General features: G+C 33.2%; 1 protein-coding gene across 1 annotated transcript; it reads right to left on the bottom strand.

Annotated features, from left to right (window-relative positions):
- Window positions 1-24,251: 24,251 nt before the first annotated feature.
- On the bottom strand, window positions 24,252-131,543 carry CDH19 (cadherin 19). Its single transcript, XM_073006245.1, has 12 exons — window positions 131,400-131,543; window positions 98,976-99,281; window positions 95,391-95,685; window positions 78,127-78,246; window positions 74,798-74,962; window positions 67,371-67,555; window positions 66,619-66,872; window positions 57,622-57,743; window positions 52,434-52,555; window positions 34,202-34,319; window positions 31,635-31,886; window positions 24,252-27,822 (listed from the first exon to the last, which is right to left on the bottom strand). The coding sequence occupies exons 2-12, from the start codon at window positions 99,168-99,170 to the stop codon at window positions 27,332-27,334; spliced, it is 2,319 nt and encodes a 772-aa protein (XP_072862346.1). The 5' UTR covers window positions 99,171-99,281; window positions 131,400-131,543; the 3' UTR covers window positions 24,252-27,331.
- Window positions 131,544-144,179: the final 12,636 nt, after the last annotated feature.

Below are 144,179 nucleotides of genomic sequence, written 5' to 3'. Positions count from 1 at the left end.
TCTAAGCCAACTAGTGATAAAAAAGACAAATAACCACTGTATCTTCATGTGTCCTGCAAAGTGTCACTATGGGACTCTGAAAATGAAGTGACTTACATTTAATCCTGTTTCTAAATGTACCTCTTGATGCATTTTCTAGTTTCAGAAAAAGGGCATGCAGATAGAGACAGTGCTTTAAAATTATTTCAGAATATGCTTTCTTAGTTTAATTTTAAAGTCAAGTAGACTGATTTCATACTGGACTATGTTTCAAAATAAAATTGCCCATAAAGACACCATAGTCATATTCTGACAAATTCATGTTTTAGAAAAATTCCCATAATTCTTTAGTAAAGCATTAAACCCACTTCACTGTTAAATTATATAAGAAAAATGATCTACAGGCTTTTGCTTTAAAGAAATGACAGGGATGGCCACTACTTAAAGAAGATCTGTATCTTATGAGAAGTACTGTATATGATAATCACTCTACTGAAAGTGTCCATTCAAAGAAATGGTTGCACTGGGAGAAATTATGGGTGAAATGTGGAGTGATATGCTAAAAATCTAGGTTATTTCAAAGTCATGTAGTCTTCCTTTAACCAAGCCAAGTTAAAGCAGAGCAGACTGAAAAACCAGTAGTAATGAAGCATCTTCTTTAAGAAGCAAAAATACCAGAGAACCAAGGATAGAAATAGCATTGTTGATCAATTGATCTGTTGATTGATTGTCCATTGAGCTATGGGACTATACCTAATCAGAGGGTCAAGATAGCAGTTATCTAGATTTAAGGAACATAATACACTTACTAGTTATAATAATAATAAAAGTTTACATATTAAGTATCATCATTTATAATATACTTTAAGGTACATTTTCTAATTTGATCTTCAAAAACATCCCAGGTTTATTAAGCAGATGTTTTTAATGAATTCATAGAAAGATATTAAAATATGAATAAGCAGGTTATGAAAACCTAATTGGTTTTTCTCCTTTCTAACCTCCTCTTTCAGATAGATCTTCCTGTAATTGATTTTGCACATGAAAAATCTGAAGTAGGGGGTTTAAATTACCTGCCTGTAACTGATAGTTAGCACCAGAACCCGTCCTCCAGAGCATAATCAAGGCAAACTCTGTATCATACTGTTTAACTCTCAGGACATTGAAAATAAATCATTGTTTAAAAGACCAGAGCTTCAAACTATGTGTGTAGGTGTATTGTATTTCCAAATAATATCTCAGGGGTTAGAGAACTATGGCTGGTGGGCCAGTTACCTGATTTTATCAATAAGGATTTATTGGACCATAACCATGCCTATTAATTATGTATCATGTATGGTTCTGTTATACTACAAAGCAGGGTTTTATAATTTCCATAGAGACCACATACATAGCACGCCTTAAATATGTAATATCTGACTCTTTTTAAAAAAAAGTTTTGCTGCCCGGGAATTCACAAGGGCCACAAACAATTTCAAATTACAACACAGCATTAATGGAAGCCTATAAAAGTTAGGCCAAAAGAGTGTACATTATCCTAAGAATTATGCATGTTTTGTGTTGTCTCTTCATTATTAATAGTGTAATTATTTTAAATAAATTTATATATAACCATACTTATAATGGTCATTTTTAAGATCAGATTTAAATGTATTAGAGAAAACATATAACTTAGGAAGATGGCCATAGTGATTTAAATTTTAGAGTGTATATTATGATCAAAAAATTTGGGAGTCTTTGCTGAGCCACTCATTAATTCTAAGAAAATAAGAAAAAAAAAAAGCAATTTTTTAATGAAAAAATAATAAAAAGTTAAGAATTGTGTTGTTTTCTTAGTTAATTCAATAGAATCTAGGTTGTACTAGCACATGTATGTACATATATATGTGTGTATATGTTTTGTTTGGTTTTTGTTTTTGTTTTTGTTTGAGACAGCCTCGCTCTGTCACCCAGGCTGTGGAGCTCTGCCTCCCAGGTTCACTCCAGTCTCCTGCCTCAGTTTCCCAAGTAACTGGGACTACAGGCACCTGCCACGATATCCAGCTATTTTTTTTTTTTTTTTTTTTTTTTTTTTTTTTTTTTGTATTTTTAGTGGAGACAGGGTTTCACTCTGTTAGCCAGGACGGTCTCGATCTTCTGACCTCATGATCTGCCTGTCTTGGCCTCCTGAAGTGCTGGGATTACAGGTGTGAGCCACTGCACCCAGCCATATGTGTGTATATGTTAGTCCATTTCACACTATTGACAAAGACATACCCAAGTCTAGGCAATTTACAAAAGAAAGAGGTTTAATGGACTCACAATTCTATGTGGCTGGGGAGGCCTCACAATCATGGCAGAAGGTGAAAGACATGTCTCACATGGTGGCAGACAAGAGAATATAGAGTTTGTGCAGGAAAACTCCCCTTATAAAACCATCAGATCTCATGTGACTTATTCACTATCACAAGAACAGCACAGTAAAGACCCACCCCCATGAGTCAATTACCTCCCACGGGGTCCCTCCCACAACAATTGGGAGCTACAATTCAAGATGAGATTTGGGTGAGGACACAGCCAAACCATATCAATATAGCATTAAATGTTGTTTACACAAGTTAAAACATATCACATAGTTTAACTTTTTAAAAACTAATTGATTTTACAAGATTCTTCATTGTCTTATTATGCTGTGATTTTACTCTCTTGCCAGCCAACAAACTAGTCTGTCACAATCTTACAAACACTAGCAGAAGACACAAGATTCCAAGGTCAGAAACAACAGCCTTCATTACTCATCATAAAAGTAGTAACAACAGTGTCAGAATTTGTGCCTATTCCCCACCATAATTTCTCAGGGACATAATGCTCTAAATGACACCTACACATTCATGGGATTGCATTTCAGAAGAGGAAATCTGAATTTAGGAACTCAGTTTTAGTTTAGGAAATTTGAATCTTTTATATTAGACAGTAAGCATGACTATCTTTTCTGCCAATGGGAGATGCTATCTTACCTTGTAAGACTGCAAACTCAATCTTTGCTCTTGACTGAAACACAATCTCTGTCTTCCAAGAATATGCAATAACACATCTTTGAAAAGATAAGTCAGAACAGAAAAGAATCAATGCTTCTGCTACAAAGTATGCAGAGACATAAGTGAACCAAGGAGAATCATTTTCCTACATATGCCTTATTTAGCACACATAAGGAGGTTTTAAGTTTTTTGTTTGTTTATATTCATATGTCTATGATTGATTTATCAAATTTTATAACCAAATATTAACGCTTTTAAAACTTCCCAGGGCTACTTATTGATGCTTATTCTCATCGATGAATTTCTAATTATTTGCAAATACTGCACCATTTTATAAAAGGAACTTATATATCCCTCATGGATACTGAAAGACAACTGTATTAGCAAAACAAGGTACAGTAGGCACCCAAACAACATGAGTTTGAACTGTATGATTCCACTTACATGCACAGTTTTTGCAATAAATATAGTCTGCCTTTCATATCAGAGGATTCCACATCTGCAACCAAATGCAAATCACAAATATAATATTCAATGGATGAGAAACCCACCTACACAAAGAGCTGGATGTGGGACTTGAGTGGGCACAGATTTGGGTATGGGGAAGTCATGAAACCAATCCCCCACAGATGTCCAGGGATGACTGTATAATGGTATTATATTCCATTACTAGTCAGGAGTTTTTCCAACTATGGTAGGCTAGTTCAACCTTAGAAAATCAATAAATGTTTTCTACCACATGAACAAGTTAAAAAAGGAAAACCATTATATCAATTGTTGCTGAAGAAGTACTTTACAAAATCCAACCCCTATTCATGATAATAAAAAAAAAAAAAACAAACAGAAAAACTCTTAGCAAAACATAGAGGAAAAAAATTTGTTAGCTTGTTGGAGTATATCATAAAAGCTTTATAGCTAACAACATACGTAATGCTGAGAACCTGGACTTTTTTACACTAATTGGGGAAAGGCCAAGGTATTTCCTCTCACCATTCCCATTCGACATGATACTGGAATTCATAGCTACTGTGATTACACAAGAAAGTCAAATGAAAGGTGTACAGATTGGGAAAGAAGAAATAATGCATTTGTTTGTTTTTTGTTTGCTGATTACATAACTGCATATTTAGAAAATCATAGGCAGTTGAAAACAAACAAGGAAAAACCTGAAACAATTAAGAAAGTATAGCAAGGCTTCAGGATACAAGGTTAACATACCAAAGTCAATTGGTTTCTTATATATCAATAATAAACAATCAGAAATCAAAATGGAAATGCATTTGCATTTATACTAACAACCAAAAAATTGAAACCCATAATAAGAATCTTTAGAAAATAAAAAATCTATAGAAATCTATAAAATTCTGATAACATAAACCCAAGGAGAGCTAAATAAGTAAATAAGTAAACAGATATTTTTTGTTCATGGAATGGAAGACAACCTTGTTGTCAATTCTCTCAAATTTGATCTTTAGATTGAATACAATTTCAACACAAACCCAAGAAAACTGCTTGGTAGATACAGACAAACTACTCTAAATTTTCTATGGAAAGCAAAAGGTCTACAATAGCCCACACATACTGAAGAAAATGAATCTATGAAGGATTCCCACTACTAAGTTTCAAGTCTTGTTTTAAAGCTACGGTTATCAAGAAATCATGGTACTGTCATGGAAAAATGGAACAGAATTGCCAGCCCAGATGCAGACCCAAACAAATACAGTCAACTAATACTTGATTAAGTATCAAACTGAATTCAATAAAGAAATAGTATTCTTTTCAGCAAATGGTATTGAAACAATTTGGTGTATGCAAGCAAGAAAATAATAATATAAACCTAGACAGACATTACACCAGTCACAAAAAATACCACAAAATGAATGATACACCCAAATATAAAACCTAAAACTATAAAATTTTGAGGAAAAAAATTATATAAAAATCTATATGTTTTGGTTTTTTAATGATTTCTAGATGTGACGCCAAAACATGAGCTATGAAGTAAAAATAAATAAATAAAGGTTATCTCTTATTAAAATAAAATATTCCACCCTGTAAAATGCACTGCTAAGAGAATTAAAAGGAAACCACAAGCTAGGAAAAAATATTTGACAATTATATCTGATAAAGTTTTTCTATCCAAAATATACAAATAACTCTTAAAACTCCATAATATGAAAAACAACCCAATTAAATTATGAGGAAACATTCTGAATAGATATCTCACCTAGGAAGCTATACAGATGGCAAATAAGCATATTACAATAATGTCATATTATTCATTATTGGGAAACACAAACTGAATTAATAATGAGATATAACTACACACCTATTAGAATGGCTAAAATCCAAAAATTCTCAATACAAAGTGCTTATGAAGACATAGAGTAAGGGTAACTCTCATTCATTGTTGATATGAATTCAAAATGCTACCTCCTTTTTGTTTCTTCTCCACCCCCACTGTTTTACTTTAAAAAAAAAAAAGTTAAAAAAGAAACAAAATGGTATATCCACTTTGGAAGACTGTTTGGCATCTTCTTAGTAAGCTAAATATAGTTTTACTCTATGATCAAGCAATTTTGCTCCTAGGTATTTATCTGACTGATTTGAAAATGTGTGTTCACACAAAAATTCACACAGAAATGTTTATATCAGCTTTATTTATAATTGCCAAAAAGGGAAGCAACCAAAATGTCCTTCAGTGGTTCAATAGATCCACAAAATGTGGCACATTCATGTAGTGAATTAGCATTCAGCTGTAAAAGAAATGAGCATTCAAGCCATGAAAAGATGGAGGCAAATTAAGTGTACATTGCTAAGCTAAAGAAGCTAGACTACCGTTTTAGTCTGTTCTCAAGCTGCCCAAGACCGGGTAATGTATAAAGAAAAAGAGGTTTAGTGGGCTCACAGTTCCACATGACTGGGGAGGCATCACAATCATGGTAGAAGGCAATGGATGAGCAAAGTCATGTCTTACATGGCAGCAGGCAAGAGAACTTGTGCAGGAGGACTCCCATTTACAAAACTATCAGATCTCCACTTATTCACTATCATGAGAATGGTACGGGGAAAACCAACCCCACCATTCAATTAGCTCCACCTGGCCCTGCCCTTGACACATAATTTGGGTGAGGACACAGCCAAACCTTCTCAACTACAAAGCTACATATTGTCTGATTCAAATTATATAACATTCTAGAAAAGACAAAAGTATAGACAAAGTAAAATGATCAATGGCTTTCAAGTTTTTGGTGGAGGAGAAGGAAGGTTGAATAGGTAAAGCACAGGGAATGTTTCAGGAAAATAAAACTACTAAGTATGATACTGTAATTGAGTACACCTGACACTAGGCACTTGCCAAATATCATTGAATTTTATACCACAATATGAAATTTAATGTAGGTAAATAAAAATGTTTATTTTGATTGGCATAGTTTCAGAAAGAATGGTACCAACTCCTCCTTGTACCTCTGGTAGAATTTGGCTGTGAATCCGTCTGGTCCTGGACTTTTTTTGCTTGGAAGGCTATTAATTATTGCCTCAATTTCAGAGCCTGCTATTGATCTATTCAGGGATTCAACTTCTTCCTGGTTTAGTCTTGGGAGAGTGTAAGTGTCCAGGAAATTATCCATTTCTTCTAGGTTTTCTAGTTTATTTGCGTAGAGGTGTTTATAGTATTCTCTGATGGTAGTTTGTATTTCTGTGGGGTCGGTGGTGATATCCCCTTTATCATTTTTTATTGTGTCTATTTGATTCTTCTCTCTTCTCTTCTTTATTAGTCTTGCTAGTGGTCTATCAATTTTGTTGATCTTTTCAAAAAACCAACTCCTGGATTCATTGATTTTTTGGAGGGTTTTTTTGTGTCTCTATCTCCTTCAGTTCTGCTCTGATCTTAGTTATTTCTTGCCTTCTGCTAGCTTTTGAATGTGTTTGCTCTTGCTTCTCTAGTTCTTTTCATTGTGATGCCAAAATCTGGTTAAGCTGATAAGCAACTTCAGCAAAGTCTCAGGATACAAAATCAATGTGCAAAAATCACAAGCATTCTTATACACCAGTAACAGACAAACAAAGAGCAAAATCATGAATGAACTCCCATTCACAGTAGCTTCAAAGAGAATAAAATACCTAGGAATCCAACTTACAAGGGACGTAAAGGAACTCTTCAAGGACAACTACAAACCACTACTCAGTGAAATAAAAGAGGACACAAAAAAATGGAAGAACATAACATGCTCATGGATAGGAAGAATCAATATTGTGAAAATGGCCATACTGCCCAATGTAATTTATAGATTCAATGCCATCCCCATTAAGCTACCAATGACTTCCTTCACAGAGTTGGAAAAAACTGCTTTAAAGTTCATACGAAACCAAAAAAGACCCCGCATTTCCAAGACAATTCTAAGCCAAAAGAACAAAGCTGGAGGCATCACACTACCTGACTTCAAACTATACTACAAGGCTACAGTAACCAAAACAGCATGGTACTGGTGCCAAGACCGAGATATAGACCAATGGAACAGAACAGAGCCTTCAGAAATAATACCACACATTTACAGCCATTTGATCTTTGACAAACCTGACAAAAACAAGAAATGGGGAAAGGATTCCCTATTTAATAAATGGTGCTGGGAAAATTGGCTAGCCATAAGTAGAAAGCTGAAACTGGATCTTTTCCTTACTCCTTATATGAAAATTAATTCAAGATGGATTAGAGACTTAAATGTTAGACCTAACACCATAAAAACCCTAGAAGAAAACCTAGGTAATACCATTCAGGACATAGACATGGGCAAGGACTTCATATCTAAAACACCAAAAGCAACAGCAACAAAAGCCAAAATTGACAAATGGGATCTATTTAAACTAAAGAGCTTCTGCACAGCAAAAGAAACTACCATCAGAGTGAACAGGCAACCTAGAGAATAGGAGAAAATTTTTGCAATCTACTCATCTGACAAAGGGCTAATATCCAGAACCTACAAAGAGCTCAAACAAATTTACAAGAAAAAAACAACCCCATCAAAAAGTGGGCAAAGGATATGAACAGACATTTCTCAAAAGAAGACATTCATACAGCCAACAGACACATGAAAAAATGCTCATCATCACTGGCCATCAGAGAAATGCAAATCAAAACCACAATGAGATACCATCTCACACCAGTTAGAATGGTGATCATTAAAAAAATCAGAAAACAACAGGTGCTGGAGAGGATGTGGAGAAATAGGAACACTTCTACACTGTTGGTGGGACTGTAAACTAGTTCAACAATTGTGGAAAACAGTGTGGCGATTCCTCGAGGATCTAGAACTAGGAATACCATTCGACCCAGCCATCCCATTACTGGGGATATACCCAAAGGATTATAAGTCATGCTGCTATAAAGACACAGGCACATGTATGTTTTCTGCGGCACTATTCACAATAGCAAAGATTTGGAATCAACCCAGATGTCCATCAGTGACAGACTAGATTAAGAAAATGTGGCACATATACACCATGGAACACTATGCAGCCATAAAAAAGGATGAATTCGTGTCCTTTGTAGGGACATGGATTCAGCTGGAAACCATCATTCTCAGCAAACTATCTCAAGAACAGAAAACCAAATACTGCATGTTCTCACTCATAGGTGGGAATTGAACAATGAGATCACTTGGACATAGGAAGGGGAACGTCACACACCGGGTCCTATTGTGGGGAGGGGGGAGGGGGGACAGTTAGCATTAGGAGATATACCTAATGTAAATGACGAATTAATTGGTGCAGCATACCAACATGGCTCATGTATACGTATGTAACAAACCTGCATGTTGTGCACATGTACCCTAGAACTTAAAGTATAATTTTAAAAAAATTTATTTTTATAAAAAATGACAAAACAATGTTAACTTGTACAAATGAATGAAAAATATCACTGAGGGGGAAAGTTGCTGACCTAAGTAATTTTGGAAATGAGTGAATTCTGTAAAAATAAAGGTGAAGGAAACCATAAGCCCTGTTATCTAGGTGATAAAGTTTTGTCCAACAAGGGGACTGGTTAACAATCCTGATATGATAGATGGCAGATATTAGAAATCAGGTTTCTCACTGTTGGAGTGAAGCTTAAAGATAGCAAGTGTAGAAGGCTAGAATCATCCATGAGCTAGTGAACTGGAGTTAGAAATATCAATATTAATTCTGTACACTTAATGTTGACACACACACATCTTACACACAATCATGAGGGTATGACATTGAGACACAGGAGTTTCAATGGCCAAAGCTGGAACAATTTGAGCAGCAGAATAAACAACTTTTGGATTATAACCCCAAAATATAAAGTATATATTCATGAGTTCATACTGATATAAATAAATGATTGAATAACTAAAGAAATGGGGAAGACAGATCAATATCCCTTGCAAAAGAAATCTAAAAAAAATATGTGGGTACTCTGCTCTCAATGAGAGGAAGCACAATTCCCCACATCTTAAGTGGGGGCTGCACATAGTTACTTACTTCCAAAGACTAATATATGAAAAAGGAGAAAAAAGACTAATTTGAGAGTGGAGAAATATAACAACCTCTGTCTTAGCTAGGTAATCAAGGTCAACATTGGCAGTGAGAAACCATGTTGATAGTATGTAGTTTTGAAGTGATATGACGAAAATGGCACTTTACCTCTGTGTTCTTCCTCTCAAACACCTATTAGCATATCGTAATCTTTAGAAAATCATTAGTCAAATCCCAGTATTTCTACAAAATACTTTATCAGTACTATTCAAAACTGTCAAAGTCATAAAAAAATAAAGCCCTGAGAAACTGTCACAGCCAAGTGGATCCCAATGAGACTTAAACACAGAAAGTAACAGGGTGTCCCGGAACAGGAATGACATTAGATACAGATAAATTGAACAACAACAACAACAACAAAAGAATAAAAAAAAAAAAACCAGTTAAGATCTAAGGAAATTTGAATAAAGTATGGACTTTGATACTAAAGTATCAATAGTGGTTCATTAATTGTAATAAATGTACTATACTATTGTAAAATATTAACGTTAGGGAAACTGAATATATTGTATGTGGGTTTGGAAATTATGTACTATTAACAATTTTTCTGTAAATCTAAAATTGTTTTTTAAAATTAAACATAGTAACATTTTCTTGGGAGGTAAACATTTGTGGTTGGAGTTGTTTCATGTCAAATACTATACAACCTTCTCTGCAAAGTGAATGGCACCCATAGGGTGGTGTAGCGCAGTGTCCTCTATCCCTATCATGTAACCAAGTTTCCTGCCATTGGTTTTTGCATTTGCTTGGCCATCAACTTATAGCCCCATAAATGAGATTCACTACCTGTAGGTTTGGCCTACCTTTGAGGCAATACTCATTTACCTGCAAGCTGAACAAGGTTCTCACATCCATAGGAATTCCACCATGGAGTAGGTAAATATGCATGAGACACAGTATCATGTCTGCAAAGATCATGTCAATGACTGACTCCTAAGCTCCTTATTAAGCTTTTTCCCACCACACAGCTCTGCTGGTTCCCCCACTGGGATTGAGTAGCCATTGAGAAGATCGCTCCTCGATTTTCCTAACCCACTTTACATTTACCTCTAAAAACATTCCCACTGTGAAAAATGTTTTGATGCACACCCATCTTCTGAATATAGTTTTTTGTTATTGAAAATGTTTTGTGTTTTCTTGTTTGTTTTCTCAGCATCTACTGAAGTGCCTGGCATGTAAATGGTACTTAACAAATATGCACTAATTGGATGAATAAATGAAACTTGAATATGAGTACTGGCCTTATTTGAATTAGGAGGTTGGGATGAGAATCTGTCAGAGTGAAGTCTCCATCTTACGGTGTGATTTCTTCCCATTATGGTATACACATATGCACCTACAGAAATTTTCTCTAATTACTTCATAGAGTCGTGCTGAGGAAATGGAAAATACTGTTAAAATGTCTGTGTGTTTGTGTGATTATGTATTTGTGTGTTTGTCTTACAACTTCCTGTATTAGAACCAAATCATCCTAAAATATGAAACCATATAGGAATCATCCTAAAATATGAAACCATACAACGATCATCCTAAAATATGAAACCTTATAGGGATCATTCTAAAATATGAAACCATACAGGGATCATCCTAAAATATAAAACCATACAGGGATCATCCTAAAATATGAAACCATACAGGGATCATCCCAAAATATGAAACAATACAGGGATCATCCTAAAATATGAAACCATGCAGGGATCATCCTAAAATATGAAACCATGCAGGGATCATCCTAAAATATGAAACCATACAGGGATCATCCTAAAATATGAAACCATACAGGGATCATCCTAAAATATGAAACCATACAGGGATCATCCTAAAATATGAAACCATATAGGAATCTGTTAAAATGTCTGTGTGTTTGTGTATTCATGTATTTGTGTGTTTATCTCACAACTTCCTATATTAGGACCAAATCATCCTAAAATATGAAACCTATAGGAAGCAGGTCGATAACACATTTTATAGCAATTTCATGATATTAAAAAGGAATTTTGAAACTTGAGTAACAAAAAATTTTCTAAAGTTTGCATTTTCATCATATTACTTTTGGTAGTTGAGGGACACTTTGGAGACATACTGTTTTACAAAGTACTTTAATAGTCATTTAACTATATGAGACTTAACTTTTGAAAATATTAAGAAAGCCAACTATACACCATCATACTCCAGAGAATATCTACCTATTATTTGAGTATTCCAAGCCAATATCTCTTGATTATTTTATTATCAATGCAAAACAGTATAGGTGTGTTATCTAAAAGTTCATTATTATTCTGATCTTCTCAAATCTGGGGCAATGTCTTAAGGCAAAGGCTAATTGTCAAAGCCACATATCGGAACATTTCTACTTGAATTAAGGAGTTGCCTAGAGGAAGAGAAGCATATGGAATTGCTTTATAAAGGTGATGATGATGTTGAGATTCTTATGTCTCTCGGTGGGACTGTTGGCATGTTTAACATATTTAATACATTTAAGCATTTCACCTTAAGGAAAAGCAATTAGAAGTCATAATGGAATACTCGGATTTACTTAATGCTATGTAGAGTATAAAAATAAGTAGAAATGATTAAAGAATGGAAATTTGGGACTCCAATCTGCCTCAGGGATAAGTGTACATACCATAGAAAGCAGCATTTGGCTTTTCGAATACTGCAGCATGTGGCAAAACAAGAGCCAGCATGGAATGGACAGCTCTGCCCCCATAATGCTCTTTGAGCTCAAACCCCAAGGTTCCACAGGCTTTGTGCAACCGGTTTTATCAGGAAAAGAGAGCACATAATAGGTAGTACATGATTCACAATGGCAGACACTCTTCTGCAATCTGGAATACTCACTAAATAGGCTAACATGATTCACTCATAAAAGCCTAATTATGACTCCCAGTGCTAGTTATCACTACATGTTTTAATAAAACTGTCAATTATTTTGACCAATATTGCAAACAAATAACAAAAAATGAAAGCCATAAGAAATTTAGCATTTAAATTAATATGATATAAAATTCTGTATGGAATGATGCTACTTCTCTATACCTATTAAATCACATTCTCTTCATCTGAGCTGGTAACAGTAATGCTTGTCTCAGCACAAACTACAGAAAGGCCCATGTGTGTCCACCTAAGCAAAAACAGGTAGAGTGCCTCCCCTGCTGGGGAAAATCATGCAGGTGCCTTGTCTACTCTGCCTTTGCCAGACCAGGGTCAAGTTGCATTTCAGCAGTAGGGCGAAGACATTTTAATTACTTAGTATCACAGTAATGATACAATGCTGATAACTGTCGCCATGCTGTGATGTTTTCTCCAAAAATATTCCCAAGAAAGGATTTTACATTACTTGCTTTCCACCATAGACTAGAAAGCAGACACTTAGCCATATTTGTCCTTTGAAGATGTATCTAGCTATGCAGCTCCTGATGTGTTTTTTCTTGTTTTTGCTCTTTACATGTTTATTATTTCAGAGATTTGCATGGACCCTAAATTGAATCACAAGACATTTTAAAATATGGAATTTCAAGGGAAAAACACCAATTAAGTTGACTGGTATTGTCGTAAGTTAGCCACCTTAAAATCAATGCCATATTTGAAAATGTATGCTTGAAGGTCCAAAATAAAATGGGTTACAATTTAGATGTGCAAAAATAAAGAAGAGAGCTTCATTATTTCTTTTAGTTCAGCTATTTTTCTTAAATATCACCTCAGCAGTTTTCCAGTAACTCATGTCCTGTTGCAGCGATAGGAGGTCGCATTGTATTTATACTTCCCCTTGCAGTACTGTCTCCTGACTTCCTGGTCACGGGTTATGTGCTGGCCGGTATCTGAAGGTGAACCAGCTTCTCTTCAGTTCCCACTAACACTGAGAGTGTTCTAATGTTAGGGCATGAGTCCTGTTGAATATCTGGCCTGGTCACCTGCCAGCACACTGCATACTCTGTGAGGCCATTTGTATTAGTGTTCTCCAGAGAAATAGTGTGTGTGTGCGCGTGTGTGTGTGTGTGTGTGTGTGTGTGATGGGAGTTGGCTTATGTAATTATGGAAGTTAAGAAGTACCAAGATCTATCATGTACAAACTGAAAAACCAGGAAAGCCAGTGGAGTAATTCAGTTTGAGTTTGAAGGCCTGATACTGGGGCCAGGGGAGTAAGCACTGGAGTAAGTCCTGGTGTCTAAAGCCCTCAGAGCCAGAACCTCCAGTGTCTGAGGGCAAGAGCAGACAGACAACATCCCAGCTCAAGGAGAGAGAAAATTCCCATTTTCTCTATGTTTTTGTTCTAATCAGGCCCTCACCAGACTGGATGATGCCCTCTTACCTTGGTGAAGGTGCAACTTCTTTACTCAGTCTACTGATTCAAATGCTAATCTTTTCCAGACACAGCCAAAATGAAATAATGTTTTACCAGCTATCTGGAAATCCCTTAATCCAGACAAGGTTATAGAACATCAACCATCCCACCACTTATTCATGCAGCACTGCCATCTGCATTCCGGTTTTCTTGTGGAACATGAGGGAATGCATGGAAGACTTTCAAAGCATTTGGAAGCCAAAGAGAGAGTCAGGACCACAAGCTCAGGCCCTCTGTATGTTTTTCATGCAACATTGTCTTTCTTTGGATTTAGAAGCCCATTAAAGATTTGGTCATATGGGTGGCAGACCCCTCCCAGAGTTTCACATAGAAAGCAGAGGCATGGAACTCCTCTCCTTCACCTAGCATTTCCTAGAGTTTTATCTCAGAGGGAGTAAGGACAGTATGATATGATTCTTTATTCTTCTCCCTGTCTCTGTCCCTTGGAGTGCTAAACTTTCAATCTGTATGTTTGAAACACCTTTAAATATTAGTTCCTGAGTATGCTTTAACTATGATATACTAATAAATTAGACTTTACTCAGCCTTTATAGGTTACAGATTACATAGAAAATTTGAAATGCTTAACGACTCTTTTTAATTTTTTTATTATATTTTTATTTTATTTTTGTGGAGATGGGATTTTACCAAGTTGCCCAGGCTGGTCTCAAACTCCTGAGCTCAAGCAATCCTCCCATCTCCACCTCCCAAAGTGCTGGGATTACAGGCATGAGTCACCATATCTAGCTGCTTATCCAGTTTTACACAAAAATTTTAAGTCCGCCATTATCCAAAGGGCTCAAGAATTGTATTTTGGTAGGCCAATTGTTTATTTGCACTTTTATTACCATAGCTGAAATTTCCTTCAACTTTTCTTTTGTGTCAGTTGACTATTTCTCTGATCAACTAAGGTGATCATTACATACAGAGAATTATCCAAAAAATACATTTTTATATTCTGAAGAATAGAAATACACACACACACATTCTTGTTTCATCCATTATTTTGAAAATGTTAGTATGTGTACATGTGTGTGTTGTGTGCTTTTATGTGTGTGTATACATATATATAAAAAACTTTTGTTTATACATGTATATATACATAAAAGCATTTATGTGTATGTATACATATATGTATATATATTTTAAGTGTGTATACATGTATGCACATATATACACACATAAAAACACAGAACATGAATATATGTTATGTGTGTATATATGTGTGTGTTTACATATATATATACACCCATACACATAAATGCACACAAAAGAGTTTTACAAAATTCATGGAAACTGCATATTATAGAAAAACCATGTATGAATTTAAAATTTGTACACCAAAAGAAACTCACAGTAGCTTATTGTAACATGTCTAAACAGGATCCAGTTTGAGGCACTAGGAAGGATAGAAATCAGTTTGAAAAGAGCACCTATCAGAACAACATGAATTCTGTTTAAATTAAAGCAAGAACAAACATCAACATTATGGTGAAGCTTGGGTGGAAAAACAGTAAAATCATTGATGCTTTATGATATGGTTTGCCTATATCCCCGCCCACATCTCATCTTGAATTCCCACGTTTTGTGGGAGGACCTAGGTGGGAGGTAACTGAATCACAGGGGCAGGTCTTTTCTATGCAGTTATTGTGATAGTGAGTAAGCCTCATGAGATCTGATTGTTATTTTAAGTGTTCATTTTCCTGCACAAACTCTCTTCTTTTGTCTGCTGTCGTGTGAGATGTGACTTTCACCCTTTGCCATGATTGTGAGGCCTCCCAAGCCACGTGGAACTGGAAATTCAATAAACCTCTTTCTTTTGCCAATTGCCCAATCTTGGGTATGTCTTTATCAGCAGCATGAAAGTGGACTAGTGTACTTTATAAAAAGGTTGCGAGGACAGCGCCCCAAAGAAATCAGCAGCTTGCAAATGGATACCTCATTTCAAGAAGGGATCAGGCATGTTGGAGATGAAGCCTGCAGTAGCAGACCATCCACGTTGATTTGGGAGGAAATGATTAATTTTTGTCATGCTCTAGTTGAAGAGGACAGAAGACTAACAGTTGAAACAATTACCAACACCATAGGCATCTCAATTAGTTAAACTTACACAACTTACACGACTGAAAAATTAAAGGTGGACATACTTTAGACTCTGTGGATACCAAACGTTGCACCCAAATCAGCTGCAGACAAGAGCAGAGTTTTCAAAGGAAATTTTAAACAAGAGGCATCCAGATTCAGAAGCATTTCTTCAAAGAGTTGTAACAAGAGATGAAACATGGCTCTACCAGTATGATCCCTAACACAAAGCACAATTAAGGCAGGGGCTTTGAAGTGGTCCAGTCAAAGCAAAAGTGGACTGTTCAAAAGCACAGGTCATGGCAACAGGTTTTTGGGGATGCTCAAGGCATTTTGTTGTTGACTTTCTGCAGGTCCAAACAACAGTAACATCTCTTTGTTATGACAGTGTTTTGAGAAATTTACCCCCAGCTTTTGCATACAAAATCTAAGGAAGCCTCATCTGAGATTCCTCCACCATGACAATGTTCTTGCCCATTCCTCTTATCAAACAAGGTCAATTTTGCAAGTATTTTGATGGGAAATCGTTAAGCATCCACTGTACAGCCCCAATTTGGCTACTTCTAACTTCATTTCCTTTCTCTATTTTTAAAAAAGGTCCTTAAAGGGCACTGATTTTTCTCCAGTTAATAATATGAAAAATATTACATTGACATAAATTACCAGGACTCTCACTTCTTTAGGAATGGACTAAATGGTATCATAGCTTACAATATGTCTTGAACTTGATGTAGATTACACTGAGAAATAAGGTTCATATTTTTATTCTTATACGTTAATTCCATTTTCCATAAACATTTTGAAGTCTCTGTTTATGTGTGTATATATTTATATATAAAAATATATATGTATTATATATAAAGTGTATCATAAATAATGTATATTACAGATATTAGACAGTGTATATATTATATATAATAACCACTATATATTTTATATATTATATATGCTAATATATATTAATTAATATATGTATTATACATACAAAATGTATATTATATAAACATATAAATATATGTATTTACATATACATAAATATTTACATAAACAATATACTATCATTTATGCAATATATATATGCACACACATATATGAGACAGAGATAGTCTACTAGGTTACTGGTGTTTTAGCAGAAATTTAAGTAAAAAATGAATTTTAAAACGTCCACGTAGTAAAATCTTTCATAGTCTAATGATGAGAGATATAAGAAAACAGTACATTTAGAACAAGAGAATATGTAATAAATCTGATAACTTGGATGTACACAAACCCTACTGAACATGGGTGGAATTTCCATTCACTTCCAAGGTGTAAACTGTAAATAACTGCCCAAAGTATTTAATATTTGCTCCCATTATCAAGAACAGGTAAATGACGATCATGTTGATTAAGGAATGAATGCTGTTCTTTCAAAAGAGAGCATCTTGAAAATTATGTAATCATAGTATATTTGTACAATTGCAATATATTTGGTATTATCAGGATGTAAGGTGATTTGTGGAAAGCTTGTCAGCAACAAGACCTAAGCAGCAGCCTAAAGCCGTATCATGGAAGGCAAATGAGTAATACGCAACACCATGAGCATGCCACATTCTTTTTCACACAATATAATAACATTTAAAATTTTAACATTTAAGAAGATAAGAAAAGTTTTCAGAGACATCAAGATATTTTGAGCCTGTTATCCTATAATTGGGACCATTAAGAGTGATAATATTCCTGAAACTATGCATTACTTCTGCAATTTTCTTCCTAAAAATTAATTTATATACTTAAAATAACCAATAAACCATTACTAAATATATTCTCTTGGCCATCATTTGAATAGTACTGGACTGATGAATCATATTTTCACGTGGTCTTAACCAGACTATACTCTGGTTTGCATTTTACTTTATATTTACTTTTCCAGATATTTACTATTCAGACAAGTAATTGGGCAAATTGTTTCTTTGTAGTTTAGTTTTTAATAACATAAGCACCATTCTTATATTTTCCAAGCATTATCAGCATGGTAATGTCAACAAACAAAAGCCTATTATATGAGAGAATAAAGTTGATATATAAAAGAAATATAACTTTTAACACCACAATGTAGCTCGAAACAACAGCAAGAACAAATCTTGCTTCCTCTGCCCAAAAGAAACCCATACATTTTTTATTTACCTAAAAAAGGGACACCAGTTCATTTATCATAGTGTGTAAATACTGAAACTACATTAAAAATTCAAGTGTTGGTATTATAATTATATTACTCATAATAAAATAATGTAAATCTTATGTTCATCCATCAAGTTTTTACAAACTGTTGGCTGTATCTAGGTCTTTCAGCCAGTTCCCTTATAAATTCATAAATATTAGAAACAGAAATTTAATAGGTTTTAAACACTACACCAAAAAGATTCTTTGAAGAATGATGTGTTTCAATCACTGAAAATGAAAATAACATGTATGATAGGCCTTTTAGGATGCTGACAAAACATCTTCATCTATTAGGACAAGAAAATTGTCCTAGTGTGCATTATATAGGGAGCATATTATGTAAAATTGAAGACTGTATTAGGAATATTCTGAGATACATATTTTCATCTTTACTACTAATATATTTGCTTTCTCCTGTGGTCTGAATATTTGTGTCCTCACAAAATTCCTCTGTTGAACCCTAACTATCAATGTGATGGTATTAGGAGGTGGGGTTCTCTCGGAAGTGATTTGTTCACAAAGGTGAAGTTCTCATGAATGGGATTAGTTCCGTTAGAAAACAGGCCCAAGAGAGCTGCTTTGCTCCTTTTACCATGTGAGAACATAGCTAGAAAGTACCATCCATGAGCCAGGAAGTGGGACCTCACCAGATATTGAATCTGCCAGTACCTTGATCTTGAAATTCCCAACCTCCAGGCTGTGAGAAATAAATGTCTGTTGTTTAAAAGCTACCCAGTTTATGGCATTTTGTTATAGCAGCCTAAACAGGCTAACACCTTCCCCTACCTAGTTTAGAAATCTGTACTGCTCATACTTACAGAAAAAAAAAAATGTGTATATAGATATACACACAATTTTTTTCTCTACCTTTGGATATTCTGAGTGTGTTAGTTCTGTGGTTGATTGGCATCAATGATAAATAACAATAATAATAATAAATACAATATATGACATATAACCTAATAATAGAAACCCAGACTTGGTAGTGACATAAAAAATGGACAGATGGATTTATTTTTGTAAAAAGAATGCCATTCACCTCCTTAATTCATCTATGTGAACATATAATATTTATACAGTATTAACATCTAAAGTAATGGAAAAAAAATCATCAGCAACCATATGTAATAAAAGCCCCTATGTTACTAACTGAATGAGGTGGTGCAAATGGACAGTCATTATGCTGTAATGGACAAAAACCTGGAATCTAGAACTTGTTTGCCTGGATTTAAGTTTTATAAATAAAAAAATATATATATGGTTTATTCATATATATACATATATTCCTTATATAATGACATACATAGTGTATTACAGTTTTTCTAAAGTAGTAAGACCAGCTTACTTCTGGGAGAACTGTTTTATTTAGGCTTCAAAAGGACTGCTTTAGAAGACATACTAAAAAAAATATTTTGTTCAGTGATTCTGAGAACGAGTCATGATTTATTGCTTGTATATAGAAAAGATTGCATGTGCAAATCTTTTCTAAAAACTATGAATTTAAGAAAATCAACATCTAAGTCTGATAGGTTGTAACCATACTTACTCTTTTAAAAGTGAGTGATTGACATGCTTTTCGGCATGTTAATTTTGAGTCATGACAATCGTTAGTTTCACTGTGTCCCCACCCAAAATCTCATCTTGAGCTGTAATCCCCATAATCTCCATGTGTCAAGGGCAGGACAGCCAGTGTGCTGTAAATGGACAGCCAGTCAGTATGCTGTAAATGGACAGCCAGTGTGCTGTAAATGGACAGCCAGCCAGTGTGCTGTAAATGGACAGCCAGTATGCTGTAAATGGACAGGCAGCCAGTATGCTGTAATGGACAAAAGCCTGGAACCTAGAACTTATTGGCCTGGATTTAAGCTTCAACTCTGCCACTGTTAGGTGTACGACCTCCGGCACAAAACAAAGACTCTCTGTGTGTTGGTTTCCTTATCAGTATCTTGGGAGTAATAACCATACCCACCTGATTAAATGAAATAGTACCTTAAAAATACTTAGAATAAGACGAGAGAGAGAGAGAGAGAGAGATTTATAATAGATTTGTTTGGTATATTAATTAAAAACTGAAAAAACAAAAGTCCTCGTATTATGAACGTTTTCTTCTTTTTGAGTTGCAGTGCAACTCCACGAGGACCAGTTAATAGCAGCTATACCTTTGCAACATGTGAATGGGAGCTGAGCTCAGCACCCAGTCTCATCTGAGCACTGACCTCTCGCTCTGGCACCATTTTCTGACTCCACCTCCAAGTGTTTCTCATCATTACTTTGTCAGCTGGGACACAGATTATTAATTTAAGATTTTATTTGGGGTTTATTACATAGTACTCATATTAGAGAGACTCAGTAGATGCTACTAGTAGATGCTGCTAGCAAATAGAGTCTGCGCCTTGTTATTTACTTAATATTTGGGTTGACAACACAAGCATGAGAAAAACTTAGAATTTTCTCAGTTCACACATTTTCCTAATATGTCCTTTTGTACAAATTTCCTTTTCTGGTCTTCGTGTAAAAAAGTAAAGTAACAAGCATGGGTGTAGATAATATGTTATAAAAAAGAGATTTTTGCTGTTGAAAACTGTATTAATGGGACAAATTAACTTAATAATGAATAAACATACTATGAATATATATATATACTGTATGATATATCAACCTTTAATTTTATTTTTACAATTAGTAAAACTTAAAATATTTCACAATTATTGGTGAAATTCTCTCTATATCAATTGAGTATGTCAAGTGTTAATACATATGTTTTATATAGAGTTGAAAGTAGATAATCAGTTCTACCAAGGAAGCTTCCAGAATAACATAGAGGTCATCTGGGATAAGAAAAATGTTTCTGAAAACTGAGCTGTCTGTTTTAGCTGGACAATTGCCTACAACTTGCCTGAGACCTAAGACTGGCTCAGATATGCAAAGGGTAGATGATAAAAACGTACTCATCAGAGAACATATGGGAATGTAACCTTAATTTTTATTTTTAAAAAGCACGAGGACAGGGGAAAGCAGATAGGGATGTCACGGGCGCAGCTTTTCATCTTGTATTTTCAGAGGTGACAATCTGCTTGTAATTTAATTTTTACTTCTTAGTATAAAATTACAACTATGGTCATCAGATCTTAGATATTAACAGTATGTTTGAAAAGCTATCTGTTAGTGCTATTAGTATGTTTCTTTTTTTCTTCTATGTAGTTCTAAAATAATATGGGAATACATATTTTTTCTCTATTACTTATAAAATGAGATAAATGAACCCCTCTTTTTCAACAGGATTTCTCCTGAAATACCTATACCTAGGGAACACTGCCACAAAAAAAGTTGGTTACTACTTAACTTTCCAGCATTTTTTTTCCCCAAAATAAATGCCGGAGAATGATTAATTTTCATCAGAGTGCCTCATACATAATGCATAAGTTAAGCAATTAATTTCTTCCTTTGGTATTAGAAAACTACCCTGGGAGGGTCAGGGTGAGGAGGCAGTAAGTAACAGGAAGATAACTATTGCTCTGATTTAATTCAGTTTCTTCTTTCTTCTTCTCCATATTAATTTTCATACTTAAGTAAAACAGATAGGTCTATAAACCTTCCTAAAGGTAAAATTAATAATATAATGATTCTTATTTTGACAATAATAACAACTGGTAAAAATGTCAAGTGTTTGCTATACATTTGGAAATGTTCTTCATTCTTTAATATTATTTCAGTTAGTTCCCACAACAATCCTATGACTTATGTATTCTTAATACTTCCATTGTACAGATGAAGGTATCAAGAGAAAAGATTCTAAATAACTTACTCAAGGTTACAAGGTAAAGAATGTTAGCAACAAAAAGTTAATTAAAATGAACTTCATAGACCACTTACTTTAACTAGCATACCAACTAGGTAATATTATGGAAATGTTTAACATTACCACATGTGAATACTATCCATCGACTTCTCTCCCTTTTATAGGTAAAACATGGTGTTGATGTCTATCTCTATATAATCATAAAAATATTGTAGTTTTCATGCCAAACCTTATTTGTAGCTGAGATAAATCACTTAGGACTATGGAAGTCAACAGAATGTATATTTTAAATATTAAAATGAATAAATACAAAGGAACTGCTTGACATAAAGCTGTGTAAACTTTTTCAATATGCTCTCAGATGTCGTAAGGACACTATAAATTATATTTTCTTTGTATAGTTAGCTTATGGTTTATATTTAAAAAGTGAATTTCATATTATTATTTAAACTACATGAAATGCCAAATTGATTTATTATGTTTCTAGCCTATTACTATGTAATTTGGTGGGAATTATCATGAAAATTAATTCTTTTATTCAGTTTGAGACATTTTTTCCGATGCCCACCTTGGCCAAATATCAGACAGTTTCCACAGTTTCTTGTCACTTTCAAATATCTTTTAAAATCTATGCTATTTACTAGAAGACCTTAACCTCACATCCAGTATAAGATCTATCTCATATCCTCTCCCAGAGGAGCAGACCTCTGTTGCTTCTGATCCTCTGAAGTCTGGGTAGGAAGGAAGAGATGAGGAAAAGGGGGCACAGTAAACATGTTGGTGCCATCCTAACCTCACAGCCAGTGACCTCTGTGACCGCAGGCATCTGAAGGCTGGTCTTCTATCATGGGGCACATGCATGGACAATTCAGAGACATATCTCAAGGATGTCAGATCTCTACTGTTCCTTGACCCGTGTAATGTATTTTTTGGATGACTATCTTAAGCTCCCTCTCACCTCCATCTGTGCAAAATTTCTACAACTGCAGTCCCTTAAGCTATGGAAAACTCATTCAGCTTCACCCTGTCAAAGGCTACGAATAGCACTTCCCAGTTACTACCCTCTCCCGTTCCTGCTATTTCAGATGGATCAGCCAGTCATCTACAGAGCTCTTTAGGAAAAAAGGACAGCAAAAATTTCTAATAGGTCTCAAGGAACTACTTGCGATTGAGATGCTGGTCTCTCTTCTTTCAGGAAATCACAATTTCCATATAGACAGACAGATATGAATATGTAAAAAGTCACATATTCCTTTCCTCCATTTATCTGTCTACTTAGTCTCCCTGTCTGTCTTTTGCTATCACATACCACAGACTATAAAAAATATTGAAGCCACTTGGTAGGTTATGAGTAGCCCTGAGCACTCTGTTATGTATCTGTTACCAAGTTGTACTTTAAAATGTGGAGTAGGATTCTTATGCATGGCACATGATTTCATATTTCTTACACTTTGTGAAAATTTATTAATATGAGATTTTCGATGGCCATCATTAAATAACCTGTTTTGACTGAACAGTATAACTTCATCAACTATTTTTTCCTCCAGATATATCAGTGAGTTCAAGCAAGATAAATGCCAAAGTTATGTAATTTTTAGAAAGATTTTGAAAAATTTTACTGTATCCAGTAACTACTCAGTACTAACCCATTTTGGAAAATAATACATTAATTCCATATTAATATTCTATAAAAATAGTCAATGGAAACCAAAAGAATTTCTACAAGTGACTAAATAGATTGGATTCATTACTACATTCATTCCAGAAATATTTATTGTTCACTTTCTACGTGCTGGAAACTTACTTACACAATGATAAATGAACAAGCCTGACAATTTCTTGCCCATTCAGGGTTACATTCTAATAAGCAGTAAAGACAACACTAATACCAGGTAGCTGAGTAATTTAATACAAAGCAAGACAAAGCCAGGGTCACCGGAAGTGGCAGTGGTCTTTCTCAGGAAGTTGCAGCTGATCACCGACCTGCATGAAGTGCGGTAATGGAAACTAGAAGTGTTTGAAGGAAGATTGCTTTAGTAACTGAGGTGGAGAGAGGAAAGAGGAGAAATTGCAGAAGTAAGTAGGGGTGGGAAAGTCCATGGCCTATGGGGAAGGTGAGGAAGTTGATTTTTATTTTCAATGTGCCGTGAAGCTGTTGAGATCACTCAGAGTTGGAAAAGAAACAGACCATGTGTTCCAACAGAATAACATCAGCTGTTATTATAATAATTCACTGTTTTTTATTGAGCAGTTATATTTTGTCAGGCACTATTGGTGCTGCTGGTTTTGCATATCTTATTATTAATTCTTCATAACAACCATGCAAAATAGGTTGATTGGACTTCATCTTATAGATTACAAAGTGAGGTCTAGAAAGATGAAGCAGTTTAACAAATATCATACATTCCTTTAATTGAAAGCAACTAAACAAGGTCTGTTAGGCTCAAGCACATGCACTGAGTGAACAACTAGTAGTTCACTAGTCTTAATTTTCTTATTTTTACCATTAACAATTTAAAGCTTACATACAAAGCTGTGAGTCAACTGAGGGAGATATTTAAGTACTGTGGGTAGTAATGTGAAGCTGTGCTATTTTCATAAATATTTTGCATTAATTTAGACTTTATTAAAATTTACAAAATAAATTCTTAATATAATGCCTTTAGCTTATGAGCTGTGTTCTTGCAACACCCATGTGATGCAAAAACATAAAATAATTACTGAAAATAATACAAAGTATAATTTCTAGGAAGTTGCAACTTCCCTATTAGAATCAGATAGTATCTTTTGATGTGGTTAAAAGGAACATATTTTAGACTACCAAACAGATGTGCAATCATGTTTGTGCTTTTCCTGTGTATCCTATGATTGATGATAATCTTATCATCAACTCAACCAGGATCTATTTTAATATATCTTTTTAGTGCCACTGGACACAAGTATTGAAACCATTTGTACAGGAAATCCATTAATGTGCATTTTAATGAGTTGTTTATCCAAATGTATTCATTGTTGATAAGGCTTTTATTCATACAAAATTTCTGTGATCCCCAGAAAACCTTATTTACTTTTTCTCATCTATTTTTCATGGATTCCTCCATCTGTTGTTTATCATACCTTTTAGTTTTCTACCAAGATTACCTAGCATTCTTTTTTAAATAAAGGAAACAATACTTCATGGAATAATTCATGAAAATTTCTGACTATACACTTTGAATTTTCATGTCAATATGATAGAAATGTAAATGTTCTCTCGATTTGTACATTTCTATTTGACTTTCAAATTTTGGCTCCTTTAAATTTTCTCTTGTTTGGTATTTTCACTCTTTCCTAAGTAAATAATGGTATCATTGCGTAAGGATTGACTAAATCTTATATCCTCTCATATACTTGTAATATCTTCCTAAATTATTTTACTTCAAATCTGGTTTTCTCAAGCTTTTGTGAAATGATAATATTTTTCTCACCAACTTAATGGTGCCTATTTCAGATTTATGAAAAACTTTATTATGTGACATTAAATGTTTAAATTTCAAAGTACCAAGAAAATATATTATAACCATTTAACTACTCCACCAATAGTTCAAAATTACTCAAATTATTTGATTTAACACTTATGGCCAATTTGGTTCAGCTTAGTCTCACATGCCATTAATAAAAAATGATCATATGAACCAATTTTAAGAATTTTGTATTCACTACTTTCTTTCTGTTCAAGCTATAAATTTTGAAATCTGCCTTGATTTGGATAGAATAATAAAGATCATTCTTAAAAGGTAGATTAAAATTAAAGTGTTTTATTATCTTGTTATCTAATGTTTACCATAAAGCTTTATGCCCAACAGCTTAGCATTGATTTCCTTCTTAAGGCTATAATAAATGTAACTATTGCACCTAATTTTATATTCAGTAATAAAAAAATGACACTGAAGCATCAGTCATATTCCAAGGTCTTAACAGAAAAGGAAATATTGAGAATTGTATCATGCTTTATGCCATGAATGATAACAGTCAGTTCAGTTGATCATAATATTTAGAGTGAATAGTAACTGAAGTTTGAATCCAGTATTTCTTTAAGTTGTCTACATAATTTTTAGTAGAGATAAGAATTGACTTAAAATTTTCCACACTTTCCACCAGTTTCATAAAGTTTTCATTTAATTATGAGTAAATATTGACTTATATTTTGCTATTGCATTTTGACATAAGAATGTGTTTTGGGTTGCGTATGAAAAAATATATGACAAACTCCTAAATATATTTTCCTTTTTAATACAAGGTTGTAATATCAAAAATAATACAAATTTATACTATATAACTCTGATTAATATATACCAAGTATCTGTTCAAATTTGAAATCAGTTTTAAAGAGTGCTCTTGGCAAAGGTTTTAAAATATCAAACTAGAATGAATCATGGTATCTTACTCAGAAATCTGCTTTCCATATAAGGTAAATGTTTTAAACATTTATGTAATCACCCACATTATCCTAGGTGTTAAAATTTTAAAGTCTATCTCTGTATAGGATCAGGAACTTAACCACATAAACATTTTATTCTTACTCTGTGAAAGATGAAAATTGGGTAAATAAAATAACACTAAAATATCTTAATTCAGTGCCTTTCTCACATGAACCATCTAAAAAATTTGAGCATTTGCATTAGATGACATTGAAAAATATTTTAGTCATATGCTAGAGCTGGCTTTATAAGGCTTTTATTCATACAAAATCTCTGTGAACCCCAGAAAACCTTATTTACTTTTTCTCGTCTATTTTTCATGGATTCCTCCATCTGTTGTTTATCATACCTTTTAGTTTTCTACCAAGATTACCTAGCATTCTTTTTCAAATAAAGGAAACAATACTTCATGGAATAATTCATGAGAATTTCTCTGACTATACACTTTCAATTTTCATGTCAATATGATAGAAATGTAAATGTTCTCTCGATTTGTACATTTCTATTTGACTTTCAAATTCTGGCTCCTTTAAATTTTCTCTTGTTTGGTATTTTTACTCTTTCCTAAGTAAATAATGACATAATTGCACAAGGATTGACTACATCTTATGTCCTCTCATCTACTCGTAATATCTTCCTAAATTATTTTACTTCGTATCTGGTTGTATTGATGCCTGTGAGTTGATTGTTTACGTTTCTCCCCACATGTCTTTTCAATGACAGCATGTAGGTAGCTTAAAATAACCATGGGGTATTTACTCCAGGGAAATCAGAAAACTCTATAGACTAGGGCTTTCCCTGCCATAGAGCCAGGGCACAAAACTCTTTAAGACTACCCTTTGGTTCAAATATACATTAGTACTTTCAAAAATGTTGATGGTAAGAAGCCCTAATTATTTGACTGCACTGCAGAACCAAACATGCATGCTAATCTTTTAAAGCGAGGTCCCAACTCGTTAAGGTAATCATAGCTTTCATCCTGATCAGAGGCAGCTGATTCTAAGGAGCTCAGGGATCCAGCTAATGACCCTGTTCCCTCAAAAGCGTAGGTCTGGAGGGAATCAAAAGGAGGGGCACACGGATCAGTATCAGCTTCTTCGAGCTTTTCCAGGATGAACTTCCTGAATATGGCACTGTCGGGGCCAACTTGCAAAGACTGCCTGTACAGGCTCCTGATCTCAGCGCTGGTGCTTTTCCGAGTCTTGCGTTCCCGCATTATGGTGCTACTCCTCAGCGCTGCCACGTCAAAGGCCTCTGTATCTTCTTCTCCACCCCCTTCATCATCATATCGGAATATATTCTCTCTGAAATCTTCACTTTTCTCAGGAAACAGAATCTGTTTTCTCCGTTGTTTTAAACCCAAAGTCAAAAAAATAAACCCTGATGAGGAAAGCATATCGGAATATCAATAAACAATAAAGAATATTATAAACATTACAGTCTTTGCTCTCATTTCAAGCTCAAGATGAGTGCTTAAACTTTATGAGACAAAAAGATACATTTGTTATTGAAAATTTGCCAAAGGGACTTGCAAATTACAAAAGAATGTATCACGATTTTTCTGGCTGATGACTTAGAGACAAAGAAAACCATAAAAATATAGTGAACTATTTTAGATGATGAACAATTTAACATTCAAAATCTATTTTTTCTCAAATATTAAAATAGAATAAAGTAGAATGATAAAAGTTTGCAACCTGAATGCATTTGTCAACTTTAGTAGCCAATGCTTCATATTAATAGTAGTTCAGAACAACAGAACAGTTTGATATTCCTTACTGAAGCAAAATTCTGTGGCATAATTATTTTCTAAATTAATATATATTGACTATGAAGCATACATCAGGTGTTCTTCTAAAAGCTTTATATTTATTGATTGATTTTATTCTTGTGAAAGCCATTATATTATTATATCCTATTATAGATAAGAAAACTGAAGCACACAGATGTTAAATGACATCGCTAGAATGACACGGCTAGTTGAGAGACACAATGGGATACTGTTCAGCCACCAACAGTGAAGTCATTTACAGCAACATAGATGAACCTGCCAGACATCATGTTAAGTAAAATAAGCTAGGCACAGAAAGAAAAGCACTGCTTGATCTCACTTATACGTGAAATCTAAAAAAGTTGATTTCATAGAAGTAGAGAATACAATGGTAGGTACCACGACTTGTAGAGTAGTCAAGGGAGTGGGGATGAAGAGAGGTTACTCAATTGGTACAAAGTTACAGTGGGACAGGAGGAATAAGTTCTGGTGTTCTATTATACCGTAGAGTGTCTGTAGCTAATAATTTATTTCAAAATAGGTAGAAGAGATAAATTTGGATGTTATCATCACAAAGAAAGGCTAAATGTTTCAAGTGACAAATATGCTAATTATGCTGACTTGAGCATTATGCAATATATACAGGTATTGAAACAACACACTGTACCCCATAGATATGGCCAATTTGTATCAATTATAAATACAATAAAATAAAGACAGACAAAAGTAGAAAGTTGGGTCAGAGCCTGTGCTCTGTGATACCACATAAATTTCAGAAATTCTAAACTATCATGCATTTGAATCATAACACGTTTGTCTATAATTATTATTTATTCCATAAGATAATTTTAACATCTTGTAGAAACAGAAAAAATTCAGAACACTTTTGCTGTAATTTTAAATTAAAATGTGTGTGTGTGTCTTTGTGTGTGTGTGTCTTTGTGTGTGTGTGTGTCTTTGTGTGTGGGTATCAAGGATAACTAAGACCCCACCTAGGATTGTTCAGAATTTTACATGTAGGATTTGAAACACACATGAAGTCAGGTTATGAATAGTATCACAAAGAGAAATATGGTTGTTATATAGTATTTATATAAAACTTGCATTTAAAATATCTAAAATAAATAAGGTCACCACATTTGCATTCAGGTATTGTACTTTAGAACTCACGTGATATATATGGTTGAAATAGAAAGGAGTCTAATAAACACTTTTCCGACCTGAATTAGAGATAAACATTTATAAAACATTCAAAGGAAATCACTATGATAATAGTTGACCCATAGCTCCCACGTGCTGAATTTTACTCACATTTGTAACTATGGAGCTGCCCCTTGTTTGTTTGTAGGTTTTCGGGGCTTGGTTTAAGTGTGTATCTATAGGTAGCTCAGTATTTGCAGTCCCCTCAAACTATGTGTTTACTATTTATTTTTGCTTCTGGATCTAGCTGTGCAGCTATGAATTCAGCTTCATAATCAAAGATCATTAAAAACAATTTTAAAACTGAAGCTAGGTCCTAAACAATGGTAATGGTAGGTGGTAAATGAGGAATGAATGGGTTTTGAAGCCTTGAGAAAATAAGTTCAGCAAAGACAAGGCAGGTCCTGAAACGTATCCCATGCCAGTTTGAGTGGTCAGTTTGGCATTTCAGAAAATGTCTGATATATTTGCTCTCACTATTCAGTGTAGTTTCATTGGCTTTTGGTTTGAAGTTTTGAGGGAGGCAAGAGCAGAGTTTAGATTATATATTTTGGCATTGAAAAAAGGAAAAGGTTATGCTAGATGAATATTTTATAGTCCTGAAAGCCTGATTAAGAACTTTTGGGGTTCAGCTGTCTCATCTGTGAAATGAATATAAATTATCTGCTTATAGAAACAGTGACAGCAATGGGAAACAACAAGCAAACAAAAACTAATAGAGCTCTTTTACTGGGATTTCTTTCTTTTCTGTACTTGGATTTAAAAAGACGCTCTCTTATACATTCCTCATTCTAACATTTACTGTCCTTTTTATTCACAAAAAGACTTTTGGATTATTTTTAGTTTTAATTGACAAATAAAAACATATATTTATGGTACACAATGTGATGTCTGATATGTGTATACATTGTGGAATGATTAAATCAATTTAATATATTCATCACCTTAAATACTTACAAATAAAATTGGTATGTTGAAGAGATATCCACACTTCCGTGTTCATTACAGCATTATTTATGATAGCCAAGCTATGGAATTGATGGAAGCTGAGTGTCCATCAGTGAATTAATGGATAAGAAAATGTGGTATATAAACACAGTGAATGCTATTTAGCTTTAAACAAGAAAGAAGTTCTGTCATTTACAACAACGTAGATAAAAATAGATAACACTATACTAAGTGAAAGAAGCCAGGCACAGAAAGACAAATGCTGCATGATGTCACTTTGACAAATCTAAAAACATAAATAAATAAATAGCTTATATAAGTAGACAGTAGAATGGTAGTAGCAGGAGAGCGGGTGAGAGAATGAAGAGACGTTGGTCAAAAGACACAAAGTTTCAGTTAGATGTTAGGAATAAATTCGAGAGATCTATTTTACAGCATGGTAACTACAGTTAATAATAAGGTATTTTATACTCGAAAATTGCTAAGAGAGTAGATTTTACTGTCTTTTTTTTTTTTTTTTTTTTTTTAATGCACCTTGGGCTCTAGTCAGCAGCAGTACAGCATTGCATAACAGTGTATTGTGGTCATGGAATCTTAGCACATCATATTCTAGCTGCGTGACCCTTCATAAAGCACATAGCTTTTGGAATTTCTATTCCTTCATCTATAAAATGTAAGTGATATTAGTTACTGCTTAATAAGGTTATTGTGAGGTTCGAATTGCAACGTGCATATAAAACAATGAAGACTGTCTCCTGGAGTACAATAAGCACTCAAGAGAAGCTCACTGTTGTTATCACTAACTTTTACATATTTTATATTGTTACATTGTATATGTGTCAAGACCATGCATAAACAGATGTGTACATACACACTCACATACTCATACAATTCAAAGATCACATATTTATCCACTTATTTACTCCACTTGATTTAAGAATTATACTACATTCAGAGGAGCAACAAACATACACACAAACCCACATTATAATGCTATAATAGAATTAACTATTTTATGTATTTATCCTGTTATTTTAAATAAATGAGTATATGTTCAGTTCAGCAGTACCTACCAAATATTACTGTAATGCAAATGAGAATAGGAATGATGACTTCTACCTACCAAATATTACCGTAATGCAAATGAGAATAGCAATGATGACTTCTACCTACCAAATATTACCGTAATGCAAATGAGGATAGCAATGATGACTTCTACCTACCAAATATTACCGTAATGCAAATGAGAATAGCAATGATGACTTCTACCTACCAAATATTACCGTAATGCAAATGAGGATAGCAATGATGACTTCTGTCTTGAATCCCATGGAAAGCATAAGCTGCTGGTACTGGCAGGTCTGTGTGCTCCCACTGTCATCGCAGTCACAGACATGGATGGTAAGGGTGTTTGTACTTGTAAGTGACGGGATTCCATTGTCGGCAATTAAGATGGAGATGTAGAAGATGGGCTCTTCTTGAAGGTTAAAACCAGTTCTATTAGTCAAAATGACAGCTGTGTTATCTAAAACAAAAATCCATGTGCATAATTTTTTCAACTACATAATAGAAATTTGTATGTAATAGTCACATGTACTGGGGACAATAGTATAGAGATACAATCAAGTAAGTTCAAATAAAAGGAAGAGGAAATTTCTGATGAGAAGACAATTAAAACATCCACACTAAATTATTAGTGTTTGGACATCACCTAAACCCTAATTATGTAATCAGATGAATTATTTAAATTATGTAGTAAAATTAATATTTAATATTATTAAATATTGAGTTGATACTACTTAATTATTTAGTTGATTATTTAAAGTATTTATGTTACTATTGAATTGCTTAAACCAGTTCCAAAATCTCTTTGACATATATATAAAACATATGTGTAACACAGAAAATAGTTTTTTAATCAGATATCAATAGTTTATAGGGACTACTAATATGAAATATATGCTGATAGAGCTGGCTTTATTTGTGTTAATTACATATAACACGGTCTATTTTCTAATACTTGGGACCCATTATTTGTACAAATTCAGGGAATATACAAGACTTTCAAAGTTATCTGTCAAAGCACATGATCTCAAATACTATATTTTCTAAATAGACAAAATAATTTCACTTGGTAGACAAGATCCTATTAGGATATTTCATATCACATTGACGTTATTAATCGATTTGTATTTAAAATTCTGAAAATCATTATACTTAGTCAGACTGATTCATGTACCTAGAGAGTCCATTCAAAAAATTCATGAAAACAAACAATAAGCACTTCAAATATATATAATTACTCTTCTGTGAATTCCAAAATATTATAAATAACTTTTGTCGTTGTAATTTCTTGTACCTCAGAACTGTATTTTCCCTTTCCTTCTTTTTTACCATCCCTCAAAATATTTTCTGTAGTCATCAGACAAATTTTAGAAGACAATAGCAGTAAAAGGAAAATAAATAAAAGCCTTTTGAAATGCATGCTTAAGCAGGACATTTCCCAAATCTTACCTTTTTAAAGACAATTCATTATGAAACCCTTAGTCTATAAAGTCCATGTGATTTTATTTGCTAGGCAGATCTAAGAGTTAAGAGACAGCTGACACTTTTTAAATATGTATTTTATTAAATTACTTGTGACAACAAACATTAAATAAAATCAATTTCATATGCTTCAATATATTTATTTCACCTCAGTAATTTATTTTATATTAATATAAATGAATCTATATATATAAATATGTATTTAAATATATATATTTAAAAACTCCAGCTTAGACTCATTTATATTAATATATATGTATTTAAAAATACAATTTTTAACTTAAAAGTAAAATAATAAAAATATTTTTAAAAAAGGTGGAAGTTCGCAACATCAAAAAAAAAAGAATAATAATACATGTATCCCCTGAATCTAAGAGTTCATCACAGGGCTAAATTTTGTGGAAAGTAGTTTGGAGATTTCTCAAAGAGCTTGAAAGAGATATTTGTGGTTTTTGTCTAAAATGTATTTGAGTTTCCTCCCCGGGGGAATGGGACGAGGGCAAAACAGACAGAAATGTGTTGCATTTACTCTCCTGTGACAGGTCTCTTCTGGAACAAAGCTTAACCTCAGCTGTAAGGAGAACTGCAGGTATTTGGTTACAGATATTTGAGTAATAAATCAACTGTGTTTCATAACTTTGATGTATAAAAAAATTAAAATAGTAGTCCTTATAATGACAAAAATATCTCTCACTGAAGCTCATGAAAAAGAAGCAGCGCAGCTCTGCATATAGTTAATCCGCCTCTACCGAAAGGGAAAATAAATTCTGCCCCTACATAAAATTCTTTGAACATTTAATCCTTAGATTGATAAAAGTTATTTAGTTTTGAAGGAATAAGAACTGTATTAACCCAATTTCATATATTCTGAGCTCCTAATTGATGACCATAAATATTTTGGAATCAATCAAGCAAACATGACTGTAACTCAAATAAATGTCGGTTTCTTCCTCAGTCATAGATTGAAGTCTGAGTTAGACGAGAACATGAAAGGAGCCGTGGTATCAGAACTGCAATTATATTCGCAGGGTTATTCAGACTTTACAAGAGCTTACAGCCATTGATAACTTTACAAAGTGTTTCTACTTTGAAGAAATGCGGTGAGAAATGGAGCCAATATTTTTAGAACTTAACACTGAGTTTTGTTTTCCATTTTCATTGTTACTCTCTTGCTTGATTTCCAAACATTATTATGTTGCAGCAACAGTATAAAAATCAATGCCATAAATTCCATTAAAGTCTAACATGAGTCAAAAAAAGGTATCAAAACTCATTATAAGTGAATGACATTACCTTGATTGTTTATGATTGTAAAACTTGAATAGTTAGTGTCTTCTACAGATAGATTAAAGTAAAAATGGTGCTCTTCTAGGGATTCATCTCTATCCACTGCACTGATAGTCTGAATTACCTGAAAAAAAAAGGGGGATAGATTTTTGTTGTTGTTTGGATTCAGGAAGAAGATCACTGCTGTTATTATTATTAGCTTTTATTCACATTGCTTTATTGCAATCAATAGGGACATTGCAGAAAATAGCTGTCAAATCAGTGGAGAATAGTAAAGTATTTTTCTCAAGTTAAAAATATGTTCACTGCCTTTTTTCAAAGGGTGTTGTAATATTACATAATAAACAAATTCTTGTTGATGGATCAGGTGGATTCCAAACTCTAAGTTTGTTAGAAGTCTCCAAAGCATTTCTTTTGTATTACGCCCTCCCTGCCTACATTTCACTCTTTCTTCCTTCTTAATTTTTTCTTTATCTGAATGTCAGACATTATGATTTGCTAAAGTTGTCTATTTCCTGTTTTTACTGAGAGCAAAACTGTGGTAGAGTTACTGGCTTACTAAACTATTTGCTAAAGTAATGAGATTTTTAATTGATTGAGGAAATAAAGCATTTAAAATGTAGGGGCAATGTACATGATTTCCTTTGACCCATAATGATTATAGGAAAGTGTTTTACATCAAATAAGTTCATTTCTATATCTCAGATCATAAAACAGTGAAGTAATGCAGATATGAACAATTCCATTCTCAATTTTCTTCTTTCAAGACATGAATGTGTCAGTCAAGTAGTTCATTATTGTCGAAAAAGATATGCTGTCAAGATCACATAGTGAGATTGTGATTAATTGTGGAAATTAAAGTAAATTCATTATAGAAGTTATTGTTTTGAATTTTCTAGAATTAAAGTGCTTTTAACAATATGTCAAACAAAAATAGCCTTAGATGCAAGATGACAAATCCAGATTTATGTTATACTTCAAAAAAACAGATATGTCTTCACAGGCATAAAGAACATTAGGAAACCAGTACAATCTGTATATTACTTCTCCACATTGATTTTTGTTTAACTCATAACACATTACTAATAAATAATAATCATTTAGTGTTAATTAAGTAATGTAGCAAAACACATTTTATTCAATCCATGCTTATAATTATACATGTGGATATTGATTTGTGTTAAGGTAAATACTTCATGTTAGAATATCATAGGATTTTGTACAGGCTGGGTAGAGGGCAGAGGCTTGGAAACCCAATATTCTGAATCCTGGCTTTGCCATTTACAAGTTTTTAACCTTGAAAAATAAAAATACCAATACTTAACCTTCAGGATTCATTTTCAGGATTATCAGTCTTGGCTTGTCAGAGAGTTTATCACACAACAAACTATTATGTGTTCCTATGTCTATTATGTGTTACTCATGAAAATAATCTCTTGTTGAGTTTTTGCATACCATGGTGTACTGGATATTGTTAATAATAGGCATATGAATATCTTTATATGCATATTTACTGAAGTAATATTGATAACAAAGTATATAATTCATGTTTATCTTGCTGGCATATGTGGTTACAGTGTTCAGTTAAGGAATATTTTATTTTTCTACCTGATGTTCTGTATTAAACATCAGCATCTGACTAAATGTTGCAAATGTCTCCCTTTGGGGAATGAAGACTTAAGAAGACTGGAGATACACTGTATATATTTCAAAAGACTTTCAATAAATCAAAATATCTTATACATAGGTACAGGAAACTGAGCAGGATTTCAACAGTCTGCCCCCTTTCAAATGAACAAGTCTTACACATATCTCTAACAAAGGGACCACATTAATGTGCTCATAAGTCTTGACGGAGGATATTTATTTTTCCTTTAAATATAACAATGAAAAGATTTTCATTTTCATTTTAAAATAAAATTCTGAGAAAAACTTCTATCTGTTGCATTGGCTAAAATTATTATCTGGGACCTTTCGCTAACCTTATACATTTATGAAAGGAGTAAACATAAATCAAAAGGTAAAAGTATATACCAAGAACAGCCATGGCTTGAGAGACCGGGAAAAGAGAAAAGGAAAATAACTCCAAATTACGGTAAATTCTGAAAGAAAGCTCAGATTTTTTTTTTTTTTTTTTTTTTTTTTTGAGACGGAGTCTCACTCTGTCACCCAGGCTGTAGTGCAGTGGCACGATCTTGGCTCATTGCAAGCTCCGCCTCCCGGGTTTATGCCATTCTCCTAACTCAGCCTCCCGAGTAGCTGGGACTACAGGTGCCTGCCACCACGCACGCCTAATTTTTTTTTTTTTTTTTTTTTTTGTATTTTTAGTAAAGACAGTGTTTAACTATGTTAGTCTCGATCTCCTGACCTCGTGATCCACCTGACTCAGCCTCCCAAAGTGCTGGGATTACAGGAATGAGCCACAGTGCCTCGCCAAAAGTACAGATTTTTAATATTCTTTTTGCTCTCCAGGTAGAATTTTGGCCAATTTATTTCTGACACAATACATTCAATCATCTATTTACAGTGCATCGAAAGCTACAATGGAAATATATTGTGTAAGCCCCAAGAATCGAAAAGTAACTAAAATTATAAGAAGTTACCTATGGGCCAGGATCTGTTCTATACATTATCTTAGATAATCTTCACAATGGTCCTTTGGAATAAATTGTATTATTGTTCCTATGGTATAAAGGTTTATATTAAGTTTCATATAAGCTAAATGTCTTAGGTAAGTAAATTGGCTGGGCCAAAATTAGAATGTAAGCTGATGTCATAGTCAAAATGAAATATGAGTAGTAAGTGTAGCACTCTAGGACATACTGTTCATACCCTAGACTTGTTCTTGTCCTACCAGATTTGCATACAAAATGATACCATAAAAAACATGGAATCCCAAAAGCAAGTAAAAATATGTCTCATAAAAGATAGTGACAGAGAAATAAGCAATATAATTTTATAGGATAAGAACCAAAAATAATGGTTAAAAATAGAAGAAAATGATGTGTTTTGATATGGGAGAAAGGGAAGATATTCTAGGGTAGAGTGCAGCCAATGAGCTAATACTTGAATAAAAATATGAATTGATGAAAAAAGTATGATCTTAAGCAAAGAATATCATGAAAAATTAGTGAAGGCAAAGATATCATAATTAGGTATAAATATATGAAATTAATATTTTGGAGGTTAAAGATGGCCAATTATTGGAAGTTTCAAAAGTTCCAATTTAGTTATTTTATGAGACTATAATCACTATTTGACTTTGAAGATAATCAGGAGAATAAAGAGAATCATTTGCTATTAGTCATTATGCACTATGTCTTCTTTTAAGAAAAAGTCACGCGTGGGCCAGTTTACTAAAATAACATTCCAGATTAATTATCCCGAGTCAAAAATAAGCCCAGTACTCACGTTCCTCAAACCAAAGAGATGATTCTCATTAAACATGCAATTAATGGACAGCTAGTTTAAGATGCAACACTTGTACACAATGATTTGGAGCAAGCAATACATTTGTGTCTGTTTCCTTATCTTCATGGAAAGTCACAATGAAACCTACTTCCAGGATTAGTCAATCAATAAATTGTTGAACAAGATTATAAACTATAAATTGAATCATGAACTCTAAATCAATATACAGATACTGAGTATTAATTTATATATGTCATCAATTCCTTGAAATGCACTTAATAAACTATAAAAAAATGCTTCTCAATAGAAAAATGTTAAACAAAAAGTTGAAGTTGTAATAAATGAATATCTGGAAAGATTTTCTTAAAATCTTACCTGAGTTGCTTATGTAGTTATTCTAGGTAGGTATACCTTATATTAGGCTAAAGATGCAAATTGTTTCCCATTGCCAAGAAATTATTACACAAACATAGGTATGAGACCATCATGTTTTATATTACTCTAATGAGTAAATGATTTTAAATTACACCTGTTTTGACAAAATAAATCTACAAAACTCAAAAAAGTTGTTGAACATCTGTTCAAACAGGCAAAGTGCAAAATAATACACTAATAGAATTAGAACCAAAAGAAAGTCTAGACTGTAGTAAGTTTGTTGTCTTTTTCTGTTTAGCAAAACATTAGAAGAAAAATGTTGAAAAGGTCATTATAGTATAATATTTTAGACCTGGATAGAACTGGGGATACTCTAAGTTTTCTAAAAGGACTTTTCACAAAATTACATCATATATATTTAAATGTCATATATATCGTAATTGTTTTGCCATTAACTTGTAGAAATCTATGTTCAGTTGAAAATACGCATTCCTAGATTTTTATCTCAGTATGTATTTTCTAATTTTCCTTTTAAAGTTAATATTCCAAATATATTTTTAAAATTCACATAAAATCAGCATGTATATACAAAATATTAAATTGTAAAATATCTCATTAGTATCTTAGATGTATCCATTTAACATTATTTCATTTGTACTTACAGCATGCCAAGCAATCCTATGCCCTGGTGGTACAATTATGAATAAAGTTAGTCTCTGTCACCACTGTTCACATTCCAGTGGTGCAGAAGATCAAGCAGAATTGCAAACTTAAAAAGTATTGAGGAAGTAGAGAATACATAAATTACATAATAAAAGTTATAACCACCTAAAATACTTAATACTTAAACATTGCGGGGGGAGGGTCAGAGAACCTTGCATCTATGCTGAAATTTGAAGATCATACTGCGGAAATGAGCAGGGGATACATCATGGACATATTAAAGAGTTTCAACATTCTACTGAGGGACACTCCCAGGCTCTAATTTGGAAATGACATGATTATTACTTTTATTTGGGATCACATGGTTCCAGGCAAAGGATTGCATTTTAGAATGCTCCTGCTGAGGACATCCTTAATGTAAGTCTGGAAATGGAGACTCTAGCCCACAAGCTATTGTCATTATCCTAATGAACAACTGCTTGGTAATCAACATTTCTTTATGTGATATACAAAAAAAACCACTAACAATCACAATTATGGATTGTGTTATTTTTAATGAGAAACAATATGGAAATTACTGAGCAGTGTTCATAAATTGAGGATGGTACAGTATGCTTCAAATAAAGATACAGCTCCTGGGTCCCAAAATTTGCCTAAATTTGCCACAATGATTTGGAGCAAGGGTATGCTGAACTCCAGAAGATGTCACCAAAGTAATGTTTTTTCACCATTTTCAAAAGGGCTATATATTGTCCTCACTACTCTCCATCCAGTAAAATCTGGTTCTCCTGAAACTGCGTGACTACAGACTTACCTAATAAATATAATTGATATATAAAACTGATACATTGCTGCATATGTGCTGTGAGATTGGATGAAGCAAAGTTTGATTTTACAGGAACATCCCTCTGCAGACCTGCTTAGGTCAGGTTCACTCCAGAAGAGAAGACAGGTCCCTATTAGGGTAGAAAGAATGATGATAGAGAGAAATTGATACATTAAAGACATATGTAGGAGATGGGATCAACAGAATCAAATGATTGATTGGATATGGAGAGTAAAGACTATAATTAATTAAAAATGATGTCCATGTTTTTATGTTTTTCTTGCAAACTTGATATTATTATAATTTTCCTGGGGATACTGAAAAAAGGGAGTAAATTTGGTGTAACCATGGGACATCTGAGTTGTTTTCTCAGGTTAGTCGGACACACAGCTTAAAATAGAAAAAGCAGGCAGAGATACAGTTATTTGGATATGAACCGTAGTCGAGAGGAAGAAGTGGGTAAAAGACGAAATAATGAGTTGAGGAAAACTTTTGGACACAAAAGTGAAAGGAAGAGAATCAAAGATCACAAAATGCAACCACTGAAATTTAGGAAAAAAAATTTTTCCATGGCGACAAGGTAAATGTCTTTAGACAAAATATTGATATGAGTGAATCTGAAAATTATCGATATTATACTTTACCTCCAAAAAAGACATTTAATATCAGTCAAGATAATGGCACTCATTGATTTGAAAAATGGTAACTATTTGCACCACCTAGCCAAGGCAAATTACCCTGATGTCAGCTCATTTATTATATTAATATTTTGCAAATTGCTGAAAATTCTCTCCTTCTCTTCCCCACCCCAGCCACTTACACATTAAGAACAAAACCAAACATTTTGTTTACCCACATAGGTATTTGAGTAAATGTTTGGATTCCTCCAGAGTACAGTGTGACTACCGTGGCATTTTTATTTTCTATGATTAATTTATTATCCATCCAAAGAAGACAGATATAAGGTATCTTTTTACCTGTCATTTTCTCTAGCTGTTTGAGCATGTGGGAAATTAGACAAGAATCATCTTCATAAATTAAAAATACATATAAAATATTAAATATTCTGTTAATGATTTTAATTAAAAATAAGTGAAGATGATATTTTGGATGTATTATACCAAATAAATATTATTAAAATGAACATAATCTGGGTGTTCTTTATATTTTTAAATGTGGCTACAGGAAAATTTATAATTCTACCATTTATTTGGAAGCATTGCATTACATAACCTTATATTTTCAAATAATTTTTCTTCTTTTCAGTGACTTTATTTTATATGTACTTCATATATTGTATGAAATTCAGCTTTAGAACTCTAAGAAATAATAGTGTAAGAGAAGGCATTGATTTCTCATTACTGTTTTAAATTATATTACCCTATCGTTTCAATATTACATAAAGTTTTGATTATCTATTGAGGACTATAATATTTTATCATTATTATACGTATTATGTGTGCCTTTTGAAGTCTTATATTTATTACCTGGAATTTAGGTTTATTATTATTATTTATTATTATACTTTAAGTTCTAGGGTACATGTGCATAACATGCAGATTTGTTACATATGTATACTTGTGCCATGTTGGCGTGCTGCACCCATCAACTCGTCATTTACATCAGGTATAACTCCCAATGCAATCCTTCCCCCCTCCCTCCTCCCCATGATAGGCCCTGGTGTATGATGTTCCCCTTCCCGAGTCCAAGTGATCTCATTGTTCAGTTCCCACCTATGAGTGAGAACATGCGGTGTTTGGTTTTCTGTTCTTGCGATAGTTTGATGAGAATGATGGTTTCCAGCTGCATCCATTTCCCCAAAAACGACACAAACTCATCCTTTTTTATGGCTGCATAGTATTCCATGGTGTATATGTACCACATTTTCTTAATCCAGTCTGTCACTGATGGACATTTGGGTTGATTCCAAGTCTTTGCTATTGTGAATAGTGCCGCAATAAACATACGTGTGCATGTGTCTTTATAGCAGCATGATTTATAATCCTTTGGGTATATACCCAGTAATGGGATGGCTGGGTCATATGGTACTTCTAGTTCTAGATCCTTGAGGAATCGCCATACTGTTTTCCATAATGGTTGAACTAGTTATTTATTTATTTTTGAGACAGAGTTTCACTCTTGTCACTCAGGCTTGAGTGCAATGGTGTAATCTCGGCTCACTACAACCTCTTCCTCCTAGGTTCAGGAGATTCTCCTGCCTCAGCCTCCTGAGTAGCTGGGATTATAGGTGCCCACCACCATGCCCAGCTAATTTTTGTATTTTCAGTAGAGATGGTGTTTCACCATGTTGGCCAGGCTGGTCTCAAACTTCTGAACTCGGGTTCAGAACTTCTGATCTCGAACTTCTGATCCTCCTGCCTAGGCCTCCCAAAGTACTGGGATTACAGGCGTGAGCCACTGTGTCGCACCTACGTTTAATTTTTCCTAGTATCAAATGAAAAGTTTGTGTATATCATTTTTATGTGTATCATTTAGTTCCTTTGACTTGATATGTAAAATATTTATAGATTTCAAAGCATTATTAACTTTCTATATTTTTAGGAAAGTTTAAATAACATGAAAATTAATTGTAACTTTGAAACTCAATTATACAAATATCTTGACCAAAAATATTCCTTAGAAGCTTCTCTGTGACATATCCTCAGTAATATTAAGAATCATTGTTTTAATCCTCTTTTATTTTTTTCTTACATTATTTCATTTTCTTTAATTCCAGTCTAATGACTTTTTTTAAAAAAACCCTGCATTTTGAAATGATTATAGATTCACAAGAAAATGTAAAACTTGTGCATGGAGTCTCTCAAACCCTTCATTCAGCAAAACCAATGTTTACATCTTATGTACCTGTAGTACATTATTAATATCACACGCATATGATGACAAAACAAAAAAATCAACCTCTATAATATGTTTATATTGGAGTTCTTAACTTTTGTGTTTTACTCTGTTAATTTGACTCCCTTAAACATCTGATGAACAACATTATTAACCTGCTCCACCCTCATCTCCAACAGACATTGACAATGTTGTTTCTGTACAATATCAAGTGTACACAGACACCGTATAGCTCATTCAAATCTCTTTAGAAGAGAATGAACCCCATGTTAAGAACTTGTAATGTATGACATGACCCTTAACTGTCACTGTTAATATTGACAAAACTACTTTAACACAGTCCTCTTTTACTTACTTTCTTATTTGTTTTTTATCTTTACAAAATCCTTAGAAAATAGAGATTGTAGAGCAGAAGTTGTATTATTATATTTGAAATGAGGAGATTAGTATGCAGCATGGTTAGGATCTTATCATCTAATCGGGGAAGTGTGGATGAGTGATAGAGATCTTCAGCTATTGCGCTGTGTAATGTTTTCATTATTTTAGCTTGTTGTTTTTGATGTTTCATTCTCACATAAGGGGAAACATATTTGAATTACACCTCACAGCTTCCTATACATGTGATTTTTAGACAATAATCAAGAATACCAATCAGCCCATACAATGCCAGGAACTTAACACTAGAAAACAAACGTTTATTCAATCCTCTCTAAAGAAGCACTTTGCCGGCCAGGCGCGGTGACTCCCGCCTGTAATCCCAGCACTTTAGGAGGCCAAGGCGGGCGGATCACGAGGCCAGGAGATCGAGACCATCCTGGCTAACACGGTGAAATCCCGTCTCTACTAAAAATACAAAAAATTAGCCGGGCGTGGTGGCAGGCGCCTGTAGTCCCAGCTACTCGGGAGACCGAGGCAGGAGAATGGCGTGAACCCGGGAGGCGGAGCTTGCAGTGAGCTGAGATCGCACCACTGCACTCCAGCCTGGGAGACAGCGAAATTCCGTCTCAAAAAAAAAAAAAAAAAAGGACCACTTTACCTTTCAAAAACATGGGAACAAAACCTAACAAAGAAACAAAAACCAAAAATGTAAAGAATACATAAAAAGAAAAACACTTATTTTGCTATCCTGCTCATTTTTCTCAAAGGGTAAAAGAGGCAAATCCATGAAATTCAAAAAGATGCACTCAGCTATCATCGGAAAGCTGTGTACTGTGTATTTCTTAAGAGTAAATGAGGGCCAGGTGCGGTGACTCACTCCCAGCACTTTGGGAGGCCGAGGCAGGAGGATCACAAGGTCAGGAGATTGAGACCATCCTGGCTAACATGGTGAAAACCCATCTCTACTAAAACTATCAAAAATTAGCTGAGTGTGGTGGGCACCTGTAATCCCAGCTAGTCAGGAGGCTGAGGCAGGAGAATCACTTGAACTTGGGAGGCAGAGGTTGCAATGAGTGGGAATCGCACTACTGCACTCCAGCCTGGGCGACACAGCCAGACTCTGTTTCAAACAATAAACAAAAAACAAACAAACAAACAAAAACGTGAGAAATGTGGTAGACAGTTCCAGTGGAAAGAAAAATAGAGCAGCCTCAGTTATTAAACACCTATCTTTTTTAAACTCTGGCCATCCTGAGGCCAAGAATGACAAGTAGCTGGAAGAAAATAACGTTTTTTTTTTGGTTTGTTTGTTTTGTTTTCTGATGCTGTAGCACAGCTAAGCAATCTCCAAAATATACAAATAAATCCATCATGTAAAAGTTATCAATTATTTTTGTAGATAAACAATTTTTTTCAAAAGAATAAAGAAAATATTGTATATAATACAACATAATTTTAAGATCTACATATCTTCATTGAAACACATTTGGAGAATTTCATATTGTTTTAAAATTCTACGTTTTACTCATTCTACTAATTAAAAAAAAAATTGTAGACACAGGATTTCATTGTGTGGCCCAGGCTGCTCTTGAACTCCTGCACTTGAGTGCTCCTCTGGCTTCAGCCTCTCAAAGTGCTGGGTTGACAGGTGTCAGCCATCACCCCCTGCCTGCCTTCATTTTTAATTAAAATGTATTAGTTTGCCAAAAAGTTACACGGTTTATGTAGTTATTTGTTCTGTTTTGTTTTTGTTTGTTTTGTTTTGTTGTTTTGAGATGGAGTCTCGCTCTGTCGCCCAGGCTGTGCAGTGGTGTGATCTCAGCTCGCTGCAAGCTCCACCTCCTGGGTTCACGCCATTCTCCTATCTTAGCCTCCTGAGTAACTGGAACTACAGGTGCCTGTCACCACGCCTGGCTATTTTTTTGTATTTTTAGTAGAGACGGGATTTCACCATATTGGCCAGAATGGTCTCGATCTGCTGACCTCATGATCCACCTGCCTTGGGCTCCCAAAGTGCTGGGATTACAGGCGTGAGCCACCGCGCTCGGCCTTGTTTTGAGACAGAGTTTCACTCTTGTTACCTACGCTGGAGTGCAATGGCATGATGTCAGCTTCCTGCAACCTCCACCTCCCAAGTTCAAGTGATTCTCCTGCCTCAGCCTCCCAAGTAGCTGGGTTTACAAGCATGCACCATCATGCCCAGTTAATTTTGTATTTTTAGTAGAGATGGGGTTGCTCCATTTTGACCAGGTTGGATTCGAACCCCTGACCTCAGGTGATCCACCTGACTTGGCCTCCTGAAGTGTTGAGATAACAGGTGTGAGCCACCATGCCTGGCTGGTTATTTGTAGTAGAAACGATTATTAATGTTTTACAAAACTTTCAAACTTTTTTTTACAATTTGATTTTTTATCCTTTTTCTTTTAATATATAATACATTTTATCATATATATACATTATCTTCTTTTTGGTATAATTACTTTTTAATATGTTTCATATTAATTCAAACACATTTAAGCTTAAAGAGTTCTGTGCTATTCCTAGGATTTATGTATTTATTAGACATTTAAAATATTTTGGCCTTAAAAAGGGAAATCATTTAACAACTTTCTGTAGGGATATCTGGAAACAAGTGCTGAACTATATGTAAGATTGTAGCAATTTGATAGAAAAAAAATTACCTATAAATAGTTTTTAATAGTTACAATTAAAATAAACTCTGAAAAATTGTGATACCTTTTCCTAAAACATTCATTTATAAATGTACAAATTAAAATAGCTGAAAAAAATTAAAAATCACAAAAATCAAAATGAGATGAAGTTTTCTTTAATGCTGTCTTTATCATTATTAAAAATAAAAGAGAAAACGTAGGGATTAATTGGACAGGTTTTTCAATTTTATTTACTGACAATTCTATCTGTATTTTCTGCAATTCCTCACTAAAACGGATCACAGAATCTTGGGAAATGACTGATTCCATATCTAGGACAGGAAATGTGAAAGGCCTGGCTCCGTATCAGCCGCGGTGCAACAGAGAGACAAAACCACGTGATCATTTGAAAGGAGGAATTCTAATAGACGTGTAAACTATAACATCAGAGCAACCATAAAGATGTAAGGAGAAATCTAAAGGGTATCCTGACGCTCTGAGAAAATATCAGAGGACAGACAAGCGTGGGCGGAAAGTCTTCTCCCTGGGACCAGCTTCAGCCCTCCTTGGAGGAGGTGCAGCTGCAGCACACCCTATGGGAGACGTTCACAGGTTGCCTGGGTTCACATTCTAACCCACATTCTTCAGGAAAGAAGAAACCACCCTCCAGGATACCAGTGGGCTGGAGGATAAAAATGCAGGACTTGGCGCGTACTGCGTTGCCAGGTCTGGAGCACAGTGTGTTTACACTGGCGGCGGGGGGTGGGTCTCAAGGCAGTCGTCATGAGCCCAGGTTGCAGTTTCTGGTTGCCAGGTGCCTGTACATTTGGTATATTAGGGTCTGTATGTGTGTCTGGCGCAAAGCACCACACAAATCCCCACATGTCCAGAGAGCTGACCATGCAGCAGGACAAAGGGAAAAGCAAAGATGCCACGCACTGGATCTAGGAAGAGAAGTCTTCTCCTGCAATGTTCATCCATCGCCCTCTACTGACAAGGCTCAACCTTGCACTCACTGTAAAGGAGAAAAGCTCTCCCGCGGTGGGGGCGGCGGGTTGGGGGGCGCAATTCCTGTGCACAGCGCAGGACCTTGTCAAGCAGGTACTGAGGCATGAATGTGCACCAAGAAGCAATAAATTGATCAGTGACAGAGCCCAGAACATATTGCTGTACTAGAAACCATGTAAGCAATCAAAGACTAGTATGTTGTCTAAAGTACACAGAAACTGACATGAATGTGTCAGGATCTATTTTTCTAAACATTCTTTGCCCTTTTAATAATTCCTTTTCTGATGTAGATTTTTTTTTTCTTTATTTTTCCTTTTTTCTAACTTGTGCGTGTGTGCGCACACATGCATGGGCACTGGTAAATATTTTGAAAAATAATTATCGTGCTGCTGCTTTGGAACTTTGAAGAAGCCTGGTCCTTTTTAAAGAGTAGTGTGGACAAAGAATACAAAATTTCAGTTAGACAAGAAAAATAAGTTTAAGAGATCAATTGTATATAGCTAATAACAATTGACTGTGGTTTAATAACAACATATCGTATACTTCAAAATTTCTGAGAGTAGATTTTAAGTGTTCTCTCCACAAAAACAAGTATATGGGTAATGCATATGTTAACTTGATTTAGTCATTTCACAATATATGTGTTTGTGTTTGTGTATATATATAAACATCATCATGTACCATAAATATGTACTATTTGTATTTGTTAATTAAAATATATTTTAAAAAATAAAAATAAAGAGTACTCTAGGCAAGTGGAAACAGTGAACTTCGTTTTGGGTTTCTTAATAGAAACAAATCCATGACGAATCTATCATCCTAAACATATACTCTTCTTTTAGTCTCTGGTATAAAGAAGCTTTTTATTTCTTACCAACATTCTCTAAATTGCATGTCCTTCATGTTTTTTTCTGCCCCAATTTTATTTTTAGCAATTCTCTTTCAGAGATCTCAGGCTGAGATTATATCAAAGAAGGTGCCCGGCGTAGTCCCAGCTACTCAGGAGGCTGAGGCAGGAGAATGGCGTGAACCCGGGAGGCGGAGCTTGCAGTGAGCTGAAATCCAGCCACTGCACTCCAGACTGGGTGACAGAGAGAGACTCCGTCTCAAAAAAAAAAAAAGAAGGTACCACCTTTCTCTTTATTATCTTGTTCTCATTGTAAGGTGGAGAGCTGTCAAAGCGTTTTTCTATTTTGTTTGTGCCACCAAGTTCCCTGCTTGAAATCTAAGAAAGTATATACTGGTTTTGGATTTTCTCTTGGCTTAATCCAGAATTTACATTATTTAATTTATCTGACACATATATTTAACAATTTGTGTTCTAATGGTGTAGACATTTCCTTATTTTGCTGATTAACTTCCTTGCTTTTAAACAGTTTCTCTGTTTACTTCTAAATAGAATGCTCTTGTGAGTTTCCTTATCGGCACCACTTAATATTATTGTTAAGATTACAGTGAACCTAATCAAATAACTTTTACTACCCTTTGTAATAATTTTAAAAAACTACTTATACAGAGATATTGCATTAAAATAATTATGGTTCACATGCACACCATTTCAGTTACATGAGCTATGCTTTATTATCTTTGAAAGCATTTTTTTTTTTTTTTTAGAGATTGCTTCATTGGTTTTAGTATTCATACATTAATATTTCACTTCTAGAAAGGAGTAAGAGATTAACAACACTTTAAAAAGTTTTAGTGGCACTTTGGGAGGCATATATTAATGTTAGGTGTTTGGTTTTAATTGTATGAACAGCAACCTACCTAGTGAATTTCAAATCAGAAACCTGAACCCAAGTCAGTCTAATTCTATGACCAATATTGGAGGAAACACGACAGTCATGTGCTTGTGATAGCCATAATTCCTAGATTATTAAAACAAGGAATCTTAATATATGAGAAAGTATCTACTATAATGTTATATACATTGACAGCACTCAAACCATATGTCCACTGATTTCAATTCATAAACTATCATGTGTACAGCAGAGTGAGAGGAAATTGTTGGCTTCTCCCTGGATTTAAGTGGAGGAACATGACAGGTAGCCATGTATCATTTTTTCAGATGCTTATAGGATGGAGACAGACTTCCAGAATTTGATAGTGACATCTGCATGTTCCAAAATAATTGTTTCATGATGTGTGACATTACTCCTTAAGGAAAATTGTGAAATAGGGCTGACCAACGTCCCTTATTTTCCGTTTGAGGAATGCATATCCCAGGAAGGAGTTTGGGATCAGTCAAATTGACCTTCCTTTTATTTTTGCCCTTAAAATCGTAAATAGCATTCTTTCTGAATAGAGAAACAGAAAAAGCTGTTTTTCACATTTTTAATTGTGCGCATAAAGAGAGCTAGTCTTTATGATTAGCATGGAATACGGGGTTAAAATCACTATCATTCTTGGAGACAGACATAAATTTTAATTCTGTCTTACATATTGCTACATTATATGATGTTGAGAAGGTTACCTAAGTTACCTAAACTTTTGAATCGTAGTATACATATATGTAAATTTATAAACTGTATTTTATTTCATAGCTTTTTCCATAAAGTTTTACACTTATACTTTAAACAGGGCACAAGAAAACTCTATGCCATTACACCCGATAGATATTTCTTTTCCTCAGTAGAGTTTAAAACTGAGAATACTTTTACAATACATTGCAATAAACATTAGCATTTGAGTTTCCTTTCGATCAGTTCTATTTGTAGATAATGGTATTGCATTTTTGTGGTTGTTATACAGGTTGTTAAAGAATAAACAAATATTGATACATTATGGAAACTTAGTAACATGGTGGTTTTAAATGCCTTGAATATTGTCAAGATAGTTGTCTTAAACATTTTCGTGATTATGTCATCATCCAAGGAGTTATTTCATCATTTCTCATAATTTTTTTCCACATCTACATTTAAAAGACATGTAATTTGAAAATTTGTGTAATGAAAGTTTGTGTGAAGATGACAATAATTGAATACATCTACACTATTTCATCATTCTTCTTTTTTAAAATTGTGTTGCTCAAAGTATTACATCAACTTTGGAAAAGATACAAAAGAGGACTGGCACACCATCTTTTAGTTTCATTTCTATTTTCACTGCGTATATGTGTCCAGCAATATTTGAATAAGTGTTATAAAGATAACTTCAACATCAGGGATGTTTTCCAAGTATTAGTTTTATTACTGTATATATAAATATATGTGTGTGTGTGTGTGTGTGTATATATATAGGGGTGTGTTTGTGTGTGTGTACATATATGTATGTATGTATATGTGTATGGCAACTTAAAAATTGAATGAATTACAAATAAAAATTTTAAAATACCTATTGTATATTGGTGCACTCACATATACATATATATATATTGAGTTTTTTAGTATAACTAACAAATACTACTTACTAATTCTCTTTTGAACTATATCCATATGGTTAGCATTGTCATTTTTGCTTATTTTATCATATTTACAAAACATGTAAAATTGTTTTTCCAGGTTGCATGTAAAATATATTTTTCTGAAAGCATAGAATTGAATACTTTTCATATTATAATCACTGTATGTGCATACATATATAACTATGGATAAAATCATCAAGAGTCTCTGCTGTCATAAATCTAGTTATATATTGAGGAAAATACAAAAATGTTAAACAGAAACGGCCAGGAGTGGTGGCGCACGCCTGTAATCCTATCACTTTGGGAGGCCGAGGCAGGCGGATCATGAGATCAGGAGTTTGAGACCAGCCTGCCCAACATGGCAAAAACCCATCTCTACTAAAAATACGAAAAAAAAGTAGCCAGGTATGGTGGTGTTCGCCTGTAATCTCAGCTACTCGGGAGGTGAGACAGGAGAATCGCTTGAACCCGGGACAGGGAGGTTGCAGTAAGCCAAGATCATGCCACTGCACTCGAACCTGGGTAACAAGAGCGAAGCTCCAGCTCAAAAACTAAAAATAAAAAAAAATAAAAAATAAAAAAAATATATATATATAAAAAACACAAAACTTTGTTCAGTTAACATACTTACCACATGGGACATTTACAGAAATAGGTGTATAGAAGATACAGCAAATTAAGCCTATTTTTTTTGAAGTTTAAAAACAGGCTATCTAATCAATGGATAATCTAAATACATTCATATGTACACTTCACATGTACATGAAATGAATGAAATAATTTACTATACTAGTACTCAAAATATGAAATATAATCATAAATATAAACCATAATTTTAGTTATAATAATTCTAGAAATATGTTACATCTAATATGTAAATTTAATATACATTTATTAGAAAATTATAAAATTCATCATGTCAAAAATTATTTGTATTTTAAGAAAACTGGCATGCCACATTTAAAGTATCATTTATTAGATTTACATGTTATTATTTTAAAGTTGTTTGTTATATTGGTCAATGTGTCTAAGTAACCAGATGTGTTTGAAATTCTTGAGAATATTAGATACATCCAATTTATAAATATATAATCTACTTATAGCACCAGGTTTGAAGAAAAATGTCTAAGCCGAATTTCTGGAGGAGCCATGGGTCCAAGTTCACGTTCATTCTGTTTTTGTGATCTCTTCTATCCTATACTGTATGTCCATACATTTCTAAAACAGTTCAATTTTAGTTCTAGGGAAAGTGCAACACAATAGAGAGCCTCTGAAGTTTTTATATCCACCTTTTACTGTCCCCAAATCCTTGGGTTCTAACCCATTAGAAATGAGTGCTTTAAATTTTTTAAGTCATTTGTATATTTTTAACAATTCTATTACTGCTTTCAAAAACATTTTGGAAAATATTTATAGGCAAGATTTGATCATTATTTCCAGTGAAATCATATTCAAAAACACACATAGCTTAATGAAATTCACAATCATTTCAAGAAATATTGACACTTTTCACTATGTTGCAGTTTAATAATCAGTAAAAGTTAAGATGTACCTATTTCTTAAGATATGCCTATTCCTCAGCATAGTAGGAAATTGAAGATCAAATATAACTTTGGTTACTAACATTTATTGAAAGAGAAATATAATTTCTGCTTTTGTAAACTCCAAATGGTCCCTGACTAGCTTTGTTGATAAATTCAAAGCTACTTAGAATAACTGAGTTGATAGTGTCTGTATACCTATTTAGTATCATGAACACCAGACTGTAAAATTTTTGAACATTATTGGACATTTTTTAAAGAAAAACAGCCTGTGGTATTTAATAGTCTTCTATGTGCTCTAAGAAACCTCATAATTATGTTAGTTTATTATGTACTGGAGCTTAGAAGTACACAAATAACATTCTAATTTAAGTTTCACATTTTACAAATAAAACAGTGAGCAGCAGATAAGAAAGTGTGTGAAATAAATTGTGAAGTAATGATAATGTATTTCAAAATGAGTATGTTCTCACAAATGTTTACATATCTAGTAATTTGTATAAAACTCAGTTTTATTTGTGTTGCTATACCTGGTATAGTGATTAAATGCTATGAAAAAACATTTTGGCATATTTTCCCTCCATATGTTTATGCTTATATTTCATTTTACCTGTACCTGCATGATGAATAAAAAAATAAAAAGAAACTTAAATGTGACTATGTAACCTATAGAATTTTTTTCTTGTTTGACAAAGTATAAATGAACTACTGAATAATAAATATACTATAAAAGTAAACTACTGAATCACTATCGTTAGCAGATTTTTAAAAACATTTGAGGAATTTGAAAGTAGAAAACTTGAAATTTGCATGTTTTTAAAAATTAAAATAAAATATTATACAAAGCTCACAACATAAAAGCATGTAATTAATATAAATAGAATAAAATTAATTTTTGATGTTTTAAATAAGATGAATGCATAACAAAAATTATATATTATAAAGATTAATTTATATATAATTTGTATATTATAGAATTACAATAATTATATAAATTATAATATATGAATATTAAATATGTTAATGATATGTATTATATAACAATATTGTATAATATATGAAATAATTACATATTATGAAACAATGATATATGGTTTAGACTTTGAAATTTACAACGAGTCCTTACCTGACCAGAGCCTGCATTTTCACAAACATAAGTCTCATAGTATTGAGAGAACTCAGGAGCATGATCATTGATATTAAGAACTTGCACATACACTGGGATTGAAGAGATCTGTTCTATATTGTCTGCAATTTGAATATATATAATAAAAATCTAACATATTTTAATATGTCTTTAGAAGATACATCATTAAAATTACATTAGAGGCTATATGGTATATTTTTATTTTACTTGAAAAAAGCAATCTGAGGACAGGATATCTATATGATTCACCTATTTCTCAGCAATAGATCCTAGAAAAAAATTCTGTGCTAATATATTCAAACCAAGCAATATTTATTGGGTGCATTGTACTTGCCATGGGCTGTAATAAGTGATGAGAAAAAGTAGTAAAAAGATAAAGTAAAATAAGGGTATACGGAGAGCTTGCAAGAGTCCAGGAACCATTTAAAGTTTTAAAGTTTTGTATTAACTCATTTAATCTTGATCAATACATGGATTATTATCCTCCCCAATTTTACTGACAAAAAAGTTGATAAACCATTTAGTTTCAAAAATTACAGTTAAATTACATGTGTAAGGTTATAGCTGCAGTGCTATAACAAAAATAATTCTGTGAACCACTGAAATTTAGAGTATAGCTTTTAAAAACAAATAATTAGAATCTAAATATATTTTAAAGTAAAATCGTTATAAAAAATCTAAATAAAGTTTTTATATAAACATCGAATTGAGAAGATTTTCTAAGTGAGCCAAAAAATCCAAAAAACATAATGAGAAGAAATTGTGATAAAAACATTTAAATCCTTCAACTTGATGTAAAAAAAAGACATTTCAGAAAAAAGTATGAACTAAGAATTCACAGGAGAGAAAATTCAATTTATCTGATAGCAGACTTTCTCACTGCCATCACTATTAATATTTTAGACTGGATAATTCCTAGTTTTGGGGGATTCTCCTGTGCATTGTAGGATGCTTAGCGGCATCCCTGACTTCTATTCCCCAAATGTCTGCAGCATCCCTCCTACCCCAGTGTGTCAATCCAGACTGTGTTCAGACATTGTCAGTGTGCCCTGGTTGAAGCTGGCAGCAGAAGTGTTGGGCCAAATGGCCTGCAGTTGAGACACATTGCGCTATCATAACCTTCACACAGCCTCTCACCACAGGTAAGAAGAATGATGGTTAAGCCCGTGCCATTTGTGTCATATGTGATAAAACAGCACCCAGTGATGACTGAGGGCTGAAAAATAACAGTGTAAACCGACTCTAGCAATCGATAATGAAATTTAAACTACACATATTTGTGACCCAATCTGTTAAGCTACAGTCTAAGGTATCAGTATTTGAGTAAATGATCCACTTAAATACATTCCAGAGTTATTTGCATCACATCCAAATTATATAAATGACTCAAATGTACAACGAAAAAGAATTAGGGAGACTAAATTACAACTGGACTATGACATTATGTGGATTTATTAAAAATGTGTGAGTCTGGCCAGGCATGGTGACTCACACCTCTAAATCCCAGTGCTTTGGAAGGCCAAGGCAGGAGGATAACTTGAACTCAGGAGTTCTAGAGCAGCCTGAGCAATATAATGAGACCTCGTCTCTAATAAAAATCCAAAAAATTAGCTGAGTGTAGTAGTGTACATTGTAGTCTCAGCTACTTGGGAGGCTGAGGTGGGAGAATCGCGTGAGCAGGGGGTTGTGGCAGCAGTGAACTGTGATCGGGCTACTGCACTCCAGCCTGGGCTACAGAGTGAAACCCTGTCTCAGATAAAAGAGTAAGTCAATGTAACACATTTTTATTGTGAGCTTAAAATTGGATGACTTGAGTTTGAATCTTGGTTCTCAATTTGAGAAAAATACTTAACCAGAATGCCTCAGTTGGCATTCTGAAAAATGGGCGTGATAGTATTAACTGCCTTATAGGCTGTTGTTAAGATTAAACATATACATAAAGCAATTATGTAAATTACATGAAGCAATTACATAAATTGGTTAACATACATAAAGCAATTAAGACTACTTAGCACATAACTGAACAATGAATATTAAATATGATTGTTTTGTTATATCTACTAACCAGACATGTATTTTGTGTATTGAAAAAAGTAAGTTGCAGCTATTATATTGTGTAGTTTTATTGTTGTTAATCTTTCTCTCTCTCAGGCTGTAGTGCAGTGGCAGGATCTCAGCTCACTGCAACCTCCACCTCCTAGGCTTAAGCAATTCTCCTGCCTCAGACTCCCTAGTAGCTGAAACTACAGGCACATGCCACCAGGACTGGCTAATTTTTGTATTTTTAGTAGAGACAGGGTTTTGCCATGTTGGCCACGGTGGTCGCGAACTCCTGACTTCAGGTTATCCACCCACCTTGGCCTCCTAAAGTGCTGGAATTACAGGCATAAGTCATCACACAGGACTTCTCTTTTTCTTAAAAAAAAAAAAAAAAAGAAAGAAAGAAAGAAAGCTATGGGAAAGGTGCATACAATTAAAGGGTATAGAGGTGGGATTCTTTAGTTTGTCTTAGTGTTTTTATTGAAAATACACGTACTATTTGTAATGATAATTTGAAAGAACAATACAAATTAAAAATTAGAGGCCTGGTTCTTGTTGAAAGCAAGAGAAAATCTTTTTTCTTTCCTTCCTTTTCTCAGAGCATTCATACACACACACACAGAGCGAGAGAGAGAAAGAGAAAGAGAGGGGGGGAAAAAAGCTTTGTATGTAAGTTTTTTCATTTTCTTTTTGAAGTGTATGGAAATCTTTCAAAAGTTCAATAAGTTTCCTGGAAGCTTTAGGATCCAGGATTGTATTTCTCAAGTAATGGTGACCATTTCTTTGAAATGTAATCTTCAAGGAATATGGCATCCCTATATCCTAGTTTTTGTGGAAGGATAGGAGACCCATTTTAGCAACGATCTTGTACTAAGTTGCACAACTACCTCTTGTCATAAAGACATGAAAAGTTAAGTTATCCTTTGGATAAAACCACTTAGCAAACATAGGCAGTCACTCCAACTACCCAGTGAAGATAGAATGAATTCTATGTGACAAATAGTGCTAAGTCCTCATACTTGAACGTCTAGATAACGTTTAACTTGAGAACATGTAAATAGTGGATTGTATCTGCTCAACTACATAAAAAGGTGAGATTTCTTTCCATTTTGGCAATCTCTTAGATTTCCTATGATGCACATCACATTGCGTTTTAATGTTTTCCAGTAATAAAATTTTTATCTCTGTTCTACCTTTGAGGAGAGGTTTTCTGGCCTGAGATGAGATTTTGCCTGTACTTTGTATTTTCCCAACAATAACAGTTATGATTAAGATAGAAATTGTAATTTTCAATTAATTAAAAATTAAAATTTCTAGGATTTATTACACACACACACACACATCCATGGCCTTTAAGAAATACAGCAACCATTAGTATTTATCATTTTGAGACTTTTCTCTACTGTGTGACATTTAGGATGAAAATAGATTAATGGAACATTTAAAAATGAAAAGATATTTCTAAAGATTTCAAGAAGAAATTAATCAGAAAATTAAGGTTCATATTTGTTATGGTTTTAGCACATACATCATCACAGAATATCTTTTTGCTTAAGTAATTAAATTCTATAACATAATTCAGTTGTGAATAAACTGACAGAAAATTAATAAGAAATTCATTTAATGTTTTTATCTTTGTGTTCCTAAACTTTGCTTGAAATTAAGTTCAAATTAAATCTGTGGTATTACTGTACAAAATAAGTATAAAACTTCACAGCTTCACTTTAAAATAGTTAGTAGTTTTATTCACTTAGCTGGCATACTGATAAATAGCATTGTGCTTAATTGGGGAAGCTTTCCAGAAAAGAGACTAAGCACAATGAACTTCATTTGCTGGAAAAAAAAATGTTCAAATGGAACATCTCTTTCCCATAATCAGTATAATTGTTATGGTGAACGCTTTTCAAGGGAGTTAGCAGATGCAGCCAGGTGATTTTTTAAACAGTTGTATGTAATGCCCTGTTTTCCACTGGTTAGGTGGTTTGTTTATATTGCTATTGAAGCTTAAATGGTCAAGCCTAATTATTTTTGGTTCAGTATTGATTTCATGGTAGTAAAAAAATGGCAGTTACACATATTTTCCTCAAATAGATCTAAAATGGGCTTAATGATGTAGAATTTTAAAAAATGTTAGAGAAAGAAAAAAATGAAAATTTGTTATCCAGTGTTATAAAAGCTCGTTCCAGCAAGTTTTTCCTTAAAATGAAAAAAAAAAAAAAATTGCTCTCAGAAATAAGCGAAGAATAAAAGCTGCATTTAAAATAAACATCTTTGCGTTCTCTGACATGAGAAGCCTTGACATTTCCTCTAGTGCAGTGGGCATTTATTCCATTGTAACATTTGCTTCGTTTTATGGTTTAGTTAAATGGAACCTTGAAAACCCAGATTCCAGCTCTCCTACAGTGTTTCCATAGAACTGTTCATTGTATTGCAAAAAACACGCGGAGATGCCTTCCACTCCACCATATCACCTGCCATCTGCCTAACAAAGTAAGGAAAACAGAAATATATGCTTCCCGCCTCAACAAAGAGTGAAGAAAGGAACCACGATCATTAAAATTCTATGTAAAACCAGCTATAAGATGCATCTGAGAATATTTTCTATTCACAATTTTAATACTTTACAATTCTAAATCTATTGACTAAGTAATGGAAATGACTTTGATATTTTATATTGTGTTATATTGATTTCTTTAAGATTTAAACAATATAATTGCATGAGTCACTGATTCATAATTTTAAGGACAATATCTAAGTGGTAAATCAGAATAATTTACAAACCGAAAACGAAACCATCTGCCTAAATAAACAAGCAGAATTTCAGGTGAATTTCACTTATATTTTGTGGTTTCCTCAATTTACGTTGGTATGAAAAACTATTTACTGTTATAATTAGAAAATAACAGTTTAGAAGGTATTTAGTGGTAAGCACATAAATAAGCTGGAATAATAGTAATAAGCAGATGTTAATAAAACTAATAAAATACACAAGTACACACATTTACATTGAATGTCATTTAAATAATTCCAACAACATTTTAAAGCAGCCTTGTCTCCATGTATAGAAATTGTGTAATTATTTACGAAATATGCAAACAACTGTATTGGATCTCAAATGAGTACTTACATTTTTCTGTGGCTGTAATACTTAGGTTGTACCAAGCACTGATTTCCCGATCCAGTGAGTTAGTTGTAGTGATTGTACCATTATCATCGATATTGAACACTTTGCTCCTAGTAATAGAATACCTGAACCAAAAGGAAAGTATACCTTAGTGTTTTTATTCTGTCTACATAACAGTGTTACATAATAGTCTTTAAGCAATAAGATGTCTTATTCAGTGCATGCCCTATATAGCCAATATATAATACTGAACAACTTTTAAAATAGTATATTCCTGTATTTAAGATTCAACTCAGTGGAGATAGAAAAAAAAAATGTAACTTGACTTTAGATTTCAATTGATGGATGCTAACTGTAAACACACGTCACTCATTCTCATGTCAAAAAAGAATGTTAATAGATTAATGACTTTAAAATAATGTCAAAAGCCATTTGGGAAATGAAGAGAAATGCAAATAAGTGGGGTAAAAATTAATGATTGTGAATCTTTTTTTTCTATGAAATAAATTAAAACACATCTTCAGCCTAGACTAGTATTGATCTCTTTCTTACGTCACAGGTGTTGCTTGCAAATCTGTTCATTTTACTACAATTACTTGACTTGATATTTAACAAATGTTTTTGTTTTTTAAAAAGTACATTTGATAAAGAGTAAAGTCTATATAGTAGATAGACTTTTAATTCTTTTGGCAAATCTGAAAGACTTCTGAAAACTGGAATCTGGAATCAGGAATCCAAAAGATTTTTTATATATATATATATAATGTAAAACATACATACAATACATTATATATGACATATATTTTACATTTTATAATACATTACATATTTTATAACATATGTAACATATATGTAATATACATGTATGTTTTATTATATATTACATATCTATGTATGTATGTATATATGTGATATATTACATCATATGTATTTATTATATATTATATTTTTCATATTATATATGTTTTATATATATACACGTAAAACAAAAGTAAAATATAGTAGTTCTAATATGCTTTTAGATTGTGCATCGAAGAAAGCCAAGTTACAAATTTCCCCCATTAAAAAAAAAAACAAAAACTGAAAAATGACCTCCACCTCCACAATGAAAGAAGACTTTGAAATACTCAGCGTATCTCATCTACATGGAAATAATTAATAATAAAAATTAAAGAGTAATAATAACTAGGGTACAGTAATGGCTTATCATTGCATGTATATTCCTGAAGACTTTGATGAGATATCAATGAAGTTTGCCATAATTATATGGCAAAGATGAGAATATTTTAATTTTGAGTTCAAAAGTTTCCAAAAACATTATACTACTTTGTAGATTGGTATTCAGATAAGGATTCAATAGAAATTACAAATAATTAAGCTTTAGAGGAGTTCAGTTTTAACTGTACCTCCATTTAAAATATTTATAAGTATTTTCCCTAAATATCCTGAAGTGGTTGCATTTCACACATAATAGATTTGTTGACAAAATTATACAGTGTTTTAACAGTTGTTATTTTGAATTAAACATCTAATCCTATTTCTGTAAAATGTCATTGCACATAAAGCCCATTTAAAGTTTGATGGGATGTTATAGTCTTTAATAGTTTAATGCGCAACTGTTAGAGTTTAGGAAGAAGAGCCACATAAACAATAATTGGTTCAGGTCTCATTAATTAATTAAAACAAATAAAAATATATGTAGCCTTCTAGGATGTGATATAAGCAATGATGTGTAATATGTATCATTTTTCTTAACCATTTTTAGAAACACAAATTCTCGTTATGTAAATTTTTCTCCCCCACTCCACCTTCACTGGACAAAATTTGTTTGGCTTTGAGGTTTTAAACTTTACATATATGTAAAATACATACATATTTTTCCCATTTTTAAAACTAGGGAGACAAACATCAGAAAATTCATAAATATGTAAACAGCTGCCTTACTTAGATATGTTCCATCATCACCTCAGCAAAATTAAAAATTTGGAATTTTCCCACTAATCCAATTAAAAACATTTTAAAATAATTTTGGACTTACAGAAATATTGCAAAAATAGCACACAGGATTTCTACATGCTCTTCACTCAGCTTTTTCTAATGTTAAAATCTTATATAAAACTTTAATCGTATTAATAAATTAATCGCTATAATGTAATTAATCAAACTACAAACTACAGTTGGATTTCACAGTTTTTTCCACTCTTTTTCTTTCACAATCTAATCTAGAACCCAATATTGCCTTTCATTTTCCTGTGTCCTTAGTCTCCTCCACAATTCCTCAATGTTCTTGTCTCTCAAGACCTTGATGCTATTGAAGAGTATTGGTCAATTATTTGATAGAGTGTCTCTCAGTTTGTCTGATGCTTTCTCATGATTAGACTAAGGTTACATATTTTTGGCAGGAATAACACAGACATGATATACTTTCTCAGGCTATCATATCAGGGGAACATGACGTTCATCATATCTCATGAATGGCGATATTAACATTGAGCACTTGATTAGGTGATGATGACCCCATTTCTCTGGGGTAAAGTTGCTATTTTTTTCTTTTGTAATTCATAAAGATCTCAGGAAACTATTTTAAAATGTTCTGGTTTCTCCTCAAACATTTATCCACTAATTTTCAGTATCCATAGATGAGTAGTGTTAACATTTTTGAATACTTTCTTTCTGGAACCACAAGATGCTCCAGGATAATCCTGTCTTTTCCTTACAACAACTCTGGATTCTAGTTATCAGATGAGTTGCAGTATCTTTGATTGGAGAGCAGCATTAGAAAGCAAGATCTAGGTATTAAGAGTTTCCATTGCTTCTTGAGTTTCATTGTATTTAGGTGCTTTGAGCAGACATCAACAGGAAATATATGTATGTATACAAACACATCTATATTTATTTCCATATAATTCCTTCTGTCTGCATATATACTAAGAAGGCATTAGTGTATCATACCTCAGATTTTAATCCAGTGCCACACCTTCATGTAACTTTTCTCATTTTTTCATTTGTAACCATTTCCTTTGACAATAATGAATCTTACTCTTCTTATCTACAATGTATTTACTTACGTGTTCAATCCCAATATACACGCACAGTAACACTGCAATCCCTAAATAGTAACCACGTAAAAAAATATACCCAGTATGTAGAGTACATTTCCTCTGAACAGCAATTTTTTTGGTCTCTATATTTTGAAATGAAATACCCTCTTCCAAAATTACTTAGGTTATATTTTCCTAATTCCTCTCCGTTTGATTATGTTATTTGTCTATAATATAATAAAGTACATTTGCAGTAGCTTGCCTTCCATTTTAGGAATATCTCCAAAGTTCTGTTTGATTTTTTGCCAGAGTTTACACTAATTAGTATTTTACTCTATATCATGAAGAATTCTGTGAACTTGGACAGATGAATAGTCATGTGTCTGCCATCACGTAATGACGCAGAACAATTTTATCACCCTCCTTTCCTTTGTCGTATCTTTTTAGTTTAAGTACCACAGGCTTTGTTTATTTTTGTTTGTTTATTTTTTAAAAAGCCATTCACCTCTTGAAGGATATTTGAGTCAATTCCAGTTTTTGGAGGTCATGTATAAAGCTGCCATAAATGCCTGCATACAGGTTTTCATGTCAAAATAAGTGAGTATGTTTTCTAGGCCTGCTACAACAAAACACCACAAGCTGGGTGGCTGAAAACAATAAATTAACTCTATGAGAGTTATCAAAATCAAAGCATCAACAGGGTCATGCTTCCTTTGAAGCCTGTAGGGGTGAATCCTTCCATCTCGTTTCTAGCTTCCAGTGATTTCTGGCAGTCCTTGCTATTCTTCCGCTTGTAGATGCATTGCTCTGATCTCTGCTTCAGTTGTCACATGGCAGTCCTCTCCCAGTGTCTATCTTCTTATAGGGACACCAGTCATTTTGGATTAAAAACATACCTGCTCAGGTATGACCTTATCTTAACTATTTACCTCCAAAATAACTCTATTTCTTAACAAGGCCACATTCGAGTGTACTGGATGTTAGGACTCAACTTGTATCTTTGGGACACGACTCAACCCAAAACACAAAGTTTCCTTTTTTCCTGGGTAAATGATTGGGAGTAGGATTGCTGGGTGTTATTCAGTATATGTTTAATTTATAATAATCTTGTATCTTTCTACCTTGATAAACTCACTTATTACTGGGCATTTTTGTGAATTTTATGGAATTATCTAGACAATAATCAAGCCATCTGCAAATAAAGAAAACTACATTATTTCTCTCCAGCTTGTATGTTTTTATTTCTTTTTCTCACTTACTGCATGGCCAGGACTTCCAATATTATAGATTTGGACTGGTGAAAGAATACATTGCTACCTTGTTTCCAATCTTAAGGAAAAAGCGCATAATATTCCATAATTAAGTATAATATTAGTAGCATTCTTTTGTAGATACTCTGTATCTGTTTAAGAATCTTCCCTTCTATTCATATTGTGCTGATAGTTTTTACAATAAATTAATTTTGAATATTGTCAAATGTTTTTTTCTTTGTCTATTGAGATGATATATGACTTTTCTTTTTTAATCTATCAATATGGTAATTTACATGAAAATATTTTAAAATATGGACGCATCCTTGTATTCCTGGGTGCACTCCAGTTGATAGGGATATACTTTCCTTTTCACAAATAGCTGGAGTTACAATTATTTGTAAAGAATTTTTATATTTGTTTATGAGGGATCTTGATCTGTAGTTTTCTTTGCTTGTAACATATGGTAGAATTTATCAGTGGCATCAATTTTTACTGGAACTGTTCTTTGTTTTTGTGAAGGTTTTTAACTGACTTTTTGGTGATATATATATGCTTGTGTGTACGCATGTGTATGTGTACATATTTATGTGGTTGTATATATATGATTGTTTGTAAATATATATATGTGTGTGTGTGTGTATGCTAAGGTTATTTATCTTTTAATATAAATTTAGTGGATTCTCTCAAGAACTTCATCTAAATGTATAGGCATAGAATTGTTCAAAGTAGCCCTATAATCTTTTTAATGTCTGTGGGATCAATATGTGTGCTCCCTTTTTCACTTTATAGTAATTTATGTCTTCTCTTTCTCTCTCTGTTTGTCCCTCGGTCTTTCTTGATAGAGATTAATAAACTTTAGCAATATTTTGAAAGAATCTGCTATTGGTTTCATTATATTACTCCAATGCTTTCAATTTCACTGCTTGTGATCTAATCTTTTTATTTCCTTTTTTTTTCTGTTTGCTTTGGGTTTTATTTGCTCTTTTTTTTTTTTTTAAACAGGAAAGAATACTCTATCTTTCTCATACTTACAAAATATTTCAAAATTTGACTTTAGGCTTAATTTAAAAGGAAACTTCAATAATGTCCAAAAAGTGAATCATACCCATTGATAGCAAAAGAGTAATCCCTGTATCTGAAGTCCAAAAGGGTTAGGCAATTTTCTTAGTCATCACAGACAGCTATTAAAAATTGCCATAGACTGGGCAGCTTATAAACAACTGATTTTTATTTGTCACATTTCTAGAGGCTGGAAGTATGAGATTATGATGCCAGCATGATTGGCATCTTTCAGTTGCAGACTGCTGACTTCTGTGTCCTGACAGGCAGAGAGAGGCTGAGAGAGCTATCTGGGTTCCCCTTTGTAAGGGCACTAATCCCATTCATTAGGGCTCTACTCATATGACTTGATGCCTATAGGACCCACCTTCTTGTACCCACCTAATACAATTTCATTGAGATTTAGGATTTCAAATATGGGACCCACATTCTAATACCATTTCATTGGTGTTTCAGATTTCAAATATGAATTTTGAGGGATGTAAACATTTAGTCCTCTGAAATAATACATAGTCTTAGTGATAAAATAAAAAAAATTAAGAATAATTTCATATAAAGTTCTTAATAATTTTATGGTAGAAATTTTATTATAGATTGTTTGGGCTCCTCTAATTTTTACTACACTAGGCTCCTTAAAACAATTCTATCATCTCACTTTCAAGTCTAAATATCACATTTTCCATCATTTCTGTGCCCCATTTTTTTTAATTGACATATGGTTAGTTACTATAATTCATATAAAGGTAGATCTTGCTTCTCAAGCTTTTACGACCTCAACTACAGCAATAATATTTTGTTAAACCAGTTTATTTTTCCCACCCAAGACTTAATGAAACTGAGTTTGGGAATTTCCATCCTTTACAGAAACAGCAGGTGATTCTTACTCAGTAGGAAAAACTAATATGAGTTTAATGAATTGGGGCTAATTTACTATGTTTAATATGTGTTAGTGTTTCTCCCAAAACAAAGAAACATCCCTAAAGCTAAAATACAATGTCCTAATATTTCTTCTGGTTTCCATAGCTCTTACCATGCAGTGAGTATTAAAGAAGAGATATTATCAAATTAAAACTCAAATTGAAATCATTTCGCATTTTATGTTCTAACATTTTGGGGATCTTTTGCTTACAAAGAAAAAAGGAAATAAACAAAGAAACCCAAAAAGAAGGCTCCTGAAATGTGCTGAAGTGGATATTTTCATATGCATCTGATTTTGTTTTTATGATGTATTTTGAATGTTTGTTAAATCAAGCTATATCATATGGAAAAAATATCAACAATATCAACAACAAAAACTGCTGTATCCTCAGTGATCCTAACATATGTACAAAAAGCAATATTATTTAAAGCCACTTTTAAAAGAAAAAACATCTGTGAAACCATTAAAACGTATTTTTGGATGGATACAAGTTATTTTAAAAAGTAATAATTGCCAGTGTAAAAGTGAAAATCGTTAGCTAAAATATTTTCATACTGAAGTAAGTAGACACCAATGGTGATACTATAAAATACAAAACCTCTTAAGATTTGGTTACACCTTATGTTTTTCTTCATATATATGTAGCATTTTCACATGTAGTAAGCATGCAGTTCTTCACTGTGTATTATTGTGCTTTAAAATGTATGCAATGTTATCTATGCATCACCAGCATGATAAATTATAGTTTATTCACTTGTATTCCTAAAATTGTTTTCAATACTTTATTATTATAAATGATAACATATTGAATATCTTAATCATCAAAGCATTTTTAACATTCCATATTATTTAGTGTTCCCTGAAGAAAAATGAATAGGTATATAGATATATTTTTTAAAGTAAATAATTGATATGCACTTATACAATTACTAAAATCTCTATGACTAATTAAGAACTATATATGCATATCAGAAGGCAACATTTTATGAAATGAACTATAATGGAAAAGTGGGAACATTTCTTGGTATCAAAAATTAAATTGAGCTTTTTCATTGAGCTACTGAAGACCTTCACAGAGCCAAGCAGTAGCCAGCATTTTAATTAATACATGAGGGTTTATGGAAAATAGATGAATAAGGAAAGGTGTTGGAAAAATAATTATGTAACAAGTTTTGTTTTTTTATGCCCAACCAGACTATACCTCAAATACTAAAACAAACACACAAAAAATAAAACAAAGGGAAATAAATTATAACATAGTAACTGAAAATAAGACTATTTTAATAGGTGGCAAATATTCGTTTAATTGTAAAACAAGAATAGATTTCTAACCCTTTGAACTCCTTTAACTGGTATCCTGTAAAACACAGGTTCCCAACTCCCAGGCCATGAACTGCTACCTGTCCATGGCCTGTTGGGAATCCGGCTGCACAGCACGAGGTGAGGGCAGGGGAGCCAGCCTTACTGTCTGAGCTCCGCCTCCTCTCATATCAGGGGCAGCATTAGAATGTCATAGGAGCATGAACCCTGCTGTGAACTGTGTATGTCAGGGATCTAGGTACGGAGCTCCTTACGAGAATCTAATGCCAGATAATCTGAGGCAGAACAGTTTTATTCCAAAATCATTCCCCTTCACCCCACCAACCATGGAAAAATTGTCTTCCACCGAACTGGTTCCTGGTGGCAGAAAGCTTGAGGACCACTGCTATAAAAGTTTTCCCGATTTTTGAATATCATTTGAAGTACATAATATTTAAATAAGACACGTTGTTGTTGTTGTTGTTGAGACGGAGTCTCGCTCTGTCGCCCAGGCTGGAGTGCAGAGGCCGGATCTCAGCTCACTACAAGCTCCGCCTCCCGGGTTCCCGCCATTCTCCTGCCTCAGCCTCCCGAGTAGCTGGGACTACAGGCGCCGCCACCTCGCCCGGCTAGTTTTTTTGTATTTTTAGTAGAGACGGGGTTTCACCGGGTTAGCCAGGATGGTCTTGATCTCCCGACTTTGTGATCCACCTGCCTCGGCCTCCCAAAGTGCTGGGAATACAGGTGTGAATCACCGCCCCCAGCCTTAAATAGGCCACATTTTGATCAGCTTTGTTTCAGCTCTAATTGGGGATTTAAAAAAAAAATTTTTTTCCCTCTTATCTCCTTTCCTCAATTAAGAGGGAATTGTAATGCACTGAATTTTAATTGGTAATTGTCTCTTTCTTGTACGTGTTTGAAATCACCAATTTTACTGCATCTTAACTGACATTGCGGTTCCCTATTTTATTTAAATTGTTACAAATTAAGTATGACATACAGAAATGTAGATACAGATATAACCTTGTTTAAATTTGCATGCAGGCTAGGCGCGGTGGCTCACACCTGTAATGCCACCATTTTGGGGGACTGAGGCAGGTGGATCACGAGGTCAGGAGTTGGAGACCAGCCTGGACAACATGATGAAACCCCGTCTCTACTAAAAATACAAAAATTAGCCGGGCGTGGTGGTGCATGCCTGTAGTCCCAGCCACTAGGAAGGCTGAGGCAGAAGAATCGCTTGAATCTGGGAAGCAGAGGTGGCAGTGAGCCGAGATTGCACCACTGCACTCCAGCCTAGACAACAGAGTGAGACTCCCCCTTAATCAAAAAAAAAAAAAAAAAAGAGAGAGAGAAAGAAAGCAATTTTATTTTTACTCTAATTCATATTTACTTTTATATTAATGCAAAACTGACCTTACAGACATACCTGATAGGAGATTTCCTGTTGTCTGGGTCTGTGGCAGACACCATGCCTACAAATGACCCTTGTGGGGTTTCTTCAAAAATTTCAAATACGTAATACGGAAGGAGGAAAAGAGGAGGCTCATCAACATCTTCCACCTGGATCTTAATGAAAGTGGTGGACGCTTCAGTGTGGTATTTCATGAGCTGCTCATCAACATGATGGTTTTTAACTTTTGCTCTAATACCATAGTGGTTCTGGTGCTCAAAATTCACTTTCTGCAAAGAAATACAGTGTACACAGAAGAAACGGCTTTAGTAACCCAAGATACTACTTAGAAAAAAAGTTTTACCTGTTAAAATAAGTCTCAGTGGCCTTTCAGTTAGATTTTTCTTTTTATGTACATGGATCTCTCTGATGTAATTGTTAATCAGGCATAACACATCTGTGTGTATATTGTCAGTTACCTATTTTAGTTTGGAGATAAAATTATACTTTTGAGGGCATAAACATCTAATGAAACTGAGAATTAATTTCCTAGTATTTAAGATATTTTCCAAAAAGTTTTCTTTTAATAGAATTAAAACAATGTTCTGCATATAATTCAAAAAGCTCTGTAATAACTATATCATCTCTAAAATCCTTTTCTCCATAAAATAGAAACTACAGGTTCTCATTTCAATTATTTAATGAGTTAAAAATTAACCAGCTACACAAAACAGGATATGTTTTAATTTTGCATTATTCTGCAAGGCAAATAATTTTAACATGTCTACCTTTTTTAATATAACTATTCCTTCTTGAGTTTCGTGATTAGTAATAATGTCAAATGTCTGTGAATCATCCTCTTCAATGCTGTAATCCATTTCTGCATTCTCTCCTATGTCATTATCATATGCCATGATTGTTCCTATAGAAGTCCCAGTGGGTGCAGATTCAGAGACCGTCAGGCGGTATAAACCTTTAAAAACAAAATTTGAGATATTTTGGATAAACACTTAACATAGAAAACTTGCAATTATAGCATTCTTTATTTATGATCTCTAGGGAATCCCATACCTACCTTTCCCAGTTACTTATTCTTAATCTTTCTTTTTTCTTTCTTTCTCATTTTTCTTTCTTTTTTTCCTCCCTTCCTTCCTTCCTTCTTTCCTTCCTTCCTTCCTTCCTTCCTTCCTTCCTTCCTTCCTTCCTTCCTTCCCTCCCTCCCTCTTTCCTTCCTTCCTTCTCTCCTTCTTTCTACCTTCCTCTCTCTCTGCCCCCATATATAGTCTCTTTCCCTTTTTTTGAAATATAAATACTTTCTAATATCTCATTTGAGCATCTATCATCATCTCTTGAATATATCTTAGGAAAGTCTATCACCAATATTACTTCTATTTACATGCGTGTCTCCTCAGTGTTCATGTTTTATTTTTTATTGTATCCTTCAACCATACTAAACTAAATTCGACAGAAATAACTTTCAATTTTACTCTAACATTCCTGATACCTGAAGTTACTGAATGAATATACATGTGGAATAAAGGTGGGAGAGTCTGCATGCAAATAGCTGAGTTCCAAGAAAAACAGTTTGATTCTGAGAGCTTCTGAGGGTCTGAGCCTGCATTACGTTAGCCACAGAGGAAATGCAAGGAAATACAGATTGAAAAGAGTTGGTAAATGAATGTAATAGAAAAAATATTTTGTAGTCAAAGATGACCTAGTTGATTTGGTCCTGAGAAAATAATTGCGGATGTATTTTAAAAACATAAATATAACTATAAATTGCTGGGATTTTTTAAATTTTATTTTTCAGGAGTAATTTGAATAAAACTGATATAGAACTACACTATTTTTAAATTATTATTTGCAATTGCATTTTCATCCATGTCAATATATGGCATTATTCGTGTCAAGCGGCATCAGCAAACATACAATATTCTAAAAAATGAAACTCCTTAGAATTCTAAAAAAGATGCACATATAATAAAATTCTTTAAAGGGATTCCTATTTCCTTTAGAAGCATGGAGGAGGCAGTCACTTCAAAGATTGCATTTGAGACTTTAATTTTTAAGTGAGATAAATGTTATTTTTAAAGTGCTAATATTTTACTACTTTTTTAGAGCAGATGTTGAAGATTGACTATATAGTAGTGCTTTTTACATTATAGAAAAATTAAAATAATTGTCTATGCTATTGGAAAATTAAAAGTCACTAAGACATTAATCTGCAGAAAACAAGGACATTGCCATGAACGTGAAAGCAAATGTTTAAAACTTAAATGTTATTGAGTTGATATTAAACTATTGGCCTTCAAAATGAAAAAGAACTGAAGTATTTTCCTCAGTCAATATTTTGTCTATACAATTTTCCATACTTTCAAAAATTATTTTTTTGAACACAATTTTTACAAGGCCCTGTCCTAGAGGCTGGGGCTAGAACAGGTGACTATATATATATATATATATATATATATATATATAAAAGCTGCCACCATCAGCTCATATTTTTGATGATAAAACAGGCAATAAATAAGAGCTACTGGTATATATGAAGGTAGTATTCTGGTGGAATAGTTTAAAATTAATGATAAGGTGTAAAGTATTCACTGTAGATTTGACTTTTGGATAAGAATTGAAGAAAGGAAATGAATATCTGGGGAAAAATAATTTCAAGAAGAGGAAAAGCTAACGAGTCTGGAGTATTCTGGGAAAAGAGAGGACAAGTTGCCTGGTGCTGGCTTCTTAGTAAGCAAAGGGGCAGATAGAAACACTAAGGTTTCAAGAGGTAATGAGACAGGACTGGACAATGGCAGATTACTTCAGACCATTAGGACTATTTAGGTGATATTCAACCTAAGGACTTTTGTATCTGTGAGGGAGATGGGAAGACCTTCAAGTGATATGATCAGATGTGCATTTTAACAAAATTATAAAGCTGTGATGAAAATAAACTAAAGGAGAACAATGGTGTAAGCAGAGAGGCTAGATGAGAGCCTACTGTACTAACAGAGACAAAATAAGATGGTGGCATGAGCCAAGGTGCTAGAGATGTAGTTGGTGAGAAGTGTTCATGTTTTGGATATTTTCTAAGGCGGAGACAATAGCATCTGCAGAGAATTAAATTTTCACTCTGAGAAAAAGAAACGTAGAAAAAGTAGCTTCAATTCTTTATGCAGGGAAGGAAGAGGGTATGTGTGTGGGTGTGTATGTGTATGTGTGTGTTGCGTGTATGTGCATTTGCTCACAGAATGTTGAAAGCCAGGAGCTATCAGAATTGTAGAGGTCATCAATTCAGGCTGAGTGAAAAATTATAGTTGACTTGAGTATGGCCACCATAATCTGAGTGGGATCACTAATTCTTCACAACAGTCGTGTTTCTACTGAATAAGCAAGATTTTGGCTTGAAAAATATGAAACCTGGATGTTTGAGTACCTGTGATGGGAAAATCTGTAGGAAGAGGGGGTTCAGAGGAGGGGGCTGCTGTAATCAGCAGCTCGGTTAAGTGTATGTCAGGTTTTAAATGTGTAATATATGTGTGTGTGTGTGTGTGTGTGTGTGTATGTATATATATCAGGAGCTCAGTTAAGTGTATATTAGGTTTTAAATGTGTATTATATATGTATAATATATTTGCATTATATATTACATATGTATATTATATATGTTATATCCATGATAGATAGTGAATGTATATTGTATATAAATCTATTATATATTTGTTATGTTATATAGAAATATTTATACATTATATATGATATACATTTATATGTAATACACATATATATTATATATAATACACATTTAAAACCTAATATGCACTTAACTGAGCTCCTGATTCCAGCTGCCCCCTCCTCTGAAACCCTTCATATATATATAAAATATATATAATATATATATAAAATATATATAAAATATATATATAAAATATATGAAGTTGATGAGTAGACAGATGTACTCTTGTGAAGCTCATGGGAGAAGTTCAGTCTGGAGATGTATATTTAATACGAGCTTGTCAGCACAGAGATGGTATGTAAAGCCATATTTCTGGTTAAAATCATAAAGGAATGAGTATACAAGGGAAGAAAGACAAGATCAAAAGTTTGACTCACGTATATTCTAAAGTTTAAAGTATATATAGAAGAAGAAAAGGCAAACAATGAAAAAACAGGGACTAGTAAGATAGAAAAAAAAGCTAATGAGAATGGAACATTAAGGTTTTCAAGGAGAGGTTGATCAATTATGTCAAATTCTTCCAATAAATCAAGTGTTATCAGAACTGAGAATTGACATTGCATTTACTTCCATTTAGGTTATTGATAGCAATGATCAGATCAGTTTGGTAAAGTAGTGTGGATGTAGCTCAAATGGAGTAAGTTCTGAGATTTTGAGGTCATTAATTGAAAACAGTAAGTATTCACAACATTTTTAAGAAATATTATCTAACGAGAAAGGAGAAATACAAAGCATCTTTAGCTGAGTGTGGAAGTGAAGGCACGAAAGTGTTTTTGTTTTGTTTTAGGATGTGAGAAAAAAGAATAATAAATATGTTTGGATAAGACAGATATGAACCAGCAGAGGACGCTGTTAACACAAGGGAGAGGGATGTTTGAGAGATGCCTTTAATTGGGAGAGTAGAGAGTGTTGCCCACAACACAGGGTATAGGTATTGAGCATTTAAATTGAGAGGAGGGTAATGGGATTCCCACAAGGGAAAATCGTGTGGACAAGAGTACGGAGGCCAGTATCAGATTCACCCACTCTCGTATTTGAATGAAAGTACTAAGAGTAAGACCATCATCTCATATTCAGATTTGAGTAACGAAGATAATTTTAAAACATATTTTAAATATTCTAATAGACAATCCTAAGTCAAAAGAACAAAGCTGGAGGCATCACGCTACCTGACTTCAAACTATACTACAAGGCTACAGTAACCAAAACAGCATGGTACTGGTACCAAAACAGAGATATAGACCAATGGAACAGAACAGAGTCCTCAGAAATAATACCACACATCTACAGCCATCTGATCTTTGACAAACCTGAGAGAAACAAGAAATGGGGAAAGGATTCCCTATTTAATAAATGGTGCTGGGAAAACTGGCTAGCCATAAGTAGAAAGCTGAAACTGGATCCTTTCCTTACTCCTTATACGAAAATTAATTCAAGATGGATTAGAGACTTAAATGTTAGACCTAATACCATAAAAATCCTAGAGGAAAACCTAGGTAGTACCATTCAGGACATAGGCATGGGCAAAGACTTCATGTCTAAAACACCAAAAGCAACGGCAGCAAAAGCCAAAATTGACAAATGGGATCTCATCAAACTAAAGAGCTTCTGCACAGCAAAAGAAACTACCATCAGAGTGAGCAGGCAACCTACAGAATGGGAGAAAATTTTTGCAATCTACTCATCTGACAAAGGGCTAATATCCAGAACCTACAAAGAACTCAAACAAATTTACAAGAAAAAAACAAACAACCCCATCCAAAAGTGGGCAAAGGATATGAACAGACATTTCTCAAAAGAAGACATTCATACAGCCAACAGACACATGAAAAAATGCTCATCATCACTGGCCATCAGAGAAATGCAAATCAAAACCACAATGAGATACCATCTCACACCAGTTAGAATGGCGATCATTCAAAAGTCAGGAAACAACAGGTGCTGGAGAGGATGTGGAGAAATAGGAACACTTTTACACTGTTGGTGGGATTGTAAACTAGTTCAACCATTATGGAAAACAGTATGGCGATTCCTCAAGGATCTAGAACTAGATGTACCATATGACCCAGCCATCCCATTACTGGGTATATACCCAAAGGATTATAAATTATGCTGCTATAAGGACACATGCACACGTATGTTTATTGCAGCACTATTCACAATAGCAAAGACTTGGAATCAACCCAAATGTCCATCAGTGACAGATTGGATTAAGAAAATGTGGCACATATACACCATGGAATACTATGCAGCCATAAAAAAGGATGAGTTTGCGTCCTTTGTAGGGACATGGATGCAGCTGGAAACCATCATTCTTAGCAAACTATCACAAGAACAGAAAACCAAACACCGCATGTTCTCACTCGTAGGTGGGAACTGAACAATGAGATCACTTGGACTCGGGAAGGGGAACATCACACACCGGGGCCTATCACGGGGAGGGGGGAGGGGGGAGGGATTGCATTGGGAGTTATACCTGATGTAAATGACGAGTTGATGGGTGCAGCACACCAACATGGCACAAGTATACATATGTAGCAAACCTGTACGTTGTGCACATGTACCCTACAACTTGAAGTTTAATAATAATAAATAAATTAAAAAAAAAAAAAATAAAAAAAAAATAAAATATTTTAATATCAAAGTTGAGAAAAATCAGAGGGAAACTGAGAAAGGTAGTAGAAGCTTCAGGATATTTTATCGCAACAAGTTCTTTGGGAATCTTCCTGTCTTCCAGAGTCTTCTACTTGCTATTTAATCATCATCTGCATAAAATTTAGACCAAATTTATTGAATGAATCCAGTCACTATTTCCCACATATTATACACCAATTATTTTATCAAGTTCTGGATATTTCATATTTAACTTGGCGTTCTCCTCTCGCCTTCAGAGGCCTCATTAATGTTGTGGATAGTCACACACATCATACATTACACTACACAGAGAGAGATGAAGGTGCAAACTCTGACCCGTTTGCCTATCGTCCATCCACAGAGGAACTGTTTTCTCAACCCATATAACAGTGGTAATTTTTTAATATGACCAAATTTAAAATGGTGAGATAGGGCAGAAATAAAAAATTGAGATTTGTGATATTTATTGAAAAATCAAAAATAACCTTGCATGCTATACTCAGTAGTGTCTGTATTATTTAGGTGTGGGCATTTGTGTGTGCACACACACATTAACAGTATTCTCAAATCTGTACACTTAATGAATGGAAAATTCAGGGTTTAAAAGCAAATTTGTATGACGCCAACATCCTGTGCTTATTCATGGACTCAACTACCAGAAGGAAGTCAGTGAAAGTAATACTTCACTTGGGCCATTAAAAATGACATGATTTCACTTGACTTTGAGGAATGGGGGCAAGGTACAGAAAAGGATGAGAAAAAAAGTAATCAAAAGATAGTTTTGTTTCTGTGTATAAATAATCAACTAAGAAATCATGCTATGGTATAATTTTTTATTGGTTCCTTTCTTTGTTCCATGATAATTAAATTTTCTTCCTAGCATGATAATTAATTCTGCTTTCTGGAAGTGCTTATAAATGTATTTCTGTAGCTAAAACTGTATAACCTGAAAAATAAATTTCCTAGAAAAGAAATTCCTCCAACAATTGCATAAGATAATTTTATGAAGCATACCATGTGCTTATATTTAGCTTGTAGTAATTGCTTAAATTATTAGAGCAGGTGTGGCCTATTCTGGCTATAAAGTAAAAAGAAATACAAAAAGTCATTTTTAAATGGTTATCTATGGTTTGCAGAAGAAGGACCCCACAAAGATACCTGTGTCCGAATTCCCCTGAACCCGTAAATATGTTACCGAAAGTGGCAAAAGGGAATTAAGTTTGCAGATGGAATTCAGGTTGCTAATTAGCTGACCTCGAGATGGAAATATTATCCTGCTTTATCCATTCAATCTAATTACACGAGTGCTTAAAAGTAGAAGAGGCAAATGTGTGGGTTAGAGAGTTGTCAGTGTGTGAAGCATGTGGCACTCCTTGCTGCTTCTGGGATGTGTGGGCTAAATCAAGAACCATAAAGAGGCCTTCAGGAATTAAGGATGTCTCCCAACTTACAGCCATGAAGAAAACAGAGACCTTAACTCTACAAATATTGTAAACTGAATTCTGCTAACCCTTAATGAACTAGGAAGTGAATACTCCCCTAGATCCTACCGCGAGAAATGCCTGCCGGAATCCTTCGATCATAACCCAATGAAACCCATAATACATTTGTTTTAAACCACGAAGTTTGTGGCAATTTATTACAGCAGGAATAGAAACCAACACATTATTCTTTCATTTATATTTAACTTTCAACATGAATTAGAATAATCATACCAGAACAATTGGCAAATTTATTTTATATAATTTCAGTGTTAATATAGTATTTTTAGAATGAAACCAATAAAATCTACTTATATTTAACACACTTACATTTATATTATAATGAAGATTTAGAATGCTTTTTACTTACTTTCTTTAAATATAGGCTTATTGTCATTAACATCTGAAAGTTTAATTAATACACTCGTTGTTCCAGACAACGCTCCTGGCTGACCGATCATGTCCTTGGCTTGAATGATTACCCAATACTCATCTTGCAATTCTCTATCCATTTTAGAAGATATTCTTATGACTCCTTTAAAAAGGGAATAAAATTCCAATTATTTCATTATTAATCATGACAAAGTTCTAGTTAATTTCTTAACCACTGCACTATACATTATTTTGCTATATGCTGAACCACTACAATGTGACAGAGACTTCCCTGGAGAAAAATAATAATAATAAATTAAATGTCAACACTGCCTGGAGTCTAGAGTGATCATCACAATACTAGGAACAATACTAGGAACACTGGTAGGCCCTTAATAAAATACTATGTTAAGATAATCCACAGGTAGAAAAAAAAAAAAGAATGTCTTGTTTTTTACTTTAAACTATTTTCTGCTATCTTTTCTAACATAATATCGGCTTGCTACAATTAACTTTGTCCCTGAAACTCTGAAGTTAGTATATTATTGATAAATTTGTAAATTATAATACCAAATTTATGAAATAAATATCATGCCCTTATTATTTTGAAGCCTGCTTAGAATTATGAGATCTGAAGAAAACCTGGTTGTTGACCCACAGTTATTTTATATGCGTGTGTGTGTCTGTGTGTGTATGTGTATATACATGTATATGATATATTCAAACTCAAGATAATTAATGATAAATATTGCAATAAATGCTTAACTTCTATAAGATTATTTAGTATAAATTAATTATCACTGAGAAGAACCTAAGGTTCATAGAAGAGGGCTCAACATTTCTAAAGATTTGGGAAACACATAGACATTCACAAAAAATAGACAATAGCCAATACCCAAATATATCGCGGACAAAATATTCAATAAAAATGGTGATATTCATGGACATAAAGATGGAAACAACAGACACTCAGGTCTACTAGAGAGGGGAAGGAAGGAGGGAGGGAGATAGTTGAAAAACTTCTGATCAGGTAGTATGTTCACTACCTGTCTGTGACGGGATCATTAGTACCCCAACCCTCAGCATCACAGAATTTACCCACATAACAAACTTGCACATTTACTCCCTGACCCTAAAATAAAAGGAAATTTAAAAAAAAAACAATGAATTTGTGAAAAAAAATTGACATATGAGTATAAAAGGCACAACTGATTTCAAAGACTGAGAACAAAAAATGTGAACTATCTCCATAGTTCTGTATTGATTATTTGTTGCAATGGTAGTATTTTTGATATATTGGATTAAATTTAATGTAATATAATTTTTTTAAAAAAAGATTATATGTATTTTTAAAAGATAAATGAGACCATAACACGAGGGGATTTTAGCTGCGGACTGAAGTGTTTCACATTTGTAACCAATTATCTGAATCCCGATGGAAAGCATTGAAAATGTTGCGCAAGTGCTGCTAGCATTTCCCTGTATGTGACTCAAGGGAGAGGGACGTAGGAGTCTTTGTTCCCCATTAACTGCGCCTACTTAGCTTTCAACTTTTCCTCTCAGCCTAGACTGAATAAAGAATATGTATTTCTGGATCCTATGCACTTCAGAACTTATGCTTTCAGTAATTTGATCCATGTTTGTTGCTGTCCATACCAACTCTTCTCCAGCAATGCAAGTTATAGTTTAGCTAACCTACTCAGTATATTTAAAAAGTCAGTGTGCAAGGTGGAGAGAAAACATGGTCACGAAGGCCCGGTATGCCCCAGCATGTGTTTGTACTCTAGACACCTCCCTTTCTTCTCTCTGCTGTGTTTCTCCACACTGGTGTCCTGTTATTCTAAGAGTTTCAACTCTTTCCCACCTCAGGAATTTCCCTAATTTTTCCCATGCCTTGGAATCATCTTCCGCTTTCCCTTCCTTGTCTACAGGCTCAGCCAAAATTCTGATTTCAGGGCGTTCTGCCTTGACCACAAAATATAAAGTCAGCCTCACTTGTTTTCTCCCAATGGAACTTTTTGCTTTTACTTCATAATGACCCACAGTGGAATGTATGTGTACATCACTATTCATGTTTCATATCTATCTGCAAGTTCCAAGAAAGAAGAGTCCATGAGTGCATCTTTCTTTTGTTACTATTATATATCATTTTAAATTTTGCAACTTTGTACCTTTATAAATCTAGCAAGTTGTATAACACTTGGTACATATTCAGCCTTTTGAGACCTGAATGTGGGAGGGAATTAAAGTCTAATGTTTTGAGGCATTCGTTGCATATAATACAATAATTTTCCTTCCGTGCATCTGAAAAACTAAAGGCCATGTACATTCTTGAGAGAATTAAGAACACAGTCACACAAATAATATTTTTTAGGATCAGATTCTCTAAAGAAAGCTTCACTGAAAAAGGCTGAGACATTCAGTATTTACTGAGTGAATAAATAAGAAATGTTTAAAGATCGAACACAATACTTTAATTCTTTAAAGGTTTTGATATAAGCTGGAAATAATATTTTCCTTATATTAAAAACCATAGCATTTTACGACTTTGGCACTTCTCACGTTCTTGGATGATTAGTTATATACTTTTTTTTAAATCAGAGGAGACTATAAACTCCTAAAGGAAAAAAATTTATATGGGCCTAATACTTGTTTTGAACATAACAATTAATATTTGTTTAATGAATTAGGGTCATATGATTATTTAAAGAAAAGATAAAAGCATGTGTTCTACTTATTTTATATTTAATTGATTAATGCAAATTGGTAAAGCAATGCAGAAAAAGAATCAAATATTGCATTCATGTAAATCAGAAACATGTAAAATACAGAATTATTTTTAGGTGAATGTCTCATAACAATTTGTACACTTAGCCTCATACTCAGACTTAGTCATTCTGTAGGGGTATGCAGCTGTATTTTATTGTGGTTTTAGTTTGTATTCCCTGATGACTAATGAGGCTGAGCATTTTTAATATGCTTACTGGCTTTTGAATATTGTTCTTTGTCAATTGCTTATAAAAGCCTTTTCCCTCTATTTCTAAATTGGGTTGCTTGTCTCTTTTTCTAATTCACTTAAAGGAATCCTTTTATATGATTTATACCACATATGCAAGTAATTTGTGCTACGGACATGGAAAATCCAATTTCCTAACCTTAGAAATATCAGCTAAAAGACTAAAAGTAATTAAATGCTTAGGAATTGCAATCTTTTTATGTATTGGCATATCAGGTCTACTGTTAAACATGTTTCTAAGCAGATAAGTTTTGCTGACAATTGCCTTCTTTAGAATCATGTTAAACTTTGCTTGTTTCATTCACAAATACCTGTTGTTGGTTCAACAGAAAAATATGGCTGGCCTTGTAATAAGCTGTAGAGGAGACGAGCATTATTACCACTTGAAGGGTCATCAGCATCACTTGCTGTCACCTGGATGACTAATGTTCCTAAAGAGAACATAATACAGTAAATTAAGACTGTGGTCTTATTCAGGATGAATTCAATTCTATGAAGCGGTCTTTCTTTACCAAGCAAGACATTGTTACAAAATGAAAGCTCAATTCACCTCCTTGTTCTTAATTGTAAAAGTAATGTATTTTTTTTTTGTTTTTTATTTTTTTTTCAGGCAAAAGAATGTAACTTTTAATATAAAATATTCCTAATTCCCATATGCATTATGGAATTTTCAACATATAGATTGGTGGCTTAATAAAATGTAGCTATTAAACAATTCACTGTAATGTGTAATTTGTAAATCATAAACTTTTCCAAGGCGTATTATTAGTGGAGAAATTTAAAGGAACTTGGAAATGCTTTTCACTAAAAAATATAGTGTAGCATGTACATTAAACAAATTGGAGAAGGTTGATAAATATTTACAGTAATTATTGAATTGAGCTTGAAAGAGGATCCAGTTGAGGATGAGGATGGGCATGATTATTTAGCTCCTTTAATTCTCTTCTCTAATATACCTACTTGCTTTGATGAATTTTTTAAAAAGCAAAATAAAACCCTGCAGATATTGATAACATAAGCATTCTCATTAAAATTCAGTAACAAGAAATGAAATCATATGGAATAAGTACTTATACATTTAAAATTAGTGCTCAGATTTTTTTTTTTTTTTTTTTTTTTTTTTTGAGACGGAGTCTCACTCTGTCGCCCAGGCTGGAGTGCAGTGATCAGATCTCAGCTCACTGCAAGCTCTGCCTCCCGGATTTATGCCATTCTCTTGCCTCAGCCTCCCAAGTAGCGGGGACTATAGGCGCCCACCGCCTCGCCCAGCTAGTTTTTCATATTTCTTTTTTTTTTTTTTTTTTTTAGTAGAGATTGGATTTCACCGTGTTAGCCAGGATGGTCTCGATCTCCTGACCTTGTGATCCGCCCGTCTCAGCCTCCCAAAGTGCTGGGATTACAGGTTTGAGCCACCGCGCCCAATCTAGTGCCCAGATTTAAAAAATACATATTTATTTAAAAATATTGAGCTTTCAAAGTATCTTTCTGTAAACATGGAATTCAATGTCATGGATCTTGTTAGAAATATGTATTTGTTGAAACACTATGTACTGTGTCAATAAGAACGGGAACACGAATGACACAAAATCAAATAGCTTCTGTGGTTTTGTTTACAGCTGGCATCATGAATTTTCTCATCACAGCCCAATTTTATAAACTGATACACTCTAATAGGAATCCATTCTATACTTCACTAACATGAAGCTTTCACTGTGGTCCTAAATGGTATGTATGCTTTGCTGTTTTGTCTTAACATTTTATAATGCTGTTTAACATTTGTTTTAATATCATACAGCATATTTTATTGAAGTAGAATTTCTTCTTATTCATATAATTTTAATGGGTAATACTTTTATTTGATTCAAAATCAAGAACAATAAAATGCATGAGAAGAAAACTCTGCCTCTCTTTTCCAAAACTTATTCAATTCCTTCAACCACTCAACTTGTAGACACTTACTAGTTTCAGATATTTTAAAGTGAATTTATTTAGTAATTTTGAAAAGTTGTTCCAACAAAATAGTTCACAGGGACCATCACTTTCATTGATCTATGTTTGGCAAGACTTGTTCCTTTAACTATCCTTCTATGCACCGATCCACTTACTTCTGCCACATTTCCTCATTATAATCCTCTATCATTTCTTTCCATAAGGGGTTCCCATGCCTGGTTTCTAGAACTGTATTTCCTATCTTTGGTTTCAGACACCATCATCAAAATCATAACATTTTTAGAGTTGACTAACATACATTTTAGAAATATAAGTCTTTAGAGCCCTTAAGCTAGTACTATACAAATGAGAACAAAGAAGTCCAGAAAATGCAATGACTCACAAAAGATGACCTCACACTTTGATGACAGAAATATGTCATACAGTGAGGTTCTTTTTTCCAGTCCAGTTTTTTAGCACACTTTTTCTATAAAATAAATGTTATTATATATATTCAAGGTATGCAATATGTTATGCATATAGATATTAATGTGGTTACTATAGTGAAGCAAATTATATCTATCATCTCACAAAGTTACTCATTTTTGTGTGTGTATGGAAAGAGCAAGTATAATCTACTCACCCATCACAAATCTCAAATATAATACAATATTATTAACTATAGTCCTCATGTTATACATTAGATTTCTAGATTTATCTTACATATCTGTTACTTTGTATTCTTTGACTTACATCTCTCCATTTCCTCCCTCCTCATACCCCTGACGTGTTATTTTATTCTCTATCTTTGTACATTGAACTTTTTTAAAGATTCCACATATAAGTAAGATCACGCAATATTTTTATTCTGAGTCTGGCTTATTTCACTTAGCATAATGTCCACCAGACTCATCCATGTTCTGGCAAATGGCAAGATTTTCTTCCTTGACAATACTTAATAATATTCCTTTATAAATATATAACACAGTTTCTTTATTTATTCCTCTATCTGATAAGGGATTTATTTAAAAGAACTCATACAACTCAACAGCAAAAAGTCAAATAACCAGATTAAATAATTGGCAAAGAACCAGAATAGCCATATCTCCAATGAAGACACATACAAATAAATGGCCAATGGTTATATGAATGGGTTCTCAACATCACTAGTCATCATGAAAACACAAATAAAAACCACTATGAAATATCACTTCACACTTCTCGGGATGTTTATTATTAAAAAGACAAGAGATAGCAAGTGTTGGTGAGAGTATAGAGAAAAGGGAACACTTGTGCACTGTAGGTGAGAATGTAGATTCATGTAGCCATAATGGAAAACAATATGGAGGTTCCTAAAGAAATTAACAATAGAACTATTATATCACCCAGCAATCCCACTACTGGGTATTTATTTAAAGAAAATGAAATACACCACTAGTAAGTATATCTGCACTCCCAAGTTCACTGCAGACTTATTCACAATAGCAAAGACATGGAAAAACCTCTCATTTCTCTTCATTTCCCTTTGTATCTGATGCCAATGTGTACTCCTTACACATACCTGGATTATTGTGCCTGCTCAGTAACCTACTGTACACCTGTTCTCTCAGGTCTCCTCTTGATCTGACCCATAGAGAGTAAACAGGCAGTGACATGCCAGAGCAGGTGAACACTTTTTACTGATGCTTCATTTACTTGTAACCAAAAGATACTTCTTCACTATTTTTCTCTTGTTCTCTGCTAAGTGGGGAATCTAATGTAGCCTGTTAATAGATTACACAAAATAATTTCTCTGAGTGTGTAGAAAATCTAAAAGGTCAAAGTCTTAGAAATTTTAGTGGATAAAAACTGTGATATTATAAATATTCAGAATACCACTCGCATATGAATTTGATGGGGATTTTAATTTCTGGGGAAATATTTACTATTCTTTCTTATGAAACTTGCGGCATTTTAAAAGAACCAAGGCTATGGAATTGGATTAACTCAACAATGTTTTAGAAATGTTTACTTTTTGGTAAGGACTATCAGTGAGTATTAAGTGACTCCTTACATTTGTATGTGTGAGATGTTTATGTGTATATAGAGGCATATATATATACATGCAGATATGTAATTGTATGTGTGTGTATATACACAAATGTGCATGTATATACACACATATATGTGTGTGTGTGTGTCTATAGATGCACATTTACTGAAAAGGTTCCCTGATGTTTAGCTCTGCCACCTTCTCATGAAAGGGTTCCCTATATTTGTATAATCTTATCTCTGATTCTCTAGTTGGCTCCACTAGCTATTCATTGCTGCAGGGCAAATATTATTCTCTGAACTACTGTAGTTTTGTCCTAGGCCTTTGCTCCTTATTAGAGCAACTCCTGTAGGTATTCTTCTTCAAAAAAACTGCCTTGCAGAGATTGCAGCATTCAGAGATCGCACCATTGCACTCCAGCCTGGCCGACAGACATAAATCTGTAACTAATTATATATCTGTATCTAATATATATATATGTGTGTGTATATATGTATTTGCCCTCTTAATTTATATATAATATAATTTATAAATTATATATTACATATAATTGTTTTTTGCTTTATATATTATATATAATTGATAATCCTTACCAAAGGACTTTGCTATATATATTAGATATAAATTAGATATACTTTGCTATATATACTTAGATATAATATAATATAACATATTATATATAACTTATATATATATAAATTAAGAGGGCAAATATATGCAGCAGCATTTCCAAATATTTAGTGCTTGTAGTTTTTCTCTTAATTTTTACTCATGTCTTGGAAATGTTGGCTGTAAAATTTAGATGAATCTTAGCAATGTTTGATTTTTACAGTACCTACTTATCTTCGTTTTATTTTATTTAGCTATTTCCTACTTTCTTTTTCCTCTTTCAGTTATTATTGACATCATGATTTATAAAATACAGTTTAAGCAATTTTAAATCCTCTTAGATAGTTTCTATTTTTTTAAAATAGAATTAAGCCTGTATGTTTTCCTAGTCAGTAACTTATATTCTGCAGAAATTCTCAAGAAATAGTCAAGTAACATAAATAGATCATCATCATAATTAAATATAAAAGCAGACAGTAATATAAAAATATTTAACACAATAGTAAATATTTATATTTTTATGAAGACTTGTTATTTGTAAGCGAATCAATTTGTACATTCACCTGTAGTTAGGAATTAGATTACAGTTCACATAAAATTGAAAACATTACTATGAAACCAATAAAGTGTCTTTCAGTGGAAATGATCAATTGTCTTATAGTGCTCCTTTCCTAGTTAAATATAGGTTAACCAATACTTGTTGGTTTAGACAACAAATGTTTAATTCCTACATAATTTTTATAAGAACATATGTAAGTATTTCAGTATTTGTCTGTAATATCAGCACTGTGTCATGTTTGAGTCATCATAAATACCACCACAATGCTCTTTTCAAGTACTGGAGGATTTCTAGGCTTACGTAATTATTACTTCTGTTCATGTCCTGATTACTGTTTACTGTCAGAATCACTCTGACTCTGGTTGATGAGAAATGTGGCTCCCATCCCCGGTCATCCCATTTCCTAAAAACAACCCACTCATCACTATGAATTGCTGTTGTGCTCTAAAATATTATGGCTACTATTCTACATAAGAACCATTGTTTATAAAGGCCATATCTGTATCCTCTTGAAACTTTTAAAATTGTATTTCCATGGAAAATATATTTCAATTTTTTATATAAATGGAGAAAAATTTACAAAAACATATAAAGTACATCTAAAAATCCACTTCCATTTGCAATAAAAACTTTTTAAAAATTAAGAATGAAAGGAAACGTTCTGAATCTGATAATGAATGCTTTTAAGCCTTGACAGTAATTATATTTAATTGTGAAGTGTTAAAACTTTTCCTCTGCAATAATAAAAAGAAAAAAATGTTTTTCTGTCACTATTATTTTTTTTTCAGCATTGCACTGAACTTCCTAGACAATGCAATGAGACAATACCATGCAGTTGTAACGCATTTATAGATAGGTAGATAAATAAATATTGGAAAAAAATAAATAAAATTAAATAATTAAAGTCAATAATATTTTTTTGCTAGAAAATCAAATAAAATATGCATATAATTACAGAAAAATATTAAATTCATAAATTTAACAAGTCAACAGGAACACAAAGGATATATAAAAGTGAATTTTTAAAACATATGAATATATATACACACACACTCTGGTATATATATTCATGAAACATATTTTAGTTAAATATATAATATATATGAAAAGAAATAAAATATTCAGGAATATTTAAACAAAAATCATAACCTCTGTAAAAAAACTAAAGATAAATTAATGGCACAGGTAAACATGAAAATACTGGATTTAGGAATTAGATGACTACTTAAAAATAAAAAAGATACACAGCTTAAAAGCTGTCTCAATCAAAATCCTAGTAAATTGCATAAATGGTTAACTCGGAAAGACAATTAAAAAATAAATAAAATTTGTATGGAAAAACAAGGACCAAGCATGGCCAAGGCATTTTATGTTTGTTTGTTTGCTTTGTTTTGTTTTTGTCTTTTTTTTTTTGAGATGAAGTCTCACTCTGTCGCCCTGGCTGGAGTGCAATGGCGTGGTCTGAACACTGCAACTTCTGTAATGCAATTTTATTGAAGAAGAATACCTACAGGAATTGCACTAATAAGGAGCAAACGCCTAGGACAAAACTACAGTAGTTCAGACAATAATATTTGCCCTGGAGCAATGAATAGCTAGTAGAGCCAACTAGAGAATCAGAGATAAGATTATACAAATATAGGGAACCCTTTCATGAGAAGGTGGCAGAGATGGACATCAGGGAAACTTTTCAGTAAATTCTGTAGGGTCAGTTTGATATCTCCATTTATCTGTCCATCTATCTAACACCAATTTTGGGATATAAAATTTGGCACCTGCTTTAAACCATTCACAAATATCAGTGTAAAACAGATTGTAGATCCAAATGTGAAAGGTAAATAATAAGAAACATAAGAATATAAATATTAAAATAATAAAACTTTCAGAAAAAAAGAAAAAGAGGGAAAAGCAAAAATTTCAGAATCAGGGCAAATATATGTATATGATATTTATGGAAAACATATATTTAGGCCTGGCGCATTTTATATTTTTCTCAATGCCCAAATCTCTTTTTCAATTTGTTAAACATATTTTTTGTTCCTCTTCCCAGGATGGATTGATTGTTCTTACTCTACTGAAGTAAGGTAGCATATTTAGGGTGCATTATCTGATAAGAACATGAAGCATGGTACAGGTCATTTATTTCTAACCTCTTTGCCTCTCTTCATTCATTTGATGAACATTTTATTCTCATAGCATTAATACTTGCAGAGTGGATCTCACTACATTAGTGAATCAAAAATTAAATTCTCCATTTTATACTTTTCTAACAAAACACAAATAATATATACATGCACACTAATAAAATCTTTTCCTATCCATGAACATGGTATGTTCTTCCATTTGTTTGTGTCCTCTTTTATTTCACTGAGCAGTGGTTTGTAGTTCTCCTTGAAGAGGTCCTTTACATCCCTTGTAAGTTGGATTCCTAGGTATTTTATTCTCTTTGAAGCAATTGTGACTGGAAGTTCATTCATGATTTGGCTCTCTGTTTGTCTGTTTCTGGTGTATACGAATGCTTGTGATTTTTGCACATTAATTTTGTATCCTGAGACTTTGCTGAAGTTGCTTATCAGCTTAAGGAGATTTTGGGCTGAGACAATGGGATTTTCTAAATATACAATCATGTCATCTGCAAAGAGGGACAATTTGACTTCTTCTTTTCCTAACTGAATCCCCTTGATTTCTTTCTCTTGCCTGATTGCCCTAGCCAGAACTTCCAACACTATGTTGAATAGGAGTGGTGAGAGAGGGCATCCCTGTCTTGTGCCAGTTTTCAAAGGGAATTTTTCCAGTTTTTGCCCATTCAGTATGATATTGGCTGTGGGTTTGTCATAAATAGCTCTTATTATTTTGAGGTACGTTCCATCAATACCGAATTTCTTGAGCATTTTTAGCATGAAGGGCTGTTGAATTTTGTCAAAAGCCTTTTCTGCATCTATTGAGATAATCATGTGGTTCTTCTCTTTGGTTCTGTTTATATGCTGGATTATGTTTATTGATTTGTGAATGTTGAACCAGCCTTGCATCCCAGGGATGAAGCCCACTTGATCATGGTGGATAAGCTTTTTGATGTGCTGTTGAATCTGGTTTGCCATAGGAAGAATCAAAATTGTGAAAATGGCCATACTGCCCAAGGTTATTTATAGATTCAATGCCATCCCCATCAAGCTACCAACGAGTTTCTTCACAGAATTGGAAAAAACTGCTTTAAAGTTCATATGGAACCAAAAAAGAGCCCGCATCTCCAAGACAATCCTAAGTCAAAAGAACAAAGCTGGAGGCATCACACTACCTGACTTCAAACTATACTACAAGGCTACAGTAACCAAAACAGCATGGTACTGGTACCAAAACAGAGATATAGACCAATGGAACAGAACAGAGTTCTCAGAAATAATACCACACATCTACAGCCATCTGATCTTTGAAAAACCTGAGAGAAACAAGAAATGGGGAAAGGATTCCCTATTTAATAAATGGTGCTGGGAAAATTGGCTAGCCATAAGCAGAAAGCTGAAACTGGATCCTTTCCTTACTCCTTATACGAAAATTAATTCAAGATGGATTAGAGACTTAAATGTTAGACCTAATACCATAAAAACCCTAGAGGAAAACCTAGGTAGTACCATTCAGGACATAGGCATGGGCAAAGACTTCATGTCTAAAACACCAAAAGCAACGGCAGCAAAAGCCAAAATTGACAAATGGGATCTAATTAAACTAAAGAGCTTCCGCACAGCAAAAGAAACTACCATCAGAGTGAAGAGGCAACCTACAGAATGGGAGAAAATTTTTGCAATCTACTCATCTGACAAAGGGCTAATATCCAGAACCTACAAAGAACTCAAACAAATTTACAAGAAAAAAACAAACAACCCCATCAAAAAGTGGGCAAAGGATATGAACAGACATTTCTCAAAAGAAGACATTCATACAGCCAACAGACACATGAAAAAATGCTCATCATCACTGGCCATCAGAGAAATGCAAATCAAAACCACAATGAGATACCATCTCACACCAGTTAGAATGGCGATCATTCAAAAGTCAGGAAACAACAGGTGCTGGAGAGGATGTGGAGAAATAGGAACACTTTTACACTGTTGGTGGGATTGTAAACTAGTTCAACCATTATGGAAAACAGTATGGCGATTCCTCAAGGATCTAGAACTAGATGTACCATATGACCCAGCCATCCCATTACTGGGTATATACCCAAAGGATTATAAATCATGCTACTATAAAGACACATGCACACGTATGTTTATTGTGGCACTATTCACAATAGCAAAGACTTGGAATCAACCCAAATGTCCATCAGTGACAGACTGGATTAAGAAAATGTGGCACATATACACCATGGAATACTATACAGCCATAAAAAAGGATGAGTTTGTGTCCTTTGTAGGGACATGGATGCAGCTGGAAACCATCATTCTTAGCAAACTATCACAAGAACAGAAAACCAAACACCGCATGTTCTCACTCATAGGTGGGAACTGAACAATGAGATCACTTGGACTCGGGAAGGGGAACATCACACACCGGGGCCTATCATAGGTGGGGGGCAGGGATTGCATTGGGAGTTATACCTGATGTAAATGACGAGTTGATGGGTGTTGACGAGTTGATGGGTGCAGCACACCAACATGGCACAAGTATACATATGTGACAAACCTGCACGTTATGCACATGTACCCTAGAACTTAAAGTATAATAATAATAATAATAATAATAATAATAACAATAATAATAATAAAAAGACTTCTACAACAAATAATATTAATTAGATAAATTAAGAAAGATTAATCAATGGAGAAGACTTTTTGGTACATACTTGTCACTTCTTCTGAAATAATACTATAGATTCAATGCAATCTCAATAAAAATATCAGCACTGTGAAAATAAAATAAAATCTTTTTAGAAAAGATTTTAACATTAAATATAGAACCAGAAGAATATTCTTCATCAGTATTTACATCATTTAATGAGTTTCCTAGTTTAACTATTTTATCATACAGTGCCTTGTGTTATCCCTTGTCCTTCTTTCAGATTTAACTAAGTCTTAAGAGAAGTTTATTTTTTGCTCATTTGTCTGACACATTGTTTCTCACACTCCATGGAAGAAGCTACAAGTACAAAGGAAATGTTTGCAAAATTCACTCTAGCTTATTTTAATGACTTAATAATAGTCATTTTGAAAAACAGAAAATCCAGGACAAATGATTCTAGGACATGATGACAGAAAAATAGGAGTAAAGCAGGTATGTCTTGGGTAAAACTGGAGATCTGATCCCTCACTCTACCTTAAAACAACAGTGACAATATAAAATGACCACTAGGACAGCACACAAAATGGAAATAATGTAGCACAAATTGTGTACATTGAATTGCCACAGCCTTAAGTCCTATTATTTCCCCCAATACACCATCCGGTAAGCAGAATTGGGTAACTACCAAATGATGGGAACTCTGAAAAGTTTAAATTAATGAGATCCTTGTAATCAAATTAGCAACGAATGCAAACAGAGAGTGAGAAAACGCTTTTTTGGGGGACTGAAGGGTCCAAAGTTCAGCATGCAACCCTGAGTGGGGTCACTGTGGCTGGATCAGAGGTGGCGGTGGTATTTGGAAATGCAAATAATCAAAACGACTTGTAGTTTGTATCCATTCTAAGTGAACAAAAGTGTACTTAGAAAAACAAATTCTCTTAGAATCGTATTTTAATTAGAGTAGCGTATCAGTTCACTTATTCTGATAATAAACATACAAATATAATTATTACTGTAATCATCTTGGGTTCCATTGTTGTGTGGATAGTTGACATTGTTTGTATTACTGTGCAGAGACTTTTCATGATTGCAAATTTAAAACATTAATTATGTATTTCTAGCTAGTTTCCGAATCTTGGCAACTTTTCATTGCAAAAGGTCTTTATAAAAATAAGTTCAACACAATATTTGGCTTTGCTTATTTTATCAGTCACATTCTTTGCAGAAACTTATTGTAATATAGGTCAGTGGTCATTCACGTTTTTGGCACCAGGGACCCGTTTCGTGGAAGACAATTTTTCCATGGTGAGAGTGGGGAGTGAGCATGGGGATGGTCTGGGGATGGTTAAAGTGCATTACAGTTATTGTGTACTTTATTTCTACTATTACTACATTGTAATACATAATAAAATAACTACACAACTCACCGTAATGAGGAATCAGTGGGGGGCCCTGAGCTTGGTTTCCTGCAGCTAGATAGTCCCATCTGGCAGCGATGGGAGACAGTGACAGATCATTAAGCATTAGATTTTCATAAGGAACATACAACCTAGCTTCCTCACTTGTGCAGTTCACAATAGGGTTTGCACTCCTGTGAGAATCTAATCCTGCCACTGATCTGACAGGAGGAGGAGCTCGGGTGGTAATGCAAGCCACAGGGAGCGGCTGTAAATACAAATAGGGCTTAGCTCTTTTCCCTGCTGCTCACCTCCTGCTGTGCAGCCTGGCTCCTAAGAGGCCACGGACAAGTACCAGTCCGTGGCCTGGTTGTTGGGGACCACTGACGTAGGTGACACAGGATGTAAACTTGTACACATGCTTGAAAGGAAAGTGTTAGTTTGGTCGTCTCTAGAAATTGCATTTACTGGCATATTTTTCATTTTTATGACAGAAAATTTTAGTGTGATAATAGCATCTTAACAGAAGATAATATTTTGTGTGTGTGTGTGTGAAATGAAGCATTCTGGTAATGTTTTAAGGTGCTAACTTGTATAAAACTACATAGAAAATTTAAAGATTGAGAGCATTAATGGAAGCATCAATAATAATTTATCCAAACATCAGATGTATTCTGCCATCAGTGAGTAAAACCTGAGGTAAAGGTAGTGTGACTCCGTCTCTGCTGAGTTATGTAAGTTTTATTATTAACCAGGAGTTATCCTGAGGAATTAACTATTCTCATGCAGATGTTTAACATGGCTTACAAATCTTTATTGAATGATGTCCTCCCCTGTATCACATAGAATGTTTTATCCACTGGGGATTACGGGAGGCATACAAACAAAAACTCATAAAAAGTGAAAAATTTTCACATGCAGACTGATTTAGATATTATGTAGGCAATAGAGAAATTAGCAACCTATGGCAAGGGCATTTTATAATTAAAGCTTACATTTATTATGGAATGCTAAAGTACAGTTGCCACAGTACAGTATAGTGTTTGAATGCTAAGATTTCAGCTGTAGATTTCAAAATGATATTTACTTTAGTATGTTATATTTTATTGGCTTTGAATTCAATAGTAAGAAGACTCACTATTCTTTTCTTACAATGTAGATAAAAATGTAATGGAAAAGCTATTTTTACATCCAGTTTTAGTACAAGTATACTTTGATTAATCTGAAACAAATTTATTGAGATATTGGGTTGTAAAATTGTCAACTGTAAAGCAATGCAAATCAAATAATATTATAGTGATCCACACTCTGCATCAGTAATTTCTGCAACAATAAAACAGGTACAAGATGAATAGGCGATCAAGTGATCAAATACATGACATAATAATTTTATAGGTGTATCTGCTCACTGCTTCACATTGGGAACTAATTTTATTAGTACAAGGATAATTATTTTTCTACCAGTACTGATTGACCCATTCTTGCTGCATTTATACTTGAGTTGCAATTACTCTACAACCTAAAGTCTCGAGATGAAACTCAAGAAACAGATAATATTTTCCCACTTGTCATCTTAACTGGGCAAAGCATTCTTCAAATTTTTAATTTTTCTGTTCATAGTCACCTAAAAGCTACGTCATTTTTATTATTTTTGTGCTGTATTTTTGACACCTCTACTTTTTATAATCTGAGTTCATGGAATTTAAGTAAAACAAATTAGACTGTGTTTAAGAAATCAAACAATAATATATTCAGAAGAATAAGAAGAGAAATTCATCCCAGTCTCAATCATATTCAACACATGTGCCCAAAGGCAAGAGATTTATGGAATCTAATTTTCAAATGTGATGAATTTTTAAAATTAATGATTTTTATTTTCCTGAGAATTAACTGAAAATAAATTTGTATAGATTTTAAATACAAAGATTAAGGTGAATTTAATATTTCTATAAAACTTCTCCTTTATGACATACTGTGTCATATTGATGATGAAGAATATTAAATTTTCTGTATGCTCTTCCAAAAAATGCAACTTAAAATATTGTATAATAATTACAGAGATCATTATAACCTACTATATTTGAATTTAAAATCTGAAATGCCATAATAAGCTTCCTTAAATAGTAAGGTAAACAGACTCTTACTCATTAGTTATTCTCATTCATTTTCAAAAGCATCTGGTTTTGAAAATAAAAGTAAATGGTCATTGCAAGTGTGAAGACTGTTGGACACTTGCTAATATTAAAATGATGCCCTAAGTGACCACAGCTATGAAAAATTTGGTGGAGGATATTTATTTGGAAAAGCTCCAAAGAGAGTGGATAGAGAATATTTTTACTAGACAATATATCTTACTTGCTTTTTTAGGCAGAAATATGTGAAACTAAATTTTAAAGAAGTGAGGTTTTAAATATTCCTTTTACATTTGCACATACACAAACATATAAACAAATAAAGTGTATTAACACTAATCATTCATAATGTGTACAATATCAATATTTATTTATTATGGCTATTTTCCATGTAATGTAACTGGCTAAAGCATGTTTCACTTTTAACAGGACTTTGTACAGGACTTGCAGAAGGTAAGTTACCCAACTGTGCTTTGTCTTAACTGTTTATTAAGTAGAATATTACATGTATTTTAAATGCCCCTTCTTTTCTTTGACATTATAAGGTTTTAGGTAAAACTAGCAACTATTATTGAAATGAAGATTGTATACATGATAGACTGGCTGGCTATTCAGATACAATTTCAGAATGCTTTCCCTGAATTACACATCTCCTGATATCTTCTATTTACAGCCTAAACTATTCTAATCTCTTATTTAGCATTTTTGTCCACCCAGGTACCCATTCATTTATTTATTCAATCCTTGCAAACCTCAGTCATTCTATTACATGTGGTCTAATAAATCTTATATTTTTGTATGGCAGAAAAATAATAACTTTGCAAATCCAAAATGACAAGTGGGAAAACATAATGTCTTAAATCAATTCTACTTGAAAGTTCTAGTTTGAAAGTAATTGCATTTCAAATATAAATGCCATCAGTAAAAGTCCATCATTATTTGTAAATAAATGTGTGTTTAATAAGCAACAAGTTGTTAATAATTTTCTTGATTTTATCTCATGACATAATGAAATATGGATTCCTTTCAGTAATTCAAACCAAATTCTGAGTTCAAGTGCAGATTCAGATATAGTAATAGGCAGTTCACTTGAATACCACAGAAATATATGTAAGAAAAAGAAATAGTAAAATGTTTACAACAGTTGTTTTGAAGAATAAAGTAGCTGGCTAGGAAATTTGGAATTAAGGTCAATATTAAAAAACTTAAGCTGTGGATATAGGAAGATAGCGAAGAATTAAAGTTATATTTAGGTGATATAATCCACAGTATACATTAATTTAATATTGAGATTGAGAAAAAAGATAAATCACATATAATTCTATTAATTGATTTATTTACTTCACAGTCAACAAAAATGCATGAATGCTTCAGAAGGAAACCATTGCTAGAAGGTTGGCAAAGCAATAGAAATATTCCCCTATTTCCATATTATATAACATTTCTAATAGCAGCTGACCATCACTCAGTTGGCCTCTCCCTCTCATGGAAAGGTATACAAAGTGCTCATTAGTTCTTGCATGATTTCATACACAGCCTGGACCCTAACTGGCATTCATACAGTATGTACTGATTACACAAATTGAAAATAAAATTTGTACGTATATCTCAAATTGCAATGCACAAAGAGATCTGTAGTTGCCAGATATTGCATAGACCAAACCATCTTTTGCAATCCCTCTGAACACCTACAGTGGGGCTGCACTGATACCATGATACCAATAATTCTCTTGCGGGCTCACTACCCAACTCTGTAAAATGGCTGTTTTGTAGCTCCTCTTCTCTAACTAAAATTTTACCCATGCGCTCTCAATTACTGCCTTTGTGTTATGCTTCACTGATAAAATAGAAATGTTTATTAACTGATTTGTTATGAACAAATACGTTAATCTATGATCTGTCCCTTCTATAAGTACAATGGATTCCATGACCCTTTCTTTTTTTTTTTTTTTCCCAAGAACAATTTTATAGAGGTTATACCCCTTTTATTTTGCTTCAAAAAATATTATTCTCTGGGATCATTCCCCATAGTATATAACTGTGCTGTTCATTTTCCTTTCTTAAAAAAACAATTGAATAGTTGTAAACAAGCAAAAAATCCTCTTGACCTTCATCTTTTTCTACCTAGTGTCTCACATTTCATTTTCTCCCTGTGGCATAACACCTTTTAGACTTGGCTTAAATCATTACTTCCTCTTATTCTTCCTTTTATGCCATACAACAGTCTTCAGCATACTGTAATAGCACAAATTAAACCACTGTACTTATCAAAAAACCAGGAGTCTTCAACTCGCCAAATCAAAAGTCAACATTGCCTTAATCTTAGCCTCACAGCAGCATTCCACATGGTTAAGGGATCTCTTCTTTTGGAACATTTTTTCTCATATCTTTCCCTTCTTCCTACAACACTCGCCAATCCCACTCATCTAATTTGCTTGCCGACTGCTTTTTGCTTAACAGTCAAGTCAGCCCGGATGCTTTTCTCTTCTCCAGCTACACTCTCTGCCAAAGGGATCTCATTCATTGTCATGCCTGACATGCGTGCTGTATGTCGATGATTCCCATGTTGATATATGCAGTCCTGAGCACTCTACTATGGATTCTCTTTTCCTCGAGTGTGGCATGGACGGCCTCTTCGTATAATTCACCTCAAATATCACCTCCTAAAATTTCCCATTTCCTCCAGACAATTAATAATCATCATACCTCACCCATACATAACACTTTTATACTATACATGATCATATATTACCTCCTCTAATTAAAATAACTATTTCTTATTTGTATGTAACTAAAATATGTTTCATACTAGCAGCTAACTCCTTTATCTCCTTTACAATTTTATCTATAGTTTCAAAGGAAGATTCCTAGCATGTTAGGTCCGTAATAAATGCTAGGAGAAGAAGAAGAGGAGGAGGAAGAAGAAGGAGAAGAAGAAGGAGAAGGAGAAGAAGAAGAAGCAGCAGAAGCAGCAGCAGCAGCAGCAGAAGCAGCAGCAGCTGTGGAGGAAGAAAAGGAAGAAGCAGAGGGAGGAAGGAGGAAGAGAGGGAATAAGGAGACAGAGGGGAGGGCAGTAAGGGAAAGGAGTAGAAGGGGGAGAAGGAGGAGGAGGAGGAGGAGGGGAGGAGGAATATGAAATGATTCTTTGCCTAGCTACCAAAACAGAGGAATTTAAACTGCTATTTACATCCAATAATAATTTGTCTTGATATATAAATTACACAGGCAAATTTGTTTCTGCTGTATTTAAAGACCTATGTTCCAACCAATGTAGAAATACATCTTTAAATCCCTACCTGGAATGTTAAAAATGAAGAATCAGGAAATTTTATGATGAAATACGTATTTTTGAAATCATTGACTAATGAATCAAGTAATGAGGTAAAGTAGTTACAAACATGTTACCATAATTTAAAATGGCCATTACCAAACCACATTTATTTGTCACTCTTAAGTACATTTTTTAATTAAACATGCCATTATATTGTGCTACAAAAATTTTTTGAGTGAATGACTGAGAGAAGTTTTGCATAATCACAATTTCCCCTTTACTGGAAAGACATTTCTAATTTCCAAGACAGTCAACTCTTATTCTATCTTACGGAAACCATTCTCTCCTAAATGCATTATATTAAAAATATTAACAGCAACAACACTGGGTTTTGAAAAGTATCTTCAAATAAATGCAGCCATGCACATGTCTTAGTGGTTTCTTTCATGGTTTTGATATATACAGTAGAGTCTAATAAATTCACTTTTCCTATTTTTATATGCATATCTTGCAGGATTAGCTTACTTGCTTTTATGAAATACAAAAATATATTTTGTTTTGAAAAAGAAATTCTTGTACTTAAGAACCTAGTAAATGAACAAGCTAAAAAATTTATGAATTGCTCAAATAAACATGTCTAAACTTCTTTTACTCCTGTGAAGATTGAGGTATTTTAATAACATTAATATGTAGTATCATTTTTTCAAAATTTTTATGCATAGTCTAATTTTTCAAATATTTTACTTAAACATATTTGTAGAAGGAAGTTCTAGTATAGAACCTTAAATCATCTACTTCAAAACATATCCTTGAAATTTTAAACCTGCTTTCATTGTTAATATATCTTTGATGTAAATTAATATGCAATACCTTCTGGAGACATCTCTGGTACAATGGCCTCATAAGGTTCATCTAGGAATTTTGGTTCATTGTCATTGATATCCGAAACTTTGATGACAAACTCAGACTCAGGTTCCACAGCCCTTCCAGTAGTGATGTCTATTACCTGGGCTCTTAAGATGTAGAGGGATCGCTCCTCTCTATCAAGCTTCTGTATGGCATATATGTCACCTGTTCTTTCATCAATGATAAAAGTACTTCCAGCTCCAGCTCCCAAAAGCTTGTACTGGAAAGAATTGTTTCCATTGTCTAAATCAGATCTTAGCTGCAAATGGAAAGAGGGATCATTTAGTTTCCAAACATCTGAAATGGGCAAATCAAAATAAAGATTTTCTTTTTATGTACGTTAATTATTCTCCAAGTTAATGATTTTATATTGTTTCCATATTACATTAAATGGGGTAAAATATTAAATGTCAAGATTAAAATCTATCACCAGGGAGAGGGGAGAGTGAATATTTAGTATAAAGAACTATACAAATTTCATTATTCTTAACAGAAACAATACTAATTGGACAGTAAAGCTTCTTTTGTAAGTTATGCACAACATAGTTGGTCCAATTTTGATTTATAATTACATAATCAGTCACTAAAACCATACTCGCAAATATTTATACTAGACTGGATCCTAGAGACAGATAGAAAGATAATTTGGTGACATTTAAACACTGATGTTCTGTCTCTTAGCTGGAAATGTATGGAAACAAGAAAATATTCGGATGAAAATTAGGGTTCATAAAGATAAAAATAATCTTGACTGTTCTTTAGGTACTTATTATTTGTCATAAAATCTATAAATTGCTTTTTATTAGTGTTCTAAATTAATTCTCATATCAATACTATGAAATACATATTATTGATATGATCAATTTTTCTATAGAGAAGTGAGATTTTGTTTTACAAACTTTTTTCAGAGTCACATGATCATTGTGTAGATTTAGGATTTACACCACGAGGCTATCAAATCTTCTATGAGGCTGTCACATTTCAGATTTTCCACTGACAACAACTCAGTTACATGTTCTTTAGCCCTTGGGTTTTAGCCAGAAAGTATAAAACTTTCTTCTCAATCTATTCTACCTGATTATCAAATACACACTTTCAGCCTGTGCACTCATTTCCGTATTTTCAAAAGCAAAGTAAATTTGTTCATCATTCATACTGTTGAGGTATTATTTAGAATTTTTAATTTATCTGTAACAAAAAAAGTCTAATTCTGATATAGTTAAAATGATAGCATAGCTTTTCATATCTAAATTATTTGTATCTAGGAGAAGTATGTCATGGTTCCCTAATTGTGAATCCACATTTTCTTGATCCCCCATTTATGAAAATGCTCTTATTCAAAGTAAGAGTTCCTCTACAAATTTACAAAGATAACCATGAAATCAGTTGCAAACAAATTCATGATTTTTCTGATGGCTCAAGTTATAATTTCTTATTCTGGATAAATTAATACACTTTCTATGTGGTTGTGGAGAAAATCTAAAGGTATCAGTAACTAATTTTGAATTTCAACAATGTGCCAAATATCAATGCCATGCAACAAAACAAATTGAGAAAAATAACATCCAGATTGTCTTTCCGCTAATACCTCTTTTAATTTGGTAGTTCTTAATTATTCATAAAAGAAATTCTTTATTCAATGATGTAATAAATTGAGGAAAATAATTATACAATCAAATCAATATATCAAGTGAGCAATGTATGGCTCATATTTTTTAAATGATATCATTTCAATATGGTTTGATAATGTATTTGACATTATAATGAAGATAAATTAAGTTTAGTAATAAATAAATATATTGCAAGTATATGTGCAGTGTAATTTTCAAAGACAAGTGAGATTGACATTTTTAAGACCCAGATTTAAGGGAAGATAGAAACAAAAACGAAAAAGCTTACTTGAACACCTGCCTTTTAGTGTCACAAAATGCATATGTTAAACACATTTCAGTCAAATGGCCTCTAGTATTATACAATTTTCTATACTTCTATTCCAAAAATATTTTCCTAATTAGGCTGCTACTATTGATTTGCTAAACAAACATCACTTCCAATTTTCACTTAATTGTATTTCCCAATCTTAATCATTTTTCAAACAAATGGATCAAAGAGAGTTATCTTGAATACATCAGCTAAATTGTATATTTACTAACTCTTTTGACAAGCACCTAAACATTCATTATTGTTCTTTTTGAAATCAGTGATCTGCTTGTTTTAACTTGATGAATTCGTGTAGCAGAAAACCATTTTTCAGAGTAGTTTCATAAATATTTGTATAGAGCGGAAAAATAAGCAAAACCAATCACTGTGAGAAAGGAGGTAACCAGAGATTCACGTGGGGCATAGAAACAAACAAACTGGAAAATGAGACAGCCCCAGAGGTAGCCTGTGTTCCAACTACACTGATGCACTTTCCTACAACACCTTATTTACTAAAAGTCAACAGCTGATTCTAGCCTGTCACCCCATTCAGTGATGGGACAGCTTTTGGTGCTCTGTGCAGTCTACTGTAAAGGTATCCAGAGACTCGGTTACCGAGTCAGCACCTAACTGTGGACCTTGTTAGTGCCAACTGTGCATACTATTTACCTGCAGTTCAAGTCAAAAATAAAAGGGGATGAGAAGTATTACTTATAACTTGTGTGTGTGTGTGTGTGTGTGTGTGTTCACAATACACCCTCCTCCCTACACGTTTGGAAATACTTGCCTAAAATCCTAATCTAAGGTTTTGGTTGAATGTACTCATATACATTTGGCTGATAACATAGGTGAAGTTCTGTGGAATTCAGATCCCATGCTAACACTGCAGCTCTCCTGAAAGGGCTAGAAAAAGAGAGTTAATAAATTTTGAGTGCTTCACCCTTTGGGCCCAATTAAATTTTAGTGCCAGTTAATTAGCAGTTAAACTTAGTTCATTTATCTAGAGAAAAAGTCTTGTGGAAAAGGACATGATACTGTAATCACCTTTGTTTAAAGGAAAGCAAATAATAAAATACAAACCAAAAACATAAATAGAATTTGCTTTGTCTCATTAAGGAATTGTTCTTAAAATATATTCTTTTAAGAAAGTGAACATAATATTCCTTTTACTTTACTAATCAATTGAAGTGTGTAGGCTCCTGAAGCTACCTAACTGTAAAAGAATATGGTATTAACCTGCTTCATTAAAAATGAATGAGGGGTAAATCAACAGCTACTTAGCGTAATAGAAAATCAGGCTAAATACTGTTGGTAAATGATATTTGTCTCACTGTGACTGCTTAGATCCATTACCAAAAATAACACCATCAAGTTTCCAGATGTTGAAAGTGAGGGCTGCATTTTCCTAAGGGATACTAACGTGAAATTTAAAAACCAGAGCTATCCCTCTTCAAGATTTTAGTGGATGTTTTAGGTGCTTGCAAATCTGAAACAATTATTGATGTGATGTTTGAAGCTTTTCAGTGGTTTCACTGTCAAAATGTGGAACTCATCAAATCTCCAAACTTCTCCAACATATTTATTTACATTGTTGTGCTATTTACTGTAACATTTTAAATAAATAAGTACCTGGCCGACGTGATGACTAGTCGTATTCATTTCCTCTGGTACAAAAAATTGGTTCCACACCCAGCCACGCTTCACTCTCAGATGAGATCCCGCTAGCTGCTGGACTTTCTTTGTTTGAGAGTTTTCTGTTGCTCCAAGACAAGGCCATAGGAGAGGAATTCCCAACATAAAAGGCAGCAGTAAATAACAATTCATTGTGTTGACTCTTGATTCCAACTGTTACTCTTCAGAGAAACAGGATGTCACAAACAAAAATCTTGCTTTCTTTTATAATCTTTTTTTTGCTCTTGTGTATCTTCTATATACCTAAAGTGTCAGAAACAAAACAAAATTTGACATTTTAAAATAACATTTTCTCACATAATTACTAAAGACAGGTTACAACTTCTGCATATGACAAAAATGGAATAAAAATATACATTTAATTTATCTTCCAATTAAGCTGGCTAATTATATTTTGTAGCTCAGTAATAATTTGATTAGAATAATTATAAATTTCCACTCAGGCACTGCTAGTTTTAAACTGTAGTCATAAATCTGCCTGAAGGTTGAAAGATTGCTCTGGGAGTCTCCTTGATTGACAGCTGACATTGAGATAGACTTCCTTTTAATTTGACTTGCTTACTTTCTCCATTCTTTCTCAGTAAAACTCAAACTATCTTATTAAAGCAACAGTCAATCCAGGAGGAAAAAATGTCATATTTTTCCTCTTTATATTTGATAGAGATAAGCTTCCTCAACCAATTTCCCAAATTATGATATTTGATGTAGGAATTAAATAGACAAAATGGCAATTCAGCTTAAAACTGGTGAATTCAATAATCAGTTATACTGATGCTATAAAACACTAAGTAGAAAGCTTGTGCAAGATATTTACTCTTTTTAAATTTCAAAGATATGGGGAAGAAGTGTTTATCAGCTTAACAAAAAAATCATCTTAAGACAATAAATATAAAATTATAGTGCCTGGGTAAGAATGGGTGAATGTTTATAATATTTAAGAATGATATGAGATGTATCTTCTATTATTTAAATACTAAAATAAAAGACTCTGCCTACTGAGTTTTACATTTAAACTTTCCATTGACCAAGGCTGTCTCTTTATGATGGGTAATTCTAATCCTTACATGTAATTTAATAGTTTTGCATTTCCAACATCTACATCCAGCCAAATTTGATGTATTTCCTTGGCTTCCATGAAAAAAAAATAATTTTGTAAGCTTCACAATGGAGTTTAATATAATATAATCAACAGAAAAGCCAGAGTTCATGTTAGGACTTTTTCTGCATGATTATGTTTTGAATCTTCTGCATGTATTTTTGAATGACTCCTTAGAGATTTTTTAGGTCTTTGGCTCGTGTTAAGAAGAGTTGTTAAAAAACACCTAATTAAGAAAGTACACAGGGATTCTGTGGTCCCGGTGTACTCCCTTTAAGCAGATGTACTCCTTGTTAAAAGTTTACTTAATGAAGGTCATAGAGAAATTCAGCTGAGGTGAAAAAGGTGAAATTTATCTTTATGTTACGTATTTGAAATTCAGATAAATCTGTGCTTTAGAAATTGCTAAAATATGTATTTGCGGAAGCTGATGAATAACAATATTTGGAACTGGTACCATATTATTCATGAGAAAGATACTTTTTATAAGTTTGGCAAATTATCACCAACACTGATATGAAGTTAGCTGGCTGTGTTTCAGTGAATATAATTTTTGTGAACTTTATATTATGATATTTTGATACATATAAAGATAGATAAAATAGTGTAATGAATACCTAAGTATCATTACCCTGCTTCAGTAATTACCAACATATGGTCAATATTGCGTCATCTCTATTCATGCTCACTTTTTAATATTAAAACCAATTTCAAATTCATATTTTAACCACTGAAGACACACACACACACACAAACATACACAAGTATAAATGCTACATAAGTGTGCGTACACACCCTTAAAAATCAAAGTCAAAGTTTAAAATTAAGAAAAAGTTTTTAATATAACAAAATATTCATAGTGTTCAAATTAAAAATCTTTGTCTTTGAATTAAGACTTAAATATGTTCACACAATACAGTTTTTTGATACATTTCTCAAGTCTCATTTGGTCTACAGATTTCCTCTCTCTGTTTCTAATTTTTCTTTTCATTTATATGCTGAAGAGTCAAGGTTATTTGTCCTATAGAGTTTCACATAGTCTGAATTTTGATAATTGTATCACTGTTGTGTGATTCAGTATGTTTCTTTATCCTCCATGTTTTAAATAAATGTTTAGGGGCTTGATTAGATGTAATATAAAATATTCATCAAACATATTCATAGCCAATTCCCATTGCATGACATCTTTAGTAGACTAGGATACAAAATATATGTTCAAGAAACCAGAAGAAAGTTTGAACGTGTTAAGTAGAACAATTGAAAATAAAATAAAGATTAAACTTTTAGAGAATAATACTACAATGTTTGTGATGAAATACACTGCATATGATTAATGGCATATTATTCACACTGAGAAAAAAGATTGAAGACAGAAGTATAAATCATCTGAAAAAACATAATGAGAAAATGTTAAAAAATTAAAAATGAACAAACTATCATTGAGTTGTGAGACAATTTCAAATATTCTCATTTATGTACAATTGCAGTTTCTAGAACCAATGAAATTTAGAAACTCATACATGCAAAATGCTTAACAAAACTTAAGCGCAGATATTAAAAAATATTATACCAAGGCGCATCATGATTAAATTACTCAAAACCATTAATAATGAGAAAATCTGAAAGGTAGTCAACGACATGTTATATACAGAATAACAAAGATGAAGTTGATAGCAGATGTCTCATCTCAAACAATACATGCCAAATGACAGTGCAGAAACATTTTTAAAGTATTGAAAATGAAAAGAAATCAATTTAAGTGAGATTTTCTCAAACTACTACAGTGATTTTTATAAAGAGATCAGCTGAATTGAAAGAGAAGAAACTGAGCTGTCAGGTATTGGAGAAGCTAATTCAAAGAACAAGTAAAAAGTTAAAGAGGTAAGCCTTTAGACACTTACTGCAATGGTATAAGCAAGAAGTTAAAACCAAAGAAATTGTTGCATCTCCTTTTTCCATTTCCTCCATGGAACAACACTCTAATTGAATCAGAGGATAAGCACAGATGTGTGGATCACTCCATTATAATGGTAGTGCTACAAGCAACTAAGTCAATTTTATGGACTCTGGGGTCAGGGGAGTGCAAGGGGAGTGTTAAGAGTGAAAAAGTACTAAGTACATTGCCAGAGTGGGAAACGGTCTTCAAGGTTTCACCCACTTTAGTCGATAAGGAGATGCTTGAGAAATGCATCAGATGAGAAATCTCATCAGAAATTCTTGAGAAAGAGCTCTGTCCAAGGCCACAGATAAAGCCCTCTTACACTTTAACCCTGGGGCTAGGAATGTAAACACAGAAGAGCGTGACCTAACAGAAGGGGCAGTCTCCTTGACTGCAACTCCCTCCAGAGAGTGCAGTGCACTGGTTGTGCATCAAATCTGGTGTGACAAGGGAATGTTTTCACAGTGAGTACTGTACTGCCAGGTCAAGTCTTTATAGCTGCCTATAGCCAGGCCTGAACAAATCACATTTGTTACCCCAAAGCCATATTCCTAATCTTTGGTAAAGGAAAGTGGGATGAAGACTCTTTTTGGTGTACAGCATCAGCACACAAGGGGAACTACAATACAATAAATGACTAAAGAAGTCCTTCAAGAATAAATAAAATAATACTAGAAAGAAATCTGGATCTATGCAAAAATAGAATCACCAGAAATGGAAGGCATATCAGTAAATAGAAAGACCTTTTTTAATTTTATTATCATTAAAGGATAATTGGCTGTTAAAGCAAACATAATAACAAAGGATTGTGGGGCATACATCATTTGTAGAAGTAAAATGTATGAAATTAATAGCATAAAGGTTAGGAATATGCTATTTTAAGCTCTATAAACCATATATAAAGTGGTATGATATAACTTAAAATAGATTACAATAAGGGTACATATGCATACAACAAATCTAAAGCAACTACTAAAATAAAGCAACAGAATTTACTACAGGCTACAAAATAGATAAAACTGAAGCCTAAAGAATACTCAATCCAAAGAAGAAATAAATGAAAAAAGTGAGCAAAAGACAGGTGAAAAAAACATACAAGTAACAAAGTGGTATGTTTAATATTAATCATCATAATAATCACACTAAATATGAATGGGATAAAAAAACAAAGTATGACATAAAGATTATTAGATTTTTAAAAAGACTCAACAATATGTCTTTAGAAATGATTTAAAATATAAAGGTTCAGTAGGTAAGAATTTAAAGAATGAAAAACACATATCTTGATAACTCTAGTCAAAAGAAAGCTACAATGGCCATAATATTAGATAATGTAGATTTTGGGGCAAAGAATATTAGCAATGATAAACAATATCATTTCATAATAATAAATTTCATAATTATAAGTGATAAACAATGTCATTTCATAATTATAAATGATAAAGCCATTTTATAATATAAAACAATATCATTTTATAAGAATTATGTCAATTCATTAACAGGGCACAACTATTCTAAATGTTTACACACTTAATAACAATGCCTCAAAATACATGAAATAAAAGATGAAATAAAACCTTATTGTATTACAAGAAGAAACAGACAAATCTATAATGCAAATTGATTCATTTCTATTCAACATTATACTGAAAATTCTATCCAATGAAATAAGAAATTAGAAGCATCTAGATTAAAAAGATGAAATAAAAATATGTTTATACAGGGCATAATTACACATATAGAAAATCTTATGAAATCTATAAAAATACTGGTAAAATGTACAGGTAATTTTAGCAGGGTTGGATGATACAAGGTCAATATTAAAATTATATTTCTATTTACTAGCAATGCATAATCAAAATTTAAAATTTATACAACAGTACATTTTATAATAATATAAAGAATTCAAAGATTGTGACATAACTCTACCAAAAAAATATGCAATACCTCTCTATTGAACACTATAAAATACTGCTAAGAGGAATCAAGAAAAATCAATATAATTGGAGATATTTATTATGATACTGGACCAGAAAACTCAAAATGGTTAAAAATGTCAATTCTCTCCAAAGTGTTGTATAAACACAATTTTAAAAATACAGCTAAATTAAAATTAAAACATAAAATAAAATTTCAAACAGGTATTTTTATAAAACTTGCATGCTCATTCTATAATTATATATGCAAAAGCATAGGGCTTAGAATAACTTAAGGAATATTTTAAAAGAAGAGGAAATTTGGAAGACTATGACATCTGACTTTAAGACATAATGCTACAGTAATCATTATGGTAAAGTATTGGATCAACAAATAATTTAGTAGAATACACCACAAAGTGCACAAATACACCTACATTTATGTAATCAATTGATTTTTGAAAAAGTTCAAAAAGCAAATCAATGGAGAAATAACAGTCTTTGTGCTAAAACACCTGAGTATTCACTTGAGAAAAAGATACTTTGATCCATACTTTACCGTGCACAAGGTCACAAAAAGTGAATACAAATTTAGATGAAATACTTGTAATTTCTTCAGCAAAGATTTCCTACAACAATATCAAGAGTGCACATGTTAAAAACTGATAAACTGGACCGTATCAAAATTGAGATAATCTCTGTATCAGATCCCATGGCTACTGTAAAGAATTCCCACAACTCAGTGCTTAAAATGATACACATTTATTGTCTTATAGTTCTACAGGGGAGATGTTTAAAATGAATTTCACTGGACTGGAACCATGGTGCCAGAAAGGTCGTTCTTCCATCAAGTCTCTAGAGGAGCATCTATTTCCTTACATTTTCCAGCTCCTCAAAGTGTATTCTATTCCTTGCGTACCTTGGTTCATGTCCCTCCTCTAGGCCAGCAGCAAAGCATCTTCAAATTTCTCTCTATCTTCACATTGGCTTCTCTTTGTCTGTTGTGTCAAATTTACCTCTTTTCCCTTTTATAATGACACTTATAATTGCCTTCAAAGTCATCTTGGATAATCCAGGATAATTTTCCTATCTAAAGACCATTAACTGAATCTCATATTTATCTACAGAGGTCACAGTCTTGGTTTTAGGAGTGAAGACCTTGATATCTCTGAGAGCCATTATGTGGTCTACCTCAGATGATAATTAAATGAGAAGACAAGTCACAGACTGGGCGAGTATTCGTTAATTATATATCTTGTATTCAGAATGTACAAGGACTTTCAAAACTTGGAAACAAAAAGTCATACAATTTTTTAAATAAGCAAAATATTTAAAGACACATATCACAAAGAGTTGACAGGTAAAATAAGTTTAAAAAAAGATAGTCAACGTCTTCAGTTTCAACAGGTAAATGCAGATTAAAACTACAATTAGATACCAGTAAATTCTTACTAGAATGAATATAATTAAAAGACTGACTATATCAAGTATTGAAGAGAATATAGAGCAACTGTACCTCTCAAAAACTGCTAGTGTGAATGTAAAATCGCATGAGTATTTAGAAAACAATTTGGCAATTTGTTACAAAGTTAAACATATGCCTACCATAAGATCCAGCCATTCTAGATATTAGGTACGTATCTAGGATATCTATCTAGATATCTACCTAAGACAAATAAAATTATTATTTCCATATGAAGATGCTTACCTGAATATCAGAGCAAGTTTATTTGTAACAGACAAAAACTGGAAAAAGTAAAATGTCTTTCAACAAGTCAATGTACTAAGAAAGTGTAATACGTCTATGCAATGTAATGATACTCAGCAGTGAAAAGAAATGAACTACTGATACAGTAATATCTCAAAAGAATAATGAATAAAACAAGCCTGCCAACAAATTCAGATTGTATGTTTCCTTTTGCATCTGATTTTAGAAAATTTAAAACAATCACAGTGACTGAAATCAGACTAAGAACTGTGGGAAAATGAGGATGGGAGGGAAGGATGATGAAGGGACACGAGGAGACTTTTGAAGGTAGTGATGAGTGCGCTTATTATCTGCATTGTGATGACAGTCTCAGAAGCAGATATATGTCAAACATTCAATTCAACTTGAGTATATGCAGATTATTGTGCCAATTATACTTCATTAATGTTGTTAAAAATCTTCACTTGTCAAAACCTTTAGAAACAAATTAGACAACTAACTGTGGAACAACAGATAATAGATGCTTCTGATGTGTTATGATATGACCTTTATAAAGAACATTGCCTATAAATTATTTTACCAAAAAAAGTTGAAAGCTAATTTTCAAGTTACAGGAAATTAACCTGTAATAAAAGAACAAACTAAATGGGAAACAAAGTAAACAAAGTAAAAAGAACCAATCATTTAAGCCCAAATTTTGTCTTTCTACAGATTTGCTACCCACAGTGTAATCTATGGAATAGGAACATCTCACTACAAATGCCAAATCTTGAGCTTCTTCACAGGTACCTACTTTGAGTCTGCATTTTATCACACTTACCACAAGGTCTGAATATACAATAAATTTTAAAAAGCATTGATCTACCACAAAATTGATCTAGTTTATTTGACACATCAAAAAAAGAAGGAGTATAGGAAAGATATTGTTCTAGATTGAGAAAGATTTAAGATATTGTAGAACTAGTGTAAAATGTGGGCATTGCTCGGGTCATGACTTTACAAAACTGTTTTTATATTTGCATTTTTATGGATTTATAAAAAATTAGTCTGTATAAGGTATAATACGTACTGCATTAGTACTGTATTATAATAATACTAATGTAGAGATGAGCAACAGATGATAATGAGAAAGTATTGCCAATTTTGTTGGTCATTGAACGTTTCCTTCTTGTTATATAAAAACATGCCCTATTTTTAGTCATGTATACTTGAAGCATATTGGTATTAGAAATGACAGGATGTGTCGAGAAAAAGTATATTTTCTTTAAAATATCTCAAAAAAATGGGAGGATAGGCAAAATCATTGTGGTAAAATGATGATAATTGTTGAATTTGGGTCATGAGTATTTGGATAGTTGTACTTTTATTATTCACTTACGCTTAAAATATACGTAATAAAACAACAAAAAAAATATACAGCAATATTGTACTTTTAAATCAATATGTAATTATGTAATCAATAAGTAATTATTTTAATACCAGCTATTGATGACAATGTATAGAAAGCAGAACTATAGAACACTCATAAAATTGAAAATTTGGACACTATTTTGGAGAACAATTTGGCCACAAGCAATACATTTTACAATGTTTATATAAAGTAGCAGTTATATTTTACTATTTTATACCTAGAGAAATACTCACATTTGTCCACTGGGAAGCAAGTATAAATTGGATTAACTGAAAAAAGAATGTTTAAATTAGGATACTGTATGATACTAATTATATAAGTGTTTCACAATTACAAGGCAATGTCCTGTAATACTCTTAGCATAAAGCAATTAGATAACTTTGTAAGTCTAGGCAGAGAAAACTGACAAAATTTGTCACGGTAATTACCATGATTGAAATAAGTGAAATTTGTCTAAAAGGTGAAGCTCAGAAATTTCTGCAACATTCTCCCTCGAAAACAGTTTAAAGTAAATATGACAAAAAATAACACTCATGACATCTGGGTGACTTTTCTACCAAGTGCTATTTTTTCCCCCATTAAATATATGATTAAAATATTTCTCAATTAAATTTAAAGTTAAAAATCATCATATATGATTCTAAGGAAAAAGCCCTTTAATTTGAACCACTTTATATAAAACATACAAGAAAAATGAAGGTTAGTAGTAATTATATCTCAATAATGAAATATTGTGGCTTTGTTTATACTCTTCTATATTCCAAACTTTCTATAGTGGTCATACATTTCGGTGGAAGTGAAAAGCATTTCAAATAATGTTCCACTTCTGACTGAAGACTGGTGACAGCTGTCAGCATTGCCAGACTGAGAAACACTCTGGGCTGAAACCAAGCAAATAAGAAAAAATGCTCTCGCCTGAAATGGGCCCTGGATAAACCAGCAGTGACATTTTGCCCTGCATTTGCAATCTTGTATATAGTTTCCAATCAGAGGAATATACTAAAAAACCTACATAACATTTCCATATAAAGAAATGCTAATACTATGTCTTACGTTAGTGTGTTTATATTTTTTCTCTTATTGCTAATACTTGGAAATATTAATCCATATTTATTTTCAAAGTTGTAAAATATATTTAAAAATAAAATTTCATTTATATTAGCACAATATTAGATACTAATTGCAATAATATTTTAATAACATTATTATATTATGTCCAAGTAAAATGGAAAGTATATTTGTGATGATCAATATCAGGTGTCAACTTGATTGGGTTGAAGGATCGCTAGATAGCTGGTAAAGTATTGTTTCTGGGTGTGTCTGTGAGGGCGTTGCCAGAGGAGATTAACATTTGAGTCAGTGAACTGGGAGAAGAGTCACCTTGGTTGTGGTTGGGCACCATCCAATCAGCTGCCAGCATGGCTAGAACAAAGCAGGTGGAAGATGGTGGGAGAAGCTGGCTTGCTGACTGGCTTTCATCTTCCTCCTGTGCTGGATGCTTCCTACCCTTGGATATCAGACTTTAAATTCTTCGGCCTTTGGACTCAAAGTGGTTTGCCAGGGGGCTCTCAGGTTTTTGGCCACTGAAGGCTGCACTGCTGGCCCCCCTGCTTTTGAGACTTTGGGACTCGGATTGAGCTACTACTGGCTTCCTACATCCTCAGCTTGCAGAGGGCCTATCATGGGACTTCACCTTGTATCCATGTGAGTTAATTCTCCTAATAAACTCCCTTTCACATGTGCATATATAATATTAGTATTGCACCTCTAAAGAACCCTAATACAATTTTTTTTTTTTTTTTTTTTTTTGAGACGGAGTCTCGCTCTGTCGCCCAGGCTGGAGTGCAGTGGCCGGATCTCAGCTCACTGCAAGCTCCGCCTCCCGGGTTCACGCTATTCTCCTGCCTCAGCCTCCCGAGTAGCTGGGACTACAGGCGCCCGCCACCTCACCTGGCTAGTGTTTTGTATTTTTTTTTAGTAGAGACGGGGTTTCACCGGTTTAGCCAGGATGGTCTCGATCTTCTGACCTTGTGATCCGCCCGTCTCGGCCTCCCAAAGTGCTGGGATTACAGGCTTGAGCCACCGCGCCCGGCCACAATATTTTATGTAATGTGTTAATTACATCACACGTGCTGGGACTTATATTCAGTAATTTTAAGTGACCTATCCTGTAAACAAATGTATTTATAACTAGTGCTACAACTGATCTTAAATACATTAAGTGTATCATATACACTGTGCTTTACTGAATGGAAGAAAAAATGCATACATGTCTAACACTGTGACATCCATAGCTGATGGTTCACTTTGTTTACATGGAATAAAGATCTATAAATTACATTTTAACATTTGGACCATTCTTCAAATGACAAAATAAAATGTTTTCTATTATCTCCTCTTAGTATACATTTTTCCCCTTGTTCTAAAGATTCTTGAGGTCAAGTAAAAAAACATAAGTCAGAATGATGGATTTGGTGGCTGTGTGAGGGAGGATATAAGTGGAAGCTGGGAAATGTGGATGGGATAAATATAGAAACTTAATCCTGTTTGTGATCTCTTAAAAAATCAGGGGAAACTTGGCAGCTTCACAGAATGACACTATACATAAAAAGACTTTGAAATGGCTTTCTCAGAACCACTAGTACGAAATATAAAGAAATGTGAGTGGATATAGTTTGCATACATATGTGAAAAGGAAGCAATATTTTGGGGCCAAAAACTGTAATAACCCATGTGCCAATTCTTTCTCTGAACATTCATTCCATAGTACTAAAATGTGAAAGATCATCCTCTGTTTTATTAATGAACTCTCATTAAGCATATAATTTGCATATTTACTGTCATGAAGAAAAGCTCTCAGGGACAGCTACAGCAATGTAGAGTTAGAATATCTATATTGGAGCCTCTGATGCCCTCTTTGACATTGCACAGCCTTCCACATTCTCTATTGATGTGAAGTCCTAAGATAAACAGCAACAAGTGCCATTTCATTTCTGGGCTGAACGTCATGAACTTTAGTCAGGAGCAGTGGTAGAGGACTGTGGATTAATGAGCAGTATATGTGAAGTGCTAAGCACTGACAATATTAAGCCTGAGTGTGCAAAAGTTCTAAAATGAAAAGAGATAGATTCCAATTGGTTAAATAAATGCTGGTGAAATTTTGCGTTCTTAGATACAGTATTTCACTTTTTCTTCCCCTCCATAAACTATCAAAACATGATTTGCCCTTATTTGTCAAGGGCAAATATTTGTATGTTCCTGTATTGAAGATTTGCCTAAAACAGCTTTATCAGTATAGATCTTAATTATGTCTTTACCATCTTTGCAGTCTGATTTTTAAAAATGTATTGTACTTTCGTATGGGTCTTTGGTGCTCTCAGTGTTACACAAAAATAAACATCAGACATATAAGTATTGATAAATATATTCTTTGTTTAAAACAATATAGTGACAGGAACAGAATGAAAAGAAGGGAATCTGAAATTTATAGGGCTCGTGTGAGAAAAATAGGAATAAAAACACGATTTTCTTTTCTTAACTTTTGTGTTTGGAGGTACATTTGCACATTTGTTATATAGGAAAACTCATGTTACAGGAGTTTGTTGTACAGATTATTTTATTACTCAGGTACTAAGCCTAGTACCCAATCGTTGTTTTGTTCTCCTCTTATCACTCCTCACACTCTCTGCCTTCAGGTATGGCCCAGTGTTTGTAGTTCCCTTATTTATGTTACTGAGTTTTCACCATTTAGCTCCCACTTATAAGTGAGGACATGTGATATTTGGTTGCCTGTTCCTGAGTGAGTCTGCTAAGGATAATAGTCTTCAGCTACATGTATATTTTCACAAATCACGTAGACCAATGAAACAGAATACAGAGCTCAGAAGTAAGACTGCACCCCTATAGCCATCTAATCTTTTACAAAGTTGACAAAAACAAGCAATGGGGAGAAGACTCTACTCAACAAATGGTGTTGGGTAACTGGCTAGCCATATACAAAAGATTGAACCTGGACCCTTTCCTTACACCACATACAAAAATCAATTCAAAGTGGATTAAAAATTTAAACATAAAACCCCAAACTATAAAAACCCTGGAAGACAACCTAGGCAATACCATTCTGGACATAGCAACAGGCAAAGATTTTACGACAAAGACACCAAAAGCAATCACAACAAAAGGAAAAATTGACAAGTGGAATCTAATTGTGCTTAAGAATCCCTGCACAGCAAAATAAACTATTAACGGACTAAACAGGAAAACTACAGAATGAGAGAAAATATTTGCTATCTACGTATCTGACAAAGGTCTGATATCCCGCATCTACCAGGAACTTACAAATATTTACAAGACAAAACAACCTCGTTAAAAAGTGGGCAAAGTACATGAACAGACCCTTTTCTAAAGAAGACATACACATGGCCAACAAGCACATGACAAAAAGCTCAATCTCCCTGAACATTAGAGAAATACAAATCAAAAGCACAATGAGATACCATCTTACACCACTCAGAATGGCTATTACTAAAAACTCAAATATAACAGATGCTGGTGAGGTTGAAGAGAAAAGGGTACACTTACACTGTCGGTGGGAGTATAAATTAGTATTTACGTTATTTCATTTAGGTCATCATTGTGGAAAGCAATATGGCAATTTCTCAATGAGCTGAAGACAAGACTACCATTCAACCCAGCAATCCCACGACTGGGTATATACACAAATGAATACAAATAATTCTATCATGATGACACATGAATTTTCACTCATGCACACATGAATATACATACCATAAAGGTACACAAATACTCATTACAGCACTGTTCACAATAGCAAAGACATGGGATCAACCTCACTGCTCATCAGTGACAGACTGGATAAGAAATGTAGTACAAATATATCATGAAATATTATGCAGTCTGATTTTAACCTAACCATCACATGAACACAGGCTATTTCTTATTACTTTCCTGTGTGTTTGCAGTCAAACCTGTACAATATTTTCAGGTTTTTCTAAAATCTGTTTTTCTCTTAATGTTCTTATGACAAGATATAATACAGAAAAATAAGACATTGTTTTACTTCTAGTATCTAAACAGGTATTCTATTATCCCTTTGATTATTTCAGAAGATAACCTCTCATATACCTGTCTTTATTTTTAGTTTTCATGTACAGTTAAAAAGCACTGTAAACACTCTCAGTGCCTAAATCCATTCATTGGGAAGAGGTACATAAAATTGGTCTCACAGTTGAACAAAGAACCAACCGTTGAATATAAACATTAAAAAACTTATATCAACACATTGTTACTCAGCAGCCATTAAATTTGGTGCCATAAAACCATTTTGTCAAGTGAAATAAAGAAATGGAATACATACTATATAATTTATTTAACTGAAGGAAAAAAGTTGTAGACAAATGCAGGAAAGAAGTCCTGGAAGACTATGCCCCAAAATTCAGGTGGAAATCATCTTTGAATTAGGGAATTGTAAACAAATTAAAAATTTTCCCATGTGTATTTGTATGCTTTATTTTTAAAATTAGTATATATACATAATTATATAATACAATATAAATTGATTTTGTATAAATACATGTTATTTCACACCATAGTAAAGATCAAGAAAGCCACTCTCTACTAATTTTTGGGTTATTTTCTCAAATTGTTGATGGAATGTCCTAAAGGCAGTTCGCTGGAGTTAAGAGCAACACACGTGGAGCAAGGATGGCTGAATAACTAACTCAACACCAACACCTGCTAGTTCCATCACCTTGGATGAATAGCTCGACCTCTGGTTGTCTCAGTTGTCTCATGTGAAAATTGAGAGTAATTATTATGTCTCTCAAGGTTTGTGTTCTTGATGAAACGAGTTGCTGCATCCAAAATACTGTCTGGCACGTATTAAGAGTTAAATGTTTTTAGTGAGCTACACAAAAATAGCTATTGACAGGTGAATAATAAGCATCTAGTGATTTCTGTATTTCTCAAGGTCGAAATATTCAGCTATTTTCATTTCAGCTAAAAATATACACACATAAAACAGCTTTGTAAATGACTGTTGCAAAAATACTTTAGTGTATGTTTTCCCTGATGTATATGTTCCACTTGCATTTTCAAATTATTTGAATGTCATTATTTTTTTTCTAAGCATGGTTAAGTGACTATGACAGATACATATTATCATGCTTGAAGCAATACATGATATTGCATGGACATATATGAGCTGAAAATGATCCCAGTGTGACTCAGAACAGTTATGTTTTCAAAGAAGACTAATTACGGCTTAAGGGATGAAAAAATATTATAATCTATGCACTTATGCAGTTTGAAACTGAATCTAATTAGAAATTGTCTTTTCTATGACCTCTTCTTGGTTACATAAAGCTAATTATTCCATCTGTGAAAACTTGTAAAAATATAATGTATTCTGGAAAGCTCATGGAAAGCTGAAATATTGAGCTCAACTAAGCCCAGCTTCTCATAGAGAAAAACAGATGGCAATTAATATAATGTCTCCATTTTTAGAAAGCTATTGAGTAGGCTTGGCCAAAATGATGTATCATAGACTTAGAATTTGTGGTGATCAGAGAGTTCCAAAGCTTTCCCAAAACAAACAAAAACAGAAGAACTTAAAGGTTTTGAAAATGCTACTGAAAAATAAGACTAAGAGTTTCTCTTCATCAATTTAAAACACACATCTAACCTCTCCTCTTGGGAAGTGAACACATGAAGCAAGTGAATACTATAAAGCCTTTATGTGAAACAAAAAGGAACACATGGCTCTTGGGGCCTGGAGTGGTAATATTAAAACAAGGGAAGTAGTTAGAGAATATTCACCTATCTTTCTTCTAATTCGAGATATTCTTTATAAAAAGGAAAAAAAAAAAAAAGAAGCCATGAAGTGTCTATAAACAGTTCCCCTTCCTTCCAAAAGCACCTCTGTAATACCACATAGAGCAGTAACACGGAGAATTAGTGGCAGATTTTAAACTATGCCGTGAAGTCTCTTAAAAAATGATACTAACATTGTCTCAATGCTCATTTCAAAAAGGTACTCTGTATTTTTGTGAATTTATTTAAATCTTGTCTGTGTAGTTAAACACAGAAGCAAGAAAAATAATATTAGAACAATGTTAAGAAAAAATAAATCCCTTCCTTGAACTGTTCTGACTGGAATATCTTTTGGAACCCGTATTACCTATTGTCTTTATTCCCACTTCCATGTCTACCCTTTTATTTAATCTATTTTTATCTTATATTAACATATTAATTGTATTAGTTAGTTACAATATGATTTTAGTCTTTAAAGAAATTATTTGGATCTTCTAGTCAGTGCCTTAGAAGCACCTGCATTACCAGGACATTGAAATAATTGTTCTGTTTCTCCATCAAACACCCTGGATCCATGACCTTCTATTGCCCTCTTGAAGGTGATATTTCATCCCAGTGCTCTGACTAATCCTGCTCCTCAGCAAAGGACAATATAAGTAAGAAAATCAATAATAACATGGAGACAGAATTGACAAAACTTAATGACCATTTGGATGTCAAAATAAATTGCCTGCGTTAGGAGTGTCAAATGAGAGTTGGGAAATGCAGAGGTTAAGATACCTTCAAAATTACAAGTGACAATGCTAAGTGGAGCTGGTTACTCCAGACTCAGAAGGAACTGCGATTGCTATCATGATATTCTTCCTTTTATTCCATCACTCTAACAAAAGTTTAGGTTCAGTTTTTTAAGATTTCATAAACTGTCCCTAACTTCTGAATGACTAATCTGATGAAATGGCTATGACTGGTATATAACATAAATTTTAAAAAAGAAGAACTAAAATGTAAAATGTTTTGGTCACTGTGGTAGGCATATCAACATTTACCAACATCTCTCTTGCAATTGCACAAGGTTACATGAACGGTTTTTCTAACAAGATATGAGTAAAAGTGATGTACACCATTTTCGAACTGACATACTCAAAGGCCTATGAATAATTGTCTCACCTTTATTGCTTACTAATTTGGCAATCAGTAGTTGAAGGATGGTGGAGCCTCTAGCAAGCCTGGGTCACTGAGTGACTGTGAAACCTTGATACACTCCCCCCACTAACTCCCACCCAATGTTTGTGGTAGGAGGTTGCTGAGAAATGGAAAGTTAATTGATTACTGTAACAGTGTAGCTCCCAGACTAACAAAATCAACTATATCTCTAATGCCATAATGGTACTCATTTGTTCTCTTAGTAATTTGTCTCATAATTCAATGATATAGTAAAATTATATTCATTTCAAAAGAGAAGAAAGATCAAGGTGAGCTTGTACAACAGCTCCTCAAAAAATGACATTTTGTTCAATGTCATTTTGTTGTAATTTTGATGAGAAAAAAGTTGATTCCCTGCCAGAGCCACTATCTGTGTTGAGTCTGCACATTTCCCCCAAGTCTGCATGGGATTACTCTGGGTACTCCAGTCACTTCCCACTTCCCAAAGCTACACACATTGGGTTGCTTGTTCATCTACAAGGTACCAGTCTGAGTGACTGTGACTATGTGAGGGTGAGCCTGCAATGAGATGACACCCTGTCCAGGGCTGGTTCCCACCAATCTGCCTGAGTTGCTGGGATAGGCTCCTGCCACCCATAGCCCTGAACTGGAATAACCAGGTTGGAAAATGCACGAATACAAATTATCATAAAATGAAGATTTGCAAAGTACACGATCATCATACAAATGCAAGACAATAAACTATGCTGAGTAGGAAAGAGCTCATCGAGCCAGCTGTATATTTGCAAATTCTTGTGTTTGAACTTCATGGTGGCTGGAGGTGATAGGGACAATCTTTGTTTTGCAAACGTTTGTTTCTTGATTTAACCCATCACCACTACAACTGCTAGTCACTCACTGATTCACCCAAAATTGGGTAAACAATGATCTTACTTGTTTTTACTAATCATATATATGTACAGCTCACATTTATTTCAGTGTTTAATATTAGAAATGTTTTGGTCCTTATTTATAAGTTTAGTGAAGTTTTTGTTACCGGAAATACGTCATAGGGACTAAACCCTCGTTTATCTCAATTAGCCTCTGATAAAATTGGTGTTATTATACAGTGTTTCACTTAAAGTTGCAGTTTGAAGACTAAAGTGGAATATATGCAGATACATCACTAAACTACTGATTAGGAAATCATACGTCCCAGGCTTCTTTTGATGATTAATGAATTAACAGCTTTTCGGAAAGCAGAGAGTAAACAAATAATGCTTCCCACTTCCGACAATAATAACAACACAAGAAAAAATTTAAAAAGTAAAAATAAAAATCTTTAAAGGTTGATGAATAAGGTAGATTGAAAATTTCATGAACCTTCAAATAAATCATTATGGTTTAACAAAACCATCAGTTACCATATATGTAGAGTGGGAAATTCCAAAGTCATAAAATTATGCAAAGACTATTTTTTCCTAAAACATTGTTCAGAATAATGATCAAATATTATATTAGTTAACCATATTCATCACATAAATAATATTTGACAAATTGAATGAATATATATATATATGTAAAGACAACACAAAGGATTACATATTTTTCTTCGAACCAACAATGTATTTCATTTTTCCAAGAATTTCTAACAGTATTTATTTCTTTTTTCTTTTGCTTTCATTATGAAGATATAGTTTCACTTTGCACTTGTTGAAAATCTTTTTAGCCACTGCTTACTATAGTAAATAAACTGTTGTATTCAATTTGACAGTTTTTGCGGATGTTGTGATAGTAGCTACATAATACCTAGACAAACATATCATCCAAATGTTCCTTTCTCCAATTATCAATTGTGCTTTCAGCACATCTTTCTATAACTATAATATCTACAAATTTACTCTACTATCAAAAATAATACTTAGTAAGCACCACTGCCAAATGGTATGGAAAGTATTATTTTGTTATGAAAAGGCATAATATAAACATGATTTTATAAAACACACAATCCTTAGTGAATGGAAAAAGAAAACTAAAGTCAAGCACTTCATTAATTTGCCTTTTTTATGTGTATATATGTGTTTGTGTTGTGTAGAATCGTACAAAAATCTAAAAATTAATATATCACAGAACCACACATATCTGATTCACATGAACATAAAAATCATTTGATCCAACCCTGCAAAAGCACTTTATTTGACAATAGCAGTAATTATTATTTTAACAAATGAACAAATATGACAAAATTATTATTTTGTTAGGTTTCATTATATTTAGTTTAATTTTTACTGTGAATGTGGAGAATACCTCAATATTTAAATAAATATATAGACAAATAAGGGTTAGTTTGATCCCTCAATTTCAGGGAAATTGTTTCCATATATTATTGTACATAGAATCATTTCAAAAGCTTGACAAAACAGATAATCCCACTCCACAGCTACTGATTCATGAGCTGGGTGTTTTTTAAACAAGCCTTAAAGATGACTTGAAAGCAAATATTTTCATGAAATATCATCACCATCATCATCTTGTCAACCATATTGAGTGTTTACTCTGTGATGATTACTATGCAAAGATAATGGCATTCCTTAATTGAGTTCTCTTACAGTAATTCTATATTATATGTTCTATTATTGTTGCTATTTTATAAATGCAGATACTGGGCATATTAAAGTTAAGTAACTTGTCTTAGCTATAAAGTAATTGGCAGGATTGGAATTAAGACAAAGGATTTTGCTTTCTTTAGAGCTGCTACCTTTAACCAATGTCTTTGCAGAAGCCATTTTCTGGAATATCTCTCTCTTTTTTTTTTTTTTTTTTTTTTGAAAAGAAAAAGCATGTAGAAGTTGGCTAACACTTATTTATAGAACAGTATTTTCAAACTTTTCATAATTTATTCTCCTATCAGAAAAAAATACTGCAGGTGAGCACCAATATTTGTATATGCATTTATATACTAATGATTCACAAACACAACTGTTATCACTATGTAAAGTATTTGCTAAAATGTACTCAAAATTTAAATGCAAAAATAATGAAGTAAAGCATAAATATAAATGAAATTTCTCATATTTTCCCATAGTTCAGTTAAAAGCATGGTGAGCCTGCTGTGTTATATAAACACTTCCTTGCAGACTTCCCTGTAAGATGAAGGAGCATGGCATAATTATGTTGGATTTTGTGGGTCTGCATCTTCCACCTAATCCTGTTTAGGGTCTATCATTTTCCCTTTCTTCTTCAAGAGGATAATCAGCAGTGATTTTTTTTGTGTGTTACTTTTTAAGTTCTCATTTTACAACATTAAGTCAATGTTGACCGGTAAGTAGCATCTGTATAAAATGTAATGATTTGTACCTCGATGATATGATAGTTTCATGAGACTAGTCAAGATACTTAAACACTCTCAGGTTGAGTATCTTCAACTGCAAGATGATTTAATAAATGTAATCTCTAGATCTTCTGGATAAATCACATTAAAATAACTGAAACTGTAGTTAGAATATATCAAATGTTTAATAAAGGTCCTTATGTCATATAAACATGTAATTTATTTAAATACTTATAATGTCTGACATCTTTAAATAAATGCTTATTAATCAGTTCCTGGAGTGCATAAGATAATCACTGGTAATCACCCATTGCTACAAGAATCATCAAAGGAACAGCTCTCAGTATAACTGCTATTGAAGCCATGCAGGAAAGGGCTCCTTCCAAGTTAGAATGACTGAAAACGGGAAATATTTGCTACGGTCATTTACAAACGATTTTATCTGTATACAGCCAAGGTTAGTGTGTACAATTTTTATTTTGTAAAATTTTCAGATTTGGCAGTAGACAAGAGTACAAATCTATCATAAATACTTATAAAACCTAAGAGAGTTTAGATAGAATTTTAATTATCAGAAGGTTAAAATTCTTGCCATATATTGTCACTATCACGTCTGAATACAGATTTTGAAAAACATTGATAATCTAGCAACTTACAAGTTGAAATCTGTTTACCTATTTTCCTATTTATTTTAATGGAAAAAACATTCTTGGAAAGTCATATTGATATTTGAGGAAAATTAAATCTTGGGGTTCTATTTTGAAGACGTATTTTGCACATTCTGGACATAATATCTTTAGATTATGTGGCTTCAGTGAATACCTGCCTACTGAAGCATCATAAAGCAGTCTAAACAACCCATATTTATCTCTTTTCTAATCTCCAGACCTACAGAATTACTTTCTACAAGGCATTTCAAAGTGCATACTGACATTCTTACTTTCTATTCACTCTTGCACCTAATCATTATGTTCCTTCTTTCCCTTAATGAAATCAGCATCCTCTCGAAAGCTCACACTTGAATAAAAGGTTATTCTCTGACGTTTCCTTCAGCTAACCTCCCATATACATACATTTGAGCATGAAGCCTGACTAGAGATGAACTATGATCAATTCTATGTCTTAAATCTTTCAAGTAAATTCATTTACCTTCTATTACCTCCAAGTTCTTAATTCATGATAATTTTAAAATCTTTATTTTGTACATATTCAAATATGAACAAATAATTGTACATATTGATGGGATACAAAGTGATATTTTAATACATGTATTCAATGTGTAATGAAAAAATCAGGATAATTAGGACAACAATCACAAACATTTATCTTTGTGTGTGCGTGTTGTGAACATTCTGATCCTCTCTTAGTTTTTTAAAAAGTATGCATTAAATTATTGTTAACTATATTCACTGTGCAGTGCTATAGAAAACCAGAATTTGTTCCTTTTCTTTAGCCATAATTTTATATCTATTAAACAGTCTTTCCCCATCTCCTCTTCTTCCATTATTTCTTTTCTCTAATAATAATTCTACACTCTACTTCTGTTAGCTCAATTTTATTTTAGCTTTCGCATAAGAGTTAGAACTTGTAGTATTTATCTTTCTGTGCCTGACCTATTTCACTTAAAGTAATGCAGTCTAGGTTCATCCATGTTGCTGTGAATGATAGAATTTCATTCTTTTCTATGGCTGAATAGTATTTCATTGTGTATATACACCACGTTTTATTTATTCTTTTATTTCTGGAAGGACACTTAGTTTTCTTCCAAATATTGGCTATTGTAAATGGTGTTGCAATACACATTGGAGTGCAGATATATTTTCAATATACTGATGCTCTTTCGTTTCAATAAATACCCAGTAGTGAGATTGCTGAATCATATACTAGTTCTATCTAGTTCTATTTTTAGTTTTTGGAGAAACCTTCATGCTGTTTTTCATAATTGCTGCACTAATGTACCTTCTCACCAACAATGAAGGAGTTCCATTTTCTCCACATAGACAACAGTATTTTTTTTAAACTTTTTGATAATAGACATTCTAACTGGGGTGAAAAAATATCTCATTGTGATTTTGATTTACATTTCCCTGATGATTAGTGATGTTGAACATTTTTTTCCATATACTTATTGGCCTTAGTTCATAAATTCTTGTTATAAATTGTTTATAATACCAAAAAACAAATAGGAATTGTATTTTTGAAAGTAACCAATAATGTTTCTGGAGTGTTAAATACTGAAAGCCATTTCGTTTTCAATCTCACATCTGTGACTCTATCTTAAAGAAATAAATTGGTATATAAAATGTTCTTATACAAAAAAAAAAAAATCGATGTATTATTTATTATGTCTAAACTTAAAACCTAATTGCTGAGGTGAGCTGATTACTTTTTGACATATAAGTTCTCTTAAGTGTTTAAAGATGTTGGACAGGATTATGGCAAAGATATTTGGAGACGTGCATAGTAGAAGAACTTAGTAGTCGAAAAACCTCAGGGTGTCAAGACAGTAGAGTTCTACATCATGTTGTATTAAAAAATAAACTAGTGTTAACAGACGAACACAAACATAAATATATTTTCTAGTTTGTCACTGAAAGAGAGCACAACTTAAGGAATAATTCTGCTTATTTCTACCACTAATGTACACCATAAGTTTCCAAATTTGGTCTTTTATATCAGCCTTCAATTAAGAAAAATATATAATTTGTTGAATAGCTAAGAGAAGTTTTAAGAGTGAATCTCAGGAAACAGAAATAACGAATTGAAGGGTAACTGGAGGCTGAGAGTGAAGTTCCAAAATTTAAAGTAGTCTTTCAAATAAGTTGCTGAGAGAGGGAAAAGAGATTTGGGATGATAGCAATGAGAGGTTTGGAGTTAATGAGGTTCTTTTTTTTTTTTTTTTTTTAATATAGATACTGTGTTGAATGAAAATGGGCTAAATGCCCCACTTTTTAAAGACCCAACTGTATGTTGAATTAAAAATATCTATTTTACACACAATGACACCCATAGGCTCAAAGTAGAGGAAGGGAGAAAGATCTATCAAGCAAATAGAAAACAAGAAAGAGCAGGAGCTACTATTCTTCTTTCAGACAAAACAGACAATTGTCCAAAAGGACAAAGAATGGCATTACATAATGATAAAGAGTTCAATTCAACCAGAAAACTTAATTATACTAAATATATATGCACCCAACACTGGAGCACCAAGATTTATAAAGCAAGGTATTGAAGACTTATGAAAAAACTTAGATAACCACACAATCATAACTGGGAGACTTTATCACCCCAGTGACAGTATCAGACACATTAATGAGTTAGAAAATTAATAAAGATATTCAGAACCTAAACTTGACACTTTACCAAATGAAACTAACAGATATCTACAGAGAACTCCATTAAACAACAGTAGAATATACATTCTTCTTATGCACACATGGCACATGCTCTAAAATCAACCACACACTTGGCCATAAAGCAGTTCTCACATATTCAAAAAGCCCAAAGTCATACGAATCACAATCTTGGAACACAGTACAATAACAATAAAATAAATACTAAGAAAATCACTCAAAACTATACAGTTACATGAAAATTAAACAAACTGCTCCTGAATGACCTTCAGGTAAACAATGAAATTAAGGCAGAAAGGAAGAAGTTCTTTGAAAGTAATGAAAATATAGACACAACATACCAGAATATCTGGAACATTGATAAAGCAGTGTTAAGAGGAAAGTTTATTAGTCTTAAATGCCCACATCAAAAAGTTAGAAAGATCTTTACTTAATAACCGAATATCACACCTAGAGGAAATACAAAAACAAGAGCAAACAAACCCCAGAGCTAGCATTAAAAAAAAAGTTAGCTGAACTGAAAGAAATAGAGACATGAAAAACACACATAACATCAACAAAACCAAAGTTGCTCTTTGAGTGAATAAATAAGATTAGTAGACTACTAGAAGACTAACAGAGGGAAAAAAAAAGAAAGAAAAGATCCAAATAAACACAACTGGAAATGTCCAAGGGGACATTACCACTGGCCCCACAGAAATACAAACAACATAGAGGACATTACCACTGACCCCACAGAAATACAAACAACATAGAGGCTGCATATCCACAACACCCTCAGAGACTCCGTGCACACATAGTAGAAAATCTAGAATAAACTGATAAATTCCTGGAAACTTACAACCACCCAAGATTGAATCAGGAAGAAATTGAAACACTGAACAGATCAATGGTGAGTTCCAAAATTGAATCAGTAATAAAAAAACCTACCCAACAGAAAAAGCCCTGAATGTGACGAATTTACAGTCAAATTATACCAGCTATTATAAAGAAGAAGGAGTACTAATTTTACTGAAACGATTTCAAAGATTTGAGGAGGATGGACTCCTTTCTAACTCGTTCTATAAGACGAGCCTCATTCTAATATCAAAATCTGTCAGAGACTCAACAGCAGAAGAAAACTTCAGGCCAATATCCTGTTGAACATAGATTCAAAAGTCCTCAACAAAATAGTAACAAACCAAATACGCAATATATCAAATTTAATCCACCAGGATGAAATTAAATTTTTTCCTGGGATGCAAGGTTGGTTTAACATATGTAAATAAATGTGATTCATAACATAAGCAGAACCAGAAACAAAAATCACATGATCATGTCCATACACACAGAAAAGCTTTTGATAAAATTCAATATTTCTTCATCTTAAAAACCCTGAAAAAACAAGGCATATAATGGACATACCTGAAAAAATAATAAGAGCCATCTATGACGAATTCACAGCAAGCATCATACAGAATGGGCAAGAACTGGAAACATTCCCCTTGAGAACTGGAACAAGACAAGGATGCCGATTCTCACCACTCCTATTTAACATAGTTTTGGAAGTCCTAATCAGAGGAATAAGGCAAGATAAAGAATTAAAAGGCAAACCATAGGAAGAGATAATGTCAAAATATCTCTCTTCACAGATAATATGGTTCTATACCTAGAAAAGTCTGCCAGGAGGTTCCTAGATCTCATTAAAATTTCAGCAAAGTTTTGGGATACAATATAAAGGTACAAAAATCAGTAACATTTCTATATACTGATAACATCCATACTGAAAGCCAAATCAAGACCACAATCCTACTCAAATAGCAACAAATAGAATAAAATACCTAGGAATACAGCTAGTCAGGGAGGTGAAAGATCTCTATAATGAGAACTACAAAACTTACTGAAAATCAGAGGACACAAACAAATGAAAAAAACATTCCATGCTCATGGATAGGATTAATCAATATTGTTAAAATGACCATAATCCTCAAGAAATTTACAGTTTCAATGCTATTTCTATCAAACTACCACTTACATTCTTCACAAAATTAAAAAAAAAAAATCATACTAATGTTCACATGGAACCATAAAAGATCAAAAATAGCCAAAGCAATCCTAAGGAAAAAAAAAAAAGCTGCAGGAATCACACTACCTGACTTAAAAGTGTACTACAAGGCTGCAGTAACTAAAACAGTATGGTACTGGTACAAAAACATACTCATAAACCTATAGAACCGGTTAGAGAACATAGAGGCCGCATATCCACAACCATCTGATCTTCAACAAAGCCATCCATAATAAGCAATGGGGGAAAGGACTCCTTTTAAATAATGGTGGTGGGATAACTGGCTAGGCATATGCAGAGGATTTAAACTGGACCCCTTCCTTCCATCATATAAAAAAATCAGTACAGATTAAATATTTAAATGTAAATCCTACAACTATAAACACCCTAGGAGAAAACCTAGGAAATACTATTCTGGACATAGGCCCTGGCAAAGATTTCATAACAGACTCCAAAAGTGATTGGAACAAAAATTAAAATTGACATGTGGGACCTAATCAAACTAAAGAGCTTCTGCACAGCAGAAGAAACTATCAACAAAGCAAAGAGACAACACACAGAATCGGAGAAAATATTTGCAAACTATGCATCTGACAAATCCAGAATCTATAAGGTACTTAAACAAATCAGCAAGCAAAAAACAACCTCATTTAAAAATGGGCAAAGGATATGAACAGAGGTTTCTCAAGAGAAGACATGCACACAGCCAACAAGCCTATTAAAAATTTCTGAATACCACTAATCATTAGAGAAATGCAAATCAAGGCCACAATGAGATACCATCTCACACCAGTCAGAATGGCTATTATTATGTCAGAATATAACAGACACTGGCAAATTTGCATAGAAAAGAGAATTCTTATACATTGCAGATGTCAATGTAAATTAGTTCAGCCACTGTGAAAAGCAGTTTGGAGTTATCTCAAAGATCTTAGAACTACCATTCAATTCTGCAACCCTAGTAGTGGTTTATATTACTACCATTCAACTTGGCAATCCTAGTAGTGGATTATTAACTATATATTTGAAGGAATATATAGTTCTACCATAAAGACATATGCACAAATATATTCATTACAGCACTTTTCACAATAGGAAAGACATGGAATCAACCTAGATGCTCATGAACAATGGACAGAATAAAGAAATTTGACACATTTACACAATGGAATACTATATAGCCATAAAAAATGGAATCATGTCCTTTGCCCCAATAGGATGGAAGTAGAGGCCATTATCCTAAGCAAACTAATGCAAGAACACAAAACCAAATACTGCATGTTCTCACTTATAAGTGGGAAACTAAACACTGAGTACACATGGACACCAGAGTAATAGACACTGAGGCTTACTTCAGGGTGGGGTGAGAAGAGGGTGAGAATCAAAAAACTGTCTGTCAGGTAGTATTATCACTACCTGGGTGATGATATAATTTGTACACCAAACCACAGCAACATGCAATTTACACATGTAACAAGCCAGCATATGTACCCCCTGAAACTCAGAGTCAGAAAAAAAAATTTAATCAAAGTTATAATAAAATATCGGATACTAAAATGGAAAGTGCACTTCAAAGACATGTTATAAAAGGTAAGTATGAATATATTACTACTTTGATACAAAACATTTTGGAATTCAACCTCTTAAGAATTATTTTAGTTTCAAATTGTATAATATAAAATTGAATGTTTTAGTCTCTCTTTCAAAAAGTCTATAATGTAAAAACTGGTATCACTTGTTTTATGTTTATTATTTTGTGTTTTCTGTATATTAACTTAAAATAAATTCATATTTTTAAAACTTAATTTTGTTGAGTTTATTCAGAATATTGAATCATGGAAAGGTATTGTGAACATATTGTGATGCCAGATGGACTAGGTTAGCACAATGTTTAATGCTATTATTGTATATATTTTGCAGACACTGTTTTTTATTGTCTGCTATTAGCTGTATATTAAGAATGACTACGTAATATTTAGCCAAGCACAGAAAGAGAAATACCACATTTTGTCACCTTTATGTAGAATCTAAAACAATGGAACTCATAGAGGCATAAAGTAGACTGGTATTTACAGAGGCTGGGGGGGTGGGGCAGATGAGGAAATGAAGATCAAATCTCAGACAGGAGGAGTATGTTTAAGGGGTTCTATTAGACAGTGTGGTGAATACAGCTAATAGTAGAGAATTGTACATTTCAAAATTTCTACGAAACCAACAACTGTTCTTACCACAAAAAAAGTGTTAAATATTTGACGTGATGGATATATTAACTAGCCTGATTTAATCATTCCACATTGTTTTTATGAATTCTAACATCAGTTTATGTCTCATAAATTTATTATATTATAAATTGTTCATTTTCAATAAAAAATAAATATTGAAAATATCCTATAAAGGATTAAAGAGATTAATAAATTAATAAATTTATTAAAGAGATTAATAAATTGTTTTAACATGAATGCATGAATATAGGATAAATTCCTACTGTTTAATTCCCAAAATGAGAAATTTGAGTATATCACCTTAATTATAAATAAAAATGTGTATGGCATAAAATAAATCAGAAGTGTTTTGAGTTTTTTAAACACAGATGACAGTAAAATATACCTCCGAGGGTTGTATGTAATGGGTTAAAAATATGTATCAATTTAAGGAAGGAAAACAGTCATGTTTATGAAACAGTCATGAATATAGTTAATTCATATTACAAGCTGGATTTAAAAACAAAGATAGGATATCTTACATTTGTAAATCCTTTGAAATTGTTTCCAGATAGAATAAACATACTTTCTTTTAGTACTTAAATGTAACAGCATTTAGTATAATCTAAACGCATGACTGGGATTATCGAATAAATAAATGTGTCTTTATTCCTTAAATTTTAAATTATGTGGACTCTGAAGCTGCTCCAAATTGTTAATAAGTATACAGACAGCTAGTATATGCTGCTGAAAGAGATGAAGTTTTATATAAAAAAATTCCTTAATTTTTTAAAAATCTGGCAACCCTAATGTTCTAATATTTTGTTTCATAATGTTTAAGAGTCAGTTAAGTAGTGTCTTGCTGAGATTTTTAATATTTAACTTATCCTTGTAAAAGTCTATTGTTTTTCCTTTTTTATACACAAAAAAAATTCCCAATGACATAATTATAATCTCATAAAAATCATATTTATGAGTTAAGAATTGTGTGTTTTAAACACTGGTTTTAACTTTTTAAATTATTATTATTATACTTTAAGTTCTAGGGTACATGTGCATAACGTGCAGGTTTGTTACATATGTATAGTTGTGCCATGTTGGTGTGCTGCACCCATCAACTCGTCAGCACCCATCAACTCGTCATTTACATCAGGTATAACTCCCAATGCAATCCCTCCCCCTCCTCCCTCCCCCCTCCCCATGATAGGCCCCGGTGTGTGACAGAATGGGAGAAAATTTTTGCAATCTATTCATCTGACAAAGGGCTAATATCCAGAACCTACAAAGAACTCAAACAAATTTACAAGAAAAAAACAAACAACCCCATCAAAAAGTGGGCAAAGGATATGAACAGACATTTCTCAAAAGAAGACATTCATACAGCCAACAGACACATGAAAAAATGCTCATCATCACTGGCCATCAGAGAAATGCAAATCAAAACCACAATGAGATACCATCTCACACCAGTTAGAATGGCAATCATTCAAAAGTCAGGAAACAACAGGTGCTGGAGAGGATGTGGAGAAATAGGAACACTTTTACACTGTTGGTGGGATTGTAAACTAGTTCAACCATTATGGAAAACAGTATGGTGATTCCTCAAGGATCTAGAACTAGATGTACCACATGACCCAGCCATCCCATTACTGGGTATATACCCAAAGGATTATAAATCATGCTGCTATAAAGACACATGCACAAGTATGTTTATTGTGGCACTATTCACAATAGCAAAGACTTGGAATCAACCCAAATGTCCATCAGTGGCAGACTGGATTAAGAAAATGTGGCACATATACACCATGGAATACTATGCAGCCATAAAAAAGGATGAGTTTGTGTCCTTTGTAGGGACATGGATGCAGCTGGAAACCATCATTCTTAGCAAACTATCACAAGAACAGAAAACCAAACACCGCATGTTCTCCCTCATAGGTGGGAACTGAACAATGAGATCACTTGGACTTGGGAAGAGGAACATTAAACACTGGTTTAAAAACACACACACACACACAAAATGACAATGCTCTATATCTTTAAAAATACTTTAGATTTCATATAAGTGGTTTATTAAATCCATATTGTATAAAATGACATTAAAGTTTTATAAAAAATTCATATGGTCTTGAAATTATCAAAGGAGTATACACATACATTCAAAATTATCTGTTAATAGAGAAATGTGTAGCCAGGTACACATATGTATATGAAAACATCAATATGCTTATTTATTATTAACCAATAAATTTGGAGTCAAATCTTCATATGCCTACAGAGTTGGGTTATTCTATAAGCATTCGATAAAAGAGAGAAAATAATCAAAAAGCAACCAATGTCTTATATAATTCCCCAAAGAAAAGTCTTATTTAGAAGAAGGGGATTTATATCCACCTGACAAGTGATATTGTAGCCCATTTATTTCTCATCAAATACTATGGGGAAAGAGTTATATTTTGCTTTACCAGTTCAAGAGCAATTTCAAGCACTGTCAAGAAGTATTTGCTTAGTGACAAAGGATACTACTGTCTTGAAAATTCAGATGTATCTATACCTTTTCTCTTTGCCTTTATTATTATTACAGTTACATTTTATGTTTATCGTTATGTTTAGTGGTATTATCTCTTCATCAAAGAAAGTCATATATTCTCCATTAGACCTTTTTAGGAATAAAATAAATGACAATTTCTCTGACACAATTTAACTATAAAACAACTTAGAGGCAGAAAAATAGTGACTTTTCTGTGATATATTTATGGTTTGCTCATTTCCACAGGAATGACATTTCTAAATTTTGCACACAGATAAAATTGCCTAGGTTACTTTAAGAAATGACTGATGCGCCAAAATTATCCCCACTTTAATACAATACCTTGCAAATTTGCAAATTTCATTTATCATGAAACTTCTTACAATTAAAGAACAGCTAAACTGTGGATCTACTGCTCTGGTATGTTGAAAAGCCACTGTCCTACAACAACATTTCAAATTTCCCTTGTTGTGCCAAAGCAGGATTTCTAAAAATGATGTTTTGCTCTAATCTTAAGACATACTTTGATGATTCTGAATATAATTATTGAATAATTAATGTGACAAATTTTGACAAAAGTATGTGTTCTAGAACACGTTTTAAAGTCAGACAAGCATTCTCTTAATGAATCGTATCAGAATATTCAAGAGGGTAGGCATCACTTGAAAAGGAAATTGATTGGTTACACATTTTGACAGGTTTTAGAACATTTAGCTGTATTCTCTCAATTGAAAGGTGGTGAGAGTGGGTAAAAAAAGAAAAAAAAAAGACTCTTAAAGGGTGCAGTTTATCTTGTTTTATTTTGATTTGATTTTAAAGTGGCAAACATCTTTTGCAAAGACACCCATTTTGTAAATCAGGGGCTGTCTTCACCATTGACAGAAAGGATTCCTGTGGGATTATTGTTAGGTTCCATACTTAGTTATGTTTCAACCTCAATCTGTTTCACCAAAGCAAAGATACAGGTGATAGAAGATCATGGATGTTAAAGGAAATCATCGTGACAACAAATTCTTATTCACCAGCATGGTTCTCAAACTCTTGGTGAGGAGCAATACATTCTCATGTAAAAGAAGATATATAGAAAGATCAATATCTCCTTGTAAACAGTGTAACATATTTGTTCCTATTGCATGACTACTCACTAACATGCTGAATACTGCTATATAACGTTTTAAACATACATTTAAGAGTACATGCTAAGATCATGCATGGCAAAAATGGTCAGTTTATATTAAGTTATAGATGATCATGTATCAGATTATATGTAGCTCTGTTATGAGAAATTCCTGAAAGATGGATCTGGTTTCTTAAGAATGCATAGGAGGCATCTCTGCAGATCATTTTAAAGCATCTTCAATTTATTATAATGTAATCAAAATATGTTTTTATGTTTCTTAAGGAAATGTACCTTACAAACATTCCAAAGTGAAAAACACACCAAAACAAAAAATATAAGTAGAAGACATATGCTTTTAGATATATGCAGATGTGTGTGCCTAAAATTTTAAATATTTCACTGGAGCATGAATAATTTACTAATGTGTGAGACTGTAAAAATCGGATATTTATATAATGATACAAGCATTTCATTCACTTCTACAAAGACTTGGTGAAGTGGAAAACATATGTAAAGGAAAGGAGAGCTGGTGGTTTCTAAATGACATAAATTGATTGCTTAAAAATTTTGAATAACTATAGACAATAATGAAATGCTTATTCCTTTTTAAAATAAATTTGTTAGTTACTTTATTTGGTCAATATAAATGTTCACATTACATTGAAATTTAAATTCTTTCAAATTAAAAATTATAGTAAGTATGCATGCTGCTAATTACAATATTAAGAATTTGAAAAAAAGAATATATTAATGCATGTAATGTTACTTAATATTGTAACTACATCTAAAACATAAATATATATTACTAAATTTTCAAATATTTTATCTAAATAATGTCTTTCTTACAGATGTATTAATTCAACAAATGAATTAATAGAGCTAAAATATAAATTGACATAATCTGAAGAAAGCCTTTGCCACTTTAGGTATTTTTTGCTGCTAAATATTTCATGTGTTTTTATATTTAATAGACTTATTAAATCCCTTTGGTAAACTTATTCTGAAATATTTTATCATAAATATTAATTCAATTAAAATTACATGTACTAAATTAGATTTGAAACAATATGTCTTTTACAGTATCCATTTTCTTAATTTATACTTTTCTTAATTTATACTATCTTTCATATTATTACCCTTTGTGTTATGTATAAATGTTATAATACATATAGGCAAATTAATATGTGTGTACAAATTTAGACGTATATGTGTTTTTATTCATATTAATGCTAATATTTTAATGTTATTGGAATTATTATAATATACTTAAACTTTTTCACATTTATTCTGTATATAAATATTTTTTTCTTCTTATACTTAAGGATGACAACTCTACTGTTCATATTACCTGATATACATGGTAAATATACGATAGATAATAAATAAAACCCTGAACAAAGAAAAATGTGCAAAGAAAGAAAGACATTCAAAGAAAGATTGATTCATTTCTTCTAAGAAACTGGAGAAGTTTAAAATATCCGAACATAGGTGTAACTTCCCCCCCACCCCAACAATCTATATTACAGAGACAGAGAATTGTTCTCACAAATATTTGTTTTGAGAAAGTTCACTACACATCATGCTTTTAAAATTTTTAGAATATTTTCCCAATTTCCCATATATTTTCCTTAATATTTTTAGCATATTTTCCTAGCAACAACTTAAGTACTTTTTGACCTATTGACTCATTAAAGATGATGCATGTAGTTTATAACATGCCTGATTATCACAGTCTTACCTTTGTAACTTCAACTTCTAGGAGCTCTGTGAAAACTGAACAGCAGACTTTGTGTTGGACACATGAGGAAGTGTAGGAAAAACTTTCTTCTTTTTGCTTCACAGTCTTCTCAGCAAACTCTCGATGTGCCCCATTGCCCGGAATTACAGAAGCTTGTGCTTTTAGTACCACAACGCTGTCAGTATGTCACTGCTTACTGAATGCTATTTTGAGTTCTCTGAGTAGAGTCATAAACACTGAGCCTTTTGTGCAAAATATCATAAGGGCACTCTGATGCTCGTTCATAGTCTGGAATTAAAATGCAGACAGCTAAGCAAGTAGTATGAGCTGATTATCTTTTTTTTTTTTTCCCTAACAACAAGCAAAAACAAAATAAAGTACTTATTGGCCTGAGTTGATAAAGACAGAATTCAACTTATGTACAAGAATCTGGTAAGTAGAGAGGACATGCCCTCTGTTTGGGGATTAGCTGATGAAACAAATGATCAATTTAAAGCAGACACAAAACTTACTAAAAAGGGAAATGATTTTCCACTGTGTGTCTATGCCTTCTGGCTATTTCTTAATTCGATCAGTTCTCCTCAGAAATCAAGTAAAATACATAATGAGAGAGCAATGTCTAAATTTTAATTTTAATAAGTCATTTTCTTTTCCTTGGTTTACTATTACCTAAAATGTTTTATTTTATTCATATTTATAATTAGATTTTGATATAAGCTATTGTTATTTAATATAAAATACATATGTATTCTCTATGCTGTTTACTCAAGCTGCTATTTAGTTAAAAATCATTTTTGAAACAAACTAGAGAAACATTAAAATATTAAAAGTTTCTTAAATTATACCTATTTAAAAAAATTCTAAGTGGGTCAGGATTATTCAAACATCCTATTAATTCTGATAGATATTTTGGTCACTATCCTCTTAGTTTTTTCATTTTCTCTTATTTTTTGAGGAAAGAAATGGCAAAAGCTATATGGGCAGTAAAGTAGTTAAGATACACAAGCACACACATATACACACATGCACTTGTGCACACACATACACATACATATTCATGCACACACATGCACAAATGCACCTCCTATGAGGTTGTGAATGTTAGGAGGAATCAGTAATTTATGAATAAATATTGAAGAGATGAACCTGGGCGAACAGATCTGTGGATAGCAGGAACAGGATAATGTGGAAAGTTTTTTTTTCAGGTTGAAAAAAAACATTTCTAGGTGTTTCAAGATGTTAGTAAATAGGGAAAAAAATAAATTTTACAAAGAACCTCTGAAGTATTCTTATATCTTTTCCCCTTCGTATTTTTTACAGTATCAAAAAAGGTGGAGATACGTTTTTTAAATATTTATTTACATAAGTCACTGTTCTATCTATGACCTAATCTAGGATTTCTGTAAGAATCTAACATTTTATGAGACGCCAATTTATACCTTAATGTTTATAAAATATCCAGGTACACTTAGGATTGCAACCACAGTGCACCTGTAAACATGACGTCCCAAGGGCTTATTTTAGAGCCTAAGGGAGCAAAGGTGGGTCAGCATTTGCTGTCCTGATTATGACAGTACCAACAAAGAGCAATGAGAAGTATAGAAACCACACTGAGACAGGATTCAATTGTCTAAAGAAGGTACAGTGTGAAGCTACATGTTTTATGTAGAATATCATTAACAGCAAACTGATTTTATTAAACAGATCATCTATTATCAAACACGTAGAGGCACTAGTTACTGTGAATTACTTAAGGAATGCATGCCCTTCCTGGAAGAGAATATAAGATGAACAGCCGATAGCCTAGGATCCAGCAAGTTTCATCCACTATGCCACAACCAAGAATGCAGACTTGGCAGTACTTATGGGACTGGTCATCAGATAAGCTTAGGGATTACTTCCACATCATTTTCTTTATAACATTATATATATATAGATATATATATATATGACTTTTTTCATGTATGGGGGGTAATGCATAGTAAGTGAAACATGACTGTATAAGAACAGAGGCTCAAAATTAAATACACTACTATCCATGTGTGAGTCAGGGTTATCATACTCAGAGTTACCTGAGGTCCCCACAGCAGTAAACATGTGGCAGGATGGAGAATTCCTGAAACACAAGTGGTGTTTTATAGCTGTACAGTGACATTCTGGTCTATTTTCACATACAGTCTGCGGGCATTCCACAGTTATCACCTGCCAGCAGGCTAAGGAGCAGAGCTTGAAGTTGCAGAAGTCAGGATTTTATTGAGTTACTCTAAATAAAAATTTGAATTCAAATATTAAAATTTAGAGCCATCAATTTTTTAAGCCAGTTGATTAAGAAATGTATATCTAATAACTAACTGCAGATAAGACTGGCTAATGAAGTATGAGTCTAACTAACTGAGCAGGCAGAAATAGACAGTCAAATGTTATGCAAGCTCTGGTCTGTCCCTTGAAAATGGACATTCAGAAAGTTTAAGTCTATCTACTTTATATCATAGGCTATACATGTGCCTTCAATTAGATATTTAGGCCTTGTCCAATCAGGTGTAATCAGGATAGCATAATCTAAGGATTACATCCTTCTCACATGGTCTGGAAGCATATTAGTTCTTAAAAATATATTAAAGTTGTTTTGGTAAAAGCTTATATGTTAATACAGAAACATTTAAAACAGGTATTTACTGTATGCTACCACCATATCAGTGGGAAATCTATTGACTAGCTAGCAGATAGCAAAATCAAACAAAATCAAATCCAAATGAATAGAATAATGAAGAAATTAAATGTATGCATAGAGAAAGAAAGTAGGGTTAAGGGCTAGTTGATCCAGTGGCTTCCTCCTGCAGTCAGTTATCTAGGTTCTTGGGCTCTGCTTGGTTCTCCAACTTTTCCTCAAAGCCCTCAAAAACACTGGCACTTTCGTCTTATTCATCAAAACGATCACTTGTCCTTGTATGAACAAAGAATGGCAACAAGAAAAGCTCAAAATAATAGTCATTCCTGAACCTGAGAGAAAGAATTAGTTGGTAGAAAAACAGATTCATTTCCCCAAATTAGAGTGGAATGGTTGAATCTAGTTGATAACCAACTAGATGTCCAGTGTTCACTTTAGATATTCATGTAAAATAGCTTTTAAAATGCTGAAAATAAAAATAATAATTTTCTCCATGGATTGCCATTAAATGATATTCTTTTCTTACAGTCCAATTTGCTGTGTTTTCCATTCTGTTTTTGACATTGAACATACATCACAATGATAAATATGGGGAAATAAAAAAATGCACAATGATAGAAGAAACAATAAACAAAATACTCACTAATCTATATCCTTCTAACCATGCTAAAACACTTTGTGTCAAAATTACACAAATTTTGCTCAGAGTAAAGAAATATTGTCTTGAATATGGCAACAATTTGCATGGTTTGGAGATTTATCTTTTAAATTCTAGTTACAGTAGCCACTTGTCTAATATAATAAAAAATATTATTGTCATATATATATATCCTTATTTTCTTATTTTTGTATTCATTTTATTCTTTTTCTTTTTTTGACGGAGTCTCACTGTCACCCAGGCTGGAGCGCAGTGGGGCGATCTCGGCTCACTGCAAGCTATGCCTCCTGGGTTCATGCCATTCTCCTGCCTCAGCCTCTCGAGTAACTGGGACTACAGGCACCTGCCACCATGCCTGGCTAATTTTTTGTATTTTTAGTAGAGACGGGGTTTCACCATGTTAGCCAGGATGGTCTCGATCTCCTGACCTCGTGATCTGCCTGCCTCGGCCTCCCAAAGTTGTTTTGCTTTTATTTTATTTTCTCAGAAGACTTTTTTTCTGGAGCACTATATTGAAGAAATATTTATACATATATATATATATATATTTATATTTATATATTTGCCAAGTTGCAACATAATCTCCATGATAGAAGAAATCCATTATAGTAATTAGCAATGAATAAATGCACAAATAACAAATATGCTCATTAGAAAAATAATTTAGTAATTGTCAATATACAAACAACTCCAAATACTTAAGTTCAGACATAAACATGTAGAGGTATGTCAGCCATGTTTTCTGTTTATATTACCAGACTTTATTAGAAATATCTCACCTAGGCACCAACCTCTCTGAAACTGTAGATTAACTCTTACTTTTTCTTTCACAGGACAGTATTAATATGAACATTTAATTTCTGGAAGAGTTTCCATGTTTTTATGAAATTTTGGTTACTTATTAAATTTATAGATCATACACATCAGCACTATAAACATTCTCTCTGGCATCATTTAGAATTGTAGTATTATAAAACATGTGAAGTTATCTATCATCTGTCATCTATTTATCTATCTATTTCTCTATCTATAGTCTATTATCACCTATTATGTTTATGCAATGCATTGCTTCATGAGTCAAAATGATGGAAAGACAAGACTCTGACCAACCATGTATTTGACTACACATGGTTGACCAGCATCTTGTGTTTATATCATTAAAATGCCTAGTCTAATGTATTACATAAAGCAAATTTTTATTTAATTAAATTTTTATTGAGACTTGAGAAATCACAGGGTTATTATAGTAATGTAAGGGAGTTACTTTGTACTGTTCTTGACAAATAACTTCTATATTATATTACTACTAAATAATAATTGCTATTGTTACTATGCTTAATGGTAATAATAAAGTTAGTAGTAGTTGATAGAGAGATGAAAATCATATTTCCAATAAAAGATTTAAACCAAAACATTTAAATAATGCATTAAAATAATACACTAAAATTAAAATAATTGATTTAAATCAAAAGTAGATAATAATGCAGTATTAATATATTAAATAAAATAGTGTTTCAAACTATTTTTACTCCATATTATTGTAGAACTGTGTATGTATGTGTGAGTGTATATATATATCTCTATGTATATATTACACACCACCCCATATATATATACATATCAAACCAATCTTATTGAGCTTTTCTTCTAGTTTTAGAGTTTCAGGTCTATGTCTAAGTCTCCAATTCATTTTGAGTTGATTTTTGTATAATGTCTAATTTCATTTTTCTACATGTGGATATTTAGTTTTCTCATCAACATTCATTGAAAAGACTATCTTACCCATTGTGTGTTTTTGAAATATTTGTTGAGATTCAATTAGCTGTTAATGTGTGGATTAATTTCTGGGCTCTCTATTGTGTTCCATCAGTCTATGAGTCTGTGTTTATGCTCATACCATGCTGTTTTGATTACTGTAGCTTTATAGTGGACTTTCAGATCAGGTAGGATGATGCCTCCAGACTTTCTCTTTTGTTCTCAAGATTGATTTAGTTATTTGGGGTCTTTTTTGGTTCCATTCAAATTTGGGGGTTCTTTCAATTTCTCTGAAATATATCTTTGAAATTTTAATAGGGAATATATTAAATCTGTAAATTACTTTGGGTAATATGAATATTTTAACAATATTAACTCTTCTCATCTATGAACATGGTGTTGGTCAACAGGCATATGAAAAAAAAAAAAAAAGCTCAATATCACCAATCATCAGGAAGATGCAAGTTAATAACACAATGAAGTACCACCTCAGACCTAGATTGGGTTAGGTTAGATTGGCCATGAAAAAATACAAAAGATAAAAAGTGTCGGTGAGGATGTGGAGAAAAGGGAACTTTTGCACACTCTTGGTGTGAAAGTAAATTAACTCAGTCATTATAGATTGCAGTACGGAAGTTCCTCAAATAACTAAAATTAGAAATAACATATAGTCAGCAAACCTAGTACTGTGTCAATAGCCAAAGAAGCAACAAATCAGTATGTGGAGGAGATAGCTGAGCTCCCATGTTCATTGCAAAATTATTCACAGTAATAAAGGTACAGAAAAAACCTAAGTGTCCATCAATTGACGAAAGCATAAAGAAGATGTGTTATACATACATAATGAGATAATATTCAACCTTAAACAAAATCCTGTCAACATGTACAACGCATTGGCAACAACATGAATGAGCCTAGGGGACACTATGTTAAGTGAAACATGCCATGCACAGAATAACAAATATCCTAAAATATCATTAAATCACAGGATATAATGAGGAATCTAAAAATGTGGAATCTAAAAATGTCAAACACAGAGGCAGCATACAATGGTGGCTATCAGAGGTTTGAGGTGGGGGTATTTGGGAGATGTTGGTCATTTTTTTAAATTCACTTACAAAGGTGGAATATCCTCAAGATATATATTACATGTTATGGTAACTATAGTTAAAAATAATATATTGTATACATTATTAGAATTTTTACATTCTCGTCACAAAAAAAATAGGTAAGTGAAGTAATCCATGTTGATTAGCTTGACTTAGCTATTTCACAATGCTTACATATATCAAAACATGTTTTATGCCATAGTTATACAATTTTTGACATTAAAAATGAATAAATTCATTAATCTAATACTTATATCTAATAAAAATAGCTAATATATGCTTCCCCCCAGAGAAAAGTTCAACATATTTTTACATATTACTTGGTTTTTCCTTTTGCTACTTTTCACTATTTTACTAATACAAAAGGTAGTTCATGTCTGTATCATTTCGGCAAACTTTTATAGCACGATGAAACTGTCTTAAAGGCAGATTGAATTCTGCTAAAACTCACTGTTAAGAAATTTACTTATGGCTAGCCAATGTTCCCAGCACCATTTATTAAATAGGGAATCCTTTCCCCATTTCTTGTTTCTCTCAGGTTTGTCAAAGATCAGATGGCTGTAGATGTGTGGTATTATTTCTGAGGACTCTGTTCTGTTCCATTGGTCTATATCTCTGTTTTGGTACCAGTACCATGCTGTTTTGGTTACTGTAGCCTTGTAGTATAGTTTGAAGTCAGGTAGCGTGATGCCTCCAGCTTTGTTCTTTTGACTTAGGATTGTCTTGGAGATGCGGGCTCTTTTTTGGTTCCATATGAACTTTAAAGCAGTTTTTTCCAATTCTGTGAAGAAGCTCACTGGTAGCTTGATGGGGATGGCATTGAATCTATAAATTACCTTGGGCAGTATGGCCATTTTCACGATATTGATTCTTCCTATCCATGAGCATGGTATGTTCTTCCATTTGTTTGTGTCCTTTTTTATTTCACTGAGCAGTGGTTTGTAGTTCTCCTTGAAGAGGTCCTTTACATCCCTTGTAAGTTGGATTCCTAGGTATTTTATTCTCTTTGAAGCAATTGTGAATGGAAGTTCATTCCTGATTTGGCTCTCTGTTTGTCTGTTACTGGTGTATAAGAATGCTTGTGATTTTTGCACATTAATTTTGTATCCTGAGACTTTGCTGAAGTTGCTTATCAGCTTAAGGAGATTTTGGGCTGAGACAATGGGGTTTTCTAAATATACAATCATGTCATCTGCAAACAGGGACAATTTGACTTCTTCTTTTCCTAACTGAATCCCCTTGATTTCTTTCTCTTGCCTGATTGCCCTAGCCAGAACTTCCAACACTATGTTGAAATGGTGCTGGGAAAATTGGCTAGCCATAAGTAGAAAGCTGAAACTGGATCCTTTCCTTACTCCTTATACGAAAATTAATTCAAGATGGATTAGAGACTTAAATGTTAGACCTAATACCATAAAAATCCTAGAGGAAAACCTAGGTAGTACCATTCAGGACATAGGCATGGGCAAAGACTTCATGTCTAAAACACCAAAAGCAACGGCAGCAAAAGCCAAAATTGACTAATGGGATCTCATCAAACTAAAGAGCTTCTGCACAGCAAAAGAAACTACCATCAGAGTGAACAGGCAACCTACAGAATGGGAGAAAATTTTTGCAATCTACTCATCTGACAAAGGGCTAATATCCAGAACCTACAAAGAACTCAAACACATTTACAAGAAAAAAACAAACAACCCCATCCAAAAGTGGGCAAAGGATATGAACAGACAGTTCTCAAAAGAAGACATTCATACAGCCAACAGACACATGAAAAAATGCTCATCATCACTGGCCATCAGAGAAATGCAAATCAAAACCACAATGAGATACCATCTCACACCAGTTAGAATGGCGATCATTCAAAAGTCAGGAAACAACAGGTGCTGGAGAGGATGTGGAGAAATAGGAACACTTTTACACTGTTGGTGGGATTGTAAACTAGTTCAACCATTATGGAAAACAGTATGGCGATTCCTCAAGGATCTAGAACTAGATGTACCATATGACCCAGCCATCCCATTACTGGGTATATACCCAAAGGATTATAAATCATGCTGCTATAAAGACACATGCACACGTATGTTTACTGCAGCACTATTCACAATAGCAAAGACTTGGAATCAACCCAAATGTCCATCAGTGACAGATTGGATTCAGAAAATGTGGCACATATACACCATGGAATACTATGCAGCCATAAAAAAGGATGAGTTTGTGTCCTTTGTAGGGACATGGATGCAGCTGGAAACCATCATTCTTAGCAAACTATCACAAGAACAGAAAACCAAACACCGCATGTTCTCACTCATAGGTGGGAACTGAACAATGAGATCACTTGGACTTGGGAAGGGGAACATCACACACCGGGGCCTATCATGGGGAGGGGGGAGGGGGGAGGGATTGCATTGGGAGTTATACCTGATGTAAATGACGAGTTGATGGGTGCAGCACACCAACATGGCACAAGTATACATATGTAACAAACCTGCACGTTGTGCACATGTACCCTACAACTTAAAGTATAATAATAATAAATAAATTAAAAAAAAAAAATTTTACTTTGAATGAACCACTCTACCTTATTAGTCCCATTGTAGGGACATTTATCGTGTCCAGGTTGTATACCTAAATTTAGTGTGGTGATAAATTTGGGATCTAGAGCTTGATAAGCTAACTTGAGATTATGTATTCGTAACCAACTTCACTGAGGTAGCTGAAGTTCCCAAGCATTTTGTCATTTGTTATCTAAAGCAAGACACATAAGAAAAATCTGTCAAAACATAAAACAAATTAATTATTATTAATTGAAAAGAGATAAGAGGGGTAACTAAACTATCAAATGTCACTGCATTAATGCAATAGCAATAGAGAAGAGGGAGCAACAGAAAGAATAAGGAGGCTGGAAACAGATATATGCATGTGTGAGATACAAGATATGACAAAATTGGTGTTTCAAATAACTAGGGAATGGTTAGTAATAGGAAGAACATTTTCTATACTGACAATTTTTTACACCAAATTTTTTCACACCAACAACTAATTTTTTTTTCCAACTGAGGACACCAAATGAGGGTCCAAAAATTCCATTTAATTTTGACACTGTCTACATGGAATTAGCTTCAGACTCACAAGTAAAGTTCTCAGTCCCACAAGATGGTCCCCACTTAAAACTGTAAATCACCAGTCTCGGGCCTCACATACTAATGACCAGCTTAGCTGCAAATCACAGATTCCCACAACCTACTCTTCATGTTCAATAATTTGCTATCATGGCTCAAACAACTCAGGGAAACGCTTTATTTACTATTACTCGTTTATTAATGAATACAGATGAACAGCCAGAGGAACAGATACATACTATGAATTATGGAAGAGTCTTGAGCACAGCAATTTCTGTTCCCTTGGAGTTTTAGGGTACCCCCCTCCCAGCATGTGGATGCAATCACCTAGAAGCTCTCTGAACCCCATCATTTATAGGGTTTTATGAAGGTTCCACTATATAAGCTTGATTGATAAAATCACTGACCACTGGTAATTGGACTCACTCTTCAGCCCTCCTTCATGCATCCTGAAGAGAAGTCAGGACTGAGACCAAATAGTATAACAAAGGAAGCTTTCCTCTTTATTGTACAGGAAGTTACAAGCGTTTTAGAAACTCTGTGTCAGAAACTGGAGTGAAGATCAAATTTCTTATTATAGCATAGTTTGGTCATTTAATAAACGATATTTGAAAAATTATGGTAGAAATCTATATGGACAAAAATGCATTTAAATTTCTGCTTTATGTAATAGCAGAGAAAATTCAGGCAGATAACATTAAATAAAAATAAATAAAAGTGTGAAGAAAATATGAGTTCATATTTTAAAAATACTGGATATGAGATATGATATCTAGGACTGACACAGATGACAGGTACTATAAAGATAAGCAATGTTTTTTTATTTATCCTAATGCTATCCCTGCATGCGGGGCTTAAAACCTAGATGATGAGTTGATGGGTGCAGCAAACCACCACAGCACATGTATACATATGTAACAAACCTGCACATTCTGCACATGTATCCCAGAACTTAAAGGATAATAATAAAAAAAGATAAGCAATGTTATATTTTTTACTACAGAAAAATTTAAAATGGCAAAATAAATAGAAACCATTAACTTAGAAGACAAGTGTCTGAAAAAAACAACAACAAAAATACACAGACCAGCCAAAATTGCATCTGTCATCTGTAATTACACCCAAATAAGAAAATCAGAAGAAAATAGTAGCAAAATTGAACAGTGATCTCCAATAAACATATTAATATACCTTCCACACAAATTATAGTAATTTGAATTAAAAACAGTAACTAGTAATTTTATTTCAAGTTCCTTCTAAAAATTACAAAGATTGACAATATTTTTTGTTGCCAAGGGAGTAAATATACACTTCTGTCATAGTGGCGATGAAAAAGTTTTGTGGAAGACAATTGGACAGTAAAAATTTCACTAAACTTTCCTATAGAAATAAAATCTATTATAAACCCTATGTAAAAACACATTTATTCCAGCATTTTATTAATATAGAGGATCGAGTCATAATTAAAATACCTATCAATAAGTAAATATAATATATGCATTTATGTTTTGCCCGTACTGTGGGAGCCTAAGATGCAAATAAAAAGACTGAGGTCATTCCTTGGGCACTGACATGGAGGGCTACCTTAATAACAACTATGCAGTATTTGAGAAAATAACTCAAACTTTCAGTGGCTTATGTGGTGGTTATTTTTAATGATAAAATATTACTGGTGTTGTGTGTGTGTGTGTGTGTGTGTGTTTCACTCTTGTTGCGAAGGCTGGAGTGCAGTGGCACCATCTCTGCTCACCACAGCCTTCACCTCACAGGTTCAAGAGATTCTCCTGCTTCAATCTCCTGAGTCATTGGTATTATAGGCATGAGCCACCACACCCAGCTAATTTCATATTTTTAGTAGAGATGGAGTTTCTCCATGTTGGTCAGGCTGGTCTTGAACTCCCAACCTCAGGTGATCCACCTGCTTTGGCCTCCCAGAGTGCTTGGATTACAGGCATGAGCCACTGTGCCTGGCCTGGTGTTTAATGTTTTAGAAAGACTTCTTTAAGTGACCCGGCCCTAAGAGTACAAAGTTCTGACCTGTTCCAGGAACTGGGTAACTCAGAGCAAACAACAAAAATAAAAAGGGAGCAAAACAAATCAATCTTAAAATAAATGTTTAAAACTGTAATGTCACTTACTTCCAATTATTTTATTATCTGTGATGATAAACCAATAATTTTTAAAATAATTTAGCATATTAAAATTTACTGATGTTTCACTGATAACAAGGCAAGTAAATAAGCCCCTCAATCATTGTACTTTTCCTTTCATTGTCTTGTCTACTGTACATGAGATATTAATTAAGTTTCCCTTAATATTTTATTACCTCATGGACATAAAGAAAGGCAGGAATTGATAGTCCTTAAATTCATCTTGGGTATTGCTGCATTCATTTGGACTTTTCAAGGTAGTTTGGTGCTATATGACTTGCTAGTCATCAGAAAGCTAGCATAGAGCTATCATATAGCACAGATCTGTTTTTTTGAATGCATATATTTCTATCTTACAAACACAAAACAGGATAAAAGTTATTTGCATATCTTTAAAACAGGGTATTAAAATTGATAACCCAAAACTATAAATCTATATATTTTGCAGACAATATTAAAGTGAGAATAGGAAAAAAAAAATGGCCAGGTGTGGTGGCTCATGCCTGTAACCCCAGCATTTTGGGAGGCCAAGGAGGGTGGATCACCTGGAGGTCAGGAGTTCAAGACAAGTCTGGCCAAAATAGTGAAATCTTGTCTCTGCTAAAAATACAAAAATTAGCTGAGTGTGGTGGTGGGCGCCTGTAATCCCAGCGACTTGGGAGGCTGAGGCAGATAATTGCTTGAACCCAGGAGGTGGAAGTTTCAGTGAGCCGAGATTGCACCACTGCACTCCAGCCTAGGCAACAGAGTGAGACTCTGTCTCACACACAAAAAATAAATAAATAAAAAATTAAAATAAAAAGTAAAAAATTCCAGGGTAACAACTTGCAATGTTGAGCTGACCCAGAGAGGCATTATAAGTTTGATTTCAGTTAAAACCATTTTCATGTTATCCTTGTCTCTGGATAAATCCTAATAGAGAAGGATTTTGGAGAAGATCATACCTCGAAACACTAATTTTCAGACAATAAAATGTGATTTTCTCATTTTATATAAAGAAACTTAATTATGAGACAGAAATATAAAGAACTGTCTTGAAAGCAGTTCATGTGGAAAACATATGTTTTCTAGCAAGCTATTTAATAAATGTCAATGGTCTTATGAAGCTAGCAAAACGCATTAATAGAAATACATTGAACTCAAATTCCTTAGATGTAAGAAGATGTAGAACGATTACCACGTAAAGAGAAGTTAGACTTCCTTTATATTTTCCAATTTTTCTGTCTTGCTATGAATAATATTATGGGAGGACCTGATCACTATTCTTTTCATCACCAGATATTAGCTCTCAGCAGCCATGATTGGGATGCGTAAAAGCTAT

Source organism: Chlorocebus sabaeus, chromosome 18, assembly GCF_047675955.1.
Source record: "Chlorocebus sabaeus isolate Y175 chromosome 18, mChlSab1.0.hap1, whole genome shotgun sequence".
In the NCBI taxonomy this organism is placed as follows: domain Eukaryota; kingdom Metazoa; phylum Chordata; class Mammalia; order Primates; family Cercopithecidae; genus Chlorocebus; species Chlorocebus sabaeus.
This window is presented reverse-complemented; position numbering and strand designations above follow the sequence as displayed.

Excerpts from the sequence above, each read along its gene's own strand:
- CDH19 (XM_073006245.1), bottom strand. The coding sequence starts at position 99,170 with ATGAATTGTTATTTACTGCTGCCTTTTATGTTGGGAATTCCTCTCCTA. Across the intron at positions 95,686-98,975 it reads CTAGTCATCACGTCGGCCAG|CTAAGATCTGATTTAGACAA; the intron begins GTACTTATTTAT and ends TTCCATTTGCAG. Across the intron at positions 31,887-34,201 it reads TACAATCATAAACAATCAAG|ATAACACAGCTGTCATTTTG; the intron begins GTAATGTCATTC and ends TTTTTGTTTTAG.